This window comes from Carassius carassius, chromosome 21, assembly GCF_963082965.1.
Source record: "Carassius carassius chromosome 21, fCarCar2.1, whole genome shotgun sequence".
Classification (NCBI taxonomy): domain Eukaryota; kingdom Metazoa; phylum Chordata; class Actinopteri; order Cypriniformes; family Cyprinidae; genus Carassius; species Carassius carassius.
The window spans coordinates 20507997-20618545 of NC_081775.1; the positions used below are offsets into that span (position 1 = coordinate 20507997).

At 38.1% G+C, this 110549-nt stretch overlaps 2 protein-coding genes across 2 annotated transcripts; one reads left to right on the forward strand and one right to left on the reverse strand.

Moving 5' to 3' along the window:
- The first annotated feature begins 1928 nt into the window (after positions 1 to 1928).
- Positions 1929 to 87502, forward strand: LOC132098274 (IQ motif and SEC7 domain-containing protein 2). Its single transcript, XM_059504440.1, has 15 exons — positions 1929 to 4571; positions 68791 to 69076; positions 70303 to 70503; positions 70627 to 70803; positions 72840 to 73897; positions 75322 to 75483; positions 75658 to 75780; positions 75866 to 76032; positions 76144 to 76283; positions 76453 to 76578; positions 79398 to 79497; positions 80028 to 80189; positions 81486 to 81677; positions 82616 to 82665; positions 83371 to 87502. Exons 1-15 carry the CDS (start codon positions 4075 to 4077, stop codon positions 84586 to 84588), a joined length of 4659 nt encoding a protein of 1552 aa, XP_059360423.1. The 5' UTR covers positions 1929 to 4074; the 3' UTR covers positions 84589 to 87502.
- Positions 87503 to 88944: 1442 nt separating this feature from the next.
- On the reverse strand, positions 88945 to 105342 carry pdzd4 (PDZ domain containing 4). Its single transcript, XM_059503745.1, has 8 exons — positions 103232 to 105342; positions 95863 to 95901; positions 94943 to 95232; positions 94739 to 94829; positions 94193 to 94291; positions 94018 to 94080; positions 93522 to 93623; positions 88945 to 91216 (listed from the first exon to the last, which is right to left on the reverse strand). The coding sequence occupies exons 1-8, from the start codon at positions 103289 to 103291 to the stop codon at positions 89276 to 89278; spliced, it is 2685 nt and encodes an 894-aa protein (XP_059359728.1). The 5' UTR covers positions 103292 to 105342; the 3' UTR covers positions 88945 to 89275.
- Between the last annotated feature and the right edge of the window lie 5207 nt (positions 105343 to 110549).

Sequence of the window (110549 nt, forward strand, 5' to 3'; positions counted from 1 at the left end):
AGTGCTTGATCAAAACTGTGTGTTATGATGCCATCAACCTTGAATAAAACACACTCGCCCTCTCATCTCTTTCCATCCAGACATTAATTACAGCCTTTAGTTCAAGTTTACAAATTTAAATTTGTAGTTTTGGCAGACATGGGGTGATGGAATGTGACTTTATTAGTTTTACAACCTAACTATTGGTCCATATTGAATCCTCCCTCCTGCCCTTTGTTTAATGGAGCACTGCCATTTCTTTCTAAGCGCTAATGTCACTGTCAAAACCAGACCACATAAAGCCAACACAGCTCTACAGAGCAAATATCAGAACAACTGCAAAACCGATGTGACATGTTGATGAAGCTCCTGAAATAACATGCTTCTTGTGAATGAATAGAATAGGAAATGTTCCTAAAGCATTAAAGAGGGAATCGAAGGCTCAGTGTGAGAGAACAAACGCTGTGGTTGCCCTGTGGGGAGAGAGAGGAAGAGATGGGGAGGGTTAAAAACATGACAGTAATTTTGAAGCTCAGATCTTCACAATGTTCTCCAGCTTTTTTATGACTGGTGTCAGAGACATAAAAGAGCACAAGAGAGATGAAAAACAGGAACGAAAGATATATAAGGGGATGAAATGAAAAGGAGTAGTGAAAAAGAGGATGAAATAGGATGGATGGATGGATAGATAGAAAGATGTACATATACAGTGAAAGACGATAGATAGATAGATAGATAGATAGATAGATAGATAGATAGATAGATAGATAGATAGATAGATAGATAGATAGATAGATAGATAGATAGATTAATCAAAATGCACATAGAATTATGCAGCTGAATAATTAAGGCTTCTGTGTGGGAGAGTAAGAAGTTAAATGGATTTCTCTCCATACATGTTTTTTTCCCCCCTCTGCAACTCTTTTCTCCTCCGCATGCACCTCTTACATAAACACTGGATATGCTCTATATGAGCGAAGCGTGCCCAATTCGCCCGTGCTGAGCACAGACTCTCACGCGTGAACACGTTTTTCATGAACTCTCAGAAGAGGGCACCTGGAGTGAGCCAGTGACGCAGAATTCTGAGGTAAAGATTCATCCTGGATCCGGAGGTCAGCACGGAGTGGCTTTTGTTTAAAAAAAACAGTGACCTGCCTACCTAGACAGCATTTTTGAGCATTATACTTACAACTTTTTTGTAGCAATTTATCACTGGGATGTCTTTGACAGTCTTTGAAATAACTGCCTCCCTAGAAAGCTGATTGAGACTGGTTGTACAACACAGCAGGCACGACATTATAATGTGTCACACTGCAATGTATCGGTGAATTAAACTGGGAAACTGTTGACAGAAGCATAATTCTACCCCTAACATGGAATCTTACTGCCATTAATAGATAAATTAAGCCCTAATGATAAAGCATACCACAGCATAGTGGTCTCCTTATCCTGCATGTGCTTAGCACATCCCTTTCACTCATAAACAGTTCAGCTGTGACTAAGACACAGAGAGAGAAAGAGAGGGCAGGACGAGTGGGTTGAAGGAAGAAAAAAATGGATGGTTTAATGTGGGTGCTGAAAGCAGAGAGTGATTCAGCACATGGAACATCCTAAAACTGCTGTAAAAGCCGAAAGCTACTTATCCCTGTTTTTTGCTGCAGCAGAAATTATAACACCAAATAAAATATTCATACTAGGCACTATCATCATCTTAAGCTCGCATTAACCGTGCAAAGCCTGTTTTTATATTAATGTAGGCTACCTGTTGCTGGCTTAAATTTAAATTTGGACTGCAGTGAATTAACAACGTTGCTTCAATGTGTAAAATAAATCTATGCTGGCTTGCTTTTTCTGCAGATTAAATGCATCACACAGCCTTCGGTTTGAGTCTTGAGGTACGTGTGTGTGTGTGTGTAGGAGGGAGAGAGCGAGAGAGAGAGAGAGAAACTGCACTCATTTTGGCTCAGCGCAAAGAGCAACTCTCCCGTCGAAATGAATGTTACCGCGCTCCAAAATGGCCGACCACGGGGATACAGTTTCCCCGGCATGTTCCTCTAGCGCTACACGGTCCTACTAACGTCAGAGCTTCGATTGAAAAGAAAAATATATTCTCTCTGACTCACTCAAATGAATTTAACCCCTTCATCACCCTTTACCACGGCGAAAGTCGCTGAGCATCATCGACGTGCTGCGAAACTAGAGATCGAGACACATGTGGCCACTGCGGTGAAACCAAATGGCGGCGAGGGGAGGCAGGTGCAGTGCTGTCCAGGGAGCATCAGGAGGGAATGCATGCCTGTTCAACATGTGAGCAATTCATTCATGAACGAATATCTTTAGTTACTGGCATCAACACGTCTTGACATCTGTCATACTGGCTACTGAAAGACACAACCGTTGGGGGTAGTTTAATTAGTTGTCATGCAACGCAGTCTCTGTAAATTGGTTTAAAAAATGATAATGAAAGCTGTGCTCCATCAACATGGGTGTTATTTAATGATCTCGCGCGCACTGGCTTGACACTGTGTGGACGAGCACGCGGACGCTGTATTGCGCGTCTCAGCTGTTTTCGGGACCTGAGCGCCTTTGCGCTGATTGATACACAAAGCGAAATAAAACTCGACAGGCAGTGGACATCCTGCCGCAAGGATTGTATTTCCTCTCAATTTTGTTTTAGGTGATCGAGAGGAACGCGTTGCCATCAACCGCAACAGAAGATCAATCATTTGTTCGGTTTAAACTCATAAACCTTTTGCGTTGGAACGTCGAATTTGGAGATTTAATCGACTTTGGTGCTATCGCTTTGGGACGCATTCTACACATCTCCTCATTATCGCGCAGCTGTACGTGTTGGAGAAGCGCGATTGTCTTCAAGGACTGGCTGGGCAATAAGTGTGAAACCGCTCGTGAGTAAACGACAAATGCGTGCATGAAACAATAATGATAGATGTAATTATTTTACATTGAGAGATTAGTCTTCAGAAATAATGGAATGACGGCGCAAAGAAGTAGTGTGTTATGAAAAATATATGTGTTGAACGGACTTTGCAATGCTGAAATGCATCATGCGTGGGAAATTTAATTCCATGTCTTACGATGCATAATGATGAGCAATATTAATGGCTTGAATGAAGATATCTTGGTTTTGAGGGTGCGAAGAAGAGAGAAGGGGGAACTGGGTTGTTCTGAAAGACATGCGCACACCTCCCAGAAGCTAATTTAGTATTGCAGTGGATTTATCAGAAGAACTTTGGTCTCTCTCTCTCTCTCGCTCTCGCTCTCTCTCTCTCTCTCGGTCTCTCTCTCTGTCTCCCTGTCTCCCTCTACCTCTCTCTCTCTACCTTTCCATCTCAGTCGCCTCTGGAATAGAAAGACTCCTGACGAAAATGTCTCCCAAACACTTCAGTCTGGAATATGAGTCATAAATAGACGGCCAGAAAACAGCTGCAGTACTTCAACTCCACATTTGAAAGAGAAACGGAAGAGGATGCACGCCAGAGAAATGGACGAAAAGGAAATCGGCTTTTCCTGTGTAATGGATATTTGCTGACTTGGCTTTTTGCGTTGCATCCTTACCTTGGACTTGAGGTGCTGGGAATGTTCTATAATGACTCTGTCAAATAATTTTTTGTTCACTTTCATTAACTAATGAGAGTAATGAATGGCTAAATGACTGAAGTTCATTTCTGCAAACTGGCTTAGATCTTGATTCCATGATTCCTTGGTGGCAGTGGAAAAATTGCACATTTGACAGAAGAGTAGCAATGCACACATAAACAATCACACACTCACACCAATCGTAAACAAACAAACAAATCAATCCACTTGTTAACATTATCATCATCCCTTGAATGTGAATACAAATTCCCAATATGGAATTTCCTCATCGCTTTCCAGTACTGTGATTTCCAAAGCTGAATTTAACTTTGGGGAATCTCCGATTAAAACCACTGACTATTTTACTCTGGTAACTCAACTCAACTCAACCGTCTCTCCCCCCCACCCGCTCCACGTGGGGGGGAGAGCTTCTTCTTTCGGGGTGATCCCAGAAGCTTATCTCGGCTTACGGTGACTGTCACGCAAGTGTCCATCAGCATGGATGCTGGGCAGGGCAGCCCAGAGAGCCCTAACCGGGCGGTGGAGTACCTACTGGAGCTTAACAACATCATCGAGAGCCAACAGAAGCTTCTGGAAACTCAACGGCGGCGCATTGAGGAGCTTGAAGTGCAGCTGGACCGGCTCAGCCAGGAGAACAAAGATCTGAGGTTGGACCGTAAGCCCTGCCCGCCCCCACCTCCACCTCCCATCCACCCGGTCCAGCCACCCACTTCTAACGCTGCAACCTCCACCAACATATACGCCAATCAGAGCCACAACAGCAGGCCCATCCCGATACCCATCCCGGCCCCGGCTCCCCCACCCCCACCTCCACCCGTGCCACCACGGGACCGGCGCGTCAATACCAACACGCACACAAGGCTCGGCCAAAGCCTGTCAGCTGGAGCCAATGCCACGGAGCGAGAGCGGGACCGAAACAGGGAACGAGAAAAAGACTGTGTCGGTACCAGTTTGGGAAGCTCTCTGCAGAGACCGTAAGTACAGGCCTGAGGGCTCTTTTACTGCATAACTGAGGATCTACTAGGAAACCGTTTCCACAGCCTCAATGCTGGCTGTTTAGAAAACTGTCAATTTTAAAAACCGTTTTAAAGACTGTATGTTGGTGTGTTTGCTAGCTAAATAGACTATGGTTTATGTTAAAGGAATGGTTCACTTAAAAATAAAAGTTCTGTCATTTATGTACTGTCATGTTGTTCCAAGTTTCTGGTGTTCTTTTGGTCCCCACTGACTTTACATTGCATGGACAGTTGAAACATAATTCAAATTATCTTTAGTGTCCCACAGAAGAAAGTTTGTACAGGATTGGAACAACATGAGGATGTGTTGATTCTGACAGAATTTGAGTGAACTATCCTTTAAAGCAAGTATGAGTAAACAACTGCGTGCACTGTAATATTCACTGAAACTGGAAAACAATTTGAACTACACATACTTTTGGATGTTTGTACAGAGTTTTAGTTGTTTTACATCACACACACTAGTATTTTAACAGCATTTACATTACACTAGTAATATTGGTGCAGAACTAAGTCTTACAATGTCAGACTCAGGAACCAAAAAACAGAAAACACCTTTCAGAAGGTATCTCCTGTTTGCACTCAGTCTGTCTTGTGAAACTGAAATTGAGTGCAACAGTCTGTCACAATAGGACCCTTTCCAGGCCATCGGACAGGCAGCTGGCTGTGCCATCGAGCCTGAGCATTACATAAGCCAACATACTCCTGTCTGGACAGAGTCGGGCTGCTGGGCCTCTGGCAGAGTGACAGGCTAATGTCATGAGAACCTGGGATTGAATTACGTACAGTAGCATGCTGTCACAAATGTAATATCTTTTTTGATTTTGAGCGAGATTGGACCATGCCATTGAAGTTTTCTGTAGAACAAGGAAGCTCAAGCAAGTTTAGTTTTGTTTAACTGTAAACTAAGCTTTTAGCTAAGATTCAAATAAGCGATTTGAAGTGCACAAACAGTATATCGGTCTATCTATCTCCTTCAAACAAGACTTTGTCTAACAGACATTCAAAGATAGTCTAGCCTTCCTACATAAATTACAGTCAGATTAAATTTTTTACAATTTCGATTTCAGATTACATATATCCTTTTTACTACATTTTGGAATCAATTGCAGTTTAAACTGTTAAACCAATTCATTTGTGAATGGTGTGCAACTCTGTTGGGTTTGAAATGACGTTCATTTTAAACTGATGCTATTGATGTCTTGTATGGTTTTAAAACATTTGGAGGAAAAGAAATCTGAAAAGATTTCCACAGTGAGCAAAGCTGTCAGTAGCCTCAAGACTGTCAATATCCTTCCCAGCATGTGCTATGTCAACATGCTCCATACAGATCCAGAGAGAGAGATGGCACCGAAGTGAAGTGGGCCACTCCTTGTGCTGCTGACAGTTAAGTTGTTTGTCTCCCTCCCTGCATTGCTGAGGAATCGACCTATCCATTGCACCTCTGATCGCTACCGCCTATAGTGTGCACTTGAGCCTGCCTCATCACAGCACACGATGCATACTGATGTGTGCTTGAGCGTGTGGAGGTTAACATTTGGTGGATTGGATCAGTGTTGAGCACTGCAGTACAGCATCTCCTGTAGTTTTTAAGGCAGGCGGCTGGTGTGGTGTGGAGATTCGTTTTGTGTGTATGATGGGGCCACTGTGTAGGAGAGTTTGTGATTAAAATTCAGCGTAGAGTCAGATTGTGGATCAACTTGTGTGGGAGAGCGAAGCATAGAGTCAGAGAGAGAGAGAGAGAGCAAAAGAGGTTGCTGAATGCACTGCACCCTTTTAGTGTTGCTCACTTTCTCTATTTTGTTTCTCCAATATGCACACCCCATTTTTGTTTCTCTTGCCTTCCCTTTCAGTGGAGAGCAAACTGAATACCCTCCGTTTGCGGAGATAAATTGAGTGCTTTCTTTCTCATCTGAGACTTATTTCTTCTTTTCCTTGAGTGCAGATACCGTACTTTGCTTCTTGCATAGTAATTATGGTTTAACTGTAGTATTTGTTATGCATGGCGATTTTGATTTATACCATTGATTTTGAATCTTTTGCTTCTTTTCAAAAAAGATTCATTCAATGATTTGATCAGTTGCTATTTGCTGAGACGAATTTACATTTGTTTTTGCTGAATAAATGCACTTATACAACCTTGTGCACAATATGGTCTTTTTGTAGTTTTAATAGAAAAAGTTAACATGATTTGGAATTAATATTAGGAATTTCACGGTTCCTTTTGAGATCTTTTAGGAGAAGCTTTTAGAGGGCTTACAAATTTTCTTAGTGCAGAGAGCTTTAGTGTATATGAATATAATAAATCAGGAAGCTAGGTAAACAAAAACTGCGTATTAGTTGGCGTTCTCTTGAATTGCACATTTTTTTTCTAAAAGATGTGAGAAATATGGTTTTAACACCTCCTAGCATTTTTCTCCATAAATGGGGGGAAAAAAGCAGTTCTATGTATTTTTTTTTTTCACTCCATTTTCAGCTTCTAGGTTTGACTTTTTTATCAAGCTGTGTAAAATAACAGTATTAAGTAATTTACTTAAAAAAAAATTTTTCATTCTCAGTAATTTTTTACATTAGGTTTGTCCTTGTTAAAGAAGGGAAAAAAGATTCCGGTGTCAAACAGAATGATCAACATGACCTTTTGATTGAGTTATTGTCAGTCAGTAAATCCTCATTCAACACCTTGTTTGCTCATTTTGTTCACAATTAAAATCTGTTTATTTAGTTAATTCATGAGATTCTGTCTTGAGTCTTGTTCTGACTCAAACATTGTGACAATCTTTGCTGCTTGTGTTAAATCTTTGGTTGTTGTTGTTGGTGTGTGTATATAATGTGAAGTATTTTCCACTTGTCTGCCTTGGTGTCATCTGCTGTGCCATCAGATGATTCACATGAACTCACTAGCAGTCACATAAACAGCATCTGGTAGATGTGGCCATGTGTTTACTTTACACCTGAGTAACTTTAGGGCTGCTAGCTTTCGCTTAGCATCAACTTCACCTGAAACAATGAAAAGTCACATGACACTGCAAGGGCAGATGGCTTGTTTTACTGACAGATTTTGGTGTTTTACAGACTTTTTTGCCATCATTTGACTGTTTTTGAATCTACTTCAGCCATATCCATCCTTTTTATTCTCTTTCTATCTCTCTCTTTCTCTTTAGACTATTGCCAAATTTTCCAATGACTCGTTCACCCCCTCACCAGCCCTCCCTTGGTGTTGAGCAGATGGCACACCAACATGTCATTTGCCATTTTCTTTAGGGTCTCCTCTTCTCTTTTCAACCACAAGGGTCGTTTACAGTGCCGCCTTTTTCATGTGAGCTCTTTTTTTGGTTTAGATCTGTGTATCTGCTTCTATCCCATCAGACAGATGCCTGTGAATCCAAATGACCCAACTTGGGTCACATGATCATATTCTTGCTCTCTCTCTGGTGTAATGCTTTCGGCTAATGAACAAGTGTAACTACTGCTGTGGGGGAGCTGTTGAGGTGGGATTGTTTCTCAGAATAATTAGCATGGCCGGTGTTAATTACATTTGTCCATTGAAGGTGGCAATTACTGTCGTAGACTGAGTCTGTGAGTAATACACTGGGTGTTGGAGGACTGACTGATAGACTTTATACAATTATGATTGAATAATTGAATGTCTATGGAGGAGCCCACATGTCAGTCAAACCCATCACCTGCTGCTTTGAAAAGATAGTCTATTTTATTAGTTGTAATCAAAATCGTAATTAATTTTAACCTAGTTTAAATGCAGAGTGTTTTGCCATGCACTGGTGTCAAAAAGCACAAAAAGCAGCATAATAGAAGACGTCATGTGACCTTTTCAATATTGATAACCCAGAGTAATTCCTAACAATAATATTTAGCACTGCACATTTGTAAACCCTGGATTAATTTTCTTATTTCTTGGGTTGATTGGTTTCTGTGCTGGGTAGCTATGCCACTGTGAAATCTCATTAGTTTGAAGCAGAGGTCGACTGATCAGCACCGATAGTTGATTGGAGCTATTGTCAAAAATTCAAAACTCTTGCTCGAGTTGAATCCTGTGTGTTTTGATTAGGCTGGCCGCCTGCCAGACTGTTTTAAGGCTCAATTTGCATCCCTGAACGATCTCTATGGTGTGGTGTCATTAAGATTATTTAACTGCTCCCGATTGAGACTGAGCATCCCCGAACTCAAATCGTAAATATCAAACTCTTATGTGATACCCCCGATAGCCAATGAGAGCGAGCAAGCGTCACCTGCCAGATGTTGCGTGCTTCTATAGCTGAAACTTGGCAGCCACCAACATGCCATGAAAGCAGAGAACATCACCCATATTACTTTTTATACTTTGTTTTTCACTGTGAAATAGAAGGTGCACCAGGGTTAGCCAGCTGACAACGTTGATTAGTTTTCTTCTCAAGTCACGTTTGATCTTGCGAGTCTCCGTGAGATCATGTCACTGTGTAATCTTTCCTACAATCCTCAAGTGTGTGGTCTCTTGGTCTGGTCGAATCGTCTAGTGTGTGCATTCTGAGGTTTATGAGGTTAAAAATCGGTTTAATTGTCTCCTTGTCTGTGGTCTCCCAGGGTTTTAAAATCGGTTAATATTTGAAAAATCATCTATTGTGCAGCCAGCTTTAGATAATCAAGTATTCTAAAATAGAAGAAAATAATATGAGAGTATGCATACAATAATCATATTTATGTGATTTTTCTATGTTATGGCTTTTGTGTGAATATTTAAAGATGGACATCTTTAAGCATGACTTTTGTAAATCTAAGATTAAAAGCTGATGAAAGCTGTAGAAGTATTGTTAATTTCAACATTTACTATTACTAAAACATTTTTAAATTTGAAAGGTACTACTGTTAACATTAGTTAATAAACTAGAAACTAACTTAAATAACAAAGCATATATAGCTTTCATTAAGTATCCATTTTAGCCAGTGTGATCCAACCTAGGTATTGTTATCGGCAAAATCCACTATCCACAAATTCTGCTCCACTTTTCACATAACTGTTGTTTGTTCCGTCACTTCTATTCATGATTGGCATGAATGTGTAAATGAGAAAAAAAAAGTCTTCGATCAGGATTTTAAGTGGAAAGTTGATATTTGTAATCATTCAAATTAGGGTTGGGCGATGTCTTCAAATTTGGCATCGGACAATGTCTACACTGAAACATCGCGGTGGACGATGACATCGGTGGGGGGATTGGGGGAGGTGCCGGCACAACATCGTGATGTCTATCAGCCATCAGCGATGGCATCATCGTCTATCGGCCCAACCCTAATTCAAATCATTTCTCTGCACAAGATCAACTTGTATTTGTATTTGCTCCATTGATTTCTATGTATTCCTTACTGTATGTGTTCAAAAATATAACATTACTGACACTTCCACTTTCTGTGTGTCTCCATGTTTGTCTGTCTGTCACTCTTTCTTCCACTGGATCCACAGACCAAAAGGAGACCCTTCCAACAAAGACAGGTCTGTGTTCACTCTTTCATTCAATCTCCATTTCTTCTCCTGTTCCTCTTCCACCTCCACAGTGTACTCTCTAACTCCTGTAGTAGCTCACGCTCTATCGAATGACAGAGGCCTGTTCTATATAGGGCAGCTTGAATGCATGTGGGACATGCCATTGCTTCTAATGACTTATTGCTTCCCTGTATGAATGAGCTCTTGCATCTGGGGCAGTTTTAGCAGAAGAACGGCACCGTGAGCAAAGTGTTAGAACATGAGGGCTGAAAAGCATTTGGTAATCGAGAATTAGCATCACTTGGCTGCAAGACTCCATGTTAGCCGTTGCCATAGTGACCAGTATGCCCAGTGTATGTTAATGGGTATTGATATGCATATCGTTTGCATTCGCCCATATAGTGAATGCCAACATGGGCATCAGTGGTTAGTCAGAAGTTACATGAGCAATAGCCCAGCTGTGTGCGTGCATTTTGCGCGTGGGAGTGTTAGTGGGTGCAGGGAAAAAGGTCAAATGGCAAGAATGTGCTGGATTTTGATATGTTGGGAATATTTTTTTGCTACAACAAAGCCGTTTTGATGCTGCGGTGGCGTTATGACGATTCCTCTCCATGGGCACGAGCCGGAGCTCTGAAGGATAAATGATTTGGTTGTCATGGCAACACCTGTAGATGAACTGGATTGCCGAAAAAGTTGCTTGTGTAATACATAACCCGGGGTGGGTGTGGGTGTGCGTGTAATTGTGCACCCTACACACAGCAGAAGGACACAGACAAACGGTGCTTGAGGACAAGGCCGCGGCTGTCACGTTTGACTATAATTACTCTCCGGATGCTTTTGTCCTCTGTTCACGAGTCGCTCCCCCAATACGGATGAAAATTTAATTGTTCCTGCATTGTTAAATCGCAGTTATACGTTCTCATAAATGTGACATTGTTTATGCGTTGGGCTATGAATCATGCTTGTTTTTGTTTGTCACCGCAACATTAATGCAAGGTTGCAATAATTAATGATAGCGCTTTGGTATTTCTGCTCAGCCTGATTTCCTGAGCCGGCGGAGGTGTCACGTGAGCATGTGCTGGTCCCTGCTGCGCTGAGCATGGAAATAACTCTCAGCTGCGGGGCTACCGTGAGCTTCTCTCCCACCCCAGCAGCCCCTGCAGTCAGCAGCAATGCATCACTCGGCCCCTGAGGGCATCAGCCGCTGCTTTCAACCATGAGCTGTAGAGCTGTGCTGCATTTTAACTGGACTTGTGATGTAATACTTTCACACTTTCTTTCGTACAGAGCATGTGAACCAGTGTATTCCAGCAGTTATTTCAGTATTGTTTCAATATTTTATTTAGCTTTTATATATATGTATATCAGTCGTGGCCAAAAGTTTTGAGAATTACATAAATATTGGAAATTGGAAAAGTTGCTGCTTAAGTTTTTATAATAGCAATTTGCATATACTGTACTCCAGAATGTTATGAAGAGTGATCAGATGAATTGCATAGTCCTTCTTTGCCATGAAAATTAACTTAATCCCAAAAAAAACCTTTCCACTGCATTTCATTGCTGTCATTAAAGGACCTGCTGAGATCATTTCAGTAATCGTCTTGTTAACTCAGGTGAGAATGTTGACGAGCACAAGGCTGGAGATCATTATATCAGGCTGATTGGGTTAGAATGGCAGACTTGACATGTTAAAAGGAGGGTGATGCTTGAAATCATTGTTCTTCCATTGTTAACCATGGTGACCTGCAAAGAAACACGTGCAGCCATCATTGCGTTGCATAAAAATGGCTTCACAGGCAAGGATATTGTGGCTACTAAGATTGCACCTAAATCAACAAGTTATAGGATCATCAAGAACTTCAAGGAAAGAGGTTCAATTCTTGTAAAGAAGGCTTCAGGGCGTCCAAGAAAGTCCAGCAAGCGCCAGGATCGTCTCCTAAAGAGGATTCAGCTGCGGGATCGGAGTGCCACCAGTGCAGAGCTTGCTCAGGAATGGCAGCAGGCAGGTGTGAGCGCATCTGCACACACAGTGAGCCCAAGACTTTTGGAAGATGGCCTGGTGTCAAGAAGGGCAGCAAAGAAGCCACTTCTCTCCAAAAAAAACATCAGGGACAGATTGATCTTCTGCAGAAAGTATAGTGAATGGACTGCTGAGGACTGGGGCAAAGTCATATTCTCCAATGAAGCCCCTTTCCGATTGTTTGGGGCATCTGGAAAAAGGCTTGTCCGGAGAAGAAAAGGTGAGCGCTACCATCAGTCCTGTGTCATGCCAACAGTAAAGCATCCTGACACCATTCATGTGTGGGGTTGCTTCTCATCCAAGGAAGTGGGCTCACTCACAATTCTGCCCAAAAACACAGCCATGAATAAAGAATGGTACCAAAACACCCTCCAACAGCAACTTCTTCCAACAATCCAACAACAGTTTGGTGAAGAACAATGCATTTTCCTGCACGATGGAGCACCGTGCCATAAGGAAAAAGTGATAACTAAGTGGCTCGGGGACCAGAATGTTGAAATTTTGGGTCCATGGCCTGGAAACTCCCCAGATCTTAATCCCATTGAGAACTTGTGGTCAATCCTCAAGAGGCGGGTGGACAAACAAAAACCCACTAATTCTGACAAACTCCAAGAAGTGATTATGAAAGAATGGGTTGCTATCAGTCAGGATTTGGCCCAGAAGTTGATTGAGAGCATGCCCAGTCGAATTGCAGAGGTCCTGAAAAAGAAGGGCCAACACTGCAAATACTGACTCTTTGCATAAATGTCATGTAATTGTCGATAAAAGCCTTTGAAAAATATGAAGTGCTTGTAATTATATTTCAGTACATCACAGAAACAACTGAAACAAAGATCTAAAAGCAGTTTAGCAGCAAACTAATATTTATGTAATTCTCAACGACTAATTTATATATATATTTTTTTTTTTCAGGTTTAATTTTATTTTGTCTTTTATTTGTTTGTTCGTATAGCGTGTGATATTGTTCGTATAGCGCAGAGGTGACTGTAAAAAAAAACCCACATAATTTGCACCAAAATGAGACTTAATAAATTACCTAAGTATGGACAATGTTTTCTAGCTTTTACACAGAAAGTCATATTGTGTTGCATTATGAACTTAACACAGTTAAATAGTTGTATTTTATTATTTTCATTCAGTGTTTGCTTTTCCTCACTGCTTTCTCAGTGGGAAAATATATGCATTGCCATGTGTCTAATGTAGTTTGGATTGCTACGCAATTGGGAGCATAATCAAATGAGCCAAAATACTGAATAAATGAACATGCGAAGGGTGTGAGAGATGCTGTGCTCTTATTCCATGAAAATCCCTGGAGCTTTTCTTAAAAGCAGACTATATGCAAACCTGCAGTTTACAATGCATCCATAGATCTGAAGTTTAGTTTCTGATTGTCTCTGAGGGGTAGAATTATATTACAGCTCTTTTCATTAGTAAATAAGGGCTCTCAGGGACTATGTTTCTTGGAACAGTTATATAGTGTATAATAGATCTGCTTCTATTGTAGAGTGACAAAACAGATTTTTCATGAGGGTTGCCGCTGATGCTTTGTTTTGGACCAAATGTCAACTTGTGTGTTTTGTGGATTCAGCACATGAATTTTATTGTTTGTGCAAAATGTATTATCAAACATTCAGCAGAATGCAGGGCCATCTCCGAGTGGAACAGCTGGGAACACTGTCCCAGGACATGTGGTGAGGGCAGACCATTTTGTCATAGTCTCATTGAATTCAAACAATGACCCAGAAGAACAGCCCCAAGCTGCCAAATGTCATCATGTGTGTGAATTGACTTTAACTTGACATCTGTTATGTTCAGTGCAGACTTGTGGATTACTGGGTTTGTCAATGTGCAAAGGATGGGCTCTCATACAAGTTTACATTTTAATGCCAATAGTCTTTGTTAAACTTGATGTCTAAATCAGGTCAGATAAACATGACAACTTGAGCGCATTGAAACAAGATAATTATTTGAAACCAAACACCATTTGGTGGCGTTAATATACATCTACAGCCTCCAGCTGAACAGACATTCATGCAGCCATGAATTTAATATGCACTTTCATGCCTTCAGTATGGGCTGAAATATGTGCCACCAGAAACTGAATTTGAATTGCTAAACTTGAATAATTGCATTGAATAACTGAATTTGAATAACCTAATTTGAAAGTGTATTGTTTAATTTGAATCATTGCATTGAAAATCTGAATCTGAATTGTATAATTTGAAATTGTATTTATTCAAAAACTGAATCTGAATTGTAGCCGAATAAAATTTGTCCAATAAAATTTGATCCTCACTTAAAAATAAACTCTCTATATATCTTCACATTCACTTCTCACAATTCAGATTCAGTTCTCAAATTCAATTTCAAGTTACTGAGACAGACATCCGGGTAGTTGGAGGATGAAGGAAGAGCAATCGAGCACAGATCGATAGATCGCGTTCATTGGCGCACAGGAGCCAATCAGAACCTACGTTTTGAAGCATAGTACGTACCCACCATGAAACAAGGAAGAAGTGCTTGCCTTGCCGACTGACTTGACCACCATGGATCCGGTGTGATAAGAGATCACGAGGTCATTCCACCAGCTGGGCACAGTCTAGGAAAAGGTCAGTAAGAGTGATTTTGAACTTCTTTGGGATGGCACCACGAGGTGTCGTTCACTTGCAAAGCGCAAACTTCTGGAGGGCACATAAGATTTAACCAGTGAGTTTTGGTATGTTGGTGCCATGCCAGTGGTCGTTATAAGTGTAATAATTAATTACGTTGTTATATATGGTTTTGCTTACAAGCAGTTAATGTACTGTAATTACTGATTGTCTATTATTTAAGAAACTATCATACAGTAATTATCACACTATTTAAATTATGATGACAGAAATTACAATTGTAATTGAGTTTAACACATATAACACAGTACATAAAAAGGACATTATAATAATAATTCTACTGATTTTATTTTTTTTACATATAAATGTTCAAGCAATATGCACACTATCAATGTAAGCCATTTATACAGTTTTCGAAATACATAACATTTCAAAGAATCTTTACAGAAAGACATACTGTTGTGTCTATATGGTCAAAAACACCCTCACTATTTTAATAGTTGGTGCTAAATGCTTTAGTCTTCATACATACAGCAAGCAAGCCATAGGCAACAGTGGTTAATAAAGAAAAATCTGCAAGATGTAGATAATGGAGTAAAAAACCTTTGGAGAAACCAGACTAATCAAAAACACCGGGGACCAGTTCTCCTCTGTATATTCAGTTTGAACATTTGGTACAATGTCAATAGTAGTTAACAGTGTTACTGCATTGATTCAGCTGTAAGGTTAAAGGTTAATTGTGCTATGTACAGGCAGTAACATTGTTTTCTCTGTGGCCCAGGTGATGCAGGCAGTGTTAGTGAAGAGTTCTAAGGTGCAGTCATCCATCAATGAATTCTTGCTGTTTTGCTGAAACTGGAAACAGTTCATCCTATGTGAAGTCCATTGTGGAAGATTGGGGAATCATCAGTCTCAACTAGCTCCAGAGTGTCTCGGGACAGAGCTTCTGTGGTAAATAAAAATATAAAAATGTTTAGGAACTGTAATATAATAACAATAATTATTTCCTCTCTGCCGGTGTAATATACAGTACAGTATGCTGGAAGACTTTCTTGACATCATGCAGAACGGGGTCAGAAGACATCAGAAGCAGGAATCATCAAAAATCATTGTTAACCGTAGAGCATCGGTTTACAAATCTTTCAAAATCAAGTTATGATTTATGTGTATGTTGTTATAAAAACAATTAAACAGACATAAATGTAATCTGTTCAACTCAGTCTATTTTGCATTCAAACATTGCTTTAAATTCTTTCACCTTCCTCTTGTTTCTCAGAAACTGTGGTGTATGTACGTGAATTATTCTTTCTCTTGTGTGTTAGTATTTGCATATTTTTGCCATTTACTTTTTTGTTGCTTCTGTAGGGTCATCGCTTACAGGTGATCCCTGGATTCTTTGACATGATATGAGGTACTTGGCCCCAAAAGTTTAAGAGTCTTAGGTTATTTACATTTGAAGGAGAATATAGAAGCGTACAAACCTAGAAATGCTCACTTTTGTTTTGAAGTTGAAGGAATGAAGTCAGCTTTGCTGAAATGACAAAACACAAGAATGAAATATAATGTAAAATTAAAATGTAAAAATGTGTACAATAAACTCAGTACAGAAGCCACATATAAAAGTTTAAGTTAAAAGGTGGACTTTTGAGAGAAAGTAATTTTGCTATGGTCAGGACAAACTGATCAATAATAATCATATGGGAACAGTGACAACCAAAAGAAAAACCTTTGTACTGTTGAAAATAAATGTACATCACACAGCACAGTGAGCCTTTATGGTAACAGCTCAGTCAATTTAAAAAGCATTAAATCTAACTGGTCAATGCATTAATCCATTGGTGGGGAGACAGATGCTTGGAGGGATAGATCTAACTAAAATGCGACAATATATAGACTTTTTTTATTGACTAAAAAAATATACTAAAGTTTGATGTTGGGCACTGGGCCCAACAGGACCATGGGAAGGTATTGCATCTGTGAGCAAATATGTTGAATTGACTACTTCTGAGTTGTCTCCTTGTCAAAACATAGTGAGACATACAGGCTTACTACTCTCTCTCTCCCTCTTAGTAAGCAGTACCCTGACAATGACAATCACGAGGAGTAGTTATCGTAAATAATCACGCTGAAGACATGACCAGTCTACTTGGCGGCAACAACATTTTCACCGGAGGAAGAGGCAAATGCTTAGAAATAATAAACGCCAAGCAAAGATGTTGTTACCAGAGCTAGTACATAACCACAAAAACGTGGGATAATAGCTACTGTGTTTGCAACACATCGAGAAAGATGTAATTTCCCCCGTTTCTACAAAACAGCTACACCATTAAACTAAAGATCGTTAGATCGTGAAAAAAAAGATTGTCATTACCATATTTGTCCCAGGCGGATCCATGGTGGTCAAGTCAGTCGGCAAGGCAAGCACTTCTTCCTTGTTTCATGGTGGGTACGTACTTTGCTTCAAAACGTAGGTTCTGATTGGCTCCTGTGCGCCAATGAACGCGATCTATCGATCTGGGCTGGATTGCTCTTCCTTCATCCTCCAACTACCCGGATGTCTGTCTCAGTAACTTGAAATTGAATTTGAGAACTGAATCTGAATTGTGAGAAGTGAATGTGAAGATATATAGAGAGTTTAACTTTAAGTGAGGATCAAATTTTGTTGGACAAATTTTATTCGACCACAATTCAGATTCTGTTTTTGAATAAATACAATTTCAAATTATACAATTCAGATTCAGATTTTCAATGCAATGATTCAAATTAAACAATACACTTTCAAATTATGTTATTCAAATTCAGTTATTCAATGCAATTATTCAAGTTTAGTAATTCAAATTCAGTTTCTAGTGGCACATATTTCAGCCCATACTTCAGCCTCTTAGCACACTATCAGGTCGATTACACTTTAACTGACAGACATATTTCCCATCTGAATACTGAATGAACTGAAGAAATTGACAGAAATGCAACATCAGGAAATGAAGATGGATGTTTTTTGTTCATGACTAAACTATGCAGAGTAAAACTGACAGCCCACCTGAACAGTTATGACATTTTCCACCAGCTCAAACGGAGTGTCTAGGCGATAAAAGGAAGCGGGTGTGCCAGTGAAATTGCATTGACAAGGCTGTGCAGGCATGGTGGGGCTGCCTTCCCTGACCTTAGCTAATGTGATAGCCCTCAGCTTCAGCACTGTGAGTTCACAGTCAATAGACCTTAGTCAGGTTTAATTTTACACAGAAGAAAACAAGGCTGTGAGGGACTGAAGAACAGCCTCTATGACATGTCCTACTGTACAGTACCGTTCAAACGGTTGGGGTCACTAAGATATTTTCTTAATGTTCATGAAAGAAGTCTCTTATTGACACCAAGGCTTCCTTTTTTTAATCAAACATCCAGTAAAAAGTTACATTTTGAAATATATTTTAAAGTATTTTAAAAACAGTCGAATTTCCATTAGCCATTATTTCAGAAACATCTCTTACACTCTAAAAAATGCTGGGTTAAAAACAACCCAACTTGGGTTATTTGGCAACCCAGCGCTGTGTTAATAGACTATTGGGCAGAACACATGCTGGGTTATTTAGACCCAGCTAGTTAGGATAAATATTTTTACCTAACATGTTGGGTTGTTTTAAGTAAAAACTACTACCGTATATTGTTGGCTTAAAATATGCTGGAAATTAAAAGCCACACACACACACACACACACACACACACACACACACACACACACACACACACACACAGTATTACCAGTGGCAATAGCAATAATCAAAAGATAAACCTTTATTATTAAGCAAGAACACCCATTGACATATTATAATAATTGAATTTGTTTGGTTGAATATGGTATAGTTTACAATATTACAGATGCTTCTCAATAAATTAGAATGTCGTGGAAAAGTTCATTTCAGTAATTCAACTCAAATTGTGAAACTTGTGTATTAAATAAATTCAATGCACTCAGACTAAAGTAGTTTAAGTCTTTGGTTCTTTTAATTGTGATGATTTTGGCTCACATGTAACAAATCTCAAATTAGAATACTTCATAACACCAATAAAAGAAATAATAATAATAAACATTTTTAGTGAACCGTCGGCCTTCTGGAAAGTATGTTAATTTACTGTACATGTACTCAATACTTGGTAGGGGCTCCTTTTGCTTTAATTACCGCCTCAGTTCGGCATGGCATGAAGGCGATCAGTTTGTGGCACTGCTGAGGTGGTATGGAAGCCCAGGTTTCTTTGACAGTGGCCTTCAGCTCATCTTCGTTGTTTGGTCTCTTGTTTCTCATTTTCCTCTTGACAATAGCCCATAGATTCTCTATTGGGTTCAGGTCTGGTGAGTTTGCTGGCCAGTCAAGCACACCGACACCATGGTCATTTAACCACGTTTTGGTGGTTTTGGCAGTGTGGGCAGGTGCCAAATCCTGCTGGTAAATTAAGTCAGCATCTTCAAAAAGCTGGTCAGCAGAAGGAAGCATGAAGTGCCCCAAAATTTCTTGGTAAATGGGTGCAGTGACTTTGGTTTTCAAAAAACCACAACGGACCAACACCAGCAGATCATCAAATCATCACAGACTGTGGGAACTTAACACTGAACTTCAAGCAACTTGGGCTATGAGCTTCTCCACCCTTCCTCCAGACTCTAGGACCTTGGTTTCCAAATGAAATACAAAACTTGCTCCCATCTGAAAAGAAGACTTTGGACCAATGGCAATAGTCCAGTTCTTCTTCTTAGCCCAGGTAAGATGCCTCTGACATTGTCTGTGGTTCAGCAAATTCCTTAACACGTCTGTGTGTGGTGGCTCTTGATGCTTTTTTCTTCCTCACTTTTTCCTTCCTCTCAACTTTCTGTTAACATGCTTGGATACAGCACTCTGTGAACAGCCAGCTTCTTTGGCAATGAATGTTTTTGGCTTACCCTCCTTGTTAAAGGGTGTCAATGATCATCTTCTGGACAACTGTCAGATCAGCAGTCTTCCCCATGATTGTTTAGCCTAGTGAACCAAACTGAGAGACCATTTTGAAGGCTCAGGAAACCTTTGAGTTGATTAGCTGATTGGCTATTTAAACATATTTGTCACCATATTCTAATTTGTTGAGATTGTGAATTGGTAGGTTTTTGTTAAATGTGAGCCAAAATCATCACAATTAAAATAATCAAAGACTTAAACCGCTTCAGTTTGTGTGCGTTTAATTTATTTAACACAGGAGTTTCACAATTTGAGTTGAATTACTGAAATAAATGAACTTTTCCACAACATTCTAATTTACTGAGATGCACCTGAAGACCGAGAAGAGAAGTGGTCCATGAACTGAGATACTATGAAGGACCTATCTGATAGGTAAGACTCAAACCACTGTAGTGCGATTGCTGAGATACCCTTTGCCAATAGGGTTGGCAGGAGTATTTGGTGGTTAACGGTGTGAAACGCAGTGGACAGATCAAGCAAGATGAGTATTGATGATTTGGAATCCGCTCTTGCCAGTCTAACGGCTGTATATATGTGTGTACTACGTATATTTGTGTATATTTTAAAGACACACATTTCATGTATTTATTTATATTCATATAATTTATATTATATATAAATATATTTAATATATAAGCATAACATTTTTCTTAAATATATACATGTGTATGTATTAATATAAACATGTTAAATATATACAGTACACACACCCATTATGTACACAAAAACGTTTATTTTGGATGTGATTAATCAATGACCAGCACTAATTTAAAAATCGAATTAAATTAAATTACGTATTATAATGAATAAAATCAGTATACGCCATGCAAGGCAAAAGGTGTTTCCATCAGGTGAAATGACATCTTCTGATACAGACTGACATCTCTTCCTTGTATGATGTGTTGTGTAAAATAATATAATTTACATCATAGTAAAGACTTTATAAATGAAATAAAATCAATACAAACCTTTATTTCACCAAAGAAGTGTACAAGATCAGCGGTGGCGGTGCAGAGAACAGCTCTCTCCTATAGAGGACTCAAAAAGCCCATGCTCTGACTGTAACTCAATCAACTTCGTCGGAGACAAACTCAACCAAGCAGGGGGGTAGAAAAAAATTACCCAATAAATTGACCCCCAACAAAGCTGAACCCTGCATTTTTTTGGAATGTATACATTTTTTTTAAACTTGCGTTGCCCAATATTGTTGTGGAAACCATGGAAACTTTAATTAATCATTAATTCAAGAAAAGAAGCATGAGTTTTTTTTTATGTAAAATTCTTTGTCACTTTTAAAAAAAAATTTAATTCATCCTTTCTGATTTAAAAAAAAAAAAAAAAAACCTTTTGAATGGTAGTGTACCTGGGTTATTGAACGTTTCCACACATTTCTAAACTGAAACGTGTTGTGAAAATTTGAATAAACAGTATGAAATATTACACGGTTCAGAAAACATGTTTTCATAACCATAATTATTGTTGTATTGATTTAAATTAATAGCTTATCCAAAACGTTTTCTTTTTTCACTCCCCCTCATGCTATCAGTGCACTTTTTAAAACTTAACAGCCCCAGTCCCCATTCACCATCATTAGATGGAAAAAGAGCACCCTAAACATTTTGCAAAATGACTGCTTTAATCTTTCATGGAAGAAAATCTTACAGGTTGGAAAGAACAAGATGTTTAGTAAAGGAGCACTAAACTAATTTAATTTAATTTTAAGATCATCTGATAACTGCAGGACAGAGTATTTGGCCACAGCTAGTTTGTTCAAGCAGGTCACAAAGTCACAGAAGTGCTCTCTTGTTCTCTTTTTCTCTCCCTTATGGGCTTGAGTAGAAGTGTTGCTGGGGGAACGAGGTGAGTTATCGCAAATGTGTTTGTGTAAAGAACTGTGTGGGCGACAGAGAGAGAGAGAGAGAGGCAAAATGGAGAAGGAGAGATGCAGAAAGAAGAACAGAGGTACTGATTGAAAGAAGGAAGGAGTGAGAGAGGAGTGATGTGCAAAAAGAGAGGACAGTGGAGCTGACAGGCTAATAAAACATGCAGGGAATTACAAAGAAAATGAGCCTTCTACTCTGCTCACACATACAAACTCGCACTCCCACATCCTTTCAAACATGCAGAAACCTTGACACAAAACAGCTCCATCATTTACATCAAGGGATGTCAGAAGTCTATGTCAAAAAAGCAATGTCAAAACATTTTAAAATGTTTTTGCGGCAGTGCATGTGAATGCATGTAAGCTTTTTGGTTAGAATGGTGTTCTTATTAATGTAAGACTGTTTATGTTAACTGAACATAGGACCAAATGCGTTTCAGAGTGTTGGACTCAATGTTAATTGTGATATAATAGACCAGAAGTTTAATAAAACAATGATACTGACAAGAAAAACTGACAAACCTTCAACTGTGCATTTGATTAACTGGATTTTTATAATTACTTGAAGTGAGTCTCTTATGCTTAACAAGGCTGCATTTGATCGAAAATACAGTAAAACAATAATACTGTGAAATATTTGTACAATTTAATGGAACCGTTTTCTGTTTTAATTTATTTTGAAATGGGATTTATTCCTGTGATTTGCAAAGCTGCATTTATAGCAGTCATTACTCCAGTCTTCAGTGTCACATGACATCCTTCAAAAACCGTTTAACCATGTAACGGTGTTAGATTCATTTTAGAATTCTTTGAATAGAAAGTTTAAAGAAAAGCATTTAATTTATATAGACATGTTTTGTAACGTAGTACATAATGGCTTTACTGTCACTTTTTATTAATTCAGTGCTTTTTTGGTGAATAAAAGTATTTATTTAAAAACATATCCCAAATATTTGAAAGGTGTGTAGGTAAGCTTGTTTAGGGTTTAGCACATAGTTATTTTTGTGTCTGTGTGTGGGGTATTCAAATCGAGAAATCACAATGTTTCTTGGTAACCAAATTTTGGTATGATGACAACCCTTTTGGCATCTGAATCTATTTTTTCCCCCCATGTATTTTGTCTTTATGGTAATATTATTTTTATTTACATTATTGTTTTCTCAGTCTCAGTCCATGTGATTGACAGCAGCACTGCCTGTTGAAATCAGCAGAGAGCAGTGTGCGATATCTGCTGTTGTCTGTTAGGGGCCATGTTTCCCTCGACTTACATCAGCCCTTCCAGATAGGTCCAGAGAGACTCGCAGAGAAGCACAAGATGGAATACAGGGTTTAGCTCTTTGAGGTGCTTGTTCACTGAGGGAGATGAGGCATTCTCTATCTCTTTCTCTCTCTATTTTGCAGCAGGATGGTGCATGTCAGCTGGTTTTGAGGTGACCACACGGGCGTGATGGGGACGGACACATGGGGACAGACTGCTTTTTTTTTGTTGCTGGGCAGCAAAACAGAGTTTTTAAAGTGCGTGTGAAAGAGAGCGAAAGAGCAGTTGAGGAGATGGCTTGTTAGAGGTCATGTACCAATACAGTCTATCCCTTGAGGATTCGACATTGCTGTGTGTGCGTGTTCGTGTCCATTTCCAGAAACTCTCCCAGCTGGATTTGCTGCTTATACAGACACCTCCCAATAAAGGAAACCACAAGCACAGAGCTGATACAGAAAGCAAGTTTCTTACTGAAACAAAAAATCATATGTGATCTGAGGAAACTGATGAAATATCTGACCACAATTCAATTTAAATGGAACCGTGTAAAGTAATTATAAGAAAACTCGGGCAATGGTTACGTTTTGTTCATTCTGCCCCTCATAATCACTTAAAAGCTGAAGTGTGTAATTTCTTAAATAAAATACTCTTATCCCACTTAATGTGACATTTTTCAGAGGATTTTCCCTTTGAAAGTTGAAGTTATTTGTCTCTGTAGTTTTATCAAAACATTTGTTTGTGAACCTGACCAGACATGCACAGCAACAGGCTAAGGCAATGGAGTGAGTTTGGGGTGGGGCTATCTGTTTGGCTGACCAATGGGAGTGTTCAGGAGACCTGTTTGAAAACAATCAATATTTTTGCTTTGCTGTTTGGAAAATTAGACACTCCAGCTTTACCTTTGGCACCTTTAAAAAGTGTTTTTGCACATCCTATAGTGTAAAGGTCTCTCAGAGGTCCCTGTTCACACCCACAGATTCATCCCTGGCCTTTTCACCCCAGTACATACTGAGGACTCATGCCACCTGCCTACACACTTCTACATCCTTCTCTTTCAGGCCATAATATCTATCCATCTCTCTCCTTCCTTCCTTCATCCTTTCCTCATTTCCTTTACTCATACCAGTCCATATATTCCCTCTTTGTTTTATTGTCTCTGTGTCTGCTTGAGCTTTGTGTGGTGTTGAAGTGTCTGTGCTGTATTTTTTTCTTTCTTTCTTGATGTTTAATGTTAGCCTGACGGACTCACCACTGCCCATCAAGACTGAAGACAAAATTAACTTTGAATCAATCATTAAATACTAGAAATTATATAGTATAACAGTACTCATGCAGTTGTCACAAAAAAGAAAAAAAAGAAAGAAGTATTCATTTGGCACAGGAGTGAGGAAGCAGTTACATTGATTGCTCAAAATTTATCATGTTTAATGCGACATTAAATCAAAATTGAGCATATTTGCACTTCTTAGTAAATGTCTCTGGTCTTATTGGGCACAATTCATCAGGGCAAAAAAAACAAAAAACAAATTCTGCCTAAAATTATTTTCTGTTCTGCTAATCTTTGCCTGGGCAGGGTAAAAATTGTTAACCAATCCATGTTAGTATGGAATGATCATATTCCTGCCCTACATTATTTCCCCATTATTCCCTTTTTGGCTTGGAAATACTTCACATTATGGAAGTTAAGTTTCATTGTGAATGTCTTTTCATGTTTTAAAGAGAATGAACCCCTCTGATTGGCCAGTAGGGGTCAGTCACACATTTTTCTCCAAACAAACCTGCAGGATCATAATATTGTGACATTCATTATTAAAGCATGAGGGTAGGTGATGCACCTTTCTGTGTTGTACCGATGAGTCATTTGAATACATACATTTATTCCATTTGTTGTTTTTGGCATGACAGAACTGCATTGTGGAATAAAACCTGATGGATATTGATTTTCATACTGAACATAAGGCACTATTCACCTCTTTACATATATTAAGTGGATCTGCTTAACTGTTGCTCTGACAGAAATATTGTTTTCTTTAACTCAGTCTTGAATTCTAGTAAAAGAGAATACATAAAGCTGCAAGTGTAATATGAAACATTTATTTTCCTTTTTAATCACATTCCCATCCATATTATAGGGTAAATTCATTTTTTTTTTATATATATAATTTTGCTTAAAACTGGCTAGTTGAATAATAAAGTATGTAAAATGATAACACCAGATTAAAAAAAATAGTGTGGATTGTTTCTGTCTAGTGTAGCTTGCACAGCTCTTGGTTAAGTTACAGTGAAGTGGAGAACAAGTCTGCCCATCACCTCGGATGTGTCTCAGTTCACTCAATAGTTCACTATGAAGTGCACTGCCTAGAAAGTGGGGTTAACTGAAGAATTGAAACCACAAAAGATTTTGATTCTCCGTATATTCACTTAATTACCGATTCATCACCAATGGATGGGAGGAAGTTTTTATTTGTTTGTTTTTTAAAAGAGATTTTGTTTTTATTTAATCTATTTTATGCATGCAAGGGGAAAGTCCCATAAGTATCACAGAATTAACAGTTGTTGGAACAAAGAATTAAAAATACCCCAATTATTAATTTCTTTTTATTATACTTATATTTGTATTGCCTGGATGCCATTTAAATATGTTTTGCTTAAATAAAAATGCAAGGAATATTTCATTATGGCACAAATGCTGCTGTGAAGATGCCCAATTCCATTTTCTAGTGTTGCCAATAAATCCAATTAATGCGTGACCTCACAAGGTGATCATGTCATCGCTCTCCCAAAGTTTAGTGGACCCTTGCTAGCACCCGAGTTTGTGATCTTGATATATCTATTCACAGCGTAGGGAACAAGGGGGCGAAATTAGACACAGCCCTGGTCTATACACGGTTATACTCCTCCATACAGGTAATTTGACATAACTCTGCATAAACCATCTTAATCTTCATTAAGTACTCTGCCTGACTGCACCTAACTCCACAGCTTGATAAGAGTCTGCATAACGCTTCATAACGCTGCCTAACCATGCCTGTACTGCTGCTGCTAAAGTGTTTGTAATGTATGCATGTGGCTGTCTTTGTTGTCTGTTATCTTTTGTTTCTTTCTTGACTTTATTTTTTCTCTCTCTTTCTCTCTCTTTCTTCCTGTGCCTATCTCTATCTTCCTCTCACTCTCACTCTCGCTCTCTCCCCTCTTCCTCTCTTTCTTTCTCTCTGTCAGGTCACCACCCTATTCCACCTGTAGTACTTCTTCTACTCGTACCAATTCTTCCACCTCCTCTACTGCTACTCCAGCTTCTACCTCTGTCCACACCAGTCTGACCGCAAACAGCCACTCCACCCACCACCAGTACTGCTGCCCCGCGCGGCTCCTTCTGCCCAAGCCGCCCTGCGCCCTCCCCCCTGCCCGGCACCCGGAGCAGGCAAGGTAAGGGCCCAAGCCCACACTTCCCCTTTCAATAACCCGCTCACCCGATCCTTCACTACCTCAGTGTCTCCCATCACCCACGTTCAACCACTCATTTCCAACCTTTTCAGAAAGTAACGGAAAAGCTGTGCTCTCTAAACGGACTACCAATAATTCCTTAGTCCAAACTGAATAACTCCTATGCCTCCAAGAGCAAGTGAAATATGGCTTTTTGGAGATGAAGTGACCTTGCAAGTAACCTAGCGAGGTCTTGAACCCCTGCGGTCCACATCAATTTCAGTCAGTTTGCTCTTTTTTTTATTAACCAGTGAATTAATTAAAACTGAAGAGGAGCATATTCAAAGGAGCTCTGTGATAATGTGATTTTAATTTCTTAAAGGTGAAGTGTGTAATTTCTCTGCCACTAAATGGAATTGAAAAAGAATGATATTCTTCTCTCCTCCTTTGTTTGTCAAGCCTCCAATCTAATGCCGGTCCTCTTGTGCAAAAGCAATTTTGTGCCACTTACAGGACAGAAATGACACGCTTCCCCTTTAAATTTGCATTAGTGTCCCTCCACACACATCTCTTAATAAGACGTCTATTCAGTCACCTTGGTTTAAATTATATCCACACACTAGTCACAAATGACACATCCTTATGCATAATCCTCCACACACACCAGCATACACTCATCCTCTCATGCCTGTTCAAATGTAGTTCCACCCCCTTCATGAATCACACAGAGGCGGAGACAAAAACACACGCAGATCCCCTCCTGCCTACACACACACACACACACACACACACCTACTGTAATACCCCTCACACTCTGCCACTGCATGATTCACACTGGTTTATTTCCTCTTCTCATCAGTTCAGTCATTTCTCCCATGATTTCATGTTGCATGTATTTGTGCACATTGCTTTACTTTATAACTTACCTTGATAATTTAATCTAAAATGTATATTATGGAGAGATAAGATGTTGTTGAATAGCCTATTGTGATTATCTAAAAACATTTTGAACTGGAATGGGAATATTATATTTGTTTTTACTGTAGTGCATAAGTATTTATATATGTACATCAAAGTTGATATATTAACTGGTCACATTTCAGTTTTATGCATTCAGGGTTTTATTGGCAGAACTGTGGTGGATGAATTCAGCTTGTACTGCAATTCTGCCCCCTGCTGGCAAAGATTAAGAAACACAAGGTTGAGTTTCGAATCCCTGCAATCTAAAGACAATTCGCTAGAATTGCGCTAGAACTGACTCTTAGCCAACTCAGTCAAACTTACTTAGTGGATTTTATGATATTTGAGTGATTTTTGGAGCCCAAGCTTGTATCCTATATATTTAAAGAAAAAATGCGCTATTGAGAAGTTTATTTCTAATCACAACGTATTAAACATTTCAGTTTTGACTGGTTTTAAAATTATCTCAACTTCATACTTGATTTTCAAATTAACTATATGGATTATTTTGACAATGAGTGCTGCAGGGATGAATTAGGCCAACCCAAGAAGTAAGCATCACTCTGGTTTTCCTTGACAAAAACCAACAGGATATTCCCATTGGCTTTTGTGTTATTGGAAAAAAAGTAAGCTTCTGTGACCAACAGAAGTTTGATACTTACACGTTTAGTTCATCAAAACTTAATTTGTGAGCATTATCTTGAAGCCTAGATAAAACCGGTAGAAGTAAAAAGCTAAAGTCAGGCTATGAACTACAGCACAGTTGCATGATTTCCATGTAACCACCTCTAAGCTTCTGACAACTCTTTCATTCCTTATTTAAAATCTACAAGTTGGAAAGTTTGATGTAGAATATTTTACAAGACCATGATTATAAACACAATAAGGCTGCAAAGGCAGACTAGTTGGTAGATTAGTTTACTTACCTGTTTTGCATGATGATGTTTAATATCCTTAATAACCTCCATGATCACATTTATCCACTTGTTAGCAACCACACATAAATATATATATATATATGTAAAAAAAAAAAAAAAAAGGAAATCACAAGTGGGGTGTTACTGATGTTTTATATCATAACATAACATATAACACATAACATGATTATATATCTTGATCTTGCATTAACTATAGCCCTTAATTCAAGCATTTAACAATAAACCATTTAAAAAATCTCATTGACTTTGGGACAATGGAAACAGTAGTGAAAAATTGCTAAATTCCTTAAAATGGTTAACGATTCATTTCTGCAGCACTCTATTAGCTAATAATTATATTACTTGATATTCTAAACATAATTTTTTTTAGGTATTGTATTTCATTACCAAGGCCATGTGAAACTCATGCACATCTGCACATGCCAATATAAAAATCGTACCCAAGGCGAAGACTACACTCATGAATATTAATTCATGAATCTGTCTTGACAGCCTAGGAAAATTACCTACCAATGTCAGTATGAGCTAATTAATATTCATGAGCACAGTTTCCTCCGGTATTGTAATTAATTTAGTGACATCACAACCCGACAATCTTCGACTCTCAACTCATTCCAGCACTCTCATTCTAGTTTACAAGCAAATGACTCCAAATTTAAATCACAACAAATTACAACACAACAGAGTGAATTAATTTATATACAACCCATCCATATCTCCATTCATCCATGTCTTCTCTTTACTGTTCTAACAATCTTCTCACTTCATCTGAAACTCTTTTTTTTTACTCTTTCACTCCCTGACCGCTTCTGCCGGACCTTAGAGAGGATGAGGACGATGACATCGCCCATCAGTTCTGTTGCCCCGCCTCTGAGTGCAGTAGCCCCTCCTCTAGGTAACCAGCAGACTTGTTGGCCCCACCCCTGACAACATCCCCCAGTTTTGCCCTGCCCACTTCAACAAGACTGTATGGGGTGAACTGAACTTGTCAATCTTGTCAATCACTTGGATGCTAGACTTGAATCAAGTGCGTCTGAATCTGCAGCCTAAATGCAGATGGTCTTAATTTAACTGAAACCGATGAAACAAAATACAAAAATATCCTTTGCACTAGCATGTCATCTGCATCCTCCCACCTCTCAGAAATGGACAAATATCCTGTATGTGACTGAAACAAGCGAAAGAGAATGAAAACCATTGCTGTACAGTAGTAATAAGGGGACAAAATGGAGAAGATCTGAAGTGGAAGATCAACCCAAAGAGGTGAAGGATTAAGCGATGGAAGAAAACCGAACCGATGGTCCCCTTTTCTCCACCTCCGTCTTTCCCCTGGTTCTCCCATTGTTGCAATATCAGCTTCTCTTTGTTTTCTGCTTTTGTCTTTCCTCCATGTGTTCTCTGGCCTGTGTAGCTCGTCTTCCTTGTGTAACCTTTGTACAGTCAGTGATGTGTTGTGTTTGTTCCCACATTTAGTGTCAAAAGAAAGGATTTGTGTGTTTTTCCCTCCTCGGTATCATCCTCCGTTTCCCCACAGTGACAAAAAAGATGCTTGTCTGTCGGCCCAACTGTCAAAGTTACCTAACAGAATTAAGGATTTACAATACTTTTACATATATATCAGACCCAGCATGACAGCAGGCCTCTCTAAAGCCATATTTGAATGTGAAGCTTCACCGACCACCATTTGTCAGTTCTTTTTGATTAGCTTTCTTGACAAGCTTTAGCTTGTGTCTCTTTGTACTGTTGTTTACTGGCAGTTCTTTATCAATCCAAAGGCAAACCAGTCTGCGTCATCCCACTTCTACCAACTCAGACTAAAGTTTGTGACTCTGTACATACATGTAAATGTCAATGTCTGACACGTAACGCAGTGCAGGACACTTTGGACCATGTTGAGGGAGAAGAAGGCGTGGTTAGCATGTTAGCCTAGCCGTGTAGGTCAAAAACAACAACAGGGTTTAAGCGGTGCTTCATAGGCTACTCAAAGTTTTTCAACCTCTGGCCTAATTCAATGAATGAATCCTCCAAAATGACACTGATTTATCCAGGTATAGTAGTGAGATATTATTATAGTGAACTTCTTACTGTACCTCAGGTATAAAAGATACAACGTAAACAAAACGTTTGGCACTATTGTAGATCACATTGCTGTGTTGTGGTGGTTCCAGTAGCTCGATGTCCACAGAGTTTGACATGCTGTCACTGTTCAAAAATGGTCCGAGATTTTTTTTGGACTAATTATTCTAAAACGTTAGTGTTTTGTTTGTAATATGTAATTGAACTGACAATATCCCGAACAGTCATACGCACATAAATGAATTGCTTAGGAAAACTAACTTTTACTTTAGCATTTATGATTTCAATAAGATAAGGTATGCCTTGCCTGATAAGTTAGAATTTCAACTGAAAAGGAAGCTTGAGGTCAGATGAAAAATGAATGTAAAAAGGTGATGGAAATCATTGCATGAACCAAATATCTTTCATGGGAGGTTTTGCAACAGGACTGAGAAATGCAAGAAAACACATTAGCCAAATGTGTGACGATGAAATGCCCCCGTATTTGTGACAGGATTATGACAATGACATTGTTGCCACTTGCTCAGAGACTCGATTGCATAAACTTATAATAAGAAAATACAGTTTCTCGAACTCTAATGCATGTTCTAAAAAGTCATTGCTCTTTTTAAACTCTTTCATGGTTGTGACTGATATTGTTTTTATTATTATTATTATTATTGTGGAAGCTTAATTGTTTTCACTTTATGTTGTACCAGCTTTTTGGATGTCTTTGTGAGCCGTTAAATATGGAAAGAATGGTGTTTTAAGGGGAAGGCTCATAATTCACTGGTTATTCCAGAGATTTGGAGTCTCTCCTCCAGTCATTGTTAACAGCAGTGTGCTGTCACTCACAGAGAGAGTGAGATGCGTGTGAATTTTAAAGGAGCCTCTCGTTTCGTGGTGGAACACTTTCATCCAGGGACGTACTACAGGTGACTTTTATCAAAATAAAACTTTTATCTTATAAAGTTATAAAATATGCAAATAAATCATCATCTTATTAAATATGCAAAATCTAGGAGTTCTAATGTGCCAGACCTTAACTCCCTGGTGCAAATTTGTTAAAGTAGAAAAGATGAACTGTAGACTATTTTATTTTTTTCAACTCATTGATTGATACAGTGTTTCTCAGTTATTTAACACAGTATTTAATAAATAAAAACGCTAACTTCATGCATCTGAATAAATATGCTGCTATTAGACAAATGCCTCATGAAATACTAAGGAAAAAACTATCTGAAAATGACCAGAAATATTACAACAGCAAAATCTAAAATTCTAAAAATAATAAAGAAAAATGTCATATTGCATCCATCTGTATGCATTATGTATGCCTGTAGTACCTCCCCTCAAACCATGCTGTGATTCACATACAGTACAGCGGCTGGAAATGACACAGCTTCACTGCTAATACAGAGATGAGTGGTGGAATCTTTCGCCTGATGCGTGCAGTCAGCGTGTTCCTGTATTTAGCGCTCGCAGCAGGAATGAATGCGATGAGTCACACATGAAAGAGCCCTTCTTTACTATTTTTATTCTCTCTCTCTCTCTTTCTGTCTCTCTCTCTCTCTTACATGCTGTAAATACTGAAACATCTTTCCTACTCCTTTCCAAAGGAGATGGAAAATTCATTGATATCTGTATATTTCATGAATGATAATGGATATGATATGAAACATATTACATATTAAAGATTATTACTGAATATTATAAGAATGTTACTGATGATGGTGGTGATGTAGTGGTGATTATACTTCTGATGATGATGATGATGATGATGATGATGATGATGAAAGCGACTGAATAAATGCTATTATGATCCAGAATAAAATGTGGTTGTTTTTTTTGTTGTTGTTTTTTTACTTTTCCACTATAAATATTAAGTTTAAAAAATATATTTTTGTAGAGTTTTTGTTTTATGCAATTGTCAAGATTTCAAAGAATATTTTGAATAATCTAAAGTTTTTGTACTTACATAATTTCTTTATTTTATGCTTATAATAATAATGATAATAATGATAATAATAATAATTGCTCAGTCTTGCTAAAAATATGCCCACCCCCATGCCATTCAAGATGTAGCGTTGTAGAGTTCTTCAATGAAATTTAGCATTACATCACTTGCTCAGCAACGAATACTCTGCAGTGAATGGGTGCCGTCAGAATGAGAGTCCAAAAATCTGATTAAAACGTCACAGTAATACAAAGTAATCCACATGACTCCAGTCCATCATTTAATGTCTGGTGAAGTTATAAAATACTCAGCTAAAATGTGAGTCATGTGAATCAATATTGGTTTCTCCAATAAAAACTTTTTCTCATCTGAATCAAGAAAAAAATATATATACACAGATAAAGCAGTTAATGATGGGTTTGTTTCTTACAAACATGCAGCTTTTCGCTTCACAAGACTTGAATTAATGGACTAGAGTCATATGGTTTACTTGTGGATTATTGTGATATTTTAATCAGACGTTTTAAACTCTCTTGACGGCACCCACTTACCGCAGAGGATCCATTGGTGAGAAAGTGATGCAATGCTAAATTTTTCCAAACCTGTCCTGAATAAAAAAACAAAGTCATGTACATCTTTGATGGGAGAGTATGTTTTAAGCAAATTTTCATTTTAGGGTGAACTGTTATTTATAACAAGACAAAATACTAACAAATACTGTTGTCAGGAGTTTTTTTTTTCTCCAAAGGTATCTTCTGCCATTTAAAGTACATAAGTAATAGCTGCAACAGACTGCCTGCAAGCCGTGCTCCAATAACAGACGCCTTCGGATGGCAACACTTGTGTATACCTCCGTTGTGGCACCTCCCACATGTTTTCAAACACCAAGCTGATTCCCGGGGTTGAACTGGCACTGCATGACATTTTAAAATGATATGTACACACATAACAAAAGTGCAACATCATTAAGTAAAGAGCTTGGATACAGTTTAGCTCCCAGACAAATTATGAATGTGCTTTTTTTGTGTGAGTGAAAACAGGTGCAAGATTAAGGTAGTCTCAATTTTGAGCTAACTATACTATTTTATAGAGTTAGCTTGATTGATTGATTGTACTGTGTGGATGTGCTTCAGCTTGTATTGTGTGTGTCACCTCAGCTGGACGCAAGGTCGGGTAGGGATAATTTGATTAAAGTCTTAGTGGGAGAGATGAAGGAAGTGCTGGAGGGGAAAGGGTGAGAACTGGAAAATACAACCTTGGGGCAATAGAAAATGAAAGGAATGGGGAAAATCGATGAACAAAACTCTGAACAGCACTGTGGATGTAACCCAACCTGACCAGAACATTTCCTCAACAGAGGTTAAAAGGGTTTCATCAAATATAAAAATCTGTTTCAGAAAGCATCAGTGATTTATTAGATCCAGGGTTCATTTTTGAATATATTAGTATGCAAAATGAAAAAAAAAATAACTGCACCCTGGGCAAATGTGTTTAATAGGCCTCTTGAGCACATGGAGTATTAAAAAACTTATTTGTTAAAACTATTTATCCTGAGTGTATTTATCTATCATTTCCTGATATCTATCTATCATTTACTATAATGGAGAGTGAACTTCAGTTAGGAATTATCAACAAAGTTCTGTACCTGTCTGTCATCAAATCTAAATCCTGTGAGGTAACTCACATCCAAGCCAATGCTGGAGAGGGCTGGAATCTCTATTAGCATAGCCACTGTCAGATGATGGCTGCATGTTTACTGCTGTCACACTTGCCACTGGGATCCTGACAGACAGGACAAGCAGAAGCAGTTTTAAATGGATGTGCCGCAGTCTCAACAGTTGGGCCTCAAGCTCACAGCAGAAGGACTGGGGAGGATGGACTTTGTTGTGTGGAATATAAAGGAACCATATTGGTAGTCAAGTGTTGAAGGACATTTGCTGCGTGTATTCTCTGAAGGAGAGGGAAAAAGAAAGCAAGTGATGTTTCTTCTGCAGTGCATCTGTCCAGACTTTTGGCCCCTGTTCTGTATGCGGTTAGTAGTTCCCTTGTTCCGCAGCTATGTGCTCAGAAAAACCTTACCTAATTTCACTAGTGAAGTTCAAAAAGCTCAAAATATCTCTTATCTAGTGGATGATTTTTATACATAGCATATTAAAGTTAAAGTCTACTTTGGAAATGTACAAATCACACATGTATTGACCTGTTGTTCAGTCATTCATTTATTCTATCAATCTAAAAAATATATATATTATAACTCCAACCTTAATCTAAGCCAACATTTGAAGTTTTTACATTTTGATTTTCTGGTTAAAAAAATTAGTTATGAGACTTGCTTTGAATTTCTGTTCCTTTTTATTCTACTTCATTGCATTCCATTTTGAATTGCAATTCTGCATCCTCTTTGCTGATGAATTCAAAAGGTTCTCAGTTCAGAATGGTGCAACCCTGCTGTGGTGGTTATGACCTGTATGCAAACTAGAGAGACAATAGTCCAGATCCCTAAGCTCTTAATGGGTAACATTGAACAAATGAACCCACGCCACCCTGCTGCTCTTAAGGCAGTTTCAGGACTCGAGCTTGCTTTATTCTTGTTGGTGCCATCTGCCTGTTTGTTTATTAATTGTATGTGGGAATGATCATGGAGAGGTCGTTCTTTTAGTAAACGGCTGCATGTTTTCAAGGTTTATCACTCAAGTGTCCTTTATAGCCACAGGGAAACAGATGAGCTCTGGTAGTCATTGTGTTCCATCTAAAAGCAGCATTAACCAGTACAAGCAAAACAACCGATCGTTGCGATTGATTGTAAAATGAAAAATAATGTTCAGGGTTGGGGGCTGAACTGGGGTTAAAATTTGTCCCTGGACAAATCAAGCCCATCCGGCCCAAAAATCCCCCCTTGAATATTTTGATGGTCATAGGGCCTTTAATTGGAGTAAATAAATTAATACATAAAACAGGAAAGAAACGAATACTGATAGATATTACTGAATGCACGACAAATGCAACAAACTTAATAATGCATTTTTGTCACATTTAAAAGCACTTGACAGTAAGGCATGGATTTTGAGCTAGACTGCTGGAAAGTTACTGTTAATAAATTCTGTCATTATTTCCTCCCCCTTTTCGTTGAGCATGAAATAAGATTTTGTAGAATGTTTTTCCAAACCATTTTTGTTCCCCTTGATTACTACTGTATGGACAAAAATTTCTTGAATTTGTCAAATTATATTCCAAAAAAAAAAAAAAGAAAGAAATTCACAGGTTTGGATAGAAATTCACAGGCATGTGTTTTAATTTAAAAATGGTGCCTAATATCGGGGGGTCTCCCTCGTTTCGGCGATCAGCCCGTTACTTCTGGGCCCTATGCACTCTGTCACCCTTTCCCAATAAGCACAACGCATTATTTTCTGTTAAAAATAACAGTGAACAGTGGTTTTTCATGTGAGCTCTACTGTAGTCTTAGGCTCACCCTAAATCTTCTCATTGGTTGAGATGCGTGATGACACCCATCCCAAGCCAGTACGATCAACAACTCACCCCTCCTGTGAACCATGGTTGATCTGTATGTGTATTGGGCCCAGTGAGCAACCAGCTTTCATAATAATAAAAAACCGCATTAATGCACGATAAAATAATTTTCAGCATTAAACAACTAATGCGTTAACACAATAATAACATGTTAACTTGCCTAGACCTACTATTAAAATTATTAGTTGGAAACTGTCCCTATTATTATAATATTATTCATATACTATTATAGTATTTATTAATATTTTGAATAACTTTTTTTATGTTTTCAGTTTTAATTTTAATTTTAGTTTGTTTTACTAAATTTGTTATGTGTAATGTGTGAATTTTTTTGTTGTTGATATTTTTAGTTTTTAATAACAGTAACAACCTTGCCATGAGCTAAACAATATATAAATAAAATCAAATGAATAACATATATATATATACCCACACACACACAAATTTTGTTGTTGGATAATCTCTCCCTCCAATGTAATGCTGAAATCTCATTCATTTGGTTGTGTATATTTAGCCTAAATATGTAGCGCAAAGACATCTTGTACCATTGTGAACAAAATAATTATTAAAATTTTAGTCTGCTTCTCACAGAAAGCTGAATTCTTCAGGCTTTTGAAGACCAAACATGCCATAATGACATTTATGGTGTTTTAGTTATTTATGTATTTATTTATTTTTGTAAATTTGATACCCAGCAACGTACTCTCCTTTACTTTCAGTGGAAAAGATCACACAAAACGGTCCCAAATCTTTCTTTTTGTGTTCCATGTAAGGTTCAGAACAACAGGAACATTACAGAATCGTAATTTTTGGATGACCTGTTCTTTGAATGCTTCTTTGTTTGTGTGTGTGATATGTTGACGGCACATCAAGTAGAAGTAAGCAATTATTTAGTGTAAGAATTCTTCATAACATCACTTCACTCCTTAGCCCCTGAGAATCATTCATTCTCAGCTTAGTTTCCATCAGGTTCATCTCACCACCACCGAATCGTTATCACACACATGCTGTTCATATCTGAGCAAAAGGTGTTGCAATCTGCTGCATTTGTCAGGCAGACAGCAAACACACAAGCTACCAAAACTGAGAATGCCAGCAAGAGCCAAACCGATTCCTAGAAACGGACTACAGAAGTCTTTTAAAATGTCACATCACACCTTTAAAATGACAAATAAATATTTTAATAAAGCGCTATACCTCATCCCTGCATATCTCCATTACCCCGCACCGCAAAAAGCCCATACACACATGCGTGTGTGAGAGTGTGTGCATGTGCACTCATGAGTGAAGTACACACGTGGAAGAGACCTGTCAAGAATGCAGCCTTTCTGCTCCTCAGAGAGAGAGAGAGAAAGAGAGCGAAAGCGAGTGAGAGAAGGAAGGAGGGGTGGTGGGTGTGAGATACACAGGGGAGACTAGAAAAGGGGTTATTTTTTCTCCGCTTCCCTCAGCCTGAATGGGACCTCTCTGTGGCTGCGTGGCGGTAAGCTCTCGTTCGTTTGTTCACTTCTCCATCCTTTCACTCTTTGACTCACTGCATCATCGCACGTTTGTCTGTGACATTAGCGCTGACACTTAACTAAGCGGCTGCGTGGCACAGTCTTGCAATAACAGATGTGCTGTCCGCTCACCCTGAACGGGAAATATGTTGACTGTGGGCCTTTTTACCCATGACATTTTCAAATTCACATTCAGCTAATCTGATTTATACTCTTCAGTGCATTTGATGCATTGTTAACTATTACTTCCTATTGTCATTTAGTAAACACTGCTGTTTCATGATGTGTAGGACAAGCAGACAGCTGACTCTCCAGAATACAGTACATAGCTCAGTGGTGATTACAGTTTGATGTGAAGGCCTACAGAAGTAGAACATATTGCCCATTAATTCATTTTCATCACAATTGTAGTATCATGTGAGGTTGGAAAGTGTTTGTTCTGGCTGCTTTTATGTAAATGTTGCTTTAAAAATAAACCCAGGAGCCTTAGGGGACAGAGTGAAGTGTCTTATGCCTGAGTCAGACAGAACTCAATAATTTACCAGTTTGGCCTGCCTTTAGGTAGCTGGTTGTGTGGTCTGTTAGTGGTTAAGTCTTTGTTTCAGAAAAGAAATTGATTTCATTTTTCGTATTTTGCCTAAAACTGATGTTTTTGTCTTTTTGGGAGAACAAAAGGCAGGAGGAAGTGAACATCTGCGCCTGTGAGAGAGGATGTGCAGCTTCAGCACTGCTGTTACTAGGGTTGTCGGTTTAACATTTTTGATGTTGTGTGATGGGAAAATATAATAATATTAATTATGTGATTAAAAAATGTGATCAAAGATTAACACAATTAATAATGCCACTGGACCTGAATTTAAAATTTGTATGTAATTTTCCTACCACCTGACCATGACAATATGAAAATAAATGAAGCAATATATTATACTTCTAAGGGGCTTTCATACAAAATTTGTTTAAAAACAAGAGACAGCACTCAGTACTAGTAAAAAAAATGCTGTGCAATGTTATGCTAATACCATATAGTTATCAGCCAAAATTAGATAGATTTGAATTGATTGGTGTCAGTCAATATTGGATTCTCTATTACAGATTAACTTTAAAAACTCTGATAAATCACATTTTAAAATGAAGAAAAATACTAGAAAGTAAAATTGAGAGTATTCAGACACCGCTGCTATAAGAACCTGTCTTGTTGCTGAATATTGCTACACATTTGCTTGCCCCGCCTAACTTTTCCTGATTGGTCTAATGTTTTGAAACTGGTATGCATACGTTGCGCTGCATGTCAAAAGTTGAAATAAGCATCCAGTTTTTCTCAGCAAATATTGATATATGTGATTAAATGTGATTAATAGTGATATATTACATGAATTTATTTTCATATCATGTTACATAATCTTCTTTTAAATGTAATTGGTTGTTATGATGTGCGTACAGTGTGTTTGTCTCATAGAGCTCAGAGACTAGAAGTGGATGGTAATAGTGTAATAGCAGTGGGATTCGTACCAGCTGTGTTGTCAGAGACAAGAGGAGCATGAGGCAGGGAGATGGATGGAAAGAATGATGAATTGACACATCTAGAAATGAAGTGACAGGTTCAAAGATCCAGAGGGAGAAAAAAAATCTGTCAAAACCATTTTAGGAGAGGAGGGGGAAGGGTGTGAGAGAGAGAGAAGAAAAAGAGTGAGAGGTCATGTTTTTAATAATTAATAATATAAAGAAAAGCTGCTGGCTACACACACGAATGTTCAAGTGTGTGTGAGAGAAAACAAGAAAGTGAGTAGATTTATAAGCTGAAGAGAGCAGGTTGTTTAAGGTTAAAGATGAATTCCACCAGAATTGTGCACCCATTGGTCTCAGCTAGTGACAGAAGATTAACTGTGTCTGGTAGGAGCACTTCTGGTTTCCTCAGTCGGCATGTGCAAGGCTGATGGGTAATTTAGAGCTGTGTTCTGCTGAAGCGTCCCTCTTAATGCCTCCTGACTCTCTCAGGGAAAGTAAACCCTTACAGAAAGTTGTGTGACCATATCCTGCTACAGTGATTGTGCCAAATTGTCACAAATGGTATTTCATATATACTCTGGTACTAAATGATTATCATATAGGCTATATTTGTTTTGTATGTTTATGGTGCTCCATGGTGCTAGAAAAGACCTCCATGGAAGCACAGTTGTTTTTATGTGCAATGAAATATTATTTTAATGTTTTATATTATTGCTTTTTTCCTGCTGTCAAATATTTTTTTTATAAACTGACAAATCCACTGCTCACAATCCATAGTCGCTTCTTAAATAATAAACTTAATTTTAGCTTTGATCAATATTCCAGCCCATTTTTTTATTTACTTATTTTGTCCTTGTGTATGTTTTGTCCTTTTTAAGTATTATGAGATGATTTCCCATGTAAGATTATTATTATTTTTTATATCTTGAGCCAGTTTAGTGCTTTCCAAGCAGACATTTAATGGCTGTTCTTTTATAATAAAAAGCATGAGTGTGTCCATTATCAGATTTATGTATAGTATGATTATGGCGCTTCCTGGTACTACAAAGAACAAAAAATATTTTATTTTATTTTATTTTATTCTCCTGTCAAATAGTTTTGAATAATGGCAAAGACATATAAGACAATCTATAGTTTCTTTGCACAGAAGAAAAAACTTTTAACCTTGATTTGTATTTTATTAAAAAAAAATTATTTTATTTCCAAATCACAACATAAACCAGTGTGATGATAATAAGTATTTTAACTAGGGATGTCCCGACCAGGTTTTTTTGCCCTCGAGTCCGAGTCATTTGATTTTGAGTATCTGCCGATACCAAGTCCTGATCCGATACTTCTATAATAGATAAAAAAAAGAATAAAGAAGAGTGAAAAAACAGATCCAGGATGTCCAATAAATTACATTTTGAAATATATTCAAATATAAAACAGCTATTTTAAATAGGCTAGTAAAAATATTTCAAAATCTTACTGTTTTGCTGTACTTTGGATCAAATAAATGCAGGCTTGGTAAACAGAAGGGACTTCTTTAAAAAATACATTAAGGGGCTTACTGTTCAAAAACTTCTGACTGGTAGTATAGGCAACTTTAATTTTTCTCTTTTTTCTAGCTTTTAATTGGCTTAGAAATCTATAAATGCTGGACAATAACAAATAATAATGATTTGTTTATATACTACAAACACTGTTTATCACATAATAAGGCATAATAGTTTCTATACTGTAATAAATGCCTTGTCAATTAGCACTGCATTGTTCATATACTTTATTTATCACCTGCTGGAGATGACTTGAAAAACAATTTATAGTCGTGATCGTATATTAATGTCTTCGTGATTGCATAAATTTCTGTTTTCCTGTGAGCACCACAGCGATAGCTGGACGCTTTTGTCCATATTAGGAATTTCCTGATATCAGCGCGAGAGCGTGCTCCGGCTTCGAGTATGAATGAAACACACACTGCATGAGAGTTTAGCGCTCTGTGATGTTCATCTTGCTGTATTCTGGGTCCGAATGAAATATCAGGTCATGCGCAGACTATCCTGTCTCTTTGAGTTTGAATCTATATTTATTCACACCAGCTCTTAAAAACAAAGTGATGTCAAGACGCACGCGTTGCTGTTTCTGTGTGGAGTCAAAAGGGTCTAACTCTGTGCCACCGCATAACAAAAGATGGGTTAAAAATTAATGAGAATATATAATCTGGACATCCCTAATTTTAACATTTGGATACAATTTATTCTTATTTTACAGTATACAATGTGTAATGATTATACAAATTATTTGACAGCACAATGCTAGTTGGCCAACAGTAATCATTATTTTGTCTATATTTCAAGTATTATGAGATGTTTTTATGTTTCTACTGAGAAGTGAGTCAGTGATCCCAAGCTGAGTGACGGCTGTCCAAGTTTCTCGAGACACTCGTCTTCATTTACTCTAATGATAAGTGATGACTGTTTGCGGTCATTCTGCTGAGGCGTCGTGCGACTTCAAACTGTGAGGGATTTAAGAAATTGTTAACTTGCTAATATGTTTCAGCGGGGATGACTGTGTCGGATTAATCTTGTTTGGTAGACAGCAAGTGTCAGCTTGTGGTGATCATGAAAGGGAGCTAAACGCAGATTAGTGCAAGAGCACATCAAAGGGCGAGGGTGACTTCTTTCTGCACGCGGATGGAGATTATTGGGCAGTGCCTTCACTGCTGGTTTTTACTATATTACTCTAATAAATGCTGATTATATGTGTGTTTGCATGAGAATATTTGAATGTGAATGTAGTCTGTGTATAAAAAGTGTGAATGTCTGTCCTGTGTGTTTTAAGTCCAAGCCAAGGTCACATATAACCTATGACCAAAGAGGCAGCAGGAGGAATTGCATGACTGGTTAAAACAATAATCCAGGAGAAATGGAATTAATTGAAATGTTTGGCTGTACAATGGGACACAGTCTTTCTGATTGTTGTATTTCCATATCAGGATGTTTTCCCCTCAGGTGTTTTGTTCTGAGTTCACGGTGTCCTACTCATTTGCTCTGTAGAAAAAAAGCACTGGTGACAGCAAATACAGTGACAGAGGAAATCATTGAATTATAGATGACAGTGTGAATTATCCGAGAGGTCAAGGTTTGGCTGGTTATCATTCTCTGGTTAGTCCCTGCTGGCAGATGCTGTAACTGCACCGTCTGGCTTCAAAGAGCATGTTTTCCATTGACGGGCATTCAAAAGTATAAATACTTCTTAAAAATAAATTCTTTTTAACTTTCTGTTCATCAAAGAATCCTGAAAAAAATAGATTTCATGGGTTCCACAAACATAATAAGGAGCACAATTGTTTTCAACATTGATAATAAGACTAAATTTTGTGCACCAAATCAGCATTTTGTGATTTCTGAAGGATAATTTGACACTGAAGACTAGAATAACAGCTGTTGAAAATTTTATACTGGTTAAAAAATATATATACTTGAAATCTAATGTCAATGTTCAGTCTTTCCTGCATAATTAGCATAGCTGCTGATTTATATTTTGTGATAAGGATTGTTATGGAACGCATAAATTCAGAAGACACATCCATTTATGTGATTTCTACAGAAAGTGCTTATCCTGTGCAAATGAGTGATATACATTACAGTCGTCCAACAGTCAGGCCTATATTAGACATATGCACTGCAGACTAATCCTGTCCAAATAAGGCTAGATGACTTTCTGGTAGATTACATTTTGGGAAGAGACGTTGCATTCACATTACAGTACTAGTGTTCATGTGATCACAGTCACGTTACCCTGCAGATAGACACCAGCTGAATCACGTTGCAGTACAGTGGCGTGCAGACGTGACTGTTTGCTCTGTGTTTACTTATTCTGTGTGTAAATAAACATTTTTGATTGGACATGATCTGTGAGCTTTAAGCTTCAATTTCCTTGTGTCCTTATTTGGAATCCTGATTTGCTTTGAGATTAATTTTACACCCTAATAAAGTGTAGGGAGTAATTGCTGCATAATTCATAATGGGATAATGTGATTAAAAGAGCAGCTTATTTGTTGATCAAAAAGAGCCAGTATCATACTTTCTAGTGTCAGAAACTTTCTAAAAGTTACTAGATTATAAATTGCAGCACAGTGGAAAAACGAAGCAAAAACTTTTTTAATAGCAAGTACAAAAAAAAAAAAAAAATGAAGGCAAGCCTTCAATGATGTATATTTTGAGCAACATGCAATTTTGTCCACCTTTTATTTTAGTACTGTGCTGGGTTACCACTCAATGCCCATCAATTTCCAATCAAATCTAGTTGAAAACCACTGATATAAATTATTTAACATTCAAGTTCATTCAATTCAATTCAAGTTTATTTGTATAGCGCTTTTTACAATACAAATCGTTACAAAGCAACTTTACAGAAAATTGTTTCTAAAATATTTAGTAGTAGCTAGTAGTTTGTGCACGTTTGACAGGATTGTAGAAAAAATAAAAAAAAATAATAATAATACAAGACTTAGTCAGCTAAACGATGAACTATATTATTAATTAATAGTTATTATATGATGCAATCACACATGTAGCAATAATTGTTAGTTCTGTTTGTTGATTCAAGGTTAGGATCATCTGGGGTCCTCTGAGGGTCAGCATCATCTCTTCTCAGGTGTTCTGGATCCAGACTGAAGCTTGTGTAAATCCCGTGGCAGAACATAGAAACAAAATAGAGACATCATTAGCATAGCTGCTGATCCAACAAAGTAAAATTAGTTTAACCCAAGCTAAAGAATAAGAATGCACATTTGATCAGATGCAACTACACTCACAATTTAAAAGATACATTATTCGTATGCTTGGTGAAAGAGATGTGTTTTTAATCTAGATTTAAACAGAGAGAGTGTGTCTGAACCCCGAACATTATCAGGAAGGCTATTCCAGAGTTTGGGAGCCAAATGTGAGAAAGCTCTACCTCCTTTAGTGGACTTTGCTATCCTAGGAACTACCAAAAGGCCAGCGTTTTGTGACCTTAGGGTGCGTGATGGTAGAAGGCTAGTTAGGTACGCAGGAGCTAAACCATTTAGGGCCTTATAGGTAAGTAATGATAATTTGTAACTGATACGGAACTTAATAGGTAGCCAGTGCAGAGACTGTAAAATTGGGGTAATATGATCATATTTTCTTGACCTTGTAAGGACTCTAGCTGCTGCATTTTGGATGACCTGTAGCTTGTTTATTGACGAAGCAGGACAACCACCTAGAAGTGCATTACAATAGTCCAGTCTAGAGGTCATGAATGCATGAACTAGCTTTTCTGCATCAGAAACAGATAACATGTTTCGTAGCTTGGCAATGTTTCTAAGATGGAAGAATGCAGTTTTTGTAACATTGGAAATATGATTTTCAAAAGACAAATTGCTGTCTAATATAACACCCAGATTTCTGACTGTAGAGGAAGTAACAGTACATCCGTCTAGCTGCAGATTGTAATCTACAAGATTCTGTGTGGTGTTTTTTGGTCCAATAATTAATATCTCTGTCTTATCCGAATTTAATTGGAGAAAATTATTTGTCATCCAATCTTTTACATTTTTAACACACTCTGTTAGTTTAGATAATTGGGAAGTTTCATCTGGTCTTGTTGAGATATATAGCTGAGTATCATCAGCATAACAGTGGAAGCTAATTCCGTATTTTCTAATAATATTTCCAAGGGGCAACATGTATATTGAAAATAGAAGGGGACCTAGGACGGATCCTTGTGGCACTCCATATTTTACTGATGATAAATGAGATGATACCCCATTTAAGTAAACAAAATGGTAGCGATCAGACAGGTAGGATCTAAACCATCTTAGAGCCTGCCCTTGAATACCTGTATAGTTTTGTAATCGATCTATGAGTATGTCATGATCTATGGTGTCGAACGCAGAACTAAGATCAAGTAAGACTAGAAATGAGATGCAGCCTTGATCTGACGCAAGGAGCAGGTCATTTGTAATTTTAACAAGTGCAGTTTCTGTGCTATGGTGGGGCCTAAAACCTGACTGAAATTCTTCATACAGATCATTTTTATGCAGGAAGGTGCTCAATTGAGCAGACACAACTTTTTCTAAAATTTTAGACATAAATGGAAGATTTGAAATAGGCCTATAATTTGCCAGTACACTAGGATCTAGTTTTGGTTTCTTAATAAGAGGCTTGAAAACCGCCAGCTTGAATGGTTTTGGGACGTGACCTAAAGATAACGACGAGTTAATGATTTTGAGAAGCGGTTCTTCGGCTACAGGTAACAGCTCTTTTAGTAATTTAGTGGGTACAGGATCTAATAAACATGTTGTTGGTTTAGATACAGTGATAAGTTTATTTAGCTCTTCCTGTCCTATATTTGTAAAGCACTGCAGTTTATCTTTGGGTGTGATGGATGAAACTGAAGTGTTAGATGCTGTAGAATCTACATTTGCTATTGTATTTCTAATGTTATCTATTTTATCAGTGAAGAAATTCATAAAGTCATTACTATTTAACGTTGGTGGAATATTTGAATCAGGTGGCGTCTGGTAATTTGTTAATTTAGCCACTGTGCTAAATAAAAACCTTGGATTGTTTTGGTTATTTTCAATGAGTTTGTGGATATGCTCTGCCCTAGCAGTTTTTAGAGCCTGTCTATAGCTGGACATACTGTTTTTCCATGCAATTCTAAAAACTTCCAAGTTAGTTTTTCTCCATTTGCGTTCAAGACTACGAGTTACTTTCTTGAGAGAGTGATTATTACTGTTATACCATGGCACGGTACGTTTTTCTCTAACCTTTTTCAATTTGATGGGGGCAACAGCTTCTAATGTATTAGAGAAAATAGTGCCCATGTTGTCAGTAATTTCATCTAATTCATGTGTATTTTTGGGTACAAATAGCATTTGAGATAGATCAGGCAGGTTATTTGCGAATCTTTCTTTGGTGGCTGGAACAATAGTTCTGCCCAGACGGTATCGCTGAGACATATAGTTAATATCAGTTATACGCAGCATGCACGATACAAGGAAATGGTCTGTAATATCATCACTTTGGGGTACAATATCTATAGCAGTAAGATCGATTCCATGCGATATAATTAGATCTAGTGTATGATTAAAACGATGAGTGGGCCCGGTGACATTTTGCTTGACTCCAAAGAAGTTTATTAGGTCAGTAAACGCAGGTCCTAATGTATCATTTGCATTATCAACGTGAATATTAAAATCTCCCATGATTAGCGCCTTATCAACTGTAACTAGAAGGTCTGAGAGGAAATCTGCAAATTCTTTTAGGAATTCTGTATACGGCCCTGGTGATCTATACACAGTAGCCAGAGCAAGAGATACATTAGATTTCTTTTGCATGTCTGACAGTGTAACATTTAGCAGAAGTATTTCAAAAGAGTTAAACCTGTATCCTGTTTTCTGGGTAACATTGAGAATATCACTATATATTGTTGCAACACCTCCGCCACGACCAGTCTGACGGGGCTCATGCTTATAACAGTAGTTTGGTGGAGTAGACTCATTTAGACCAAAATAATCATTTGGTTTTAGCCAGGTTTCAGTCAAGCAGAGTACATCAAAACTATTTTCTGTGATCATTTCATTTACAATAACTGCTTTGGGTGTGAGTGATCTAATATTTATGAGCCCAAACTTTAAAAATTGTTTTTGTTCATTTACTTTACATTTTTCTGGTTTAATTACGATAAGATTTTTTCTAGATCCTACATTATATTTTGACCTCACTATTCGGGGAACAGACACAGTCTTAATAGTTTTTACAGCGCAAGTACTTTTATCATTTACGCGGGTGGAACAAAACTCATCATAATAGTTATTAGAGAATTGTCTTACTAGTCACATGGAGCAAAGTGTCCTGGAGATGTTGTCAGAGAGCAGCTCCGCTCCGACTCTGCTGGGGTGTAATCCATCAGCGCGAAACAGCCTAGGACGCTCCCAGAAAAGATTCCAGTTATTAACAAATAGCAGTTTCTGTTCTTTACACCATGACAACAACCATTCATTTAAAGCAAAAAGTCTACTGAACCTTTCGTGTCCTCGTTGATACGTGGGCAGTGGTCCTGACATGACGATCGTCGCCGCGGGCGTCGTGCTGCGAACCGTCTCGATCAGGCTGCTGAAGTCCCTCTTCAGCGTCTCCGTCTGCCGCAACGTGGTGTCGTTAACCCCGGCGTGAAGCACGACCGCTCTGGGGCTCTCGTCGGCCTTCAGGATCGCGGGTATCTGCGCAGAAACATCGAGAACACGAGCACCAGGCAAACAATGAGTGTGCACTTTACCTTCGGCTAACGTAGCACTTACGTGTCGGACGATGGAGTCTCCGATGATCACAGCGTCGCGTCCTGTCTCGCGGAGGGGAGCGAAGCGGTTCCGGATGGATATGTCGAAGGCAAGAGGGGGAGAAGTCGTCGCCCAGGACCCGGCTCGCATCCTCCGCTGTGGATGCACCCAGGGTCCGTGTTGTCCCGGCGTCGCAGTGAAGGACATCTGGGAAGATCGCGTCCTGGGTGCACCGGGCCTGTGCAGAAAAACACACGGAGTAGACGTGGTGGGACTGTTAGCAGCACGCTGTATACTTACCCCGCTGTATACTTACCCCGGACATTAAAAAACAAATACTAATTCATGCTAATATTTTAAAGGGACTAAAGGATCTGAATTAATAGTGCACCCCTCTAAATGAGGTCAAGTGGCTGAATGATGATGGCTGTGGCTGTAATGTAAATAGGGAGCCCCTTTTACATTACTTACAACAGAGCCCAAACTTAAATGTTATTACTTTTTATTTTTAAATATATTAATCAACACTTTACTTTATATGCAAGCAAAATTATATCCAAACATGTAAATTGCACATAATACAGTTTTTAAATGAACTACTAAATTATAACATTACTATTTGTTGTTGAAATATATTTATTTTCACAGTGGCTGTCATAAATAGTTTCATAACAGATTTATTTAAGCATACATTAAATTAAAACATCACTAGGTGAAGTATAATCTGAGTATATAGTCTTAATATGTGGACACTGATGACACTGTGTCACACCAAATAAAAGAGCGTCAAAATGCCATTTATTGTCTGAATTTCCTGGAAAAAAAGACAGTTTGAAAGATTAGACTTTGTTTCTTATCAAAAGTAAAAGTCTTTCTTCAAATGAGCTGTTGTATACACACCGTTCAACGGGCAAGTGTTTAGAGATTTTTGAAAATGAATGAATTCAGCAAGTATTAAACTGATCAAATTGGACATTCAAAAGACTTTTATAATATTACAAAGCATTTCTATTTCATGTAAATGCTGTTCTTTTCAACGTTCTAATCATAAAAGTATCCTTTAAAAAAAGTTGTCATGCTTTTCACAAAAACATTAAGCAGCACAATTATTTTCAACATTGACAATAATAATAATAGTAATAAAATGTTTCTTGATTACCAAATAATAATATTAGAATGATTTCTGAAGGATCATGTGACACTGAAGACTCAGAATTCAAGGAATCAACCCAGTCGGTTGCAAGGAATAAATGACATTTTAAAATATATAAAAATAGAAGTTATTTAAATTTTAATAATATTTCCTTTCAAAAACAAACAAAAAATAATAATATAATAAATAATAAAACCTAGTTTCAACTTGTTTGGATTCTTAAACTGCAGTAAATTGCACTGCATTACTCAGTTTTCAAATAAGAATACAAATTTAATAAAAAAAAAATCTCATTTTGACGTTACCAGTTTTGGGATTCGTTTTGACTTTTGTCCCTAAAACAAGATTAACTCTAGAGTTTATGTGTGTATATTTATATTGTGTATGTGGTTGTATGGTGCTCCTAACCCCTCAGAGGTACATGAGCCCTCCCATCTTGCGCCAAGTCCTGTAAGACAGTGTGAAACCTCGGTCGCCAAGGCAACGCCACTCTTGACTCTGGCTCACTGCAACCCCTCCCACATCCGTTTCTCAGCAACCGTCACCAAGCAACTCTCTCCTCTCATCCCCGCCCCCTCTCGCCTTCTCTGAATCCGCCTCTTCCAGAGAGAGTGACAGCATCGAGAAGGAGGGATAAAGGGTGGAAGCAGTGTGGAGAGAGAGATAATGATTTAAAAAAAGAGAGAGGGAGCAGTATGTTTACAAAGAAATGAGAACAAGATGGAGAGAGACAAATGATGAGTAAACAGGATTATAGTAATGGACAAAGAGAGCAAAGCGAAAATGATAAATGGTGGGAAATGGTGAATCGGGAACAAAAAGGGTTGAAAGAAAGTGGCATGCTTTATTATTTATGGATTAAGATCACGAAAACATTTCCAGTTCACCGGTCATTCCGAAATCAAAAGGAAATGTAATAAATTATAAAGCAAAATTTTATAATTTGCAAAGAAAAGGTCATGACCATTTTTTAAACATTATTTTAATGACCATTATTGTTTTATTATATTAATGTTGTTTTTCTCACTAAGTCTGAATTATTTGATCAAAAATACAGTAAAAGCAGTAATAATGTGAAACATTATCACAATTTAAAATAAGTGTTTTCTTTATTTTAATATAATAATAATATTTCTCATTATCAATGTTGAAAACAGTTGAGACGCTTAATATTTTTGTGGAAAAGGATACTTTGATTACCAGAAATTTCAAAATAACAGCATTTATTTAAAATAGAAATATTTTGTAACATTAAAAATGTCCTTTCTTGTCAAGTATATTTATAACATTAATGACAATACGTTTTTTTGTCGTTTTCTGTTTATTGTTCCTTGACTTAGGCTCTTCACATAACATTGAATTCTCATTTTCAGATTTATGCATCATTATAAACTGAAAATATGATATGAATGTGTTTTCATTAGTGTGTTCACTATGCAGAAATCTTCATCTGAATCAGTGTCTGTATTCCTCTCAGCTGTTTGCACTCACTGCATTCTGAAGCAGAGTCTTTCTGGTCACTCAAATGACCTAGTTAGACTTTATTAATATTGCAGTCAGCAGCACGTTGTTTCGTTGTTCTTTGGGAATCATGAAAGGGGAAATGCTAGGAGACTGACATTGACTCCTCCCACCACGGGAGGCTGATAGAGCACAGTCATGAAGCATTGCGTCTGTCCAATCATGTGGAGATTCACATCACGTGGTGCCCTGGTGACATTAAAATAGACTAAGCGCTGCATGAGTAGTAGCTCATTGCACACTGAGATGATGTATGTCTACAGTATTTAAACAAAATTTTTATCATGCGGAAGTCATCATTGTGTGCTACAGAAACATTTAACACTAGAGGAGAGTGTTCGTGGTGTTTTGTTTTCTCAGTGTGAAAGCATGAATCTTACCTGTGCATGAGCTGTGTTTGTTTTTGTAAAATTAAGCATGGCTGTATTTTTCTTGCCATTACAGAAGGTTGGGACAGAGAATATAAATGTGCAGTTGTCTAGCATGTTCAATGAGCCACAAATAATTGATTATAGACCCTATTTAGGGGGATTTCCTAAAAATCCATTAAGTGATCTGTCAGTTATTCTTTCAGGTGCGCTACCAATCATCTGGGGCTTTTAGTGAAATCAGAAAATAAAATGCCATTCCATTCCTCATATATATCCATTGACAATTTTTGGCAGTTTCTCATGTCAGATGTGTATGTATGCATGTATATTTGGATGTACCAGGAGCACCTTAATAAAAACACAACACCTAACACCTAGTTTGCACACACCTAGCGAATAAAGTTAATTCTTATTCTGAAAATATACCTACAGTATATAGGCCAAAACATCTCATGTAAGTTGTTTACATGGACATAATTATGCAGTTAAGGTGCATAATCCAGATAATTTTGTATTTTATTTTGAAAATGAATTGCTGTTAAAGTATTTTAATACATTTCCTAATGTACATTTCTTGATGGTCTTGCCATTTGTTATAATGCATTTTTACTAATCTCATTCATTCTCATTCATGTCTTTGAAAATAACACACAAAAGTGTGATGAATGGCAAAATGTAGGTCATAGGACGTTTACAAATCTAGGCCATAATTTTTTATTCTTTTTTTAAATGTTGATGAAAAATTGAGAATTCCCCTAGAATTAATTTGGGCTGGGCATGCCCACATTAAAATGAATGTCCTCTTTTGTGGACCATAATCAATGATGTCTGCATGATAAAGTGGGCATAAGCTAGTTGTTTTATAAATTAACTGTGAATTTGAACTAATTATGTTTTACTATCACATGTTCTAACATTTGTTTAACCAGTGAATTTCAATAACTTTATCAGTTGTTCATGATTTACTGCAGACTTAAATGAACCGAAAATATTTTAAAATAAATGTATAAAGATTGCCTGGAGGATTTTAATTTGTATGTCAGGTACCAAATCTTAAGAATTATATTTTAACAGTACGTATTTGTGCAGTACCCAAAAAGAAATACAGCATTCTCCATGCAGAGCATAATTAGAGAAACAGAAGAAATTTTCCGGCCTGGATATTACTCCAGGCTTGATACTTCTAGGTTTATCATGACTTTATGAACCCTGAAAAGAAAAAGAGGAAGTGACACAGGAGAGATGAAGTGAACAGAACACTGAGCAGCTTGTGCTGAAGAATGAGACAGATGACAAACATGGGGAGGAGGCATCAAAATGGTGGCTAATATGGAATATGATGAATTATATAAAGCTGTCCTGAGGCCAGGGAGAGAGATGGAGACACAGATAGAGAGAAAGGAATATCACAAATCTCTCCTGTGTTTTAACATGTGAAATATGGAGGCAGAGTAGGCCATTGTCAAGAAAAGAAGGCTCACGATACAGAGAAGAGACTGTTATCACAACAGAGTGGGTTGAAAAGTCTTTCTCAGCATGCTTCATTATAAGTCCACTGACAATAATAAAAACATTGATTAAACTTGGATGTGCAAAATGAGGAGAGAAACAGAGAGTGATCTCTTGCTTATCCACACTATTAAAGGGAAATCATGACATAGATCAATGCCCCGCTCCCTCACTATTGCATGTGAGTGTTTTGACAATCTGATCAAAATAAAACGGTAATTTAAAGACAATTCATTATTAAATTTTTTACTTATGTGAGGCAGCTGCAGTCAGATCTTCATCTTTCAACAATTTTTTTGGTCCCACTTTATATTAATTGTCCCTAATATCTGTGTACTTACATAGTAAGCAGATGTGTACATACTATGTAACCACATTGCTACATAGTATCTAGAGCAGTAATATTTCTGTAACTACACACATATAAGAACCCTCAAAATGGTTTGTGTAAGTACAAATGTGTAACAGGACATATATAACTACATTTTGTAACAACAATATGTAAAAAAGTAATTGAAACGATTTGATCCATGGGGTGGAGACGGGTAGGTTTAGGGGTGGAAATGGGATCCAGGGGTATGTAAAGTTGGAGGAGTTGGTTCTCAAGTTGGTGCACCACTGTAATACCAGTTTACTTACATGATAACGCCGCAGGAACTGTCCACTTAATATAAAGTGGAACATTCTGGACATCAACCAAAAATTATATGTAAAGCCTAACTTACTAGCCAGTGCTGTGTAACATCAGAGTAATAACGTGGTAAATCCATCGGAATTGTTAACAATATAAATTCTTTACCAAAAAGTGCTGTTAGTCCTGTTACACATTTATACTTTCATTACCAAAAAGTGTAGTTACCAATTTCCTGTTACAGATTTGTATTTACACATACCATTCAGTGGGTTGTTTTTTGTTACATCTGTGTGGTTACACAAACATTACAGCTAGATACTACGTAAGTGTGTACTTGCACTGTGGTTAAATATTATGCACACATCAAGTTACTATGTAAGTACACAGCTTTTAAGGTCACTTAATATAAAGTGGGAACTGAATGGTTTTTACTGATAATGGGGATATTTTAAGTTATGAAACTTGCCGGATGTATGAAGCATACAAAGACTTCTTCTGTGTCAAAAGATAAAAGTAAATTTGATTTCTCATGTCATGACATAAATAACCTTGAACATATGTTAAAACTATGCACATGCATAATTTATAGTGTTAAATTGTTATTTGAATTTTTTAAAATGTTTTCAAACTAGAAAAAAAGGTTATTTTAAGAATTGTAGCTTACACTGCATGATTCTTGTTCTACTGTGGTTAAAAACGACCCTTTGGAACCTTTATTTTCAACAATGTATTTTGAGAAGTGGCGCGAACTGAGTGATAGAATTGACCACCAGATTGACACCATATGGTTCCCCTGGACCGCGCAACGAATCGAGATGTGACTCAGATTATGTCACATGACACGCTGATTGATCTTAATGGCACCGAACAGTGCCTGTCAGATGAGTCAAGCAATGATGCCTGAGGTGGGGATCTTGCTCCGCGAACAGGAAGCGGTTTGCCAAGCTCTGCTGGCAGACGCGTTTTCGCGCCCTTACTGCTGTGTCACGCTGGCTGCACGAGCCTGAAGAGATTCAGAGGTGGGGGGGTGAGAGATGGAACGAGAGTGGAGGAGGAGGAGGGTGGCCAAGGATGAGAGAATGAGTTTCTCATCAGCTCCTCGCTCATGACAGCACATGAAATCGCAAATCATGCCTTATAAAGCGAATCCTACTCCGCGCGCACGCCGTGAGGGACACTGTCAGCGCTCGAGCCAAATTAGCGATCAAATGAAATAGCGCTTGCGCATCCGGACGTGTTTCTCGCAACAATGTGGTGCATCAACTGTGCGTCGGATAAGACTCCAGCGATTCTTCATAACAAGCTTGTGTATTGGTAAGATGCAATATTGTGACTTCTTTTTTGTGACACGACTGGTTGGAATATGTTATTTGTTTTCCAGTGCTAACTGGATTTTAATGGATTTGTTGTATTCGTCTATTTAAATGATATTGTTGTGAGGCATCACCTGGAAAAACAACATACCGTAAAAAAACCGCGCAATATGCCTGCGCACGAGTCCTCTGTCTGTGCATTGTAAATTGAAGTGCATCTTTAGCCGCAGAGAAAACGCTTGAGGCCAAAGAGTTAGAGGAAAACAACGCTAAAAACAGCCTTTAAATTATAGATTACTACGCGAATACCTGTCATGTACAGTTTATGAGCTTGTGCAATTGTCTCAGTTTTTGAATGCATGTTCTTGGCAATGACTTGTAGGTCACAAGTTCCCTCAACACAGTAATGTCCTCATTTGAAAACAAGTGTAGTACTGACTAATGCTTGAATCTTTTTTCTTTTCTTTTTTTGAGTGCTCAACTGTACACATGACTTTTGTATATTCAAACATATTACACTAAATGGCCGTTCTGAAGCTCGCTGCTGTCCTGTGAAGTTGGTAGGACATGTTTGAACACACTGCTGCTCCTCTAATAAGGAGGCAAAATCCAATTTTTATTTATTTAAGTCTGGTGTAAATTAACTTTAATTTGATTTTTTTAAATGCTGGGTTAAATGCAACCCAGCGCTGAGTAAAATATGGATAAACCCAGCGTTTGCAGCGCATCTACCTTACATTGTCAACAAGAAACCAGTATTCCATGGTAAAAAGAGGTAACCTGTAATTGTTACCTTACAGTAAAGAACTATTTCTACCTGATTTTCCCCTTAAAATGAGTTTTACTGGTATATTGTTTTTAACTTGATTCAGTCATCATTATATTGAATTTCTGACTTGAATAAACATGTTAATTTAGCCTAGAAGTCACATTTTTAGTAGCTCTTTTTCAAGTCATTAATAAAAATGTCAAGTTTATGTGTTTTTTAATAAATTCTTTTCTGTTTATCTAAAATAGTACATGTACAGTAAGCACAGAATATTTAGTATTTGGCTTTTTTTATGATGCAATTTCAAGTTTTTCTTTCTCTTTGGAGTGTTCCAAGCTGTTTGCGAATAGATAAGATTACTAAAGTTGTAAAGACTGTAGTCTCAAACCCAAAGAGATATTCTGTATAAAAGTTAAGACTTGACCACGCCCTACTAAAATGGCTTGTTTAAACACGCCCCCACATGTCTACATCACGATGTGGGAAACTTTGCATAACGGCAGATTTTGCTACCTCCTATTACAACAGATGGTAGCATAATTCGGAAGCAAAATCTTTAATATGTACACCTGCCACAACCCTAAACCTACCCTAACAGTAGGGTGAATACAGTGTTGGTAGCATAATCTGATAGGTAGGATTATTTGGTAGAACACTGTGACACTACATCACAGTGTTAAGGGGCGTAACAATTCCATCACACGCTTGAGGAATTCAGCCAATAACAAAGCACTGGATTGCTGGGCAATCAGAGTACACCTCGCTTTTCAGACTGATGAGCTTTTTAAGAAACTACACATTTCAGAAAGGCGGGGCATAGAGGAGAAACAATAATGTACAGTATGTGAAAATAATGTGTATTTTTTTTTACCTTAAACTGCATAAACACATTGCATTACACCAAATGCACAAAATAATGTTCTTCTTAGCAACATTATATGACCCCTTTAGGAGTTCTTCTTTTTGGACCATTAGTCAACCAATTCACTGTAAAACCTGCAGGTGTTATGCAAGTCAAACTGTGTAATGTAACTGAGCAGAGTGCTCACTAAAAATCTGTTCACTCAGGTGATCTTTTTAAGTAAATTTTCTCTCTGACATGACGTAAAGTGGTGATCCCTGAGTGGGTGAGTTTACTCCATAATTAGTTCATTCGTTTACACCAGTATGTCCAATTCAGGCCAGTTTACGGACTGATTGTGACCTTGAGAAACTGCACTGACTTCTTAACTGGCCAGTAGTAGCATATTGTGTCGTATTATTTTTGTTTTATTTTTGTACTGTCAGTTACTTTCTTTTCCGAATTTTGAGGAGGCACTCACTGCATTGCTTCCTCACAAAACACCCCTGGCTGAAGGAACATGTTGTGTTCCATAATGTTTTAAACTTCTTGTTCTCACACTGATACCATGAAGGATACAGCATCCAGTCAGATTTGAGTCTTTAGTATGTTCTGCAGAAATGGGCTGCGGTGTTCTCTCTAGGCTTGCTCTCCTTTTTTCAGCTGGTGGGGGGTCTTCTGAATCCGATAGTCCTCTCATGTGAGTGGTTTAAACAAGTGCTTGAGAGATTTCAGCTGTTTCACAGACTGCGAGAGTTACGATACTGTCAAAGAGGCAGCAAGAGACGGAGTATGTGAGAGAATCACTGTTCTTCAAAGTGTGGTGCTAACAAGTTGGTCTTGTAGTTTTTTTCTCACAGTCTCCATCATGATGAGTGTCATCAGTAGCAATAAGGAATTATTTATTAAGCGCTTCAGCATTCTTGATGCATGATTTTCAGTGAATGTAACTAGATGAGCTGGCTGTTATTCCTGTGCAAGGCCTTTAGATTCATACTCTAACCAACTAGTTTCTAGTCTGATTCTGTAATGAATTATACATTGATCTTATGAGTGAGTGAAGTGACATTCAGCCAAGTATGGTGACCCATACTCAGAATTTGTGCTCTGCATTTAACCCATCCGAAATGCACACACACAGAGCAGTGAACACACACACACACACTGTGAGCACACACCCGGAGCAGTGGACAGCCATTTATGCTGCGGCGCCCAGGGAGCAGTTGGGGGTTCGATGCCTTGCTCAAGGGCACCTAAGTCGTGTGATTGAGGGTGGAGAGAGAACTGTACATGCTCTCCCCCCACCCACAATTCCTGCCGGCCCGGGACTCGAACTCACAACCTTTCGATTGGGAGTCCGACTCTCTAACCATTAGGCCACGACTTATACTGAGTTATCTGTTTATCTTTCAGCATTTTTTAGCTTAATGAACTTTTGAACTTTGAACATAGTGGTAGTAACCCTCCAGCAGCATGAGTTCAAAAATGCTAAAGATTTCATCTGAGCTTCAACCTTTCAACCTCCATCTCTTTCTCGCTCTAATCTCCAGCTATGTATCTTATTGTACTATCAGCCCTGGTCATTTCCTGTCTGTTTTAATGCATTGGATTTGAGCCACAGCCACAATTTTCATGACTCACCTTAATTCAGTTTTATTTCCGACTGTGTTTAGTTTTTCCTATCCATGTCGCTGTGTTTACATGCACATATTTTTTTTCAATCTATTCAGTGTGTTTAGGTATCTAATGTATCACATTCATTCCAAAAACATTTCTGCACATATGAAAAGTGGTATTTTGTTACCATATTGGCGAGAAGCTTGTGAATCCTATCAGAGAACGAGAGTCAGCTGACTGAAGAAGTTATGCTACTCAGCATGGAACCTCACTGAATAATTGGCATGTTTTGCTTTTCTAACATGTCTAAAAATATGCCAAGAAGGCTTTTTATTCATATTGCGAACTTAACTTGGTGAAAGCAGTGTGTTGAAGCCTTTCATAGTGTTGGAATTAGGGTTGGGCGATGTCTTAAAATTTGGCATCGGACGATGTCTACATTGAAACATCGTGATGGACTATGGCATCAACGGGGTCAGCGTGGGGATTGGGGGAGGTGTGCCCAAAGCGTGAATCCTTATAAGGGAAAACAACTAACGATTCCTATCACCATGTCTTCACCGGATGCGAGCAGCGCGCAGCGGCAAAATACTATGGAACCACTGATCTATAATAGAGATTCATTATATATAGATCAGTGTATAGTAGGGGTGCACCGAAATTTCGGCCGCCGAAAATTTTCGGCCGAAATGGCATTATCGGTTTCGGGCCGAAATAAAAAAACAGCCGAAAACGTAAACCGAAAATGAATGTCACCCGCCCCTCCCATCCGTGAGCAAGCGCTTAGGTTTCACTCACGGTCGAGCTGTTATCACGCGTCTGCCTATCAAAGATTAAGCATGTCAAAGGGCTATCACAATCAAAAAAAGCTTGTCACAAAAGCTGCACAATCGATCGGACCAACCAACACAAGTTTCGAAAACGAAAACAGGGAATCGATTTTAACGGCCTTCTCTCGGAGCGCGTCCAGCTCGTCACTATACGCTCGCAGCGAACGCGCGTCACACAGCAACTGCAGGTTCTGAATTTACTAACGATTCAATGAACACTTTGCCTATGTCTCAAAAATCGAACAGGATTTTTTTTTTCACAAAAGTGACAGCCCTATACGAGAGGACACCAAAGTTGCAATATGTAACATTTGTTTTGCAAAAATCTCTTTTTTTTAAAATTTTTAAAAAACTATTTTATTTGATGGAACATAAAACTTGAAGAATAATTATTATTTATATTTATTGTAAAAAATATTTTATGTTTTGTTACGTAACTGTTAATAAAAGTTTGATTATTATATTGTGATTTTTCAATTCAGATCCATTAAATCCAAGCAATATATATACACGTTTTTAAAAGAAGCCATTTTCGGCTTCAGTTTCGGTTTTCGGCCAAGTGCATCCTAAATTTTCGGTTTCGGTTTCGGCGCAGATTTTTCATTTCGGTGCATCACTAGTGTATAGAACTCATTTTGATCAGTGATGCTGTCTACACTGGATGCGGCGTGGCATGACACCACAAATCCCTGACAGTAAACTGCCAACGCGTTCTATTTATGATGTGCTGACAGAAATTTCTAATCATTTTCAATGGTCGCTTTGTTAGTGTAGACAGTATTTAGCTGATGCGCCGCCACACGACAACTTTAGCGTCCGGTGTAGACACGGTGTAAGGAGAGATGACTGAGTACGATGGCAAAGATTTGCAGATCCTCAGTACCACTGACAAACATATAATCGTGTAAAATGTGTGGTAAGGACTGCCGCTCCATAGTATAAATAGAGTACTGTATGTGCGATCGCGAATCTCGAAAGTCATAGTGAAACTAAAACAAAAAAATTTAAAAAGATGGCATTGTTTATCGGCCCAACCCTAGTTGGGATGTACATTACATCGTCCAAACTGAAGCCATAGGCAAACAGTCCTCTCTCTTACAAGTAGTGTTGGGTATTTTGACCATAAGCGAAGGTTTCAAGTTAAACGTCTTAATGATAGATTTGTTTATTACAAACATATATAATTTTTCAATACACAAAATATTAATAGGTGGACTGGAGTTGTCAATATACTTGTGGATTATTGTGAATTTTTTTTTCAGCTGTTTGAATTCTCATTCTGATGGCACCCATTTACTGCAGAGGATCCATTGGTGAGAAAATGATTTAATGCTGTATTTTTCCAAATATGTTCTAATAAAGAGACAAACTTATATACTGTACATTATGGATGGCCTGTGGGTTAATAGATTTTCAGCAAATGTTTGGGTGAACTATTGCTTTAAGTTAAGTTTCATTGTGGTCTGACTGTAGTAATTTATATAATAAGTTAAGAACTTATAATAAGTTATATGAAGGAAGAAAAATAATGTCATCTTTCAGTTTAACCATTTCAGGTTTCTAAATGTAGCCAGACACCAGGCAAATAATCTGACTAACTCGGTAACTAGGTAGGTCTCTTGAAGCATCTTGGAGACGTTGCCACAGTTCTTCTGGATTGAGTCTGTCTCAGTTTGTTCTGTTTCTTCAAGGCATTCCAGACAAACTGGATGATGATCAGATCAGATCTCTGTATGGAGCACTGGCTGTTGTCAGACCCCATATGTAAACAAAAAACCTCACTGGATTATTACAATTAATGGCAAGATTAATATTTGGAAATGTAAACTAAAAATTTCATTCTCGGACACAACAGCAAAAGATAGAAATAACTGACCTAAAACCATTTTTTTTAGCTGGTGAAAATACTAGTGTTCTAATAATTTTGGCCACCACTATATATGTTGTATTTGCTCCTTTTGAAGTTAATACCTGGTATGGATCAAGTTAGTCAAATTATTTGCCTGGTGTTTGGCTACATAGAAACCTTAAATGGTTAAATTGAAAGATGTCATTATTTTTCTTCCTTGAACATCCGTCTTGTTCAGACAGATCTTCAGGAGTTCAAAGTAGTGTGTTACTTTGTATTTTCAGCAGTCTTGCTATTTTAAGCCTAAAATGTTCACGTTGTCAGTGTTTCTTTCATCTGTGCTGCTGAAGCTGTGATCCGGTTTGGTGTAAATGACAGGCTGCTTGAGGTTGTGTAAAAAAGCGAGACCATACAGCGATCTGTGTCGTGACAGGCAGCAGTTTCATTCTCCAACAGTGCGTTCTCAAGCTGAGCCTTTAGTAATGAATGCATAGATGATTCCCAGGGTCACTTCAGCAGTCCTGGCTTGTGGCTTTAAACAGGAAGCGCTCTGTTACTGCCAAACACTGCATTTTGATTCAGTGCAGAAATGACGTACACTCTCTTTGGCTTCTGACGCTCACTGCGTGAAGATTTGTTGTTTGCTGAGTGTGCAAAATGAAAGCTTACAAAGCTTTATGATCCACTCCAAAAATAGTAACATTATGTTATATCTGGACGTCTAAGCAAGTAAACAAGTGTATAGTTAAAATTGCAGTATGTATGTATATAATTGCAGTATAGTAATTCATATGAATAACATGCCATATAATTATTTATGCACTTGATTTATTAGTATATTTCTTTCATTTAAAATGACTTTGATCTTGACTTTGTCCGTTTATATCCAGTTTCATGTCTAGTTTTAAAGGGATAGTACACCCAAAAATGAATAATTTTCTTTTCATCCACAGATGAATAGTAAAGTTAGGTCACAATTCACTGTTGTTTGATGGAAAAGAGCAGCACTGCCATATTTTTGGAGTCCCTTGCTGTTACATCCAAAAAAAAATAAAATAAAAGGTTTGGGAATGACATGAGCATGTTCAAATAATGACAGATTTTTCATTTTTGGGTGAACTTTCCCTTTAACAACCTCCTGCAGTGACACATTCTCTCACTGTCTCACACCTTTACCTGCATGACAACAGAGCTGCACATGCAGTACTCTCGAGGAGATGGTGATTCAGAGACTGTATGCTAACTTTCCATTTCAGGAGGAAACCATGTGCCTCTGAGTGTGAATTAAGTCTAAATTCAGCATCCAATTTGAAAGGTACAGAACATCTGTGTCTGCATCAGATTTAGAGCACACTAAAACATGAAATTTCTGACATAATGCAGTCATCATCCTAATTAGAAATACCACCTGAACTGCTCTTAAAGCTCTTGAGTAATAGTTCACTGAAAAATTCTTTCATTATTTACTTGCATGAGTAATGTATGACTAATGTTATTCTGTGGGTTGGTACAAGTTTCGGTTGTTTTTTTTTTTGATCGTGAATAGGGCTGGGCGATAAATTGATTTTATAGATTAACTCGAATTTGACGTTAAGGGCGATTTGTTTTTAATGAAAATCGGTTTTCTCTTTAACTTCTACCACCGGCTCTCCCCTTAGGTTTCCGTAGTTCAGAGTGGGCTCGCCCTCCCCCCGCTTTCCTTACAGCCGCACACAGACAACATGACAGTTAACAGCGCAGAGCTCGTTCCAAAGAAAGGCACCGTTTCATCGGTTGTTTGGAATTGGTTTGCTTTTTTTGTTTCAGACACAGAACAAATAACGCCACATTGCAAAGTGTGTTTAAAAGCCGTTGCTATAAAAGGTAGCAGCACAACAAATTTATTCCAGCATCTTAAACAGTAGGGATGGGTACCGAAACCCGGTATTAAACTGGCCCAGGGGCTAAATTATGAAAGACCGTAGTATCAGTAAGATCTGACGCTATCGGTTCTGCTTTCGGTACTGGAGGGAAAAAAATTTATGTACTATGTATTTTTCCTGAATAATGTTATCGTGCACATATTATCTCACCAAACATTTCTAATGTGCGATCATATTAAGTCGTTTGTCTGTGAGATCTGCGAAATCTGTCATGCGTGCTGCGGAGGCTGTCTGTCAGTCACACACACACACACACAACAAGAATGAGCGCGGCGCACACACACAAATAACAGAACGAAAACTCCCGCTAAATAATAAAGAGTGACGATGGCGAAAAGATTTGCTTAATAATGTTATCGTGCACATTTTATCTTACCAAAAATTTCTAATTTGCGATATTATTAAGAAGTTTGTCTGTGAGATCTGCGACATCTCTCATGCGCGCCGCGGAGGCTGTCTGTCAGTCACAAACACACAACAAGAACGAGCACGGCGCACACACACGAATAACAGAACGAAAACTCACAAGTAATAATAAAGAGTGACAATGGCGGAGAGAGCAAAACGTTCCAAAGTGTGGTTATACTTCACTTCACTTAGGGTGACCAGATGAGATTATTCAAAGATCAAAGGTCTGTCTAGTGTGCCACAAAAACAACAACATTAAAATCATGAACTCAAATGTCAATGTAAAAAAAAAAAAAGAAAAAAACAATGACTGTTGTAAGAGTGCGAAAATCAGACCTTTCTGTAATGCTAACGCTAATGAGTTTAAAGTTTTGTTAGCACTTTATGAATACCACTGTGACAAGTATGTATTTTTGTAATAGATCTAATTTTGTCATTTCGGTTACATTTATTTAACCAAAAGTTTTTTATCAAAGAGGGAAACACAATTTTATTTTTTATTTATAATTTAATTTATTTTGAAGGTGCATTGTGTCACTGTAAGTTATTAGAAAACTGATAAGCTACATTTTCACTGTTTACAATGGCAGTGCCTGCCATCTCGTTAACAAGCATGTTTTGAGGCTTGTTTCCTGTTACACTTATGCACAAAGGGGAAATTTAGATTAAACTGCATAAGTGAAAATCAGAACAAAATAAAGAGTACATTTGTTTTGAGCAATTTCTTTGTCGGTTGTAGTTTGTTTTTAAATAGAAAAAAAAATCGATTAAAATCGAAAATCGGGTTTGGTGTGAAAAAATCAGAGATTTTTTTTTTGAGCCATATCGCCCAGCCCTAATCGTGAATCTAATGACGTAGACGAGAGTGGAACTCCTTATATGAGCATTTCTCTCGGAAAAGCGCGCCTGCACACGTTGACCAGAGGACTGTGAGACCGCGTACATCAACGCGCTTCATCGGGAAATCGTCGGCAGCGCTGCATAGGATTTGTACGAGAATGCCTCCAAATAAGTGCGTTTTTGGATGTGAGGGAAAGTTTACCGTGATCAGCTTCCCCAAGAACCCAACGTTACATGAACAGTGGATGCAGTTTGTTTTTCCGGGGCAGCAACGGAGTGTATCAAGTGCCTTTGTGTGTTCTGGTCATTTGAGTGACAAATGTTTTATAAACAAGGCCCAGGTCGACACTGGATTTGCACATCGTTTGCTATTAAAACATGGAGCCGTACTTGTGATAAAAGACCCCATTCATGTAAGTACAATCGCATCAGGTTTCTGTATTTTGTTGAAAATCAGCACATAAGTGAAGATATGTTAACGGAAACAACACGAAACATCAGTATTATAGCTCCGCCCACGGCACGCCTCCAGGAGCTCGGCTTTTTCCGGAGAGAATCGGAAAGCTGTATTTTTCTTTTATAAATATGATAAAATTAAAGACTTTTTGGATATATGAAGGATGCAGTACTATTCTATAGGTACTCAAGATTAACATGAGATTAGGTGAAACTGGGTATGTTATGTACCCTTTAAAGGAACATCTGTGAATAAACAGAAGGCAGTGGAGAAATTTTTTGTTCTTTCTCTTTAAATCTAATTCATTTTTTAATCTGAATCTGACTTTTTTCATCCTACTCTTTATATTATATGACTGTATATACAGTATGACTATCTGTATGCAAACAATGAATGTGCATCATTGTTTGAGCAGATAGATTTGAATATTTTCTGTGTATTAACAACATTTTAGTCCGTTTTAACATATGGCTTCAGTTAATTTGCAACTTCGGATCATCACAAAGCTTATCAGTTGCACTTGTTTTAAGTCTTGCCAATGAAAACATCTCAACTGAGAGTTTGCACGCCGATTTTGGTCTCTTCTTGCTCTTGAAACAACACATACATACCAAAACTCGTCTTTGCGCATGTCCTCTCAAAAATAGTCGATTATGTCTTAAGTGAAAGTAAACATTTGAGAAAGAAATCAGATGTCTATCATTATACCGAATGTATTGTCTCTTAAAGTGACTGCGCTTAATTTACTAGCTGCTGTCAGTGTCCTTAATGTTAATCCAATAAATTAAATGGGAGAAAATCATTTACTGCTCTTTACTGAATTACTTTGTAGTTTTAACAAGAATTAATGTTAAATAATGTTTTATTTATACAGTAAAGACTATGCAATGCTATTTACATTTGATTTTTCAGTTTCAGTACCTGGACACCTACAACCTTGGAAAAATTTAAAAACGTTGTTTCATTTGTTTAGTTGTGCTATTCTCACAATTTCAAACAGGGCCCACAGGAACAGCCTGCACCAGGGCTCCGCAAACCCCAGCTCCGGCCCTGGCCGCGGTTGTCTATTTTGTGGATTATAACAAACTAAAAAGGCTACAAAAATGAGTACAATACATTACTCTCTACATCTTAAATGAAGATCTAACTCACAACATCACTTCCAACTCAATGCTACTGATACTAGACTGATTTGGTGGAATTACTGTAATTCTCATTCTGAACTAATTAAACATTATGATGAAAATCGATAGAACTGATAATAAAATAGCTCAGAGCTGTTACGCAAGCTCCCAGCTTCTGTAGCAAACATACAAGCTCCATTCCAAAACCTAGTGTGCTGCCTACGGAGGCAGCATTTTAAGAAATCACATGGCTGTTCCAGAAGGTAGGCAGCTTAATTATGCCGCCTCCTACCTTGTTTTGGTCAAATTCTAAGGCAGCATTGCATATATCTTTTATAGAGAAGGCAATTCTATATTACATTGTTATGAGCTCTTAAAATGGTTGAAGCCAGCTTATATTATCATAAAAATGTTTTTCCTGATATTTATTTTTTGTTTTGGTTTTTATGCTTTGGAGTACTGTAGTGTTAGCTTAGCAGCATACTAGCACTATTTTTTTTTTTTAATTCATTATGAAAATGTTCTCCTTTGTAATAAGCACAAAACAAAGGCAACTGCATGTTTTCTTGTAGAATATAAGTTGCTTATTACTTCTCGATTATTTGATATTTTTGGTGGATTGCTTGTGGGTTGTGGTGATGCACATCAATTGGTATAGATTTACACAGAACTCGCTGAGGAAACAATTCAATACACCCTTCTATGATCAATGGCACACACTCGGTTTATCTGTTTATCAGACATGTGGCCTTTTTTAACAGCTAGATGTTTGCAAAACGTGAAAGGTTTTAGAGGTTATTGTGGAATGAAACATGATAAAGAATATAAAGTACTCAAAAATCATGACTCAGTCTAGCAGAGTGACATAATTTTAAAGTGCATCATTATATAATGGCAGATGAATGGTATAGTGAAAGTGACATTAGCATAAGCCCAAGATCATTCTATTGAAAGTAAATGGCTCTTTTAGATCATAAATGTAATGGTGCTGCTTTTTATTTCTTTGCTGTTGGTTTTATAGAGCAAGCTAAAGCTGTATTAATGTCTGTATATTTGTGTTGAATTACTCATTTTATTGTGAGTATAATGCATTTACAAATCTGTTTTGATTGGCCCATGTGCTTCTATCTAGTGGAAGAATGAGAAGTACTGTATTGTCTTGCTAACTGAGGCACATGATAACATTATAATCTGAGTTTGCATATTATCTGAATATTAGCATTTCCTTAATTGAAAATGTCTGGGTGGCCATTCCTGATGGATCCAAACATGCTTTTAAACTATATTACAGAAATGCTTGCAAACGTTTTCTGTAGTAACGCTGCCAAACGCATGTAGCAGCCTGAGTGACATTCAATTAACAGCCTTTCACTGACTCGCCTGGAATTATTCCTTCCTGCCAGCATCTGCCCACGGATGTTTTCATGAAAATACATAAGCAAACAAATGCACATGCATACTCTACTCTCAGTGCACTTTAACTTTCAGAAAATGGTTTCTTATCTTCTTCTATTAATAATTTATTCAATCAGATATCTATGTGAAAAATTTCATCTGAAAGCATCTGCTTAATGAAAAAAATTTAATTGCTTTAATGTTGATGTTGATGTAATGTTTAATGTTGCTGTCAGTATAAAGTTGAATGAGGACTAGGGCTGTCATCCTCCCAAAAAAATAACAAATTAGCCACATGAAATGTGCACTATATATATTCTTTGTTCACTAGTAAGCTTTTCATTCAGATATTAACCTGCAGCCCTGTGCATGACATGCAGATTGTGGCAATATTGTTCCCAAAGATTAACTAAATCTGAACATGAACATTCTATTAATCAAATAATTCTGAAAAAAATGTATCACAAAAATATTAAGCAGCACAGCATTTTTTAATATTGATAATACAACTTTTTCTAATAATACTGTTTCTTGAGCAGTACTGTTTCTTTATATATATATTAAAATAGAAAACATGTTCACAATCACAAAATTGCCCTTTTACTGTATTTTTGATAAAATGCAACCTGGGTGACCATAAGACACTATTTAAAAATATTTATATTAAAAAGAATGATAGTGTGTATTAGTAGTGAGCTGAACAAGGACTGAGGTGACGTGTTTGTGTGTCCCTTTGTGTGACTTTCCCTGAGAGGTGCAGACAGCACAGTTTGCTCACACACACACACATGCACCATGTGACCGGAATCCTACCACAGCTGCATATGCGTCAAGAGCAAACACACACACACATACATGCTCATATCTAAAGTCACTGATCACCGCAGGATTGCACGGCACTATTCCTAGACACACATTACCAAACACAAGGCCTGATGGACAGGAGAGAAAGTTTGAAGGACATTTATTGCCATGTGTGTGATTGAAAGAGAGAAATGCCAGATGTACTATGCTGCCTTTTGGTGGAACAATAAATTGTGAAAATGTGTTCTGTATGACAATCATACACTGGACTGGATGTTAAAGTTTGTAGTGGTATACTATTTTAGTTGATTGCTGTAGAGCCGATTCTTTTGAAGGTTTGCTGTTGCCATGTTGGTAGTTACCAGTCCCCTGGTGTGAAGAGATTTGTTACACACGGAGAGAGGCAGAGAGTGTATGTGTGTGTGTTTTGCTACTGTACTGCTTGTAAACTGCATCAGCACTGCAGTAATTGACAGATCGTCGATGCAGTCATCAGGAAACCCACCGGCATGATTCTGCTGATCCCAGAGCAGCACTCGCGCAAATGCATGCTCCCTATCACACCGCTGCAGACATCATGTGTGAGTTTTTGTTCAACTCCTTAGCCGTGCGCTTCCATCGAAAGACTAAACTCCCTCAAAGGGCACATGCCTACATGTGTGTAAAGGACTGGAAAAAAATTAAATGAATAATGAATGTTAAATTTGAGCCTATATGTGAAGATATGGGACAAAAATTCAGATTGATCAATGTTCCTTTTTATGGCAAATACAAATTATCTTTAAAAAGCAGGTCATATGGTTTTTTGAAAAATATGTTAGTCGTTAATCAAAAAAAGTGCATAATAAATAAAGATATTGTCTCTCAAAAGAGAGTCGATTCAGAATTGCCTTAACGAGTCGTCATATTGTCGAATCTTTTGCCTGTTGCTAGTATTCGTCACACATTTGCATAATCCAGAGTCTGACCTGCCCACAAACACTTCCCTAATTAGTGTGTTAACATCATGTTGAGAAGACGCTGTGTTCAAGGATACCACAGAAATGTAATTAGAACCTTTTGTTAGACATAGTAGACATATTTTGGTTTACAAACTATCCTTTCATCAGTTAGTCACGTTAGCACTCGACTAACAGATCCACCATTATTGTTTTCACATTTTAGCAGCTAAACATTAGCTGTTGGCATGATTCGATTGCATAAGGGTTTTTGTATGTCATTATTATAAGATGGGATTGGAGCACTATATTGTTTTATGTGAAGGTGCTTTGTCAATGGTAGCACTGGGTAACTGGCTCAAGGACCCCTCTCTTTAGCAATCACAACAGGCTTGGCCAGCTGACCAATCAGAGCAGAGTAGGCTTATGGAAGGGAGGGGTTTGCTTCGAACTTGTTAGGAACAAATCATTTTGAAATCATTGGCAAATGACTCTTAATATTAAATGCATATTCTGAGAAAATGACAATGTTTTCTGACCTTAGATGCATTTAAACCTTTTATAGGGGATTCCAACACAATATTAGGACACTTTAAAATACCATGTGACCTGCTCTTTAAGTGTCTGATAAGACATTTTTCATTATTATTTGTGCTCTTTGTGTAAATGATCCTCAAATTATAGGAGTAAACATAATATGCAAAATAATAATAATAAATAAATTAGAATGATGAATTGTGTCCAGATAAATATTTTTAAGTGTCCATATGCAGCATTTTCAGATTAGCTGTTTTCAATAACTAAAAACAAATCGGCAATTGAAAAAGAATAATAAGAATAAGATAAAATGTGACTAAAGAATACGAATTAAAGATATTAAAGACAATATACATATATAAAATGAAACCGCAAAAAGTGTGATTTCCTTTATTAATGCTGGCAACAGGAAGTGAGTCATCACAGTACAGTACAGTACAGTACACCTGCTTTAGGGTGAGAGGGATACTGAAGTCTGACTTACCTTTGTAAACCGTTTCCTTCTTTTTTGTTTCTCTGTCTCTCTTTCTCTCTGAGTCATCATCGAATGACTCAGTTCTTATCATTTTTTATGCCTAGCTTCTTTCGTTGACAGTATGCCACACATGCCACTGTTTTTCCCTTCCATCTCTCTCTCTCTCTCTCTTTCTCCTTTTCTCTGTGCCTCTTTCTCTCTGTATCATGTCCTCTCTCTGTTCCTCTTTCACACTCCCTCCATCTTCTCTTGTTCCTCCCTCGTTCTCCTGTATTCCGGCCAGATGGCTGAGTCCTGACTGGGCTGCATATGGGCATTTGAAATGCTAATGTTGGTTAGTGTGCTAATATGTTTGTCTACACTGATCCTTTTCAGTGCCAAGATTACAGACTTGTTTTAGTCTCAACTTGTCAACAAATAAGACCGTTTGTGGCAGTTGTTGACCTAGAGCTCATTCTCTATCTCTCTCTATCTTGTTTTCTCTCAGTGTGGAGGGACATCCTCAGTGTCAGGACACGGCTAGCTTTTCCGACAGCACCTGTAGTCAGGGCCCATACCTGGGCAACTCGGAGCGTTACGGGAACATCCGTAACATTCCTGGCCCTCAAGGGCTTCCAGTGGCCCCTTCGAGCCCAGCGACCCTGGCCTGGGCGCAACGGACCCGGAACCAGCCCGCCAGCCTGGCACTCCGCAAGCAAGAGGAAGAAGAGAGCAAGCGCTGCAAAGTGCTCTCTGACAGCTATGAGCTCTCCACGGACCTGCAGGACAAGAAGGTGTGGATCTGCGTTCTTCAAGAAGTTCCCATTGCTTACTTTATCTAAAAATTAACTAATTATAATATAATATAAATTATTGTTTTTTATTAACTAAAAATCACTCATAAATCTAAAACAATCTTTAAAAAACTTAGATAAAATTGGGGAAAATGGTCAGTGATATGATGCTTTTTTGTCCTGATAATTAATTTAAACTAACAAAAAAACTAGAAAAAAATTTAATAGAATAAAAATTAAAATCACATATACAAAGATTAAAATACATCTCTTTTGTGATGAGCTTGTCATGTTCTAATTTCTTTTAAGTGCAAAAAGCCAAAAATTTCAGAATGGTGCAACTGTCCTGATAGCATAAAAAGGCAAAAAAATATTAAATTTATGAAAAGAAAACCTCATTGAGTAGTTTAAACTTGTATTTATTTTTTCTAGAAAAAAGAAGGTAAGCAGTCTTGTAAAAATATAAATATACATTTTTTTTAAACTTCTGATTGTTATGGCATGGTGTTCTTATACTGTATATAGTGTGAAAATAAATGTATATTATATTTATGTACAATAACACAAGTGTTATTATGTAAATAAAATTATGGTGTCATCTTTAAAAAGCAGTAATATTATGTTTTAATATCATTAATGAAAGGAAATCTTCAGTTTGTCAAACACTGTTTACTTTTTTGTAGTGTTTTGTGCTTAATTAAGGTTTATCCTAATTCTCAGTGGCCAAACAGCCCAATAGAAAAATCTACTTATTACTAAGTGTTTGTGTTTTAATGTGCATGGAGGCCATCTTACACCAACTACAGTCAAGCCTCAAATGTACATAATGGCCTCCGGTCATGCTAATGTGAAGCCAAACCTCCATCATCTCACATAATGAAAGATGGGATTGCAGTTATACAGAATGCTGTTATGCTTTCATATTAAATACTAAGGATCTCTGCATTGTGAAAATATCAGTTCATGTAGGAGTCCAACATCTACAGAATTACTGCTGCCCATATCTTTCTTCTTTGAATAATAATTGAGAAAGACTGCTGTTAAATAAATATTTTCTTAGATTTCTTAAGTTTCAGGCTTAAAGAGTATAGCATTTAGATGTGTTGTATATTAGGTTTGAAGAAAGCAATGCATCACTTCTTTCTCTCTCTTTTGCACTCTTTATTCAATCATAATCCGTTTTCATGTTCTCTTACTGTCTGTTTGCCCATCTTCCTTTTCATCAGGTGGAGATGCTGGAGAGGAAGTATGGCGGCTACTTCCTGAGCAGACGAGCGGCTCGCACGATACAGACGGCATTCCGGCAGTATCGCATGAACAAGAACTTTCAACGGCTGCGTAGTTCCGCCTCTGAAAGCCGAATGACTCGCCGGATCATCCTGTCAAACATGCGTTCGCAGTATTCTTTTGACGAACGACAGCCACAGGCAATATAACAGTTTTTACATGCATAAAAGTAGAACATTCAACTTGACTGTGAAATCTTAATTCTGTTTTATGATTTTAACATAATTTCTATAAATTCCTTTTTAATATTTATAATTCTATAGGTTCAGCCCCAGATGCCCCAACAGCAGCAAGGTCGATATACCAGCCATCACACTTCGACTCTGGGCACAGCTAGCCAGACAGGAACCACAGACTCACAGCAGGAGTCTGACTCACCTGCACACTGTCCTTCAGACAGAGAGGAGTACTCGCGTACAGACGACGCTTTCAACAAACAGGTGACAGATGTGTGAACCCTTAGATTAAAGTTATGTTAATGTCAAAATTTATTTCAATACAGGTCAGATATATATAGCTGGGATAGAATAGATTTAGACTCTTTCAAAATTGGTATAAAATTATTGTTCATGTTTCCTTTGAAACAAATTGTGTGGTCTTACAACTCATTTCAAATACTAAAAGCACTGCAGAATTATCATGTACAGTATGAAAAATGGATATCCGTATTAAGATTTGCTAAAGATGATATATATATTTGTTTGTAAAATTGTTAATTTTGAATAAATACTGTTTACATAAAAATATTAAACAGCACAGCAGTTTTCAACATTAACAGTAATTATTGAGTGCCAAATCAGCATATTAAAATGATTTCTAAATTACAGCTTTGCTATCACAGGAATGAATTACATACTTATAGGAGTCAGACTAGAAAAAAGTACAATTGTTTAAATTCATTTTGGCGCATTGTTTAAAATATTTAAAAATGTTACCGGTTTTACTTAGTGCTGGGCGGTTTGACCAAAAATTTATATCACGTTCTTTTTTCAAAATTATGCCGGTTTTCCGGTTTATGACGTTTTTTTTTTTATGCATAATCAGGTGTTCAATGCATTTTCTACTGATTGAGAGAGGAATTACTGCAGTAAATTGATTTAGCATGGTCTATTTTACTGTCATTAATGAATATTGTAGGATAATTCCACACTAGTAATACAGGTATTTTTTTCATGCATATTCAGGTGTTCAATGCATTTTCTACTGGTTGAGAGAGGAATTACTGCAGTAAATTGACTTAGGATGGTCTATTTTACTTTCATTAATGAATATTGTAGAATAATTCCACACTAGTAATACCGGTTTGCATAAGCCTTCTTTTTCAACTGTATTTAGCTGGACCATGTCTTTGACTATGTGGTTAGTGATCTAGTTCGAGATCGATCCACCGTTTTCTTTTTCTTTCGTAGTAAGTCCCTCTAGTAAATGCGTCTTTAAGTGACATTTGGCTTGACTTTTCTTTTGCTTTCCCGTGTTACCTGCTGATGTGGAGGGCGCAGAGTCCGCTGACGCTAATTTCATACATTCTTGATATTCCAAGATGTGCCTTTTTTCACACATACTCCGTCTGAAATGCGTATGTGTTGTGTATTTTTTTACGCACCCATGTTAGTGGGTGTTTTAATTTTAAATATTTGCGATATCCTAACAAGAAAAGTGGGCTACAATGTTATGTTTAAATGTTTTGGCGCTTGCTTGAGCAACTTATTATACAAACCTAGACGTCAAATGCATGAATAATATGTTGTTTATATTTATTGAGTTTAAACTCTATGATTATGGAATACTGGTACTGTTCTGTGATAAAAGTCACAATGCCGAAAAAGATTTTATTTATTTTTTTGACATGATTTGAAATCGCGGATCAGTGGCGGACTGCAAACGTGTCCTGTGTGAAAGCACAATGAGTTCCAAAAAACCTCCAAACAACAGACCCAGCTCCTCTTTTTGGCACAAGTTCTTCTGTGTAATGTTCTTCTAGTTCTGCAGCATCCATCTTCCCTGTAACGTAACACCAGAGCACTGCTATGTTTACCCTCACCACGTTTCGCAGTCTCTGCTTAGAAGTGCAACATTGTAAAGGGTCCATTTGAAACAGTGTTACGCAGCCGCGGCGCAGCATAACATTTGTTTTGAACGTTGATTAATTAAATACATCGGTATGGCGGTATATTAAAAATTAACATCGCCACGAAAATATACACCGGTTTTCAGTATGAACCGGTTTACCGCCCAGCACTAGTTTTACTTTATTTTTGTTGTTCATATAAATGCAGCCTGGTGAGTGTAAGAGACTCACAAAAACATTAACTCTTTCCTCACCAAACACAGAATTTTCAGTTATTAATAAGATGACGTTATTTATTTTGATGTATTGCATGTTCAGATATTCATACAAAAGTATATTCTGGGGGCCATGAAATTTGAGTGAAAACCAGCAAAACCGCTGGCAATGGCTGTGTGCTTCCTCTCTCAGGTGACATCTCTGGCTGACTCTATGGACGACACTCTGACATGTCAGCCTGGCCGAGGGGACTCTCAGGATGGTGGTGGGGGAGGAGGTGAGGAGAGCGAGGATTTCGGCGAGTGTGTATGGAGCAGCAAACCTACCGCCCGTAGGGGGGTCATGGGGGAGCAAGAACGTCTGGGGGTTATGCACGAGGACAGCACAGCTACCTCGTACAGCGACGTCACGCTTTATATGGATGACGGCATGCCTTGTTCTCCCCTATCCATCGAGCGGGTTCCCTCCAGCACCGACACTGAGTACTGGGGCATCAGCAGCGGGGTCGGAGGACGCGAAGACAGCCGGGATACAGAGGGCGGCGGGAGCAATAACAGCCGGCGTAGCACACCATGCACCGAATGCAGAGATTTCCGGTTGCGGGGGTCACACCTCCCCGTTCTCACCATAGAGCCGCCTAGTGACAGCTCTGTTGACATGAGTGACCGTTCAGATCGAGGCTCCCTGAGCAGACAGCTGCTTTACGAGCAGGAGCCTACGGCGGGTGGATCACCTCAAGGGACTCTCAAACACAACCCCGTCCCTCGCACGCCCAATCCCTGTGTGGCACAGGGCCAGACACGACCCCCGGGTCGCCCCATCCCATCCCCTCTTCCAACACACGTACCACACCACACAATGATGCACCACCATCACCACCCACCACTTCACCATCCGTTGCACCACCACCCTATGCCACACATTCATCACCCCTACCCAGACCCCACGTCTCCCTCACCCACTCAGCCTCCACTCACGCCACTTTCTTCCTCGTCCTCCGCGCCACTGCCCACTACTGGCCTGGAGCACTCGGATGGGGACAACGACTCAATGAACTCTACCACCAACTCTAATGAGACCATCAACTGCAGCTCAGGCTCTTCGTCTAGGGACAGTCTAAGGGAACCCTTGCCTCCTCTGGGAAAACAGACCTATCAGAGAGAGAGCAGGCATAGCTGGGACTCACCCGCCTTCAACAATGACGTGGTCCAAAGGAGGCAATACCGCATCGGACTGAACCTCTTCAACAAGTAAGAGACATTCACCAAAATAGGACTGACATTTTAATAGAAATTCCCCTTTTATACACAAAAAATACTTTTTATTAAATAATAATTTTATATAAAATATTATCAAGAACATTCAATTTTCCACAAATCAGTTTTTTTATATTTATTGTTTTATTTAATATTTATCTAACTATATTGACTATATATAATTTTTGTTATATATATATATATATAATTGTTTCTTTTGTTGTTTTACTAACATTAAATGACAGAGACAATGATTAAATGACTATCTACATATCAAGACTATCTACAGCAGAGACAGCAGCTGCTGTCACTTTAAGACCGAATGCACAGATCTAATACTGACAAGCATTCAATTACTTTCACAGCTGTTCATGTTCACTTGAGACATATCTGACTGCATTTAAGTGAAAATTTAGCAAGACGGACATTTTGACATATTTTTGTGATTATTTGTCCATTTAAAAGTATACCCAAAGCCCAAAGTATCCCAAAGTGTTTTGCTCTGTCTCGGATCACATGCACAGAAAGCTGCCTGGTGAACAATGTCTCTTTTGCAGCTCAGTATGATTTAAAAAAAAAAAAAATGTCATCAAGTATGTCCAGCAGAAAACTTTATATTACATCTTTCACATTACATGATTTTATGAGGGAAGGTTGACAACTAAAACCAAAAATGAAACAAAAATTATATTAATCGCACAGCCCTAGACATTAAATCATCTTTGAGAACAAGGAGAAGAACAAGCCCTAGGCAACTTGCATACTTTGCATATAAGAATGACCGACACTGAATATGTCTCTTATAAGTTCATACAAACATTAACCTAAAATTTTGATGTTAGAAAAGTGTATGGGTCTATTTATTGACTGATCTATCTACAGACATCTCCTCCATATGGTTTATCACACCTGTCGTATTTCATTATTAAATCTTAATATTGAAGAGATGACAGGCCCAGGGTGATTTCTCTGAACCTCTTTTCTGACTTAATACCTGTGTTAAGGATCACAGATGATTTACGGTAGTACAGTTTTATTTTAACACATTACTCCTGTTATAAATCATGGAGAATACATAAAGAAAAGTAACTGTAAGGTTTTATGATGCAAGATTGATGTGTTACAAATCATTTAACACCTTTTTAGCAGGGTGCTTAAGAAATCTAATTCTGACGAGGAAATGGAACTGTAAGCAATCAAATGGATTTTAAGATCAAATGGCAGAGATCAATAAAAGACAATGCAGTCAAGCCAAAGACAGATGTGAACCTAAATCCAGTTGGATACAAAGAGTCTATACATTTTTCTGCCCTCAGGCTATTGTTGCTATATCTATTTTTCTGTATTTCAGTTGTTTACAGTTTTAATCAAATGAATCACATCCTATCTGTTATGTCATCACTCTCCCTGTCTTCCAGGAAACCAGAGAAGGGGATCCAGTATTTGATAGAGAAGAATTTTGTATCAGACACACCTGTGGGCATTGCACGTTTCATCTTGGAGAGGAAAGGCCTGAGTAGACAGATGATTGGAGAGTTTCTGGGAAACCGACAGAAACAGTTCAACAAGGATGTGTTGGAGTTAGTAATGATGTTTTTCTGTCTTCCAACCCCAGACTGTAGCAAAGCATCCATATGCTGTTAACACCAGCTTGGAGGCAAAAAAAAACAGAAACCAGACACTGGCTAAAAAAATCAACACAAACATGTTGGCAGATGAATTTAGTGATCTTTCTTTCTGTTCTTCTTTCTCAGCTGTGTGTTGGATGAGATGGATTTCTCAGGCATGGATCTGGATGATGCCCTGAGGAAGTTTCAGGCTCAGATTAAGGTTCAGGGGGAAGCCCAGAAGGTGGAAAGACTGGTAGAGGCCTTCAGGTAGCCTTTGCTGTCATCTCACCCTGTGCTCTTTTCTCTGCATTTCGTAGTTCCACATGAAAATCCACTTCTTTCTTTCTAACAGTCAGAGATACTGCGTGTGCAACCCTGCACTCGTCCGCCAGTTTCAAAACCCAGACACGATCTTCATCCTGGCATTTGCCATAATCCTTCTCAACACAGACATGTACAGCCCCAACGTCAAAGCTGAGAGGAAGATGAAGCTGGAGGATTTCATCAAGAACCTTAGAGGTGATCCAAACCAAATATGTCTTCAGATAAATATTTGGCTTCCAATAAAAGACAAGAGAGTTGTTTTCACCTTCTGTTTCTTGTTCGTTCTCCCGCTCTTTTCATGGGCAGGAGTGGATAATGGACAGGATATTCCCAGGGATTTGTTAGTGGGCATCTACCAGCGCATTCAGAAATGGGAACTCAGGACAAATGATGATCACGTGTCTCAAGTGCAGGCTGTGGAGAGGGTTATCGTGGGCAAGAAACCTGTGAGTCAATCCATGTTTCACTCATGCATGTCATACTTTTAAGTTGAAACCCCATATTGTTGTTCAGCTTGTGGTAAAAAGGCTGTTTGATCCTAGTTTGTTTATTTGTGTGGTTTAATGTGAGACAAACCAAGCTGTATTTTGATATGCTGTGTGTGTGCCTTTGCAGGTGCTTTCTCTGCCACATCGCAGGCTAGTGTGCTGTTGTCAGCTGTATGAAGTCCCTGACCCCAATCGACCCCAGCGGAGTGGAGTTCACCAGCGCGAGGTCTTCCTCTTTAATGACCTGCTAGTGGTGAGTCTTCACTTAGTGCATATTGGCCTAATTACTGTCAGAAGATATAGTAGAGAAAAAATCCTTGCTTTGATTTAGAGTCATGTGCACTTACTATAATTATATAATTATATTGCATCTGCAAATGTATACCAGATAAATAGGCCTACTGTTTTCATAAAAAAAAATCAAGTTCATTTAGCCTATATAATATAACTGTATTTGGAGTTACATTGTACAATTTCAGACTTAATTATATGTATTTTTAGATTTAAATTTTTATATTTAGAGTTAAAACCTTATCTTCAGGATTATAAATATATATTCAGATTCATATAGTTTCATGTACAGTATATACATATAAAATATCTCTAGGGTTATTCAATTTTTGTCGCGATCAAGCAATTTTTGGTCCTGACTGCAGCAAAAATTACAACAAAAATAACATTTTCTTTATAGATACATATTTGACCCTGGACCACAAATCCAGTCTCGAAACTGAGATTTGAATGAATAAATAATAACTGAGATTTGAATTGAAGCTGAATAAATAAGCTTTCCATTGATGTATGGTTTATTAGGATCGGACAATATTTGGCTGAGATCACTGATCTATAATATAGAACTGGATTGCTCATGACGTCATGAAAGTGAAGCCGCCGCGCCGCCATATTGGTAATCCCCAGTGTGCGTAAACGTTCTATTGAATTAATAGGGAATTGTATGATTTTTATGAGAAAATATCACATAACAAGTCAGCGTTTATAAATCTAAAGTATCCATGTACATTCTTACAATGCAAACAGCCTAGGCATGTAAACTGTTATTTTTTTAAATGTCGGGAATTTCCCCTACTTATTAAAAAGTTACATTCATTACAGTAGTGAGCATCATGAACACGATAAACATCAGACGGACACGACCTCAACATATAAAACAAACAACAAAGTGCTCATTCTGAAATCTGAGGAACGATTTGTGATTTATATACCTTTATTTGCCTTATCCAGTGTTTATATAATTTAGTTATAGTGTTTTTATTCGAACAGTAGCTAACTGATTTCGTTAACAGCATTCATTTTGAATCAGGTAATGATTTAACGGTGGTTAAATTAATTATTAATTTAGCTTACAATATTTAACATGGAAACGGTAATAAACACATTTGTGGAGAGTCTGAAATAGATGTTGCTCAATCAGGACAGTAAAAAATATACACATCATAATTTAAATAACTGACTATATAATGTTACAGTACGGATTTAAAGACATGAAGCTTTATTTTCAATAGTAAGTTAAGCTTTTCCATTGTAGTATTATCATTTCCATTGTATTATTCACTGTAATATATTCAAATCCATTTCTGATACTAATACGTTAATGTTTAAGAATTCCTGAATAATTATGTTCATAAAGAAATAATATTTTTTGTTGGATCAGTTACCTGTGTCATCAGTGCAGCAGACACACCCACTTAAACGGTTTAAATATATCACTTATCCTGCCCCAAAAGACAGTAAACACTGCAGATAACATCTGAAGTAAAAATGAATTTACATACACATAACATAAAAACTAATCCCACTTGACTGATTTTCTTCAAGGTCAGCAGTTTTAATGTAACTCAATGGTGTTCTCTGCCGGTAGGGATTAGTAAGCTTGATGTAAATAATATAAATGTAACAAATACATGTAAATGTAACAAACAATGCTGTTCTTTCAATTTATCCCCCAAAAAACTGAAAAAATATTCTCAGCTCTTTTCAACATTAATAATAATAATAATAAAGATAATAATATCAATAAATGTGTTTTTTTTTTTGTAGAAAATCAGATTGTTAAAAGGATTTCTGAAGGATTGTGTGACTGGAGTAATGATGCAAAAAATTCAGCTTTGAAATTCAGCTTTTAACAATACAGCTTTTAACAGCTGTTTAACTGCACTCGCAAGTGGATATTAAATTAAGTTGTGGGATAATTAAATATATTCTAAATAAACTACAAACATAAAATTATACACATTTATTTTGTCGTCACATTCTTTCTTGTAACTCCTTCCTCTCAGTGGCACAGATGACTGAATGGCTCATTATGCAGCTCATTATGCAGGTCTCTGTCTTCTCAGGTGTAAATCACACTGATATTCATGATAGTTGATGCCTACTCGCATATGACTTTTACCAACAAATAGTGTCTTAGAAAATTTAAATCAATATATTGTTTTCTGTGAGTGAGTAAACAAGATGATTTTCACATAATTTAGAAAGAAAGATTCTAGGCTACAAGCTCCAGTTCTCAAAAGTCCCGGGAACCAATGTTCTGTATGTGTTTTATTGCCTCATTCAAGTGATTTAACATTTTTCGTTTTTCACTAAACACGCATAACATTTTTTTTCTCAAAAACACAATCATGTACATACATGCTGCTCACATATTATTATAGCCCAGTTTGTGCTGTTTACAGTGAGATTAGACTTTAGCCATTAAGATGTTTATACGCAACTGAAAAAAGCAGAAATATCAGGGCATGACAAACTTCTCCAGGCCCCAAAAATACCCTTGACCTCAGAGGGTTAATATCATAACGAATTTTGCCATACAAGAAAAATCAATAATTTTGACCTTTTTTGGCTATTGCAAAAAAATGTTATTAAACAAATTAAGATTATCTTATATTTCAGTTTGTTCAAAATTGCCAGTCTTGGTCTAGAGTACAGCTATTAGACACATTGGAAAAAAACATTCAGTTATATGTACCTGAGCAATTTTGTGTTAAGAGTATGTATATGTATAATGATGATAACTACCGAGCCTAACTTCCCTTATGTTCCCGCCTTCAGGTAACGAAGATCTTTCAGAAGAAGAAGACGTCTGTGACGTACAGTTTCAGACAGTCTTTTCCCCTGGTGGAGATGCAGGTTCATATGTTCCAGAACTCCTGTAAGTATATTCATCCCTCCATCTGTCTGACCATCTGTCCCTCCTTCTTTATTTATACTATCACTCCATTCCAGCTCGTTTACACACTCTGCTCTCATCCACTCCATCTCTCCGTGTTCTCTCATTACCCTTTCCTTGCTTTCATGTAGGTGGTGTTTTGGTTTCTTAGCAGTATATGAAGGAGAAAAAGATGTCTATCTGAAAATCCTCTTCCATCTATTGTGGCTGTGCTGTTAATTGGGAATGTCTGTCTTCTATTGATCTTATTCAGTATTTGTTTTCCACTTGTTTTCCATTAACAGAATATCTACACATCTTTAAGACAAATTAGCTTGAAGTAAAATTCCACATGATTAAGAGCATATTTTTTTTATTTAAATGTATCTTCCCTACCACATTGACATGCTGAAGTACAGTACTTGTCAGAATGAGAGATCTATAACTAATTACGAGGCACAGCACATCCCTCTTTATCTGGGTCTCTCTCTAATAGACTGCATTTACCCTCTATCTCTGTCCCTCTCTCTCAGACTATCCTCACGGTATCAGACTGACATCAGCTATGCCCGGCAGCGAGCGTAAGGTCCTGATTGTGTTCAATGCGCCGAGCCAGCAGGACCGAACCCGCTTCACCAGCGACCTGCGTGAGAGCGTCGCTGAGGTTCAAGATATGGAGAAATACCGTGTAGAGTGTAAGAAATCCTTTTATGTTACCCGTTGTTTCACACACGACCAGGGGCGAAAATCTCATCTAAATGTTGGGGGGGGACAATAAACATAACATTTCTCATGAGCAAGTTTTGAAGGGGACACCAATAAAACAGACAGGATTGTACTTAAGGATATGTGTACAGAGAGGAAAGCCTTACTATTGCATGGAGACCGTTCCATTATCCTTCTTCTCAAAGTTTCTTTCTGGTTCAATGAAAAAGCTGAATAAATTGACGAAAACATTCTGCAAAACATTTTATTTTTTGCAATGTTTTTGAAGTTGTTTACAAAATCAAGCCACCAAAATACAATGGAATTTGAACTTAACTTCAACTTTTATTTATTTATATAGCACATTTAATAGCAATGTTGTTGCTTCACAGTTATAATTAAAACATGCATATATAAAAACATTTTCCATGCCTAGCAAAATGAAGGCATACACACTCTTAGACATAGGCTACATCCTCACACAACTGTATAGTGAGATCCGTATAGAAGTAAAAGAGAAAACAAAAAATAATTATTTATTACGTCAATGACTGATTTGTTCAAAAAGTGGATTCATTCAGTTAGGAATCACCTCCTCATTGTGTTTCTCAAAATCAGTGCTGTTACTGCTGTAGATTAGTTTTCAACTTTTTTCGTTGGTGAAATAGAGCTAAAACAGGCAATATGGTGCCTAAAATGCACTTAATATTAACTTATTGTTTATTAAATTTTTATACAAATCTAAATCACATTTGTTATGCTAATATCTGGAGAACAACTGCACTCTTATTGTGATTTTATATGAGATTGACTATATTAAATTAAGTAAACCGACTAAATCATAGTGAACGCGGGAAAATCTAAATGCGCACCCGCGCTAATCTAATCTAACGTACAAGAGTGTGTGTATGTCGTGGTGAGGTGAGATGAAAATGGGAGCAGGCAGTGGACCAAAGCAATTTGAGGCAAAGCAGGGAGAACTCGAGATGTTTAAAACTTTTTTTGTTGTTGTTGCTCCGTTTGCATTTGTATTGTTTTACTACTTACACAATTAGTTTAACTATATATCATTATATTATTTACAATACACATATTTCAATTATATTTTATGGGGGGACAACCCTCAGATAGGGGGGGTCCGGACCCCCCCGACCCCCCCGCGATTTCCGCCTATGCACACGACATATCAAAAGCTTGACATTGTTTTCCTCTTTGCAAGCTGAAATTTCAGAAATGGTTCATTATGGTAATAGTCATAGGTATAGCTAATACTCTCTTCTCCGTAGCTGAGTTAGAGAAGCAGAAAGGTGTGATGCGTCCAGGGCTCTCGAGTGGAGAAGGGGGCGGGGTTGGCGGAATGAAAACTGAAGCTGTGAATGGCACTCTGGGTAGGCCCAGTCTGGATGACACGTACACTGCAGGGGAGGGGCTTAAACGAACAGCACTTAGCTCCTCACTGAGAGACCTCTCTGAGACAGGTACAACACACATTCACACAACAAACTCCTTTCTATTTAGACTACAGCTGTCAGTTTTATGTGTTCATTTAACAGAATTGTAGCATAACAATGCATTAAAAATCAGCTAATTTTAATTATGGATGCTTCATGGATTTCTGTAGACCTATTTTGTAAAAAAAAATGTGCCACAATGTAATTTTTTTTTCCCATTTCACTCAAATATGGACATTAATTGGATTCAATACAAATAAATTTATGTGTATTATTTTTTATAAACTACTGACAGCCCTAATGTAAATTATTGTTGCTTTTTTCCATTCGGGGAAATATTTTTAAATCCACCATAGTTTGATCATGAAAGGCCTTCTGGCACAATTTTGAAGTGCTAAACTTCTATAAAGAAGTACAGTTTGACAGACACTGCCCTCTAATGGCACATTATGTCCTTGCATAAGGCTTCTTGGAAAAGCTGTTAGTATGTACACTGTCACAGTATGCAAAATTTCTGTATGCATATAATGTACAGATGCTACATTTGTTAAGATGCGCAGTATATGACAGAGCAGACCATATCCCACAATACAATGATATTGACTTTGACCTTCTAAGTAATATCTGCTAAATGTGTTTTTTAATTATTCGGTGTTTGATGGGGCTGCCAAGTGTTAACATATTTTTACACAAAACGACATAAAAAATACAAAATAGCCATTTTGTAGAGGATAACTCACAGTATTAAACATAAACGTAATGTGGTCATGTGACAAACACTACTGTTTTAAATGCTTTCCAAACACAGCCAACATCAAGTTCAGTGATGTGAAGTTGAGTTTTGTCAGTAGACATTTATTTATTGTAAATGGATCATTCAGGGACAAACACCCAGTATTGAGATGTTAGAAAATGTTTTCTGAATGACCTTTGACCCCGACCTTGCTGTTCTTGGTTGGGTACAGGAAAGCGAGGCCGTAGAAACAGCGTTGGCTCTTTGGATAGTACTATAGAAGTAAGTCAGGCTGATCTGCTAACGGCTTGCAATCGTAATGAAATTGAATGATCCTGTGTTTTTCAGCTTTTCTAAATGCATGAGACCTCTGTGTTTATTAACGGCTTTGCATGAATTTTTGTATTGTCGTGATGAAGTTCAGCATGTTTTAATCCTTATAGTGTAAAAAACTTAATTGGTGTTTGCTGCATGCAGTATGTCTAATAGGTTATGCCTGGTGCTAATAACTAATGTCTTGCTCTGGTAAATGAATGCCCCCAATCAGTATCTGAGGGCTGCTTGTGTTTTAAAGGTTTAGATGCATGTTTAAATACATGTAAAATAAGTGAGGCTCTATAAAGAGGAAGCTTTACTTTGTTATCTGACTGATTTTGTGGCTTGTGAAAGTGACACTGTCATTTTTAACTTTGGTAAGTTGCTTGAGGCTGTTTGTATCTAATGCTGAAAGGCTTTTTGGGTTATTACTGTGCAGGAGATGTGAGTACAGTGATGTTGTCTGCATGTACTTTTTAGTATCAAGATAAATTGTTACGCTGATTTTTCTTTTTTTTTCTTTTTTAAATGTGCCATTACAAAAATTCTATAAAATTCTAATAAGTCACGTCCTTTATTTATTTGAAAAAAGTAACTGGGGAATGCCTCTCACTTCTACTCAGATTTCCAGTGTAATGACTGTCTGGCTTTGTGTGTTTGTGCACACTGTAGGGATCCATCATTAACAGCCCTCAGCCACATCAACGCTTGCCCATGGGGGGCGCTGTTCCCAGCTGCTATGGGCTGGAAGACTACCGGCCTCACCGCCCCATCCTGAGCCCCGGAGTAGGGGTGGGGGGTGGGCCGGGGCAACTTCACAACGCCGCAGGCAATATGGGCGGGGTCCCTGGCATCAGCGATCGAGGTGGGGGGCCGGGGAGCAGTTCTGGAGGGAGCAATTCCGGTTCCTTCCTGGGCTCCCTGTTTGGGAGCAAACGTGCCAAACCCCCTGCTCCCCTTACTCCCCCGGGGCCACATTACCCGGCCCCCGTGCCACCTCCTACTACAGGAGGGCCGCCGCCTCCGTCCCCCTCCGCCCTCAGCCAGTCAGATCCAGGTGGGCCGTCCAAGATCCAAGCGCTGCACGCTCAGTACTGTCACAACAACTTTGGCCAGCCTCCGCCCCCTTACCACCATCATCATCGGTACCATATGCAGGCCGTCGCCCCTGGCCATCCGCCCGCTATCCATCATATACTACATCGAGGGTCCCTCCCAAGGCGCGGGCCACCCGTGCCTTCACACACCCAGCTCCAGCAGCACCAATCCCATCATGCTATGCAGCAAGGCCGCTACGGCAATATGGCCTGCACCCCTCCGCCTCTGTCCCCGCATTCACCCAATTCCCCTATCGCCCCTTTCACCTTCTACCACATGCATCCCAATCCCATACGCCACGTACGGATGCCCGGTCCTACCGGCAAGCTTCCTCTCACCCTGTCTCACTCTCAGCCCCACCCTCACGCCCACTCCCACGCTCTCTCTCATACCCACAGCCATCTCGTCCATGCCCACAGCCCACACCCCTTGCTAGATCACTCCGCCCATCAAACTCACTTCGTTTTCTCACCGCCCCCTCAGGCACCATCCGCTATCACCGCCCGCTACATACCCCAGGGCGCTGCCCACTACATCCCACAGTATCCACCCCTCTCTTCCATCCCACCTCCTCCACCACATTCCCCGTTACCTCCACCTTCATCCCCACATACCCCCCTCACCCCCCTCACCCCTCTTACCCCACTCTCCCCGCTGGCCCCGCAACTCCCAGGATCCATGGGGGCGCAGTCGGGCGGACCAGGGGGCGGAGGAGGAGGCGGAGCCAGCAACAGCAGCACGGTCGGCAGCTCCAAATCCAAACCTATCAACCGCATCAGCACGGTGGTGTGAGAGTGAGTCACAACACAGGGCGCAGGGTCCCATTGCGGAGGAGCCGGAGTCCAGGCAAGAGGAAGCACACCATACTCAGACTCTGTTACTTCCATATCCGCTTCCCTCACGTGTAGAGCGGGAATCCTGGCCGGCTACATGCTCATTGCTAGCCTGGACGGCCTCTTGCTGTTGGCTGCCAATCAAAACAAAGGCTGTGTAACAGCATCAAATCTCCAACTGAAGATCTAAGAAGCCTAATGGAGACAATGGTGAAGCAGTTGAAGTGTATTTTAAGAGTTTGAGTTGAAATTGATATGCATCGCTGCCAAATGAATAGGTTACAAGGAGAAAGGGGGTGCCAATTTATGTCGGTCGGATGATCTGGAGTTTAAGAGACCAAGTTTGACTGTACAGAAGTCAGAAGACTAAAAATGGTGAACTCTTTAAACACTCAACATGGAGACGAAACCAGACAGATGAGTGCAAAATATAAAAGAAATTGAACTTTTTCATTCGTAGTCTTTTCGGTTTTCATGTGTCTCAGATGACAATCATTTCAGGGTCAGTCAGAAAATGTTTGCTTGATACATTCCTCAGAATTGTCAAATGTATTCCTCAGCGCATAAGAAGGGCCAGCATGCACTTATGGGGATGCCAAACACTATGTTTATCATCTTATAGAGACTTTTATTTTGCCTTGTGAGTAAAAGGACAGGGTGAGAACTGCCGAGGAAACTTGCATCACTACACAGGAAAAAGGTGGGGGGCATAATTTTGAAACTATTTGAAGAATGTTTTATATTTGATTTTGTTTTGTTTTTGTCTCGAAGAGGCTGGGCATCTGGTTTGCAATAAGTCTGTAAAAACCTCTTTTTTGAAGGCCTCAGTGAAGTTATGATGTCATTTGCGCTAAACAGAATGTGTAGAAAGAGATTTTAAATTGTTTGGTTGATATTTTGTTCTTTTGTTTTGTGGCTATTATATTAAGACAATTAAGCATACAAACCTAGATGCAAAGTACACAAAAGAGTCATGACTAATAGCAAACAATAATCAGGACATAGATCAGCACCTCCTCTACCGCAGCACATCTCTTTCCCTTTTTAGCATCACCATTTCACTATTATTTTCAACTTGTCTGCTAAAACAATCTCACCTGACCAATGAAACATTTATATTTGGCAATTCATCACATAACCTTAGTGCCTACTGTAAAGGTTTGTCACTGGAGGTTTGAGATCAGTGTGATACTTTCTCTGGATGACCTGTTGGAGGAGCAGGGTGTTTGTATAGAGTGTCATTGACATTTTGAAGTGAAATCTGTACTTATGGGCTTGGTTTTGTACAGCTTCGGCAGTCAAAATGTGTTACAGATATCTTAAAATCTTAAATATTTAAAAAGAACATCTGGATATGGGTGATTTTAATGGGTGACTTTATTACTATTATGATGTCAAATACTACTGAATATACTGAAGAATATAAATCTTGCTATTTTTTGGTGTAAAAGCTACTACTAATATAATTCATGGATATGTTTTAGCAGAGTGCCGTGCTGAGTGTTTTCTAAAAGCTTTTTTTAGACAGAGCAACAGGCTAGGTTTTCTTTTTGGTGTACAGTTACTGTTTAGCAAACTAATTGGACTGCTAATTTCAGGTAAATGTTTTGCAGCAAGTTTGTAAAACTATATTATCCACATAAAAGCTATATGATCCGTGTAAAACTCGTTGTTGCCAGAAGCCATACACACTTGAGCAACTCGCTCTTTTAATATTGTGAATTTATGCTGAGTTGCATGTGCAATGTCAGTGCCCTCTTATTTTGTTTATATGAAAAGCGTGTTAAGGGGACTTGCATTTCAATTTCTGTTTTTGCACATACACAAGTTAAAGATCATCAGTGCCTCGGATCCAAAGCTCTACTACCATCTGTGTCCCTCCAAACAGTCCCTTTCTATTTCTTTTCTCCCCCCTTTTCAGTCCAAATGGGCTGTTCTTTCTCCATTAAGCAGAATCATTCACAGTATTACGTTAATGATGTGTTAGATATTTGAGTTATTTTTATACTTAGAAAATGTTAACACTTTTTAAAGGTCCTACAAGGATGAAGACATCTTAAATAAGATTATTGATCTCTGCTGCTAGGCCCAGCCATTTATTTCTTATTTATTTATTTTTCATAATTTTCTTTGCCTATATGAATAATGTTGAGTCAAACTACAATACTGTTTATTCGGGTAATGGATTCCGCTTCAAATCTGCTAGCATTACCCATAACCTAAACCTTAAGACCTTTGTAGCCAAACAGGAACTCCATGTCCTTAGTCAAAATAATTAATTTAGAGGGCCATTCAATACATTTCACATTTTTTCTTATGGGCCGTTTTGCCTCTCTCTAATTCTAATGCTTTGCTCTTGTGCTTGTATTAAAAGTCCTGAGTGCTGGGGCATGCTGAGCTCAAATGGAAATAAAGCAGAGGTGTGTGATGTTAAAAAAAATAAATAAGAAAATTCCAGTAGTTTTTGAGATGCGTGTTCTGGTTTCTGGACATGCTAATGTCTTGTGCCACCGTGCCCCATGTTGCATGTCTGCACTTAGCTGAATGATGCTGTATAAACCTGAATGTATATATTAGTTGATATAAATATGCCATATTTACTCTGCACTGGACTGGAAAATCAATATCTGGCTGGGAATGGGAACATGAACCATTGTTTACATTTTAAGGACCTGGGGGTGGGGGGCTTGGAACAAGTTGTAATTGTAAAATTGTATCAATATGTGTGTGTAAGAGCAGCTCCTATATTTAAAATGAATTGTATGACGTTTTATTTGTATATATGTATGAGGTTTCAATGCAGAATTAATTCAGAGAAATTATGTGATAATTTATTGCTCTCATTCTATAAAACATGTTCTTGCTGTTGGAAAGTTGTTTTTATATATTTCTGAGTGGGCTGTGTGTTTCTCTATTTTGGTGTGTGTGTACAATATGAATGTTTGTGTTGTGTGCATCCAAGTATGAAATCAGGTTAATGAAAGATTATTATATTAAGCATACAAAATTGTTTTATTTGTCTAAAATGTAATGTTTTATACGGTCCCAGCAATGCATTGAAATAACCACTCAAGAACTAATGCACATTACACATTGTATAATTAGGACTATTGATATCAATCAACAGGTACCATATGAGTATAGCTGTAGTTTTCTACATTTTTATCTAACACCAAGACAGAAATGGCAAATTATGCTGGATAAAGTCTTCTGGTCACATACATTTGTATACTGAGAAATGGAAGTCCTCCACTAAAGTGTATTTCTGGCATGTACATTATAGTCAAGATCATGCAAAATTAGTTGAGCTGAACAAGTGGCTCTCATCACCAAATTTAAGGCCATTTTCTACAAAATGTTCAAATTTGTATAGCATTAAATAAGAATATCCCCTCTTTTTAGCTCCTTTGCTACACTTATGTCCACCACTTCAGGTTAAATGCTTCTAATAACAGTATATCAAAAGGTACAATCTGTTTTCATTGTGAAGCTGGTTAGATTTCATAGGGTTCCCGTGTGTTCTGTGTTTCCCCTTTTGCTGGTGTTTAGTACATGCCCGCACTAGGCCACATAGGCTTGTGAAAGCCGCTCCTTGACTTAGGGTGTTAGGGAAAAGAATTACCATACATTAAAAAATTTAAAAGCACATGGTGGCTTACATTGTGCTTTTGTCATATTTGGGTCATAATGAACAGTACAGAAGAATAGTGTAAACAGACCATCACAAACAAGCAGTACAAATGTTCAGCACCACATCTCTGTCGGAAAGTTTAACATGATTGTGTCAGCACATGTTAAGCACTTATATGAAGTTGTTATTAGAGCAGTAAATTGTACAAAAGTCTTATTGATAGGATACCCCCCCCCCCCCCTTCCCCGCCCCAATTATTTTTATCAATGAAAATTCAAGAGTTAAGAAATTGAATCATACTTTGACTTTTGTGCAGCTGTGAGGAAGTTACCAAATTAATTACATTTGTCCAATATGTTTGCTTGCAATGAGCAGATTTTGATTAAGACCTGTCTGCTTGTACAGTTTGTGGTGTATGCATTGTGCTTGTCTGTGTATGTCCAGTCAACATTCATAATCTTTTGAGTGTCTTTGTCACTCAGCCAGCTGTTTTCAGTTTAAAGTCAAACAGAAATCCTCGAAAGCAGATGCTTGACCTCAGAGGAGTGATAATGTCTATTGAGAAGCAATACAATGTGACATTCATTAATCAAGAAAATCCACAAACTTAAAAGTACCGCCACCCGTGAACAATTACTTGACTTTTTAATTAGGACTTTTTTATTTGTCTTTGAAAGGTACATTTACTTGAGAAACAACAATAAGACTTAAAATAATGTATATTTTAAATGGGCATGAGTATAATAAATTGAAAAACAATAGATAAGTATCTGAAAAGTTTTAACTAGTGTTGCTTCTCAAGTAAATTCATCTTGTTTCAGGGACTTTAAGAAGTCTTAACTTAAAGTACTCGTTACAAAAAAATTTGTTGAAATTAATAAAAGCGGTATTTGCTAGATGTTGCTCAGCCATATTAGTAATGTAGACGGATGACCCTTGAAACTGTTTTTGATCATTTCTATTTGATAATTCGGTAAAATAGATTCTCTTCCTGTTGTCCTTCCTTACCATCCTTTCAGACTGTGGTAACAGACAGAAGAGGATTATACACCTTTGTCCCATCTGGAGAGCGAGATCCATGTGCAAGTAGCTCTTGGATGGTGATCCAGTTGTCCAGTATGCGTCGGTTGCGTTTCTTGGAGCTCTTTTTCTGACTGAGCTCCAGGATTGAGGCTGGGTTCTGTCCGGACTCTGACTGGCTCTCCTTGCCCATATCCAGACCGTGTTCTCGCATATATTCCAAGCGACTTTGCATCATAAACTCTCTGCGTCTACGCTGCTCGCGGGCTCTCAGCAGATGTTGCTTACGCTCTTCTTTGCTCCAATAGCGACCCATCTTCATTTCGCTCACTGTGTCGTCATCAGTTGTCATTCCGCTACGCTCCTCACGGATCTTCATAGCTCGGGCTTTCAAGAGCCGGTCTCGGACAGGACGTTTGGCCACATAGCGGGTCCCATCGCTTCTTATCTTCACCTTCCACTCCATGCGTGGTGATGCAGGGGGAAGTGGCAAAGGTAAGGCCAGAGATAGCTTCACTGGGCTGGGGTGAGGCAATGACCCAAAGGTGATATTCCCATGACCCTCACCATCACTGCCGCCCACTGGTGCCTCACTTTCTCCTTCCACAGCTCTATCCAAGGGTCCAGAACTCTCAGAAAGTGAGGATCCCAGATGCATGCAACTCTGGTAGCGTTCTGGAGTGAAGCAGTTAGAATGACGGCGTCGAGTGAAGTAAGGACTTGACTCCGCGCTACGACCTCCATTCCTGTTATGGCCACTCACCCTAGAATCCTGTGTCACTCCTTCAGGCATGCGACGGACAGCTCCTTCTCTTGTGAGTGAGCAGAATTTCTGGTTCATAGGGCTGTTAGTCTGAAACTTCTTGTAGCTGCTTGGCGAATATGAACTGTTGAGGCTTGCTCGTCCTCTTTCACTCCAGGTTGGTCGGTCCCTGTGTCTGCTTGGCAGAGGACTTGTGGACTCATCGATTTGAGAAACTGGAAGTCGATGCTCACTCACCATAGGTGTGCTCCTGCAGCTCTCTCCCCCGGTGTTGTAAGCACTGGTGCTGTCCTTGTCCGAACGTTCCTTCTCTGGAAGTTCATTGATGTCAGATAGCTCATGCAATGGAGACCCCTGAGGTTCTGCAGACCCCCGGCCAGATGTTTCTTCCTCCATGAGCCAGGCTTTTAAACAGCGTTCTCTTAATTGCTGCATCTTCTGTGCTCGTAGAATATTCCGGCACTTGAACTCAAGGTGCCTCATTTCCTCTTCCAGAAGCGCCATCTCATGTGGAGTCAGGTTCTCATTACTGTTCTCATCCAGAGTCTCCTCCCTATTCTCAGATTCCTCTTGTGTATCTCCTTCTTTCTGCTCCTCTTTTTGAACCTGCTGCACTTTCTTCATCCTCTTCTCATAGCGACACTTGATTTCCAGAAGCTGCCTGTACCTATCGCATTCCTCTTCTGTCAGGCCCGGCATTATCATCCCACTGACGGGATCGTGAAGGTACCCACCACTTATGCTTCCACAGTTCAGTGAGTCTGTGCTAAGGTGGAGCTCTCGGAGAGGGAACAGTGGCGATGGCGTGTCGCTCCCTCCTCCTCCGCTCCTGCCGGGTCTAAACTTGCGCAAGCTGCCAGGTGTGTTAGTGGCATTTGTGTTGGAGGTGCTAGTCTGCTCATCACCCAGAAGGATGTCATGCTCAGAGGATTCTTCGTTCTTTGTGCTCTCATCTGTTCGGCCCACACCACTGTCGAGCTCTTGACTGTTGCTGAGGGTTGCTAAGCTGAGCATGGGTGTCTCTGGATGTAGGGTTTCCTCAGGAATGCCTGCTTGGGGTCTCTGTTGGCGGAAATGGTAAAGGCCGGACAGATGGGAAGTATTAAGGCTGTCCACACTCATCCCTACAGGTAACTCACAGTCAATCTCTTCTGGGTCCAAATGAGTGTCCGTCTAGGTGAAAGGCACAAAGGAAGGGAAGATAAAAATAAAGTAAGAGGGAATAGTTAGAGGCTGAACATCACCAGTATTGCCTTAAAATTAAAAACATGCAGTAATGCACTTCAACACTAGATGGCAATATAAACTTGTTTAATTGTGTGCAACATGTTCAGTTGTAAAGCAAGAATTATGAGGCCTATTATTGTTGAACCGCAGTGAGGTCTTGTATTTTCATACTTACACAAACATATATATTTATTCAATTAAATGTATCTATGTACCTTATTTTTCCAGAATGAGCAGGCGAGGCCATTTGTTAATTTAATGTGTCTGTCTCATCCGCTTCCAACCATTTTTATCTGTATAAAACAGATCGTTTTGCTGCTTGATATTGCAAACTGGTGTTTCTTACCATATTATTTGAATGTATTATCTTAAATATGAAAACACTGGTAGCACAAACAGTTTTACTCTTTACGTTATTTTCCCACACCAGCTAATGAATCAGAAGTCTTTCACAGAAAACTGCTTACTTCTGCATTAAAAAATAGAGGTGGATAGCTGGCATTTTGAACAACGTATTATGATATATTTATCACATTGAATGTACAGTGAATTGAACATATAGATAGTAAATAAGAAATATTTCATAATCACTGAGACTTTACCAATTAAAGAAACTATTTTCTTGTGAGATACTACTACTCTGACTGTTTTTGTGTTCATTTTAATTTGTGACAATAGTTATGACTTGCTACGAATCAAGATTTTTTGATGAATACATATTTATTGAAGCATTGATTTGTTTATCCTAAGTAATCTATGTCTATAGAGGGCAGCCAATAATCAGTTGCAATTATCACTTGATTATATATCAGAGTTTCATAACACAGGTTGTTTTAATGGTCTGCCCGTGACATTTCTTGAGCATATCTCTCTCTTTCATTCCTCTTGATTTAGTCAGCTTGTAAGTCAACAATCCCTTGTGTTTGTCTATCACTGTCTCTCTTTCTCTCTCAATCTCTTCCTCTTCTGGTCTGACAGCTCCACTTGTTTCTGGTCTTCAGTTCATCATTAATCTTTCTGTGCTGCTGGTAGGGTGACTGCGGATGAGAATGAGAGGTACAAAATGGCCCCTTTTTTGTTCTGATCTTGTTAGTGCTGAGCGTTGGCTGAAATGAGCTCCCTGTTTTATTCATTAGCTGATGGCTGTGCTCATGATAGATGATTTCTGCAGGCTGCACACAATAACCAACAGCCATTTTTTCAATATCACCACTGGCTCCCCAGAAATTGCTGAAAAATTGACAGTTACAAAGTCAGTAATTCAGAGTACCATATATATAGCTCTGAAATAGGTGCTCATTTAGAACAGTTCATATTTGTGTGGTGCAAGAGGTAAAATGCTGTTAAATTTGTATTAAATAAAACAATACATTTGCTTGTGCAGACAACTTTGAGATTCAGATTATTTGCTTCTGCTGGTGTTATCAATGGTGTTGATCTACTAAACAAATAAATATTAATGCACAATTAAAATTCCAGCACTGGTTAAGGGTTTACATTTATAATTGTACAAAATGCAAATTTGCTAATTTACCCAGAGCATAAATGTGCATCTGCACAACCTCTTGGCTTAGTTTATGTCCTTGGAAACTGCTTACTGTGAAAAAAAGCATGATATCCTTCCTTACTATAGTGTACCTCTCCATTTGCCCTCTTTTCCTTCAATTACTTCTCCTCTGTGCATGTCTGTATAATGGAGCACTTTTCCCCCATTCTGTAAGCAGCTTTGTTCCCTCTCACTCTTCATCTCCTTGTGGAACAGTGTTAATGGAACTGCCACAAATCCTTGACACCCATCACTGAGAGCGATCACATGATTGAGACATTGAGTGATGTGAGACTTCTGTTTCCCTTCGTTCAGCAAAATAAGTCATTAATTTTAGGATATGCTGTCACTGGGGACTGAGTGGGTCCATTAAACTTTGCATGTGCCTCAAAAAGCCTATTTTTGTGTGTATGTGTGTACCATTTAATTGTTCAGAGGATGTGAGATTAGGGGGGATGATTTAATGGTTAATTGTGTTTATCTTAGTGTCTGATTTTCTAAAAGGTTTCATATAAAAAAGACAAAATATGGTGTTATGAGAAGCCATTTGCTCCATTTTATCATATTACTGTCTAGGTCAAATAATTGATATGTAAAAGACTTTTCGTTTTATTTTGTTTGCATGTAATCTCATAAATGTATGTATTTTTCCTCTTTATTCTAATGGGTTTCTTTCTCTTTCACATCTGTGTTATATTTATTTACCTCTATCTCTGGTCTGGCCAGCAGTAATGAGAAGTTGGTGCTGTCCTCACGAGTCAGGATGGCCACCGCTTCCTCGCGGTTCTGCACTTCCATCCCATTTATCTAATGTGGGACAGACAGAGACTTCATTCACAGCCATGTCCAAACACTAAAGGTCAGCTCTTTTCCCAAAACAACATAACATCCAAACTTCAGCAAAAGAGTGGTTATGTTTCGACTGAGTCCTTGGTGTTAGATTCACATCAGAAACCAGAAGAAATGAAGAACCTTTTGAGACAGAGGCAACATGACGCACTGTCTTTGCTGTTCTGTAATTATTCTCTAGAGTAATTGTGTGGGCTGTGTTAAAAGTCACACCAATTATCTGTTTATAGACTGATTGTCTCTAGAAACGCTTGACCTCCCAGATGAACATGATGACATGATGATGTCAGTTCATCAGTGGTTGTTGTTGATGTCATTTGATTGTAGCAGCACATCTGAGCAAAATACATACCTGTAATATCCTGTCCCCCTTCCTGATTCTTCCATCTTTTGCTGCTATGCTGTTTGGATTCACCTAAGAATATTCACTGCTTAAATATCAACTCGATAACTCGAATAACTCTGAATATTTCGAATGAGGTTGTGTTTAGCAGTAAAATAGCATTCGGCCTCATGTGGTCACTCACTTCCCCAATGTAGATGCCTTGGTCTTCCTCATCGTCTGTCCGGTAACAGACTGTTAGCCCCAGTTTATCCTGCTGACTCGACTTATACAACTCCACCTCCTGACAAAGACAGAGAGGAAGAGCTGTTTATAGGGCAGAGATTAAACCCCTCAGCTTTAAAGATGCACCGGGACAGAAAACCAGCTAGAGCAAATTTATGAGGTATTATAGGTTGTGTACAGGTTACTGGTCTTCTGTTAACCCATGTAATCCCATTTTTTCCCCTTAGAGTGAATGCGTTTTATTTATATATTGTATTATTTATTTTATTATATTATTGAATCAGTAAATCTGTATTTAAAATGATTTTATAATTTTTTAATTAATTATTACTATTTTTTTTTCTTTTCTTTTTTTTTGTAGATAGTTACAATTATTATGGACTCCTCTGGGTATTTATACCACACAGGGTAAAAAAATAAATAAACAGTATTTAATTTGTTAAAAATATTGGTTACTCGTTCATGGTTGAATGTAAAAGGCTATTCTGATTTTTTTATTTCCCACCTCATATTCTAGTTCTTCTCGTTGATCCACCTCATGGTTGGCAACATTGAAGTAGTCATTTGGATCACTATGTTCTTGCCCCAGAGAACCACTGTGAAAAGACATGTGTTTCTTCAGCAGGTTTTCAGCATTTGTCCATCCCACAGACACACACAGATAGTAATGAGAACTGATCAAGAGGCAGAGGACAGTGAAGACGCTCACAGTTCATTCAGCAGGTATGGCTCCACCAGCTGTGCGAGGGACGGGGAGGGTGGGGGCATGGGTGATCCACTGCTCGGGTAAGACCCTCTGTCCCCATTCAGGAAGTTCTGGAAGCTGATGTCGGTCTGGGTGCCGTTGTCCACACAGTCTGTAATAGCCATGAGCCGAGCCGTGCCAGCAGCTGTACCCAATCTCCTCCTGTGACCCTTACATACCACCTGAAGTAGGAGGGGGTCATGAGGTTCCCCATCTTTGTCCTTGGACAGGTGAGATGTCCTTCTGCCTTTGAGCTGCACACAGTGAAAATAATTCCATTGCATGCCCATTTAAAAAAGAATGTACTTGGTTGTTATTGGTTGCACTTCTAAAAGTGCTGAAGCAGCACTATAGAGAGAATGAAGTGGAGAAAGAGGGATACAGGGATAAGAAAAATGAGAGAAGGAGAGAGAGAGAAGATAAATGCATAAATAAGCAAAACTCAAGGAAGGATGTTGTTTTGCTCCTCCTTGGTGAGAAGTAACATTGCAAAGCAGCAAAAATGGCTATTGCAAGACAAGCATGAGCTCTCCATCATCCAATCACGAAAAAAGAAATAGAATGACAAGAAACTGCAAATATATAAAATACTGATTTTATAGAAGATTCTGCTGCTTTATCATTCAAAAGTCTGGGATCTGTATGATTTTTTTTATTATTAATTTATAGTTTATTCTGTTTACCAAAGCTGCATTTATTTAATTAAACATACAGTAAAAAAAAAAAAAACATAACTGAATTTTTAGCAGCCATTTTTCAGTCTTCTGTGTCATACAATCCTTCAGAAATCATTCTAATATGCTGATTTGGTTTGTTTTACTTTTGAACAGTAAAGTATAGATATGTGTTAAGACAAACTTCAGTCTAAGTGGAATATGTCCTACCTTTACTTCTGCATCAATGGGACGCAGATTGTTTCCCTTCTGTGGAGATAAACAGAGCAGAACCAGATTAAAAAGGGTTAACATGGGTAGCTTTAAACAGAAATAATAACAGCTGTGTGCTGCAGTGTTGTATTGATTGCTAGTTCATTTTGATTAAGGGTGATATTAATCTTTATAACAGTTAATGTTTTAGCAGGCTCTTTTTATTGCACATCATTGCATCTTGAGTACAATGACAAAAATAGTGTTTATGTATCAGGAAATTATTTTGGTTTAATTTATGTATACAGTGTATTCGGTACAATCTTTTGATTCCAATTTCTCACGTAATTTTTTTTTTACTTGCCACTCAGCATGTGTCTGTATTTGTTACAGAAAAGATGTTCTAGATATAGATTGTAATGGAGCTGCAATCATGGTTATGACCCAAAACAATTTCACCACAATTACCCGAAATTATAATGATCTATGATCTATAATTATAAATCAATCCAAAATCTATTAGACACACCAGAATAGTGATATAGGTAAATTACTGAAATATTTTGTCCCATCATGTCTTCAAAATCAGTGACTTATGGAATTATAACGTACTACATGTGCTGTTGAGGATGCAGGTTAGTGACTTCCAAACTATTGGTTTATTTATTGTTGTTATAACGGACAGATATCTGACAGTGCAGATTTGAATTTGTGCATTGGGACAGTTCAGGCCTTCGGGCCTTACGAAGGGACAGATGAGAGGTGTTTTAACCCTTAAGAATACAACCCACAATCAATACAAGGTTAATACTATACTGCAAGTACTTTTGACAACCCCTCCTACCCTCCCCCCCCCTCTGTTTCTTTAATCCTTCTCAAAGCAGTCAAGCTACAAATAGTTGACCCATAGAGACCAGGTCTCACCTCTATCCTTATGCTGTTTGACTGAAAGTCTTTCAATGTCTTAAAGAGGTGAAACCTATTTAATTTTCATTGTGTTTGGCTTATTATTGATCCTGTCAGTGGCTTTGATTACAAATGGACTGTTTGCACACGGGATTCAATGTTGATGGAGCAAAAGTGATATTGGCAAACATGGACTTCTCAAGCAGAAAAGATTTTCTATATGTTCCCTGACTCGTATAGAAAATGCTTGTTATTGTATGATTCTATCAATGTATTAGTATTTATGATTTGTATACATGAGATCATAGAGAAATTACAAGTAGTTCTACATCGGAAAGCAGTGTGTTGGAAATTTCCAAACATTTGTTTTCGTGTTTTTAGAGAAACAACAGAGTGTGTCAAATTGACTGTGATGGAATTTCTTCTGCATGATTAAGTTGCCTACAGAACTCAGTGGGTGATTGTGCTTATCAGTTCAATACCAGGAGACAGCAATTACATCACTTTAACTCCTGATACACTTCTATTGACCTTCATCCTGTACATTTGCCCCTGCGGAAAAATTGCTTTGTTAATGAAGGAGCTTCTGAAGGCGCTCACAGATACCTCAATGCACATCCGCACCCCAACAATCCCTACCATCTCACCATGGGACGCCTACATTAACTCAGAGTCTGGGACCTACCAAACATGCCGCATTGATTATGCCACTTTCAAAGACATGCAACTGGAAGCATTAAAAAAGTCCATTTTGTTTTGTTGTTTTTTTTAGTAAAAGGAAATGTTTAACCTTCAGAAATTGTCAATCTAGCTAGTATGGGAACACATTCAGATTTTTTCCTTTTCTTGATTGTTTATTAGCTTTAAAAGTATTGTTCATTCTTAGTTTGATACGCAATGCAGTTATCAAACACAAGTCACAATGTAACAGAAGTAGAAACAAGTATTGTCAAGTTGACAAGTAATAGTTTCCATTTGCAAACAAATACCTTTTTATTGTTTTTTGTGCCTTATAGGTTAGACATTTTATCTGCTTATTGCATCTGTAAGTGCTTTAATGCATCTACTTTGCCACCTCTGAGTATTAACTCTGGTGTGTATTAGTGCAGCAGAATGAGCTTTTTTATTGTAGTGACAGGTTATTTGTTGTTGCATTTCCACCGACAGCCTGCTAATTATAAAACAGAAACAGAAGGCTGTTTCCCACTAGATTCTCCTCCAAATAACTATTCTTTTTTTTCCGACTTTCATTTTGAAATGAGCTTGCTTCTCTCAATCATCTTGACCCAGTTAAACAAAGTGTTAGAAATGCTAAACGTCTTCTCAAAGGTTCTAAGCACTGCAATAAACTAGGTCAACTCAGTTTGAGGTTCTAAATTTTGCCTTTTACATTGTTCCCAAACTCTATTCTAGTCCTCTCTCCCTCTTTCCATCACCTTCCCCTCAGGATTTCGTCTTGCTTTTGATTAGAGTTTAGAGGAGGGAAACTCTCTCTCTCTCTCTCTCTCTCTCTCTCTCTCTCTCTCTCTCTCTTTCTCTCTCCGCTCTAGATTGAACCTTAACCTCCATTAATCCTGAGTCCTGAGCAGTGATATATGTATGTTCAGGACAGGGCAATAACAATTTTTACTCCTACCACTGCTCCCGATCAGGGCAGGGCAAGGGTCATGCTAGAAACCAGAGAAGAATTTAACTAAAGGTTACTTGTGCCCAAAATGTCAGTCTGGATTAGTTTTACTTTCTTCTTTTTTTCCCCCATTCTTGGAGCAGGTGAAGGGTGGACCATTTTATCTTTTTTCCTTTCATGTCACTGTGTGGTTGGAAGAGACCTCCTGCAGCGTAGAGGGCACACGAGTAGATTTTGTTTATTTACATCAGTGTGTGTGCGTCTTCGCCGTTATTATTGCATCTACGTGCGTTGCAGTGAGAAAGCATGTAAGTCTTGCTTAATGACCTTAGTTGCCTTGGCAACGGCATCCCATAGAGACAAATTTGACAGGGTATGTTAGGTAGCGGCAGGAAGACTGAGAGCACGAGAGGGAAACTCATCAGACATGTCGTGGGGTGGGGTTAGGCAGGATTACAAAAGGCAAAGCATTTTCTAAAAGGCTCATTTTGAGAGACTCAACATGCATAGTATTTTTGCTGCAGACCGAGCTCATTTAAACCTTATCATAAGACTAAAGCTTGGAAGCAATTAGCAGGGATGAGCGTTGCACTGCCAAATGAATATGATGGCGTTCACGGATAGCGATTCCATGTGCTCAGATATTCCAGCAGAGCCGGCTAATGTTATCTGGTGTGAATGGTATTATTCATGCCTGCAGCAGCTTGTCCTGAGTCCAGTGAAGCCTGTCAGGATGTGTCTGCTCTTCATTATCGTGTGCCCAGCCACAGAGCAGAAGAAAGAGCAAATGCCACTTACTCAGATATACAGAGCATGACACTGATGAAAGACTGGGGGAGAATATACAGTGTCACTATGAGAAGCGCTTTAGAGTAGGCAACAAGAGGTGTATTTTATTGGGGTTTTTATCTTACAATGCCACTTAACCCTTGGCAGCTTGTTGCTTTTATAAAACATAGTGACAGCATTACAATGATAAAAGACATTAAGTCAAGAAAATGACTGATGTTTGGTGGTTACCAACCAGGGGATTGGTTATTTTTTGGTTATTTTTTTTTAAAAGCCCACCAATAAGTCTCCACAATATTTCAGTCCCTTGAAATGGCTCAGGTCCCTCCTTCAAGCCTGAGGGAGTTTTCACCAGTTTCATTGATGCCAGGCAGAAAGTCATAAATCCAAATGGCTTACCTACTGTGCAAAATTCAGGATTCAGTATGATTTTTACATTTTGTATTAATGCATTAAATTGACAAAAGTGACATTAAATACATAGTTCCAGATGAATTCAGTTTTAAATGAGTGCTTTTGAAATGTCTTTTCTTTAAAGAATCCTGAAAAATGTATCACAGTTCTCATGAATACATAAGCAGCACAACTTTTTTCAACACCAATAATAACAAGAAATGTTTCTAGAGCACCAAATAAACAGCCTTCTGAATGATCTTTCTGAAAGATCATGCAGCACTGAAGACTGGAGAAATGGCTACTGAAAATTCAGCGTTGCATCACAGATATTTTAAAATATATTAAAACCCAAAATAGTTATTTTAAATAATTTTACTGTGTTTTTTATCAAATAAATGCAGCTTTGGTGAGCATAAGGGACTTTAAAAAAACACTTAAATGTATAAATAGATGATGGGGTGAGTAAATGATGGCAGAATTAAAATTTTTGGGTGAATATACTTTAACGTTAGAATGATTTAGGAAAACATGTAATGCCTCATGATGATGTCACCCACAGCTTGTCATGGCTCTCCTGCCAATATCATTTTGCATCACATTCTAAAGCGCATTATATATGCTTCACGATTCCTTTGCGGTAAATCCAGGGGGCTTCCAGTGTTGGTGCAGCTGATTTGGCAGGGGGTTTATGGTGTCTTTCAGCTCTCTCCACTAAAAAGTGTGCAGCATTTAAAACAGGCTCACACAGAGAGGACTCTCTGTCACTGCATAAGAAACTAGTTTAGAGTAAAACCCTCTGTGAAGAGCCTCAGGCAGTGGAGGATATGGCGGAGAGAAGATCTGGAAATTGAAGTGAGATTGAAGAGATCAAGTGGGAGATCCTCTCAGTATTAGAAAAAGCTAGACTTATCCTGGCATGACATTGCGGTCTGGCGGAGAAAGCAAATTGCTCTCTGAACAAAACTTCAAAGTGGCAAACTCAAGCTGTGGAGAGGATTTTAGTCAAGTGGAGTTTAAATGTTGCAGGTGAAGGAACAGAGAGGTGGCAATGCATTTGAAATGGATTGCATTTTGTTTGGTAGTCTTCAGAGTTTAAAATTTTTCTTTTTCTTTTTTTTAAGAAAATAGGAGACACATTACTGTTGTTTAATACCATAGTATGAAAATGAAGCGGGTTTATTTTAGTTAGCTAAAAATCATTATTTGTAATAAAGTAAACTTTAACTCAAATAAATTATATTTTAAAAAAATACTTGCTATTTGGCAAGACATCAATCCTCATTTAAATTTCATTTAACTTAATGTACTAAAATACCTAAAACAAAAAAAAAAAGAATACAAACCACATAGACAAAACTAATAACTATTAAAAATGACAAAACATAAAATTTTAATAAAACAAACAAATACATGAGAGTGAAAAAAATTCTAAATATTACTAAAAATAAATATAATTAAGTTTTAAATATAATAAATTTTAAAAAGAAATAATTCTACTAAAATATCACTGTTTAGTAGCTACATGAAAAATGTTTACATGCATGTTATTTATTAATTTTAAAATCATACATTTCTCAGCTGTTTTTATTAGTTTCTTTTGTAAAAAAGAAGAGACACTTTACTGTTATTCACTACATATTTAGAAGTTTTGGTATTTAGTTTTATATAAATGTAAATAAATTATGTAACCACCTAAAATCACCTATAAACACCACAGCAATGTTCTAACAACCACTCTAAACAGCAACCGCATTGCAACAACCCAGAACACTTAAGAATAATAGAAGTGAGTTGTGCATAGACTCGCATTCTATTCAGAAAACATATAAATCAGTTAATATTTGCATATTCATGAGCATGGCCTTGCAGAAGGCTGTAATAGTTAGTTTGCACAGGTGTCATAGATACTTTAATACTTTTTGGACCCTTTGATACTTTAATTCAGGGTGACATTACACTGCAACTACATTTCATTTGTCAGCTTTAAGCTATGTGTTCAGAGGCGTGCCATGCTTTTTTATTTTGCATAGTCAAAGGATCGGTTTTGCTCTGATACACACATACTCCGCTTCTGAATTCAATAAACTTTGAATTTGATTTTAGCATTCCTTTCCCATCTCTTCACTCAGTGCCACAGCCACAGATATTTAACACACCTGATAGGCTTTATTATTAGCAGATCTGCCCTTCTCTCATCCTGCTCCACTTTCCAGCAGTATAAATATCCCCTAGCTATCAATCATAGTCATATGACCTGTCATGTGGTTGGAAAAATGACAGAATGGAAACTTTAACACCTTACCAGTGGAAGAGATTTAAAAAGCTTTTTCTCTCTGTCTATTCGAAAATCTCACCGCCATGTCAATTAAAGGATGCTGAGTAGGAAGTCCTTGTGCTGTTTAGGGGATTGTGGTTTTCAAACACAGGATTAATTCATTAAATTGTTTGCCTAAAGCACCACCTTAATTCAAAGGCCCCTTGACACATCTTAAACCTGTTCTGTTAAGATAAACAGTTTCCAATTTGCTGGCAGATCTACAATCCCTGTAAGCTTAGCATGCATAAACCCTGGTGTCACATAAGACAGCAGAATGTGAGTGTTTTTTATTACTAGTGGCGCAAAGCAGAACTTTTTGGTTCAGTTTTAAGAAGAAAAGGAGCCTCATTCAGAAGTAAAGGACCTTGAACCCCAACTTTAAGTATAGTTATTTGAGGAACACTTCATGGTTACAGATCAAGAAATGATCATCTTACACAACATTATCTATATTTTGCCCAATCTTAAATTGGCCATCCAAAATCATTTTCCTTTGATATTTGAACTTCCTGTATCCATATTTCAGCATCAAATGGAAACCTTTTCAGAAAGAGTTGAAGCTGTTACAGTAAAGGGAGGACCGACTCCCTGTTTACTGCCCATGCTTTTAAAAAATGAATGTTCAGTAGTTGAAGTGCTACTTTTACATTTGATATGTAGTTTATTTTATATAACATGCTACAACTGCTACAATTTAATAAACTATTATTCAAATGTTTGGGTAAAAAATGATTTTTGAAAGGAATCTTATGCTCACAAGGCTGTATTTGTTAGGTCAAAAATATAGTGCAAACTGTAATATTGTGAAATGTTATTACAATTGAAAACAACTGCTTATTTTTTAGTATATTTTAAAATGTAATTTATTTATATTATGGCAAAGCTAAATTTTCAGCAACAATTACTGTAGTTTTCAGTGTCACATGATCCTTCATAAATCATTCTAATATTCTGATTTGATGCTTAAGACACATTTCTTATTATTGTCAATCTTAAAAATGGTTGTGCAGTTTTTTTTATTTATTTATTCATTTTGTAGAAATTGTGATAGATTCTTTAAAAAAAATAGAAGGTTCAAAAGAACAGAATTTATTTGAAATAGAAATGTAACATTATAAATGTCTTTACAGCACATTCTTGCTGAATACAAATATAAAATAAAAAATGACCCTAAACTTTTTAATGGTTGAAAATGTCACATTATAAGTGTTACATTCATATTTATGTTGCATAATTAATTTGACTACCTTGGTGAAATGTTTACCTCCTAGAATGATCCTCAGTAAACACATGATGGCAAGTGCAAAGTTAAAAAATGAAGAGAAAATTAATTATGAACTTGGTATTCTCACCTGAAACATGATCCTGTATTGTTCCTCCGGCCTGTTCACCACACACATGTTGCAGCCCATCGTGGCTCATGGATTCCTGAGGGGGTGCGATTCCTCGATGCTCTTCGCTTCCTGATTCTCCGACGAAGTTGTTGATCCCTGCCGTCCAATTACAGTAATCCCTCCCTGAGATCAGAAGTTAAGACTCTGCACTCCATGAAAGGGCTTTGATGTCCTTTTCTTTGTCTGCTTCCCTCATTCAGGCCCGGCTGCTGTTTTAATTGAGGTCCAACCCGGGAAACGGGATCACAGACGCTGCAGCATCCAGCCGTGAGAAAGTCAGGGTTTGATCGCTGATGAATGGAGCCTCTGATGTCTGTGTGCTTTTAGTCAGCTTTGAATTTCCAACACACTCAGGGAAGTTGGTTTAATGTTTTTAGCTTTAAAACTTCACATATGATGATGCGAATAAGATACATTATTAGACAGATAATGTTGAAACAACACTTTGAAACAAGCAGCAAACAGCACGATGTGACAGGATTCAATTTACAGATTCCGCCGTGTCTGAACAATATCATCAAAGAGATGATCTGCCTAACGTGAACTCCCTGGTGCCCCCGCCAAAGCCGTAGACTAAGACATGAATTATTAAATAAAAGATGCAATAAACAAATGTTTACTTTCTGCCACTCCGTATTCCCCTGAGAGATGCTTTCCTTCACACTCTGATTCTATTATTAGAGAGCTTGTTTCCTTCATTTACATATAACAACGCTCTCTAGGCGCAGACATGCATGTCAGGCTATTTGAAGTGCTTTAAAACATGTTGCTTGTGTCTGTAACTAGTGCCTGCTGCGATTCTAGACTTTTGTATTTCCGTTCCATCATTAATTATTATTACAATTTCAATGCAGATGTGTTTGGATGTTCATTAGCTGTTATTATAACCGCAAGTCTATGGATGCTGGTGCCATACCTAATTTCATATTCCCTCTCCACAGCATGTTGTATTTGACACCTGCATGTATTTATTTATTCATCTTTTCCTTGTCCTCCACAAAGTGAGGCTGTAATCCCACCTCTCATTAGCACTCACTTTTCAGAAAAGAGCCTGTCGTTCACAGATCACATCAAACCAGCCCTCTTCCTTTCTTCCCGGAATTCCAGCTGCGTGCTCATGGCAGAAAATGAATGAGAGAGTGCACCTGTCAGATCATTTCTCTCTCGCACTACGGAGGTGAGCTCAGCTCTTTCGCCGAACAGTGTATGTCAGTCTACAAGGACTGTTCTCTCCATCGCATGATGGAAGGATGATTGAAAGGGTTGAAGAGGAAGTATCTGATCTTCAGCAGAGAATGAATTGAACACTGCCCTACATCTGCCCAGCTTCCGAGAGAAATCCAGATTCAACAGAGCCTCAGGATATAAAATAAATCTTTAAAGCGCATATTAGTCCAATGCTAATGAGGTTCCCTTATGTTTCTGCTGCTCGAGTCTGGAGATTTGGGATGTAATCCAGCTTGCTTGAGTGTTTGAAGATGAATGAAGTGGAGCCATGCGTTTCCAAAGAGAAAAACAAAGTCATTCAGTCTGATGGTGGGATGCTAAATCTGAAAAATCAGTTCGAGAATGTCTCAAGGCTCAGCTGGAGCGGCGCCAGCCCAGTGCGTGTACATGTGTATCTGCAGAGAGAGGAAAAGCTGCTGGGTTGGAGGAAACGTGGGGATCGGCACCACTGCACAAGCTGGAGCCCCTTACAGCTTTACAGCTGGCCCCTCCTCTCCCTGCAATACCAGCCAATATTCACCAGCCAGCTCTCATCTCTCTCTCTCTTTCTCTCTCTCTCTCACTCACTTACTCACTCAGCCTCTCTCTTGTACTTACAGGTGATAGCTTCACCCTCCCACCTTCCTTTCCTGCTTCCCTCATATCTTTTTTCCCAGTCCCTCTCCACTGTCTCTCTCTTTCTCTCTGTCACCTGTATTGGAAGCAGCTTTGCACTCGGGGTCTTTGTTGCCTGTTGTGAAAGGAGCTGAAGCTGTTGTCAGTCTCTGGCTGTCAGCACACAAACAGAATTTATGACCACATAGACCAAGGAGCTTTGAGAAGCGTGACTCTCTCTTGTGGCCATTCTTTTTCACCTTAACGCTTGCAACCATACTGCAATAGGACAATAGGTGTGCTACATAATCACCAGAGTCACAATATAGTGCATCACCGAGTGCATTATTGCTTGTTATAATAAAAAGCAATGTTATTCATTATAAAAATGCATACAAATTAAATTTAATTATTGCATTCATAATAAAAAACATATTAAATATATTAGTAAAATAAATGTATTGAAGTAAAGTTGCTCTCATTCATTTTTACTAATGAAAAAAAATGTTTCAAACTACTTTTGTACAGTAGCATGAAAACAGATAATTAAAAAAAATATATGGTTTTATTCTAGATGGAGCAGGTGGCATCATAGGTGCAGAAACATTGGGCCATGTCACAATCAGAATACTACTAAATACTGTTTAATAACTCTGTTACTGGATGCTTTTGATTGTTTGTGATGTGGATTTTTTTTTTTTTTGAAGATATAGTTCTTGTAAACAATAACAGAATATATATATATATATTTCTCCCTCCACTAGATGATACAGTCCTTGACATGTAAACAATAACAGATAGTTTTCTCTATGGGTTATTATTATATACACAGTTGTTAGGTAAACAGGTGTTTGGCATCATAGATTTGACTATATTGTGTATTTTTGCACATTTTGATAAATTTAGCACTGTAATATAAAAATCAACCTGTAGGACTGGAGTTAACAATGATAAAGCAATATTCAACAAGCACAGTGTAAAATGATGTACCTGCTAGAGTCTAATGCTAAACAATGCTGAACACCAGTGGTGTGTTCTGTAAGACATGGCGTGTTGGTTATAAGGTGTGATGAGAGGTCCCTGTGCATTTGCTGATAACCTGTTATCTCATGCTGTCCCTCTGACTCCTCACTGCACCATGGGTAGTCATGCAAAACCAGAGCTGCCTTTTAAAAGAGTTTATTAGATTTTGTGAGGTACTGGTTTATTTAGAGAACATGGATTACAATGCTAAATTAATATAAACCAACCTACAAAACCCTACTGTGATGCTGTCTCTGGCTTTATTATTACAGTCTCATGTCATTCATGTCACTCTTTCTTTTTATTATTTATAACACAGGGTCTGGTTCATAGTGATGAAATTTTGCATTGCATATTGCATTTCTCTCTCTCTCTCTCTCTCTCTCTCTCTCACGCTCTATGTGGACGTGCATGTGTGTGATTTTAATTTATTTATACACACACACACAGATTTTGCAATATTCAGACATGAATTGAATGTCTTTTAAAATTCCAATTAAATTGAATTGAATCTGGATTGATGAAGAAATCTGAATATGTAACTGTTAATCAAATTTGAATTTAATGATGTAGAAACAAATGGAATGGAATTTAAATAAACTCATATAACTCCTTTAAGTGTAGTATTTAGTAATACATTTAATTTATAATTTCAGGATTTGAATATTGTATATTTGCCATTACAAGGACTGTCACTGACCTCCTCTGTTCTCTTTCTCTTAGACTATGCTTCTGTGTCTTGGAGACAACCTGGCAGCTGTGATTATCCTTGCTGACACAGGGTAGACCTGTCCAGTGCATCTTCGGGAATCAGACAAGTAGGTTTATTTTAATACACTCCACTGCACTTTGACACACAACAAAATAACATGCTGTTGACTGACATTTATCAGTTCACATGGAAACACATCTCACACTGAGATCCACCTCACAGCCACACATGCAGAGCTCAGTGTTGTCATATGTATGCTATATAAATAAAATCAAACAATATATAATGTTATTGTATACAATTATATATATATATATATATATATATATATATATATTGTGTGTATGCATTTTAGATCATATCTCACATTTTATAGTATAATACTATAATTCAATTTAGGAACACAAAGACAAAGCATAAAAGATGGACAGAAAAAAACAGATGGGGGAGATAAGGAGAACTGAGTGAGTGACTGAGGTTAGTCTACAGTGATTACAAATTCAATATGTAATATATTTTCTATTTTCATCCAATAAAGTATGATTTTGTTGTGAAGGACAACCGAATATCAAAGGAAGTGGGGGATAAAGGGAGATGCATTCATGGGAAAGCTGGCCATTGTGTATGCATTCTGTATCCCGATGCCAGCCGCAATCATATGCCCCTATGACTTCCTATGAGTTCTTGCTGCACCTTGAATAATGTGTAATAGGCTGATCTCAAAACATTAGCATGCATTATACTAAAAGAGAGAAAGGGGGAAAGAGAGAAAGAGAGTCACTGGAGGGAATGAAAGTGCAACATGAATTTTAACAATATGCTTATTACTTATTTATACCTCTGGAAGGAGAGAGAGAGAGGGATTTCGTATCTGTTACTGATGCTTTCTCATTCACTCTGCCTTTGTAACTTTTCTGTTTGATTATTGCCCTCACTGTGACCTTCTGGTGTTTTGGTGGTCGCCTTCGCTGTTTATGAACACATAACAGCATTTCGATCTCCACATCATGAATAAAACAGTCAGAATTCTCTGGAGAAGAGCCTGATGTAAACTGTTGGAAAAAGGTGATGTGCCAACATGTTGCTTTTAAATTCAATTGCTCGTTTGCTCTGATGTCCAGCTGGTTCCTAAGAGCCTTGTTAGGGAGATCGGTTTCCCATTTAACATCTCTCACAATTATACCTAAGCCATTTGGAAATCATGCATCTCGCAAGCCTGAAAGCCTTTAAATAATAGGAAGCACAGAGGTAGAAAGAGAAAGAGGTTGACGGAGAAATGTGTGTGTACTGCAGAGACCCTTCATAAACGACATGTTACTGGGACTTCAGATAGTGGAGGATTTGACAAGCAATTTTAGAAGCCAAACAAGCTCAGTGCTTTCAGAAGAGCAACAGAGAGAATAATACAGAGATGGTCCAGGAGCAGTTATTGAAGTCTGAGAGACAATGATAAGAGGTCAGCCAGCGTTGGTGGGATCTGCAGCGAAAGAGGAGAAATTACACACTTCAGGAGTGCAGCGTTATGGATTACTGCCTCAAGGATGGGAAGGCTTCTGTCTCTATAATTAAAGGCATAGTTCAGGCAAAAAAAAGAAAAATCTGCCATTGGCATTGTCTGCACACTCTCATGTTGCTCAGAACCTTTCTGACTTTATTTCTGGACTGTGCTGATCTTTCTTCACTAACTGAAGCATTAGGCTTCAGAAATCATAGTTTTAAAAAGCAACCAAGAAATATTTTTAATGATAGTAAATAATTAATGTGTTACTTTCTATTATTAATTTTTTTAATCTTACTGTCCTCAAATTTTTTATCGGTAATGACTTGTTTTAATAAAACAAGATTGTTTCATTTCAGTATGTAAAGTATGTTTGTGTAAAAAGCTTGTGAATGTTAAGGTTCACAACTCAACATCCTTAATGAAAAGTTGTGATAAAATTCACAGTTGCCATGAATCCACAGGGTCCCCGCAAACCCATGGGAGGTGTTGTTGAGAAAATTCATTAACTCATTCAGATCTCGTATAAATTCATTATGCTTACAGCAATGAGAAAATATGGAAGCCTGTTGTGAAGAAAATTCCACCTCAATCTTAATAAAAACTCAGCCTTTCTCTATCTCTGAGGGGGAGGAGATTCTCCAGAAAATAGCCTGAGGATAAATCTCGTGCAAGCACACTCCAGTTAACATGCAAGAGTTTATCAATTTAAGTTGCAATAAATTTTGCCAGCAAAGCAAAAACAGTGAAATATATTGTATTTTAAATTCAGTTCATAGTTTTTATAATTTATAATTAGAAGGCCCACAGCTCAGAATCATTTCTAAAACTAAAATATCTGGTTGGCCTTGGAATTAAGTGATATAGAGACTAATATGCTCACAGTTCATCTGAATTACTATTTCTCCATGAGAGACGTAGGCACAGACATAACTCAAGCCTATAGCAGAACTCCTCTGAAGATTTATATCCAAGGGAGAGGTCAGTCGATGGAGAGGAAGACGATCTTTAACTCATCGCATCCTGCAATGAAGACATCACGGTTTACAATTAGTCTATATGAAGATTCATTCAACATCCAGATGCAATCTTAAACCTGATGCTTGAAGATATTGACCAGTCTTCATCAGCACAAAACCACACTTTATATTAAATATCTGTTCCTCTCATCGCTTTTTAGGGGGATGGGATACATGTTAGGAGCCTGGAGGTATGTGAAATGGACAAGATGGAGAATGGATTGGGGGAGGATGGAGGAGAGTGGGGGGGGGCGAAACAAATGTGTAATTGTGGTTTTGTGCCTCAACCTAATATACTTTAGGGACAGATTGGTCATTAAAGTGTTTCTTCTTCATGTGGATGATGCTTTGTCCATTTATACACAATTATCAGGTGAGTTTGCAATGAAAATATTGTCAAATAAATAAATATTTATGCAGATTTCATGTTCATTGGTTTGTTTCCTGCACTGTATTTTATTGAACAAAGTTGGTTCACTTGTGTGGTACATCTCAAATCAACAGAGACCTTTTGACCCAGACAGATTTGATCAATTCCAGCTCTCCTCTATTATTGAGCCAAACTGCTCGTAAATAAGGGCACCTCTCGTCTCTCTGGAGGGCGAGAGGCAATAAGCAGAACTCTGTCGGCCACCCCCAGGGCTTTAAGCCACGTCTTCCCTCCAAGGGCAGAACAGCGCAGTTCATTTAATTACCCAGCATGCCCAATACATTCCCATCTCACAGCTGTATGAGGCAAACTCGTCCCACTGGCTGGCAAACACATTGGTTTGTAATTAATTTTTCACCCTGCTCAGCTGATGTGTGTCATTCACGTCACGTTAGGCTCTCGTATGCGTTCCAGATTGTGGAGGTTCAGGATGGAGCGTCGATTCAGGGCCTAATTCATCAATGCCTGTACCTGTCTCATATGGGTCATAGTGGGGGGAAGGGTATGTGAGTTTAGCTGCTGGAAACGAACCTTAGCTCAAATCCCCAGATGTGTATATCGTCAGAACTGCAAGGAAAGTGTTGGTCCAGGCAAGCTGAAATTAAAGTCGCAGATTAAATAAATAGTTAATCCCAAAATTTTTATTTGCTTGAAATTTAGTCAACATCAGGCCACTCAAGATTGTTTCTTCTTCGGAACAAATATGGAGAAATGTATCTTTACATTACTTGCTCACACATGAATCCTCTGCAGTGAGTGCTGTTAGAATTTGA

Coding starts and splice junctions, on each gene's coding strand:
- LOC132098274 (XM_059504440.1), top strand. CDS start 4,075: ATGGATGCTGGGCAGGGCAGCCCAGAGAGCCCTAACCGGGCGGTGGAG. Junction 75,484..75,657: donor TTCAACAAGGATGTGTTGGA/GTTAGTAATGAT, acceptor CTTCTTTCTCAG/CTGTGTGTTGGATGAGATGG. Junction 76,033..76,143: donor TTTCATCAAGAACCTTAGAG/GTGATCCAAACC, acceptor TTTCATGGGCAG/GAGTGGATAATGGACAGGAT.
- pdzd4 (XM_059503745.1), bottom strand. CDS start 103,291: ATGGGCTGCAACATGTGTGTGGTGAACAGGCCGGAGGAACAATACAGG. Junction 94,830..94,942: donor CCATACCTGCTGAATGAACT/GTGAGCGTCTTC, acceptor GTCTTTTCACAG/TGGTTCTCTGGGGCAAGAAC. Junction 91,217..93,521: donor TGGCCAGACCAGAGATAGAG/GTAAATAAATAT, acceptor CCTTTCACCTAG/ACGGACACTCATTTGGACCC.